The sequence below is a fragment of the Sebastes umbrosus genome, chromosome 24 (genome assembly GCF_015220745.1).
Source record: "Sebastes umbrosus isolate fSebUmb1 chromosome 24, fSebUmb1.pri, whole genome shotgun sequence".
Taxonomy (NCBI): domain Eukaryota; kingdom Metazoa; phylum Chordata; class Actinopteri; order Perciformes; family Sebastidae; genus Sebastes; species Sebastes umbrosus.
The window spans coordinates 12,737,106-12,881,284 of record NC_051292.1 but is presented as its reverse complement, the minus strand read 5'-3'; the positions used below and the strand labels follow the sequence as shown (position 1 = coordinate 12,881,284).

Below are 144,179 nucleotides of genomic sequence, written 5' to 3'. Positions count from 1 at the left end.
TCTTCTCTGCACCTCCTCTCCATCTCCCCTTTTCTCTCTATTCCCATCTCTTCTTCCTTTATTCTTCTTCCAATCTCTTCTTATTTGACCTCTCTTTGAATATCACCTCCTCTCCTCCCTTGCTTTTTTTTCTCCTCCTTTCAATCTTGTCCTGCTCTTCTCATTTTCCACTCTGTCACCTTGCTTCTATTACTTTTCTTTCCTCTTTCCTCCACTCTCTTTTCTCCCAGCATCTTCCCTTCTCCTCTCCTCTCATCACCTAATTTCTCTCCTTTCCTGCCCCTATTTGCCTCATTCATCTCCACCCCCCTCCCTCCTTTCTTGTCATCTCCCTTCTTGTTTCCTCCCTTCATCCTTTCTCCCTTCCTCTCATTTCTTGATCTCTCTTCTATTCTCCTCTCCTGCATGTTTCTTTGCCATCCCAGTTCAGAACTGGAAGGACGAACCAGCACGTCCAAAGCTTGAAAACCACAAAGACTCTGATGTTAGATCGATATCACCTTCAGATAAAATGAACGAGGACAACACCAGATATTCATTCAAACGCTGGATGTGCCGTGAACATGACGACCCTTAACCCTCAACATCTCAATCACATCCCTTTTATAAAGGGCTGTTTAATCTGGTACATTACAGTTTTTCTCGATTGTTTACACACATTTTCTGAAAGCATGCCTCATACTCTCAGAACTCTACATACAAATCAAAAAACACACACACAATGGGCAAAACCCCTCAATTCTCCTGCAAAATGAAACTTTACATTCAAAACAATGTTATGTCTTCTCAAAATGGTATTTTGTTTTCAAATGACACACACAAACCATCATATGAATAGACATTTATAAGAACCAGTTGAACACTGATGTGCTCAATGTAAAACACTATGATGAATGGAAAACACTTCTTCTCCATTCATCATAATGACTTAGGCCTTTTTTTTGTTCAGTGTTACACTTACTACAGACAGTACATACATAAGTGTGTTGTAAAATATTTTAGAATATTGTTTTTATACTCAGAACACACAAATACACGGTAACAAATATATTTTATTTTCCCCACAAAAACAATGTACACAGTGTACATCCCAACCAACACAAAGTTGCACATACAGTGGTCTACATACAAAACAACAGAGGAATTTACTGTATACAGTTACAGTAAAAAAAACTATGCTGCATCCTCTCTTCTGTTTCGGTCTGGCCACAGCACCTCATCCACATCACAAGCAATGTTTTCCCTGGCCAAGCAGCGGGGGAAATATCGCTTAGCATGTCAAATCCAGCCATGAAAAGCATCAACTGATTGCTAATTGTTACACTGTGTGACAGGGGTTTGCCCATGTGATGAGTCAGTGTGCATAGTAGGGCAATTGACTTTATAATTTTGAATGACAGTGTGTTCCTTGTGAAAACGAGATTTTCTTCATGAAAATTGTGCCAAATGCAGAGAATTGTGTGTAGTGTTTTGAAAAAAGTGTGTTTTAGAACTGCAATTTGAGTGTAAAGCAGGAATTGTGCTTGTAGTTTAGCAGAATTGGTTCAGGGGGTTGGTGCATGAGTTACATGTTGTGGTCATTGTGTGTCAAGTACCAGTATTTGTGTGTAAACAATTGAGAAAAACTGTAATAAGGTCTCCTATAAAATCGATATAGGTCAGGGTCCCGGTGCCGTTTCTTCGGTCCACATGTATCGACTTAAAGGATTAACAAGACCAAAGAACAGAGCCGAGAGGTGGATGAACAGACGGAAGAGAAGCTCAGTGGGAGTCTGTGGTGTTGCTATGCCATGCAAGGCCATACTGTATATTCATGTATCACAGTAATAACATTAAACACTGTTGTAGTGTTTAGTACAACTCCTTCTTTGACTCTCCAGCTTCATTTGGAGTTTAGTGCCAGTTGTTTGTGTTCTTGGCTGACCTCCTTTCAGATTTGACAATCAGCATAACCACACGAGTTTAGCGCTCGCTAGTTGTGCTACTTTTTTCCCTGTGTTTTTCTGAGGATTACCCTTAATTTGTGCTCAATTTTACTTGAAATTAACACACAAAGCACGGAGCACTGCATCAAAACAAAACTGGATCATCAAAAACACACTGTGGATTTACTCAATTGGGGCATTTTTTTGGCTGCGTCTCCATGAAAAATGGATAACCCGGAAATATTTTTGGCAAAGAAATCCGCTTGAAAAGAATCAGATGTTCCCCGACGTCTTTGTGTTCCAAGGAAAGTCACGCTCATTTAGTTCATGAGCTCCACCATATGTAACGTGCTTGGCCTAACAGCCTTATAAATAAGCCTAGCTTTATATTTTTGGAATACAAGAGTCACATATAAAACATGACACATATAAATCTTTACCCCAGAAACCATCCCGTTTTTTCTGGTTCATATTGAATCCCTCTCAATGCTGCTGCTTATATTTAATTGAAAGGTAGATTAAAGTTTCAAATCTACATGTGGTGCATTGAAACACTGGCTTCTTTCTTTAGCAGAGAGACTTTGCCAGACAGTTTGAAGTTGGCAGAGCAGAGCTTGCAGACCTCCAGGGCGCAGCGAGTGAATCTCTGGCTTTGACTGTGGAGAGATCTGCTAATCGCTGTCAGAGAGCCACGATGTAACAGCAACCGGTCTCACGCAAAGTCCCACTTGAGTCTGCTGGGAACTTCCTGCTGTGATTTTGCCGATTTTGTGTATTGTGTTATGTACGCCCAAAGCGAGAGCTATGTTCGGGTTTTCGGCAGTAAGTCGGACTCGTTTCCGGTGGGGGTTGGCCTCCGCCAGGGCTGGGCTTTGTAACCAATCCTGTTCGTGATATTCATGGACAGGATATCGAGGCGTAGTCGGGGGGAGGAGGGTTTGCAGTTCGATGTGCTGAGGATCTCATCTCCGCCTTTTGCAGATGATGTGATCCTGTTGGCATCATCGGTCAGTGACCTCCAGTACTCACTGGATTGGTTCGCAGCCGAGTGTGAAGCGGCTGGGATGACAATCAGCACCTCTAAATCTGAGGCCGTGGTTCTCAGCAGGAAACCGGTGGATTGCCTACTCCGGGTAGGGAATGAGTCCTTACCCCAAGTGAAGGAGTTCAAGTACCTCGGGGTCTCAAGTGAGGTTACTATGGAACGTGAGATTGGCCAGAGAATCGGAGAAGCAGGGGGCGGTATTGCATTCGCTTTACCACACCGTTGTGACAAAAAGAGAGCTGAGAGCCGGAAGGCAAAGCTCTCGATCTACTGGTCAGTCTTCGTTCCTACTCTCACCTATGGTCATGAGGGCTGGGTCATGACCCAAAGAACTAGTTTGTGGGTACAAGCGGCCGAAATGGGTTTCCTCAGGAGGGTGGCTGGCGTCTCCCTTAGAGATAGGGTGAGAAGCTCAGTCATCCGTGAGGGACTCGGAGTAGAGCTACTCCTTTGCCTTGAAAAGAGCCAGCTGAGGTGGTTCGGGCATCTTGTAAGGGTGCCCCCTGGGCGCATCCCTAGGGAGGTGTTCCCCTGCTTGAGCTGTTGCCCCCCGCGACCCGACCCCGGATAAGCGGTTGAAGATGAAAGAGTGAGAGTGTTATGTGTACATCATTATCACCATCGCCAAGAATGCTGGCTGATGATTTATGGTGATGTGAGATTAGAGGTGCTGATGTCAGTGACCTTTAAGCTGTCGGCAGGATAACGGTGTCATTTTAGGTGACAAACTATCACAAACCGAGTCAAATGAATACCAAAGAAAAGTAGAATTACCCGCCTTCCGTCAACCAGTTAAGTTTCAGTTTACAGCCATCACTTCACCATTTATACTGTCAGACATTTCTGTGAAATTGGAACAGGGAATAACAATTGGGCAACATTTTACGATAGCAGTTTTGTCAGATGGACACCAGATGTTTTTGTTTGTGCAACCTTATAACTGCCATGAGCAAAGTGGTAACAGCATTGTTTTTTTTATTGTGCTTCATCCATTTCTATATTCAATCCATTGAACATAAGCTGGTAGGATAAATTGCCTACGCAGTGGGCTCGTGTTAAACCTGTTAATTCCCACTGACGGTATGTTACTGTAATCTATAAATGACTGACAAGTCCCTCATTGTTCCAAGATCTGTAGCCCTTTTTTCACTCGCTCTAGCCCACCTTGGTGAGTGTTTCGAGGGATCTTTTTCTTACCTTGCCTTATTGCAGCTTTGGTAGCATATCATAACTGTGAAATTTGTTGTATCATTATTACTCTGCAGAATATCAGTGTTCCAACCAGTATCTACACAGTATATACAAAAATACTTAGGATTATTTATTTCTCCTTTGCTCTTAAATGGCCATTGTTCCTCCCTAGTACCTACAGGGATACAGCAATTTTTTGGCCAATGAAACATAAAGAGTGGAGGGTCATGTTTGGCCTCTATGTAATGCGGTTGGTTGTAGTATTATCCAGGTTTCCTGTTCAAATATACTCAATATGTTCTCACCCCAACTCGTCATATACTGACATTTTGACCGACCCCTCGGCGTCACTTTTCGGTCGCAGTAAACTTTATTGTTGTGAATTAAACAAAAACACTTGCTTGGCATCAGGCAACACAACTTCTATAGTTAGGTTTCGGAAAAAACAACAACATGGTTGGGCTTAAAGTTGCTACGTTTTTGTAGTGAAAATGACAGGACGCGATCTGTTGGACCCATCCGCCTCCCCTCTCGCCCTCCTGATGCGTCTCTTTCTTGGAGCGTTTAATATTGACGCGGATGGGTTGACATTGTAGTTAACAGAAAGCTTGGTGCGTCTCATACCGGTGCTAAAGGGTGCCATGTACGGCGGGTATCAAACGATGATGGCCATGACAAAGTGTCGGTACTTGTTGCCCTGGGAATGACAACGGTCTGGAAATCTAAACTTGAACAAGCAGTTAGGAAACCTTTTTTTCCCCCAGTGAATGGAAGAACAAGGCTCTTGCAAATGCATGTATTATTGTGCACATAGTAAGCCTGTTTGAAGGGTCAAGGTTCTGCAAAGATTGTTTGTCTTGAAGAGAGGGTTACGTTCAGGAGGCTCAGCATTATGCAATGTCTCTTGATGTTTCTAATTTCTGCAGAACAATGACCAGACCTTGGCTTAAGAATTGTATATATAGCGCTCTCTTGTGTGCTCGCTGCTCAGTTCTATTCACACAGGTGTTGTTCTTTGTGTTTTGTTTCTCGCTCTCAGCTGCCTGAACAACTCTCGGTTGCTGAATTGGTGCACAAGGACTTATATGCATGTTTTATCAAGCTTGCACCATATGACATGAATGTGTTCGCTCTCAGGTGTGTCCTTCCTCAGGTTACATGAAGCGAGGTCTAATCGCTCCAATTAAACCTTAAATCGCCGTGCAATGCCTTTTAAGAGAATTTCTAAATTATTAACGAAGGCTCTTTCTGCCAATGTGACGGCGCCGTAGGAGAGGGTTCCTTTTACTGCATCAATTAACCCTACATGGTTTCAGCATTAGCTTCCCGGGGCTCACACTTGTCATAAAACACAGAAACCTGCAGCTGATTGCTTCAGCGAACAAAAGAAAGGAAACGAAGGCCATGGCTCTCACACTGGCTTTGCTGCAGGATGCTCAGACCTTGGCTTAGGAATCCAGAAACACTGTCCTTTATGCCAAATAATGGAGGTTATTTGGAGGACCGAAACAGTTGATACATTAGAAAACACAAATAATTTATGTGCTGCCCAAGAAGCAGGGCACCGGGTGAGGAAATCAGAGCAATTTTCTGCTATAATCATTAACACAACCAGTAATATTCGGAGATTCTGTTCCATTTCACATGAAGTAATTGGTAGCCTGCTGGGGCGCCGACTGTGACACGGAGAGCAATCTGCATGAAGAGACGTGTCAGAGTCTGAGAACTGCCAGATATTTGGTTAGATCTGAATGATCATTTGGGCCATTTATTCTTTGGATATTTTTTTTATGAGATACTTAATAAGTAAAATTTAATATTTGACCTTAAAAATAGCAGCCTGACAAAAAAAAAGGATGTTCCACTTACTCATGGCCTTCTTCAGCAGATGCTCAGTTGCCAGTATCCTTTAGTTCTCCCACCCTCAGTCGTTTCAATAGAACAATGCATCCATCCACTTTCCCAACGTCACGATGGTGTGACGTTGGGACCCCGTGTCCGAGTCATGTGACTGAGCGGACGCTAATCCGCCAATCATCTCGGAAGCTACTCTGCCAAGATCCTGGTACTTTTCCAGACAGAAGTCGAGCCATTTAGGCTTCATGCGCCAATGAGCAACTCTCATAGCAATGACCGGGGCCCCGTCTCCAAAGCTGTATCCAGTTCTTTTAATACATCCATGGCGAGCACGAGCAACAGGATGCAGGACTGCAGTTCACGGCCACTGGTGTCATTAATAACAAGAATTTTCAGAAAGTTACATATAGTACCTTTAATTATAACGTCTTTGGTCACCAAAAAATGTCTTATTCAGCATTCGGTTGTGCTTAGCTCCACCCTCTCTCGTACTTCTGGTTGCAAAAAAACGACTTGGTGGCGGTCAAAAACCAAGATGGCGACGGCCAAAATGCCGAACTCGAGGCTTCAAAACGTCAGTCCACAAACCAGTGGGTGGCATAACAGTGACTACGTCCACTTCTTATATACAGTCTATGTTTGCGCCCCCCCCTTCCACTGCCTGAATCACAGCATAAACATCATAAACTTCACACACGGTTGGAATTATTGCCATGCATTTCTGTTGTACTGGACTATATTGTGCAGTTGCTCATGGTGATGTGTTCACCATCTGTATCTCGAACATAATAGCTTTTGTTAGACTGTTGATGGAAAACAGCTAGTAGATAAATCTGGTCTCAAAACACATGGTTTCTGAGAAATAAAGGAATAAAAAGAAAATCACATTATATTAAGTAACTCGTTAAACTTTGTCTTTGATTTTTATGCTTTTAAAGGTCCCATATTGTAAAAAGTGGCATTTTCATGTATTTTATATTATAAAGCAGGTTATATAAATACTTTGAAACTATTAAAACGCTCAATCCGTGGAGAAATACACACATCCCGTATTCAGAAACTGTGCGTTTGAAACAAGCCGGATATCTGTCCATTTGTGATGTCACAAATCTACAATATTTAGACCATTTCACAGTTTTAAACGTAAACATACTAAATGTGTCTCAGTTTATTTCCTGTTGCAGTGTATGTAAATAACATCAGCTGACAGGAAGTAAACGTGGACCCACTCTGTTTCCTAGCAACGCAATTCTGTTGCCATTCCCTTGAAATGCGCTAAAACGGAGCGTTTCAGACAGAGGGTAAATACAGGCATATTCAGACACACAGTATGAGGAAAATAATGTGTTTTTTGAACATTAAAGCATGTAAACATGTTATAGTAGAAACCCAAAATACAAGCATGAACCCGAAAATGAGCACGATATGGGACCTTTAATATTTTGTAACTGAGGAATTGCATGTGCACACACGGAAGCGGTGTCTTCTGTTTCTCTTTCACGCTCAAACACACCGAGCACCTTCCTCTCCCCGACTCGCTGTTTAATGGCCGTGATCATTTGTATCTGCTTCATAGATTGTTTATCGCCTGTCACCACCGACGCCACTCTTAACCTCACAGAACGTCAAGGCCCCGTCCGTAATGAAGAAGTTGTCTTCCGTCGCAGGTAAAAAATGAGCCGTTCTGCCGCTGCGTAATGCAGGAGATAGTGTTGCAGTCAGTGCTTAAGCTGAGTGTTTCTATATGAAGTGGGATTGAATTAGACAGGCTTCATTGTGGAGAATTTCAAGAGGCTTTAGAACAATGCTGCGATAGCCTCAAACAGAGCAACGGGTTGAGGACATAAGGAAAATCTAGGTTGGCCTAATGAATCATAATTAAAAAAGCACCTCAGTCGAGCAATACTGTAATTGGATAGCACGTACGAAGGCGCGGAGTGCAGCGCTGAGGCTTTCTTCCAAGCTCAACTGGCCGCTTGTGTAAATCGCTAGGCTGAAAGGATTTTAGACCACAGCTGGCGGACCACGGAACGCCGGCCAAATGAATTTACTCTGAGAATACAGACAGGCATGAGATCAATAGTAATTAGATTCCTAATGTGTTTCACTCTGCACAAGTTTGTTTACACGGCACAAGTTTGGTACACTTCCCAAGGTGAAAGTACTGTACGCAGCGGAGAGGTTAGAACTCACCCTCCCTACGAACCTCCAGCACCTCCAGCGCATTCCGGTTCAATACGTTTGACGAAGTCATGCCTATCAGCATCTGTTTCAAAGGCGGCGGCAGCTTAAGCGGAGCTAAGTTTGTCTTCATTTGCATTTTCAACATTGCCCTCTGGAATTGTTTTGACTCATAATCTCATTTGCCTTTATTCATTATTACAGTCGCGAGCTAATGGAAGATTTTGCAAATGTGCCATGACATGCCTGCGCGTGATTACCGCTCCGCTAAGAGAGAGAGAGCGAGAGAGCGCCGGCCTCCTCGCCTCTCTGCGTGCCACGCACCAGATAAGTGAAATGAGAGCTGTCACTACGAGGCATGCAGATTCGAGTAGTTCCAGGTAGAATCCTCTTCTCACTAAAAATTGGCTTGCAACAAAAAGACAGCGGCAGTTCTAATGGAAAAGTGATTCACGGGAAAACACACCATGACAGCACTAGAAGTACTGAGTATATCTTTACTCTGCCACTGGTATTGTTTCTGAGTACTGCTGATAATAAAGGGTTTATACTAGGGGCTCCTTATCTTTATTATGTATCCACTGTATTTACGTGTCAGGTAAACACATTATCTGGATAGATCTATTCTGTTCGACTTGTTTTGTACATGTGAACACAAGACAGGACCCATTTTCCAGACTGGATTATTCACAGAATGGTGCATATTATTCTAGTTGTGTCATTTTTTTACATGGTAAGAAAATATGGGACCCACTTATAACAATGACTCTTTGGATGGAAACCAATCATCATTTCATTGCAATTTTTAGTGGATTTGCTCACAAAGGAGAAGTACATTTACTAATAAGTTTGTGATTTTTGACTTTCACTGTTGAGTTATTGCAAACTTTTTGCAGAACATTGAGGGAGCAAAGACGCAATCTTATAAGCTAAAATGATCATAAAATCCATCTCCAAACAAACATTGTTTGGACAAAATACACTTGGAGTGTGGATGACACATTTCATTTCCACTTTAAATAACATATATTTACTTAAATATGTCAAACTCGTGACAGCGGGACCTGCTTTGATCAGCTGAATGTATGTCATCAGAGTGTAAGAATCATCTGTTCTCATTGTGTGACTCTAACACGGACCGACATCATCCCCTTTGTGATGTGGATGAAGCTCCTGTGGCTCCCAACAGGATTCCTCCTGATCATCCAAGTGGCAAAATTCAGCTCATTGTCATCTTCCCTACTGGAGAGAGTTGAATCAATTTCAAGGCTAATCGCTAATTGGCCCCGCGGCTGACTCCTGTCAGTCACTGAGGGGGGTGGAGGAGGAGACCAGCTGCCGCACCAACTCCCGTTGCATGATGTCAGCCGCTTTCGCAATGACTTCATCTTAGTGGGAAAAGGGCGTGGAATGGCTTTGATGCCGAATGTGAGAAGTCCACGTTGATTTAAACCCCCAGGAAGCGTTGGTCTCTTGAACTACGTTCGTGGTTACTGATGAGCTCCCAGCAGGAGCTGGATGTGCTGCAGGAAGGTGTCTCTCTGATGTGCCTGAGGGCGAGGACGGCCCTGGACACTGAACACTATAAGGTCCCGCTTCCAATCTGGAGCCGCAAAACATTTCAGCATTGCGATGAAGGTAACACAGTTTATAGTCTAAGTATATAGTATATACTGTAAGTCTAATGCAGTGAGGGCCAAAGTGCAGATGTACTACGGAGTATTAGGGCCACATTGAGGGAAAAAACATCTGAGATTTCCAGAATAAAGTCGTAATATTACGAGAATAAAGTCATAACTTAGCGAGAAAAAAGTCATAATACTACGAGAATAAAGTCATAACTTAACGATAAAAAAGTTGTAATATGAGAATAAAGTCATAACTTTACGAGAAAAAAAGTCGTAATATTACAAGACTAAAGTCAGAACTTTACGAGAAAAAAGAAAATAACACGTAAAATTACTACTTTATAATATTATGACTTTATTCTCATAATACTACGACTTTTTTTTCTCGTAAACCTATGACTGTATTTTCGTAATATTCTGACTTTATTCTCGAAATCTCGCATTTTTTTTTTTTCTTCAAAGTGGCCCTAATACTCCGTCGTACCATAGACCTACAACAATGATAAATAAAAATGAAAATGTAAACAAAATAACAATTATTAATTTCCATTTTTACCTCCGGAGCCGCAGGTTGCTGACCCCTGCACCATACGGACAATGATTCCACAATAGAGTTGGACTCATAAAGGCTTCTTATCAAACAACACATACATTGTTAGCCTCTCTGACTGCAGCTCCATAGTCTGCAAAAACCTGCATTTATAAAGGCTATTTTAGCAGCTAATCATTTAAACGTCTCCCTCGTAAAAGAGATTCTATCTCAAGGGATTATTCAAGGGAATATTTTGTTATATTAACAATGGATTAAATGACTGTGTTGAATATGAAATGTGTCACGAATAGCGATGAAGACAGAGCGAATCTTCTCCAGCTCTGCAGTTCCCCTCAACTTCACAGAACTTTGTGCATTATTTAGGTTTTCCAGCCCACAGACTCTCATCGGATTCATATATTCTCCATACGTGTGAAACCGTATGCTGTCTGCTGATAAAAAGTTCACATTTTCGCATGTTCCGCTGCGCTCTCATGAAAAAGACTACAGAAGCAATTAATAGGAGTTAATTAATTGGAGGTTTGCTAATTAAAAAGCCGACTGTACTTTCTCTGTAATCAGTACGTTATTACATTTATTATTTCCAGCAAACTTCTTGGAAATAATTATTCAGGAATTATGTTGAATAACGGATTATCGTTTTTGATTTCCTCTTTTTTATATCATGTCAAATTATTAATAATAACATAAATCAGCTCACACAAACCTGGTAACTTTGTAAAAAAAAAAAAATATTTGTATTTTTTTTTTTTATTCTGCCTTTCTCTTTTCTATACGGAAGAGGGAAAGTTTAATAATCATTTGCTCCAAAAATCCAACTACTTTTTTACAGCAGCAACCAGTAAATATCAGTTAGTCTCTCGGTGGTCAGACTATTGTTTTTCTTGGTCTTCGCCAAGAGAAACGTTCATGTTAATCTAACACAGCTGCAGAATCTTGATTTATTTTGAAAACCCACAATGGATGATTTTAAAGTTTGTTATTGGCGTTTTAGAGGCGGCGTGTCTGCTGTTTTTTTTTGTTTTTTTACTACAGAGGGTGAGCAAACAGACAATCCACCATCTGTCTGAATCAGTTGTTAACAAGCTGTCAACCTTATGGGAAAATTAAGCTTTTTCCAACTGCCGCCGCCGCCTGGTTTTCTTCCCACAGCTTTTGGGTCATTATTGCTGTGAGTTATAATAACATGATGACTGTGATTAAACAAGTTTACAACAGTTAATCCATGTTATGTAACGATGGATGAGACAATTACAGTTATTAACCAATGTCACTAGATGCTGCACATCTACTTCTTGATCCAACTTTTGACTGTTGACTGATTGCTTTGTTTTACGATGTTAAAGATGCATTACGAGTGTGGCCACTTTCAGTTTCTGTAGTTGGATTTACAACAACTCCTGTGACTCACCTTATTGTATTCTAGTGGCAAGATGTGTGTAGGAGCTGCTGTGTCTCCACATGTCAGCAAATGAAGGCATCATAACTAATATGGAAGCATAACTGGGGTGGAAGTAACTAATTACAATATGGGGTAACTGTTGTAACTAGGGATGCACCGATACCGATACAGTGCTCATGTACTCGTACTCGCAAAACGGCTCCGATACAACGGCACCGATACCACTTTACGGCAGGATTTTGGGATTTATTGGGTCTCGATGATGGGGTTGTCCTGGAAACGAGGTCAGGCTGGCAGGTGTGTGTGTGTGCTTCTGTCAAAGGCAAACATTATCAAGAAGGTAAGTTGAAATGCACAGTCTGATAGTAATCATGATGGATAAAGATGCAAAAACAACTTGATATTAACCCGACTGTCTCAGCTACCAATCTAATCAATTTGTAGGGAAATGTCCAGATGACACTGCTATTCTCAGAGTAGACACTTATGACAAAACTTCACCTGCTTACAAGCATAGATATTTATACCTAGACGCTACATTGACTTCTGCATCGAATGTCAACGTGGGCGCCATATTGGACAGGGCAAGACATATAAGTGAACAGGGGAGCTTCCCTTTTTTTCTGGATAAAAAGCACTATAACATGTACATTTCTCAACTGATTTCAAAGAGTTGTTTTATATTCAAACGTCTTTGATCTATGAGGAGAAACGTTAAGTTAAAGTTATGTTTTTTTCCCCCAAAGATATTGGTGTAAAACTGTAATATACGTTAACGTCGGACCCGATACTGGTACCGGTAACGGTGCATCTCTACAACGAGCAATCACGAGGTAAGGCTACATGTAATCCTATGATCTGTCTTTCAATAGGGTTCTTGTGTACGATACAGTATACATATATAGGTAGTGACGTCGAACTCCCATTTTAATCATAGCATTGTATATCTGGCAATAGGGGGGTTACGGTAGGAGCAGTAAGGCCATGTACTGTGTGTCAGATCACTGGACGTCTCATCATTTAGCCCATTGGTGTACAAGTCAGCTTTTTGTTAATGTGAATGTGTCACATATTGATCTTAGCATGGCGTATTGATTCTGTATTCGACGGTGACAGAAGTGTGAACGAGTCAACGGCTTACTGAGGATTTTCTTCGGAGGGTAGTCGAGTCAAGTTAATGGCACGTGCATGAGCGCGTCATCTTAATAACCACAGCCGAGTGATCTTTAATAAATGAACACCTCAACTCTCTCCGCTGACTTCAGCGAGCGCGCCGAGCTCCGTTCATTCGGCCTCGTGCATTAACTCCATATAGCGATTATAGATTAAAGTCCAGCTCATTTTCGGTGTAATACAGTTTAGCTCTATATCAATAGAGGGATCAGCCCCCCAAAAACAAGATGATATAGTCATTTATATCATGCGGTGTCTGGCTTGTCAGAGCCGAGTTAAACGATGGATGGTATTAGCCCGAGGCTGGTTCAATACCTAATTTAACCTCCCTCTCTACTGTCTTGAATGATAGATCAATCAAACATGGCCATCGACTTGATTTACATTTTGAGAGCAACAGATACAGTCGCACTGCTTCGTACAGAAACATGCTCAGATACAGCTGTTTTCCAATTATTGAACATGTTTTAATTATTGTAATAACATAGTCAATATATCATGACATTTTAGCATAGAGCGGGTCAAACGATAACGATTTACACCTCATCTGACGACTGATCTAATTGAATATGATAAACATTGACTTCTGCTCGTTGGTTACACTTGACAACTATCTTTGGATGTAATATTTGTCCTGAGGACGGCGCTTCATTCTCTGGGGATCATGAATGTGATCAGAGAACCTAATAGACTAGATTTTGTGTTGATGAACACTCAATAAACTGTTAGCTGCCACGTAGAACTTTATATTAATGATGTGGAGTTTACATTTGGAGCAGATGGTGGTATTATATGAGGAGAAGTTGTCCAGATATTTTGTTCTGGATCGAAGTGTTGGGGGCGATATCACTATCTTTCATCCCTGCTGCTATTGAGCTAAAATTATCCAATCATTGATGTTAGTATTACTCTTAGTATTTAGTATTTCTAGAGAGAAAATGGGACTTCTTCAACTGATAACAATAATCTTTAATCTAGAAATTGCAGAAATTATGTTTACAACAACAACAAAAATTATACTGTTGCAGGAATCCATTTGTTTCCACTCAATTTAGTGCATTGCAAAAATACATTATTTTGAATGGATATACCTGGCAATATTCTATATTTATAAGTTATAATAACTAACCCAACAATGAATGTTTCTCACAAATATTGTGTGTGTTTAAAAAGCCTGATATCTTCTTCCTCTGTGCCATAGCGCTGTCCAAAAACTATTAAAAGCCCATTAATGAGCCACACTGTTGCACCAGTTGTTCCTTCATTACCATGAACACACACACACACACACGGAAATGAATGGAAACCACTGGTAAGAAACACACTCGTACATGGGAAGGTCCTTGAAAACACTTCCACAGTTGTATCCCAAGAGTCTAAATACTAAATATGGAAGAAACAAATCACCGGCACTCACAGATAAAGAGTCTTTTTTAGTTTATTTCGGGCCAAGAAAACGAACGCGTTTCAGCTATATATATAGATATATATTCAAAGCCCACATGTCAAAAGCCAATCCATAAAAATAGAATGGTGACACACTCATCAATAACACATAATTGATATACATTTTCTATAGCCTCTGTTGAGGGAAGACATAAATAAAATAAATCTATGCTTACAAACTGTAAAATGTAACCTCATGAATGCTCGGTGGCTCGCGGGCTGAAAATACCGAAGAGCACAGAAAAACAATCCAAAAATAGAAGGAATCAATCGTATGCAAAGGTTAATTAAGAGCTATGACCCCGTTAAGGTAGTAAAATCTTTTTCAGTGTACAATGAAAATGCCATAGAAAAATGTGTAAAGCTATCATAAGAAATATGGTAGAAAAATGTGTTAAGATATGTAGAAAAATAGATATCATGGAAAAATGGCATCAAGAAATATTTGCACAATACTTTGCAATACAACATATAACATTGTTACGTTCCCCTCCGTTTAATGTCCAGGGGATGGAGGGAGTAACAAAATAAACCCGATATTATAAAAATAATTATACAATTTATTCACAAAAATATGAAAAAAAATGTACAAACACCAACTGAAAACTACTCTCTAACAGAAAGTTTGAGGTAATTGAACAATTAAATAAATACGGCAATAAACCAATATTAAAACACTCAATTTAAAGCTACTGCTTAACGAATGTAGCGACTAACAACCCAGAAGTGCTTAACTTCACAATAAACCACTGCCGACTCCGACACACGTGTGAAATTGTCATAATTAGCACATGAATTATTGAGTTATGGCCAAAAATATGTTTTGTCACAGTGACCATAACTTTTGACCGTTGACCACCATAATCGGAGAGGCGTACATACGGTCAGACGGACAACCCAAAGACATAATACCTCTGACCACGGCTGTCGCAGAGCCATGAAAAACCGGCATAACAGTATACATACATCTAATGAAGAGAAAAAGTCAAAGTAGAGCAGAGTGAATATGGAAAATTATCCAATCTGACCACATATCCTGGATCCCTGTTATTGTATGACAGAAAAGGAAACAATATCCAGAGATTTATTCCGCAGCATTGCCTCATTTGTTGATGCTTTTAGGGGTAATTTGATGTGCAATAACAGACTGTTTATCAGATGGAACTTCTCTCAGATATTTGATATTTCTCTGTTTATTTGGACTCTCCATTTTCTCTCATCACCTGTAATGCAGCCACGGTTCAGACGGGATTTTCGCACTAATATCTGAACGCCGAGAAACAAATCAATTGCCGGGGACAAATAGCTTTTTGATTAAGATTCCCCCGGCTGCCTAATGAAGAAAGCTCTCTCTATATCCCCCCCAACTCCTCTGCAGCCTTATCGGAAGGGAAGTTAGAATGTAATAAAATGGAGAGCTCTCGTGTGGAGTTGCGGCATGGTTAGTGGGAAACATGTAGACCTCTGGAAGGATAAAGCGAGGGAGGCTTTACAGATGAATGGCAGGCGGTGGGCGTATTGATCGCACTCCAAAACTCATCAAGCCAATCCAAAAAAAATGTCCAATGGATCTGACAGCCAGTCCACTCGGCCCTCATGGTGGCTAATGACAAATCCGCAGCTATATGTCACAGAACCGTAAGGCAGCCTGTGGCATTTGTCACCGACTCCTGTTACAAACTGTTTTATTCCCCACTAAGATACTGATAGCATTCATCTGTAGTCCATGTGGCTGCCACATGATCCTGCTAAGGCTGCGATGTCAACAGAGAGATGAAGGTCAGGGAAGCTGCCAACAGACACGGCTGCGGATAGGAACGCTTTAATATACTGTGTGAACTAGTACAGAATGAAGGATTGGAAACAGGGATGATGACTCGTTATTAGAAACAATAAATGTCAGAAGAAGCTGTCGTGGGAGGGGGGTGTTAGGCCCTGTGGGAACTTGGCATCACTGACATGCACGCACCACAACGCACAGAGCCATTCTTGGTCAAGTTAAACTATTTTCATGGAAATGCAATTTTTGTGCACAACTTTAAAAGGTATAATATGCAGGAATTTTATAAAAAAAACAATGTAGGTTATAGACTGATAGAGCAATAATTCCTCTCAATTATCACCTTTGAGCCACTATAAAACTACAATAACATTTTATTTCTCTGATTCACTGCTTTGTTCTTACTAACGCCGCTCCCTCTCTTCACTCACTCAGTCGACCATTGCTGTTCTCTCTCTCCCTCCCTCGCTCGTTGAGCTGTGGAGGAGGAGGGGCCAACTTTGAAGCAACCGACAACTGTGACATATTAAATCTTTAACAGCAATAAATTCAACCTGCACAACTATGCACAACTTTTAAACATGCATTGCATTTCATCACTAAGAGAAAACTAGAAGTGCACTCAGAGAGCGGAGACTTCCGCCAAGGCAGGTTTCATGTACGTTGCTGCCCCCCCCCCCCACCCGGCCTGAGCGGAGTTATTAAAAAAAATTCCCAAAGCCAGATCATGATCCGGATCGCCACCAAAATCTAATGGACTGTTCATTGTGCCACATCTCACCTCCTACAAAAAATCATCATCATTCAAATCCATCGCGGACTTTTGGAGTTATCCCCCAAATGGACAAACTAACCAACAAACCAACAAACCAACCAACCAACCAACCAACAAACCAACCATCAAACCAACCAACCAACCAACCAACCAACCAACAAACCAACCAACCAACCAACCAACCAACAAACCATCAAACCAACCAACCAACCAACCAACCAACCAACAAACCAACGCCGGTGGAAACACCTTGTAATAACAATCTTTAGAAATTACCCTGACAGCCATTTATGTAACCGACACAGACGAGATATTGCCGTCATCATCATCTGTAGACAAAGCCGGTGTCTCAGCGGGGTTGACCGCAGGCAGTGGCGTAAAATCGGTGGTTGGAGCGGGGACTTTGACGGCGTCAATCTCGAGGTCCGGCCCACTCTCATCACAGCGAAGCATCACATGTCTGCTGGCTTTGAATCTTGGGTAGCGCTCTGCGTGGGCTGCGCCGAGGCACTCGAAGCAGACATATCCCAGCACGGCCCTGGATGAGTGTACGGATTTCGAGTAGGAAAGTCAATAACCTCGGTGTGATGAGTTGGGATTGATCTGGTTCATATTGCATTAAGGCACTTGAGTTCACTGAAAAATGTGTACAATATGTTATTTTTTGAACTAGTGCTTCAGTGTGTGTGACTACAATTGATCAAATGGAGATGTGTTAGCGCCTATGGAGCCTTAATTTTATACGAATAAAGATTCAGATTTCCCTCGCTGTTGCAGTTCATTACAGACGTGTCTACAGTGTATATGCGGGGATGCAGAGGCTCAGTGATGACAGGGATTTGATTAGTCATTTTTATAGATTTTTCGACTCATACAGGATTTTCTCTTAAATTGAATTAAAGTATTTGCAGAGGAGGATCCCCTGGAAGCTCTTCATCGACCCCTCCGTGTCCCCGGACCCCACTTTGAGAACCTCTGGTGTATCCATCATCCCCCTCCATGTGTTCAGCAGTGCTTCTCCTCTCTGCTTCGCCCTCTCTGGTTTCATAAGAGGCTTTCTGTGTCAGTGAATTTTCTGCACCCATGCCTCCCCGTCCACGCACTAACCCCAGGGGCGCAGCCTTGTTTTATGGATGTCCTCTTCCTGTTGTGAGGCCCATAAATGGTCTCTCAGTGGGGGAGAAGTGGGCCAGGGCTGCTGCATGCCACTCACATTGGGGATGTGCAGGGCAGCTGACGGTCTGCCCTGAGCCTCGCTGACTGTGGCTGATTAACCCCTCCCTTACTCTCACACACTACGCTCTATAACTCTGGAGAAACCGACTGTAAAACAGTGATTGCACGGGTCATGTACTCGCCAACTGCTTGGTTTGGAGGACAGCAAATATCACCAATAAATCCATTATGACTCACACTTAGCCTGCGGAAAAACTTGGGAGTACAAGAAGGTGGGGAAATTCTTGAAATCATTGGGGATATGCTGACATGATTTGACAAAGATATCATATGCATATAAACACTGCAGACAGTATTGTTTTATCGTACATATTGTATCCTTAATAAACTGCTCTAAGTAGACTGAGAGGTCAAGTAAAAAAATCAGAAAACACGATCCGCACACTGCATATATATAGCTCCTGGCAATTTTAATAAAGCGGTGTTTGGATCCAACAGAGATCTTCGTCAGGCATTGTCAAATCAGCATCACAAAGCAGAGCAGGTAATATGTGGACACGGACACATCACCACTCAGGTGCTGGTGATCTGCTTGATTGGAAGTCAATCAGGTCCACACAGCTGGACCAATCATGGAAGACGCAGAACACTCCTCTAGAAGACAACACTGGAAGTTGCACAAGCACTAATCTATCACATCACAGGTTAAATTCAAACATTAGAAGTTACAAATCTCAATTTACAAACTCAACACACTGTACATATTGTTAATGTATAGCCCACATTTTGCTTGAAGGATGAAGTGAAGGAGTTAAAGCGAAGAACTGACAGCGTATTTAGCGTCTATCGGGCGGATATGAGATAAAGACGTCGTGGCAGCCACTGATTGGTCGCTCTCCAGTGTTCAGGATAATGAAACAATTGAATGGTTTGTGAGTTAATGCGGCGGCGTAATGCCGGAAAGTCCCCGGACGCTCTCTGAAATAGTCTTCGACAGACAAATTAGCTGCAGATTGCTCTGTGCAAACAGAGAGAAAAGACCAGAAACAACAGTATTTCTCTGTGGAAATACCAGGCCCGCTGTAATGTAACTTCGTTTGTATGCATTAACATCCCAAATGCTTTTACACGGAATGTGCTCAGCATCACAATGAGGACTACCTCATGTTTCATGTTTAACTATACACATGTATTGTCCCCAGTAGGGAGCGTTACTGTGAAACAGTTGGGTGGCGTTAAATTTAGAATACTTGTAAAGCTTTCTCAAATATCCTGGAGGGATATCAGCATGCTTTAGTTACAACGCTGCCCAACACTGCCCCCATTAATATCTTTAATAAGCAAAAAGCTTGCAGTAAGTATCTATGTATCATGCTCCTAATTATGCATCTTTCTCTGCCTAACTTTATTATTTACTGTATTATTAGTTATAAGATTTCCATGTGTAATACTGCTGACACTGTAAACTCGGTAGAATATAAAAAAAAAACTCTTAAAGGTCCCGTATCGTGCTCATTTTCAGGTTCATACTTGTATTTTGTGTTTCTAATAGAGCCTGTTTACATGCTGTAATGTTAAAAAAACATTATTTTCCTGTCTGCTTGAATATATCTGTATTTACCCTCTGTCTGAAACGCTCCGTTTTAGCGCATTTCAACGGAATTGCAACGGAATTGCGTTGCTAGGCAACAGTTTGGGTCCATTTTTACCTCCTGTCAGCTGATGTTATTTGCATACGCTGCAACAGGAAATAAACTGGGACACATTTAGTATGTTTACGTTTAAAACCGTGTAATGGTCTAAATGTTGTATATTTGTGACATCACAAAATGACAGAAATCCTGACAGCTTGTTTCAAACGCACAGTTTCTGAATACAGGTGTATTTCTCCGTATATTAAGCGTTTTTAACAGTATTTATATATCACTTAAACCTGCTTTATAATATAAAAGACCTGAAAATCTAATTTTTTACAATATGGGACCTTTAAGTGAAACTCTTTGAGTGTCTTTTCAAATGAACCCTTTTAAGTGGAGCCTTTATTGCTTTGGCTCTCCAATATTCTCAGCAGGTTTTACGACCACTCACAGACCTGTTCGCTAAACTTAAGTGGGATAATAACCCTCCATGCAGCAGGCCGGGAGGCAGCGAGCTCCAGGAGTTTAGAATCCTTCAAAAAATGTAGGCCACAACGATGCTGCTGCTAAAAAATACATGCAGAGGGGAAAAAAACATTTGCGGGGGCCTCTGTGAATACTGAACAGCCCATCTCCAGTCAGTGCGTTCCCTTTGTATAGAAAGTGATGGGGTCAGTGCAGACTGCTTTGAACCATAAGCACAGTCTAGGTTTAACAGTCAGGTAAATCCCAGCGAGGCTCACATCAAAGTGTCCGATGACAGCTCTCTCTCTCTCTCTTCGGGCTGTGCAGCCGCGTTGAGCTGCAGCCAAATGTTCCACTTGTTTTGATCTGGGATATTCTGTGCACTATAAACACACGTGTGATTACCCAGCTGTCTGTTGGCCCATTATCCTGAGATCACTGCTTCATTATCTCATTATGCAAACATAACAAGTGGTGCTCAAATTTACTATTTTTTAACTTTTTCGAGATCATTTTTCTCAGGATTTAATTATCATTTTATCCTCAGACATCAGATATACACTCTTAGAAATAAGGGAACCACACGGGTTCTCCCTGAGGGGCTGAGGTTCTACCAAGTACCATTTGCTACTGGATAACCTTTTTTGAAGAAATGTTTTTTCAAGGCTTCTTTGTAAGATCCAAATAATCCTTTTAGGAAGAAACAGTTCTCTAAGGGTTGTTGAAAGCATTGTGGGAACTCCCACCACCCAGCCCACACCCCTCCAAAAACTGTGATTGTGAACCACGATTGTTGCACCACATCAGCCCTTTAAGGCCCTTCAAGGTCCTTTCAGATGGACCACGACAACGGCAGCACTGCGCTCTGAAACCACGCCCCTTGGTTGGTGTCACTGCCCTTGGTTGGTGCTGTCACGCTCCTTGGTTGTTGGTGTCACTCCCCTTGGTTGGTGTTGTCACGCCCCTTGGTTGGTGTTGTCATTCCCCTTGGTTGGTGGTGTCACGCCCCTTGGTTGGTGTCACGCCCCTTGGTTGGCGTCACACCCCTTGGTGGTTGTCACGCCCCTTGGTGGGTGTCACGCCCCTTGGTGGGTGTCACGCCCCTTGGTGGGTGTCACGCCCATTGGTGGGTGTCACGCCCCTTGGTCGGTGTCACGCCCCTTGGTGGATTTCACGCCCCTTGGTGGGTGTCACGCCCCTTGGTGGGTGTTACGCCCCTTGGTGGATTTCACGCCCCTTGGTGTCACGCCCCTTGGTTGGTACCAACTTGGTTGGTGTCACGCCCCTTGCTGTCATGCCCCTTGGTTGGTGTCACGCCCCTCACCCTTGGACACCAACCAAGGGGCGCTTGGTTGGTGCCACGCCCCTTGAAGATTAGAAATGTCTTTTTAAGACGGTGGTTAACAAGAACAAACACTGAAGACTGACAGTATACCTGCACAACTTGACTGCCGAACTGAAATCACACAAATATTTAGCATATTTTTTCAAAAAAATATTTTGCAAATGTTTGTAGTCAAAAGTCAAAGTGATTCTTATCTCAACACAGAGGCTCATGTCTGTGTTTGTAGATCAGAAGGAGACATCAGCGAGGAAGCTAATGTGGGTTGTTTGTCAAACTCTGAGGATCTTTTAGTGTTGATGTCTGGCTGTTAACTGCTGTCAGCATATGCACCTTCATGATTTGATTGAAATGTTTTGTGTCTACATAGACAGAAATACTTAAATTCTAGGGTCTGTTTCTTTGGTCCGTTTCTTATGCTCCCGTATTGTTTTTATTTCTTTAGTAGTAGATTTGTACCTACCAATCATACTGCAAAAAATACACTATTGAGAAAGATAATAATAGTATTTGTGACTTGCGACTTTAAAAACCAGCTATAATTTGCATCCCTTTTTAATTTAGTCAGCTTGTATTTCTAAGGTTTCTCTGGAAACAGCAAAAGTGAGATGATGATTGATGCATTTATCCCACATTTCACATTATATATCATTTCCTGTTTGTGAAGTTACCCGTGAAAAACCAATGCTCTCTAACAATGACAATGTTGTGTTTGTTTTTCCTTTGAGTTTATCTGAAGGGATGATATTGAAAAGAAAAAAATAAAGCATTTCATGACTGACGCGATACAAAGAGAAGTAGTAAAGAAGACTCAGCAGGTAAATTCACTCTTCGTCGTTGTGTGTCAGTGTGTGTGTGTGTGTGTGTGTGAGGTCAGCATCCTCCCCGCCTTCCTGCTTTTTAAAAAAAGCCTGAAAAGCTCTCCAAACAGTTCGGCGGGGGCGGAAACGAGTATTTGCGCGGGGAGGCAGAGAAAATGAATTCAAGGCCAACTGTAGAAATCAGAAGGACTTTCCATCACTCATGCTAATGAGAAGGCACTCAGAGTGCAAACCTCCATAAGAAGTTGAACTATTCCTGAACTGGAGTTCCACCCAGAAGCATCTTTTCTCTCTCTCTTAGATATAACTTAATTTGCCTCGTTGACCCTGAGAATACACCCGGAGGATGTGGCTCCTCTCTCTGAGCTCCATCGTTAAGACTAAAACAAGAGATCTTGGGCTGGAAATGCAGAAAATAAAGATTACAAACAAAATCTGTTTGCCTTTTTGTTCTTTGGTCCAAGGTCTGTCTACTAAAATTAACAGAAATATATTCATTTATTTTTGAGTCATGACATTGAAAAATCCTACGAATCTAAATGGGAAACTTTGATAAGAAATGCTTTATTTCCCCTTCATCTCCCACAAAATTACCAAACGTTTCCAAAACTGCATTCTACATTGAAATGTAACACAATTACTTGGATAGGTTTAGTAAAATAAGTACATTTGTTACGTCATTTAAGTTAAGGATGTAAATTAAAATAAGTCAACGTTGACCTTTGGTTTCATGCAGGACATGAACAGCAGTCTCCTGGGTTTGTTGGACCCATCCATCCATCCTAACCCCCTCACTAAGCAGACTTCAGTGGACTTTGATTTGTGGTACGGCAAAAAAATGTGATCCAGGAGAAAACATTTTTCCCTCAAAACTTAATTGACAATTCAGTTTTGTTGTATGGGAACATCATTTTTAGGAGACCGGTCTGCAGACGTCATTACAGTAACAGATCTTTCAGCAATGATGTTAACATTCAAGTGACAACGCCCTTTAGAGGTCATAATAATTCTGACAGGGGGCAAAGGAGGAAGTTATTATGAAGTGACAAAGTCCACAGATGTCACTTTTGTTTGCTGCAACTTTGTTTGTTGATTGACCGCAGCCTGTTTGGCTCTCATTTAGATTGTGCATTTAACAATAAATGGCTACTTTACGCCTGATTCCATCGACTCATGTTGCTTCCTTACCCCTAAACCTTACTGGGAACGTAACATTGGGTTTTAGGAAAGAACAACATGGTTGGGCTTAAAATTCCCATGTTTGTACAGTGAAAATGACACTGAATGTTGTGAACACGGGACAAGAACGAACAACCGATTGTAATGTGAAAGTGAAACTTAACGCACGAGACAGGAACATCGGCTGGATGGAAGCCCTGTGTTTGTTGGACCCATCCACCTCTCCTCCTGCTCACCCGGGCTTTTCGCTCTTTAAACTACGTCACCACACCACCCGGCGTATTTTCTCCGCGTGTTTACTTTTGCCGTGGGTTGATTTACATGATAGTTAATGGAATGTCCGGTTGCGTCTCATACTGTGTGCTAAAGGGTGTCTTGTGCGGCGGTACCAAACCCCAGCGCCGGGACGGTGGACTTACAACATCAGTGTTGGTCACGTGGGCCCAAAAACACTTTTACATACATCCATGGGCGGTACCAAACGGCGATGACCGTGGCCATGCCTTAGTATTTTTGATGCCGTGGGAATAAGAACGGGCTGACTGTTGAGCAGAGTGCAAACATAATACGTGTGTATAAATATACAGTAGGCTATAGGTGAATATATAATGTAGGGATGAGCAGCGGTGCTTCCATGAACTGAGGTCAAGTACTACCAGAAAGGGCATCAATAGAGTCACTTGTATTCACTGAAGGAGCCATAAAAGCCAGGTGTTGAACACATGTCCTTGTGCTGCTGTGCGGATCACCACGCGCTACACACTTCGAGGCTTTAAAGAAGTGGAAGCAGCGGCAGTTAATTGACCACCGAGGCGGAATGAATAGGAACAAATGAGTGAATTGTTGAAGGAATGACACCTTTCTCTCTACAACCACCAATCACAGCGCGGCGTGGTTGCGGCCAGTCAGCAGTCACCCAGGATTACTTTACTGCCAAACAAATAATCCATCTTAATCCAACATGGCAGCTGTGCGACTGTGGCCTTCCACCCTGCCACTTACTGTCCAACAGATAGAGCTCTAATGCAGCTCTAATGAACAGTTGACATAGTTTGTTTCCTCGCCGTGCCGACTCACACGGCCGGAGAACATGCGTGATTACACAAACTAATGCCGTGCTGCTTATGATTTTATGTGATTAAAACAAAATTCCTCAAACTAGGCAGCGAGGGCTGCAGCGTGCACGGCGGCTGCAGCGTGCACGGCGGCTGCCAGCGACTAATGGGCTCTCGGTGACTGCGGCCAGCGAGCAGAGTGCTGCGAGGCACCGACTGCTTTATGCAGGTCAAGGTCGTGGACTGGATTTTTTGTCCCCACAGCCCAGCTTTGCATTCTGTTTTAGTGTTTTCAGCAGTCAGTGGTGAGCATTTTGGAGAGTTACCCCGGGTGATTCTCCAAAAGCTGCTACCCAGTTCAGCTGGCGGTAAACTGTCCACGGAGTCCTGGACATTCACTCCACAGCACATCATGTGAAATTGACATGTCATGCGTGTTGCATTGATCTATGTTTGTTTGCTTATTCCTGTTTATGTTGATATAATTGATTTGAGTCACCGGCATTGCAGTAAGTTAGTTCCGTTAAAACAATTTGCGTAATAATGCACAGCTATAGAAAGATGAGGATGTGTATAGACATTTAATAAATGCTTTATAACACACTGTAAGGCTGCGTTTGTGATCATATATCATTAAATATGATGTTATACTTTGTTATCAAACACATAACTTACATACAACTTAAAGGGACTCTATGTAAGAATCAGAAATTTCTTGTTAACAGCGACACCTGTGGCCGTTAAGTCAACGAAAGTCAGCGTCCTGTTGCTCGCGCTCGTGCTCGCTCTACAAAGACATGAACGAGCATCGGTAAAAACAGTGAGGCGACACACATCAGCTAAAACCACAATATCACTCTATATTTCACCTGCTTGGCAGTAATGTTAGCTGACGAGCGTGCATGGGACACCGACCCGCAATGATTTATACGTATAAGAAGTTAGTCCCTTTAAACATGTCCTTGTATCTGCTAACAACCACCTTATAGTGTGTTATAAACCATTTATCAGTTTTCTAAAAGACTGCTTTTCAACGCTAAACACCAGACCTTCCATTAGACATGAATCTGAGGAAACTCCCACAATGCACTGCAAAAAAACAGTGACAATGACCTTTTCCGAAGTATCCCTTTAGCACTCTGAGCTGTATAGAGGGCTCTCTGCATTAGGGTGGAGGGTATAAATAAACACGTTCACAACTTGCCATTCACCACCATGCCCGTCACCATGGATACTGATGGGTGTCTTACTCTCTCAGCTGATTTGCTACAGTATATGATTCCCCCCCACCCCAAAATAAAAGTGCTATAAAATAAATGGTTCCTTCTTTAAACTGCATGAGAAAAAAAGGGCACAAGAAAACAATTTTAGTGACAAATGTACCTTTTTTCCCCCCTTCATTACAACCCAGAAGCACAATGGGAAGCAACATAATGGGCTAATTCAATGTTTGGATGGATTATCAGAGTTTTATGTGCCGTAATGGATGAATCTATTTCAGATGCAACAATTAGGAGTTGAGCAAACGAGAGAAAGAAAGATCAGCAGGTGGAGACACATTAAAGAAATACATACAACAAAAAGGATCTTCCCGTCAATTTACAACTCAACTGATTTAATTTGAAGATAAAAACCTGAGCTGCTGGAAACAAAAAACACAAAGGAGCCAACCATCCCTGCGGCTACTGAGCTTTACAGTCAGCAATAAGCACATAAAACTCTGCCCATGTCATAATCCACTCTGCTCCTGAGGTCATGTTTTTCATTTATTCATATCATTCATGTTTAGTGCTTCCTGTTTTGTTTTGTTAGTCACATCTTAAGAGACTTAATTGAAAGAGACACTTAAAGAGTAATAGATTTAATTGAAGATGAGAGGTGGAGCAGGACTTTCTGATGAGCTCGATGTAAGGCCAACTGGGAAGGTTGTGATGGAGACTGGAGGTGAATGGGGGGGGTGGGTCACATCGATCTGACAGCTGACAGCAGCAGAGACAGGAACGGTTTTAAACGTTGGCAGCAACAAGATAATTGTCTCGCAGAGATTGTGGTAAAATCAGATTGGTTTAACTGGAAGCTCTCAGTCAGCTGACGGAGAGAGAGAGAGAGTATAGGAATAGAGTAAGCACGAAGATAGTCAGTCTACCTGATTGAACTCATGCTAAGGGACCTAATATCCATTATTTATTCATTTTAACGTGTGATTTGATGTAAATTCTAACGCTATTCCCACACAGAATATTGATATTTGGCAATACTGCAAATGACACCGACACCGCAGCAAAGCAATACAGTGATATGGACGGGGGACGGCAGAAAAACGTATTCTAGCCACCTAAAAGAAAGGCTAACTTTAAAAAAAAATCAATATCTGTTTATGTGTACGCTAGATTTAGAATATTTTCACCACTTTATCTCGCCGTCAGACAGCCCTTTCCTTCTCCTTTCTGACGGGGAACTGAACTGAAAGTGAAACTCATCTGCGCGCTCTCCATATGACAAAAACAGTAAAGCTGCGTTTCACTTTCAGTTCAGTTTGCCGTCGGATGTGAGCCTTTCTTTTAGGTGGCTAAAATATTTTTTTCTGCCGTATCCGTCCACAGCATTGTATTGCTTTGCTCCGGTGTCGGTGCTCCTGTCTGTTTCTCGATGGTGGAGGCACGCCGACCGTCATCTACTATGGATAAGTACCTCATACAATCCCACTGAGAAACATCCAAACTATCACTTTAAGATAAGGGATAAATCAAAGATTGTGTTACAGTTTAAAAAAAAAAAGAAAAAATGTTAAAGGCAGACACGCTACACGCTCTTTCACCACCCCAACCTCCACATCGCTACATAAAAACTCACACTATACTTCCTGTATTGGCACGTTGGTATTGGACCGAAACATAGGGCTGCAGAATCATCCAATGTGGATCTACTGGGATGCTAAAATTCACTATAAAATTCAGTGTAAGAGATATGCTACAAAATGTTTTAAATTTAGCCGATTGGTCGGTGCCCCTCGGCATCGGAAACCGACACACGGAGGCCCCCTTTAGCAACAGTTTGTGACGAACCGGGCTTTCAACTAACTCCAATGTAAACCCACTCACGGCGTTATTTGACAGTCGGAGCAAGTAACGTAGTAGTAATAGCATACGAGTCTGCTCAGGGTGGTGGATGGGTCAAACAAACACAGGGCTTTCAACCCGTGTGAAACTAAAGGTAACGTTGACTTATTTTGTCACGCGAGTCGCTAGTCAGTGAAGTTAACGTCAACCACGTCCGTTTCCTAACCCTAACTAAACGGTTGTGTTGCCTAAACCAAACTTCCTGTGAAGTTTATTTTGAAAGGACACCATGCATGTAACGAGCGTATACTGACACGCCGTCCCTGGTCCGTCCTGAAGTAGCGCAAGAGGGGTACCCCGTGCCTGCCCGACCAAGCGGCGGCGGTTTCCTTCATTCACTGCAACTGGCCCTGATGTTTACATTGTGTGGTAGATTGATAGGTCAGATCTTCTCCAACAGGTTTTCATGGCAACAACAGGCTTCACTAATGTAGGTTTAATGTCGATGTGTCCATTAGAAAGCAGTAACAATGGTGTGACATGTCAAGATATTTCCAGCTGCCACCAGTAAACTGCATGGATTTATGTCATGAGACGGTATCACTGAGATATCGATGATAATGGTTTTCACACCTGTTCATCCGTCCATCAGCTGCTCGAATCAAAGTCAGCTGAATCTGATGCAACGGCACGAAAAAAGAAAAGCAAAATAAAGAAATGAATGACAACGAGGCTTATATGTTAAGACAGAAAAGCCCAGTACGAAGAGGGGATCGCTACGGGACAGCTTTGCGTCAGGCTGAATCATGAATAAAACAGTCACAGTTACACCAAATTCACTTCTGTCTTACTCAGATGCATTACTCTGAGTCACAACTAAAAGACATACTTTGATTAAAATGCACAACAAAACAGCAGCTGAAATATGCTCTTCACCTTAGACTTCATGATATCCTGCACATATTGTGATCCGTGACACCACATCTGTCTGTGTGCCAGTTCGCTATGGCAACTGCCATTTACGATTTAGATCAAAAGCCCTGGTTGGCGAACGGGATCGCCTGGAAATTTTCCGCGGTCTAAGGTCAGGGAGAAACTGTGGGCAACATCAATCCAAATTCATGAGAGTCAGGGTGACGTGGGACGTCTGCGAGGTGCACTTCTCTGTTTGAGAAGCGAGGATCACTGACAGGTCAAGGAGACGGAAGGGTGAAAATATCAATGCAAAACACAGGCGGTGGAAATACTTCCGGCGAATCCAGATAAAAAAGAGGGGACCAAAAGAGAAAAAATATGAACTAGGGTCAAAACAAAGAAAGGGCTTACGGCACAACAAACGTGGCCAACTTAAAATGTCTTATTTTTTAACATTTCTACAAGTGGGCGAGCAAGCATTTCACATTTCTGCTTCATCAGCCCTGCTTGCAAAATCATGTCATCATTGTGTAATAAAGCAGAATTTCAGTTCTATTGCTCATCATCTGACACCCTAAAGTTACACAAAAATAAAGACTTCCATCCCAATCCAGTCTCAAAATGTAATCTATTGATTTGAGTACATAGACACAAATTTATTTATTTTTTCGTGATGGTCAGGACAAAATCATTTTGTATGTAATCCACGTAATTGTGAACCAAGGAGTTTTCGCCAGGAGACCTCTGTTCATGTCCCGTGTCAAACCACAAGTCAAAGTTGATTTATTTGTAACTTCCGTACTTAAGTTACAATACTTCCGGTTGTTATTATAACCCAAACCACCATTTTTTCCTAAACCTAATTAAGTAATTTTATTTATAATGCTCATATGCCCAACCAAGACCAAGGTTATTACATCACGCTACTTCCTTTGTATGGAGGACGGAACCTGCCAAAATAAAAATAAAATAGATAAATAAATAAATGACCCGATAAATAAATATGTAATTTATCTTTGTATTGATGTCTCTTCTGTTTAATTTTCCCTTATATTTATTTATGTATTTATTTTTCTACATTTTTAAATTTATTTATTTTTTTTGCATTTTTTTTATTTGTTTTATATTTTTTTTAAATATATGAATGTATTTATTTATGTATTTAATTTATTTATCTCTGCACAAATTTCCCTCTGCATTTCACCCCTTATTTATTCCCCCCAAACTTATTTATTTCTGTATTATTTGCTTCGTATGGAGGACGGAATCTGCCAAAATAATAAAAAAAGATAAATAAATAAATAATCTTATCTTTGTATTGATGCCCTTATTTATCTACTCTTCTGTTTAATTTATATTTATATTTATTTATGTATTTATTGTTCTACATTTTTAAATTTGTTTATTTATTTTTACATTTGTTTTATTTGTTTTATATTTATTTTAAATGTATGTATTTATTTATGTATTTAATTTATTTATTTCTGCACAAATTTCCCTGTGCAGTTCACCCCTTATTTATTTCTTTATACGTGTCTTTATGCATGTCTGCCTTATTATGCAAATGAGGGTGCTGTCCTTCAGCGTGTGTTGTCGGTTTCAATCCCCGAGGTTTAGCTCGTTCAGAGTGGGAACTTCCAGGCCGATGAAACTCGGCAGAAATGCAGAAAACAGAAATACCAATTTATCACATTTGTCACATTTTACCAATCCATTAATGGCTACATTTATTTTTAATATTATTTTTTGCTACATTTAATGACATTTATTGAGTCATTTATTTATTTATCATTGATTTTGGCAGGTTCATTCATTATTCACATGACCACAAGAGGTCACTTGTCAGGCGAACGTAACATGAGTCATAAGTAACCGAGGTGAGGATGGTGTCCATAACTTCAGCACGTAAAAAACCCAAACTACCTGCATGGTGAGCTATAGCAGTAGAGTTCCTTTAGTGGAAGGGTGAGAGGAGCAAACACACAGAGTCTCTGCCTGTTTACAGAGCCTGAAGTCTCAGCAGCACTGAGCAGCAGAGGAGTGACTGCCACTGATCACTGCCAGAGTATGACTGTATCATGCTGCTGATTGTTCCTTTAAAAGATGGTGGTTAAAGAAGGGCCTGCAGAAAAGAAGCCGTCTGCAATCGTCTCTATTGCTTTCAACACGGAGACGACGCTAAGTATTCGCTGAAGAGGCCTTGTCCTCGTCTTCACGTGTCAACACCAGAGAGCTCGCTGCTCCTGAAGAATCCCATCGTCATGCCTCAGCGGTCCCTTTACTGCCTTTATGTATCTGTTTGCTACCCCGAGGCGACAGGAATTGTCTGTGCTTAAACACAGAGGAAGAGAGGAGTCCTCGTCGTCTCAGATCCCCCCTCCTCCCGCCTCCTCTCCCCATCTCTGTCTCTCTGCATGTGGTTACTGCCACTGTTTGTCTAAATCATCAGAGGCGAGCTTGTCCTCTGTGAAGTATTAAACGCCACACTTCTTGCCCTCAACTTGTGCTGCCTGCTGTAAGTCTACAGGTCTGACAGTCTCTTCATTCTGCAAGAGAGCACACGGCCACACGCTCCATCCATCCATGCATGCTCCATCCACTGCTGGATTTATATCTGATGGGAGCTGCATGCACTGCACTGTTCACTGTCAAATGCATGCATTCATATCTGCTTCTAACAGCAGTCGTAAATATTGTCTTTTGTGCCTCTCCGATGCTTTATCAAGTCTAACTAATCCCTGATGATGTCATAGCGGTGTCTTCGGGATTATATCAGCTGGGGTTTTTAAAGGATACAGATTTATAACAGGAAGCCTGGAGGAGTAGAAGGATGTAGGCGTTTATGAGGCAGGGAGGGTCTAATGAAGAGACGCTTGGTGGCATTATGGGAAATGTAGGATCTAGTGGGGATTGTATATATATATATTTTTTTTTTTTCTTCAATTTTGTTGTTCCTCCTTTTTCGTGTCCAGCAACTCTTTTCAAATTAAACTTCCATCTTCACAGAAAATAACTTCCTCAGGTTTAAGCAACAAAACTACTTGTTTAGGTTTAGGAAAAGATCAACTTGGTTAGTATAAGATTACAAAACAATTTAGTTAGGTTTAGGCAACAAAACTACTTACTTAGGTTTAGGAAAAGATCAACTTGGTTAGGATACAATTACAAAACAATTTAGTTAGGTTTAGGCAACAAAACAATTTAGTTAGGTTTAGGCAACACAACTACTTGGTTAGGTTTAGGTAACAAAAAACAGTTTTAGGAAAAGATCGACTTGGTTAGGTTTAGGAAACAAAACTATTTAGTTAGGTTTAGGCAACAAAACTACTTGTTTAGGTTTAGGAAAATATCAACTTGGTTAGGATAAGATTAAAAAACTACTTAGTTAGGTTTAGGCAACAAAACTAATTTGTCAGTTTTTGGGAGCAAAACTACTTAGTTAGGTTTAGGAAAAGATGGTTGTTTGGCTTAAAATAACTCCGGAAGAGGTGTTACTTAAGTAACGAAAGTTACATGACAAATAAATCAACGTTGTCTTCTGGTTTCACAAGCGGTATGAACGTTGGTTTCCTGGGCGAAATGCTGGTGTTTTTTGACCCACCCATCCACCCCTACCTCCTCCATATGTGGCCGTTCTTTCTATTTCCTGGTTCACGATTACATGAATTACACACAAATTACAGTGCATTACTTGTAGTTACATAAAGAAATGAAGCGTTTGGCTGTTTTTAAACTGTTGAGTTCTCTGAACTAGCACTGGAAAATGTGTTCAGTTCCTCGATTAGCTGTTCCCATGTAAAGAGGCAAACTGAGCTTCAGAAAATACACATTTAAGAAACGACGTTTAGGGCAGCTAGAGATTAGTTTTGATTCCAGTTCAGGTCTCTTGAGCTTTAGCTGTACTATTAGCGGTCAAAAGCAGCAGATTTGCAGTACTAAAACTTCCACTATGGGTTGTATTTGGAAGATGAAACCATCAGTGACAGCTCCATCATGCAGCATGCATGCTAATGCAGGAGGAGAGAGAGGTCATGTGTCATGCTCAGAGGTCCACTGCCACAGGTAGCAGCTGGATCTGTAATCCTGCGGAACATTTGATTCGGCTTCACCGTGGCAGCGGTGACGTCCCCTCATCAGTCTTGTGAAAGTCAGCCAGTCGATCTGGGGCCGAGCCGCTGACTGAAGCTGATATATACTTCAGAGGCGAGGAGGATACCCCCGACCGCTGAGGGGTTATGATGTGGGGAGAGGGAATAAATGATGACGATATCAAAGGGAGGCCTGCCGTCTGTGCAGCTCTCGGCCTCTGACTCCGCTGCTCGCTGACTCCACCGCTGTAGGCCTGTTTTTCACCGACACCACCACGAGGAACGCTGGCGATCTTATCCGTGTTGATTTGAATTGAACTTGACCTTGATATCACAGGGGGATCTTTCTGCAACTTTAAGAGCTTTTAGCATCCATTTCCAGCCTTTTATCGTGATCTATGCACACTGTTGAAGAGAGAGGATATCCACGGTGGATTATGAATATCGCTTTCTTGAGATCAAATAAAATGTGAAGTGCATATATAGGCTGAAGAAAAGTCAATAAAAGGGGTTTGGAAACATGACGGAGACTTTAAGGAGAAATTGTTTCATTAAGAAATATTGAGCAAAATAGTGTCCAAGTGCGCTATTGACCATCCCTTGGGGATGACAAATAGATGTATAATTGGATGATACACCTGCATGTTAGAAAGACAGTAAAACAACAGTATTGTTTGTTTGTTCAAACTTTTAAACGACCTATATTTATTCTCTCCTGTAAAGTGACCTCTTGTGGTCGGAAGAAGAAGAAGTCGGCTACAGGGAAATGACACGTTACTTCTGTTTGGGGTTAAATACAAGAGTTTCTGTGGGTTACCAATGTAGTATTTTCTATACGTGTGCATAAAGCTACTACAAGGAACTTTCATTTCGTGTTGATTTCAGCAATCCCTATGGAAAAAAAAGCGGTAGTGTTTCCAAGCACCAGATTCCCTTTAGAAAACCTCTCATTTTACTGCCCGTTCTCATTCCCAGGGCGTCAAATACCAACGCTTTGTCACGGCCGTTGGCGTTCAATACCGCCGCACAAGCATCCTTTATGCACTAGACTCTCCATTAACTACAAAGTAAACACATCCGCGTCAATATTAAACACTCAGGGAAAGTGCTGTGGTGATGTAGAGTTTTAAAAGAGCAAAAAGAGACACACAGGGTGGATGGGTCCAACAAACACCAGGCCGCTGTTTGTGTCCCGTGCGTTGTGTTTCACGTTCACGTTGCAATCAGCTGTTCATTTGTGTCCCGTGTTCACAACGTCAAGTCACATTTTCACTGTAAAGACATAGTAGTTTGATATCAAACCATGTTGTTTTTTCCTAAACCTAACTAAGTGGTTTTGTTGGAGGAGCCGCTGCTGCCAGGCGTTGAGCTCTCCACCTCCCGCCGGAGCTCCGACTGCAGGTCGAATGTGGTGACGAAGCAGGATCTGGGTCCGTCCGCACCGGGCTAGTCGAATAACTATGTAGAAATAGCCCATATTCTCGCTGATGGCCTCGCTTACCTCTGTAGGTCATATAGAGGCATCAGCATTACACTGCGACCTGAGATCACACTAAAGCGTGTAACAGACCTGCCTGTCCACCAGAGGATAAAGTGTCAGCCTCGCAGAGACGTGAATATTACACGCCTGTATTAACGTGCAGTACCAGCAGGGGGCAACAAATACACTGACTTAGGTTTAGGCAAGAAAACCACTTAGTTAGGTTAAGGGAAAACGTCATGGTTGGGCTTAAAATTAGTACGTAAACTAAGTAAAACACGTGCGGAAACAACGTAACATCAAAACACGTGAAAAAATGTCACGTGACAACTGTCAACTAACTTGCAAAACAAAACACCGGTCTCAAACATGGGTCTCCTGCTTTAAAGTACTGTGTTTATTGGAACCATCCGACTCCTCACCTGCCCACCATAAGTGGTCTTTCTCACTTTATATTAAAGGGACTGTTTGTAACCTTTATACGTATAAATCACCCGGGTCGGTGTTCTCGCATATGCGTGCTCGCTTGTTCATACAAGACTCCAACACAAACTACACGGAAGCACCAAAACTGCAAAGCTCTATCTAGTGAAGCCCGTCTCAGCTCGCTCCACCTCACGTTCATGTGCGCACACTGCACACTGCAGAAGACTTCGTAGCTCCAGTGGACGTTTGTGCAGAAATAACTGCTGCAGCTCCTCCAGACCAACAGAGGTTTCCCGTGTCTTGTGAAGTGACGGGGCTCCGCAGAGAGAAACATTATCGTCTCCGACCGGGTGCCGGTGTCTCCCCTGTTCCCTCCGGCCGCGGTCGGGAGGCTGAAGCAGGAAAAGCCAACACTAGGATCAGCATTGATTCATGGAGAGACCTTCGTCTGGTCAGCTAACATTACTGCCAAGCAGCTGAAATATAGAGTGATATTGTGGATTTAGCTGACATGTGTCGCCTCACTGTTTTGAGCGATGCTCGTTCATGTCTATTTAGAGCGAGCAAGCGCGAGCCTGACACTGACTTTTGTTGACTTAACGGCCACAGGTGTCAGTGTTACCAAGCATTTCTGATTCTTACAAACAGCCCCTTTAAGTTAGAAGTTAGACTTCTGTCACTAAAGAAAAAACACTGCACCTTCATGCAGATGTGTAATATTCACGCCTCGGCGACACAAAACACGAAGATCACACACTTAACCAAGTTCCTGTGAGGAAAAAATATTTGAAGAGAAAAAAAACACATTATTTTTAGTAGTATTGTTGTTGTTGAGGAAGTAAAATCACCAGATTTGTGGGGGGTGATGGGTGATCGGGGGCCCATATCCTTTTTTGCCCCGGGGCCCTTCTTCTGTCCAGATGTTTTACCTCTGACACATGTTCACTCTCTCGGTATACATATACATTATAGGCATGTAACATGTTTCTTCTGTTGTTTACATCCCAGTGAAGTATTCCTCATGTCTCTATGGTGGTGTGTCTCTCAGGACCCCTGGGAGCCCCCCCTCCCCCATGTCCCCCCTGCTCCATGCCAGAGCTGCCACAACACAGCGGCTGGTTAAGGGTGATTGAGAGAATGCGGCAATCTATTGGCTGCAGGCTTAGTAAATTTCAGGCGGTGTAGTCCAATGGCAAGCTAGAGAGAGAGGGAGAGAGAGAGAGAGAGAGATGGAGAGAGAGAGAGAGAGACCTGGTTTCTCTAACACTAATCTTGTCCTCGCAATACACTCTGCTCTATGAGAGCAATTAGATTCAGCACCGTTTCCAGTGCCTCTGCAATGACTCATTGAAACATCTTCTGTGCTGATAAAGCCGCATCTCTATCCACACACACACACACACACACACACCACACACACACACACACACACACACACACAGGACGTATAGCTGCTCCTTCAGTGCACATCGGGACTGCGCTTCTTCTTCTTCTTCTTCTTCTGACTTTGGATTTTTGCAGAGCAGCAGCAGGCTGGACGTGGACTTAATTGTGGGTTTTTTATTTCCCCCTATGAAGTCGGGACTTACATAAAGAGTATAGAGGCGGTGGAGACACAGGCTGAGGTAAGTGTGGTGTGGGGATGCGGGAGACTCACGCATTTTTTCCTTCCAGCAAGGGAGAAAAACACGAAATTTATAGACAAGCGGCTGGATTTCTGTGCGTTTTTTCCTCCTCATCCTCCTCTTCCTCCTCCTCCTTCTCGTCCGGACGCGCTTCAGTCTCACAAAAGGAGCATAATAATCCACAGGGGGATTCATCCACATCCACATTTACTGTTCACCTCGTAGTCCGTCTGACAAAATCAGAACTTCTTAGAATAAAGATTATTATGGGAGCAGGCGTAATGGAGAGATGTAAAAACGCAGCAGCAGATTTCGGATTCTTGCGCACTTTTTTCATCCGACTCCAGTTGTAAATGTTGATGAATGAATGAGTTGATCACAATCACACATTTATTAATAATGCAAATCAGTGTCATCCAACTGCGCACACACATGATGGTGCCTTTTTTTTGGAACCAAACTCGGTGCCAAAAAGCAACAGCTCGGTTAACTTTACAACGCCACCAGGATGAAGAAGAAGACAGAGAGGTGGTCGTGATGGTGATGTGACAGCACAAAGTAGTCCCTCCACCCCCTCCACCCTCCTCCTCTCTCCTTCAACATGGCAAAACCCATTTCACACCTGCGTTTTCTCTCCACAAGTCGTTTGTGTGTGAACGAGGCGCAGCAGCAGAGACGAGCATCTGCCAGCAGCTCCATCTCTCTCTCTCTATGTCTCTATCCAAGCAGCCACAAGATGGTGGTGTAGATATCTGGATGTGGATTTTGAGGGAAAAAGGGGGGCTGGGTGGTTTGTGGGGTTTTGAGTGGGGTTTGTGCCTGGCATGATTTTTTTTTTCACAGCTACACTGCTGCTAATGCTGTGATTTTCAGCTTGTATTCACACTGGGTGGCATTCAATATATGTGTGTGTGAGAGAGAGAGAGGTGCATCATGGGCTGCAGCTGCTGCACACTGGTTTAAACAGGGGGGGATGACCTTGTGTGTGTTGTCATGCACTTCTTACCTGCTCCAAGATGGAAATCACAATGTCCACAGTGGCTTTCAGGCCCAGAAAACAATGTTGCCGTGTGTGTTTGCTATGGGAAAAAGGTGTAGGCGTGACCTCTTTTTGCATTTCAAACATGCTCTATCGTACAGAAGGGTAATCACTGATAATAAATTCTGATGGGATACATTCCTAAAAAGCGTGATATCCTCCTCCAGTGCAGCTGAGCTTTTGAGTGTCTGCTGTAAAAGCGTCGGCTGCCTTCCTTTCGCCATCTTTAGCAGGGCGAAGGGGGGGGAAATGGCCAGGCAGGTGTGAGATCCACACCGTCTGTGATTGTTTGCAGATTATTGTTGTTGTTTGACGGCGACTGAGAGAGCCGGACACGTCTAACTTCCAGGAAATCTGCATGTTAACGTGTGTTTACTTCTGTGTCCAATCAAATAGTCACTCAATCATTCCTCTCTCTCTCTCCCGGCTTTGGCTTTTTTTTTTTCTTTTTGGTCCATTGTCCAACAAACTGCACAGTTCATCCAGGATGAAATGTCAATTTAAAAATCAAACATGTCCAACATCACTCCATAATCCACTCCCCTTGTGCATGTTCCGAATAACATCGAAGGATTCCGGGAACATGTCAGTGCGAGGAAATTGCTTTTATTGTTTTTGTCAGAGAATAATCTTTGCCTTTAAAAATATGCACTCATGGTTTTGGCCTTAAATCTTTTTTTCATTTTTAATTCCTCCCTGTTGTTGTTTTTTAAAATGCACAAAGAGAAGAAGTCATTTAGGGTAAAGACTGGAGCTAAACGTGGCCAACATGTTGCAGTTTTAATGCATCCCAAATAGAAGTAATCTGTCATTATGCTCACTGTGCCTTGCATCTGCTTCCATAATGATGTCATCTACCATGTGCAGGCCCTCCGTCATCATCACATTCATCTGACAGGCGTGACATGCAGATGCTGAGCAGGCAGTTGTTTGCTGATCTATCCAAACCGTACGCACACAGACACATGACTAGCAGGTAAAAAACACAGCAGGAGCTGTGTAACATGCCGGACTATAGCCTATCTGCTGTTGATATATATTTGATTTAGTGTAAGCAGAGCTAGTGAAAGCTTTGAAGGAGGGATTATTGCACAGTAAGACGTCCTGTTGTACATCAGTCCCACACGCATTCATTACTACTCCGTTCGTGTGTGCGGTATGTGGTAATGAATAGAATTGGACAGATCTGTTAAAGCTGCAGAAGGAAGAAGTGGAGCAAATATGATTAAAAAAAAATTATTTTTATTTGACGGTCGCTATATCCTGACATGAGACAGGTAATCTGAAAAAAAATCATGTGCCTCTGTGTCCTCCGGTGCTCCTAATGTCATCTGTAAAATTTCACAGACCGGAGGAAAACAACCAGTCAGAGCTGATCTGGAGTCTTGCCGTCTCTGAGCCAGCTGTCAATCACTCACAAACTCCGATCAAACGGTCAAACTAGGCAGCGCTGATGAAATATGAATCAATATTCTGTCACTGTAATGCCTATTTCTCGCTTCAGATGTTTTCAGAATCATCTTGTAGTGTACCGTTGAGCTGTAAAATGAGAATGACCCAGAAGCCATGTTGAGATCTGTTGAGGAAATACCAAGCACCGCCCACCAGCCGGAGCGCAGCCAATAGGAACGCTCTCTCTCTCTGAAATGACCTGTGATTGGATTTTTTTAAAGCCTGTAAACAGAGCCATGAGGAGGTGCAGAAGTCTCTCAGAACACTTGAATTACAATATGCTGGAAGGTTATTATGGAATTTTTGCCCGATGATGCCAACAAATTTCTGACTGCTGCAGGTTTAAAGGGTCAATTCACCCAAAATCACAGAAAAAAAAAATGTGTCATGCTAGCTCACTGTCACACCGTCATGGCTTACTGAGACACTTAAATAGAACAGAGCCATCGTTCGATCGCCAGCCTTAGATCAGCACCATGGACAGCAGCCGGAGCGGCACATTTAAACCAGCCTTAGATCAGCACCACGGACAGCAGCCAGAGCGCCAAATTCATCAACGCTAATTTAACAGCGTGCCCTGAACTCAGCAGCCAAATATTATCACGTACACAGATTACATTAGGTGTGCATTTTCCATCAGATGTGACGTAACTATTACAGTGCTACAGATTTCATCTTTAACCATATTTGGAAGAGTTATGAGAACGTACATTTTCCTCAAGAAAATGTGTCAATAGTATTATTTATTAAACGATTTGTGAATGGTAGCATGAGTTTCCACTCCAAACTCATAAGGAGCATGGAAGGAAGAAGTGAAACTTCTTCCGGGATGCAAAATAAGCTTGAAAGCAAACCTACCCCGTGTTTGGTTCATGGTAATTCTGCCCCCATGTTGGGACACAAACTGTTTCCGTCGACAACCACGCAACGTTTTGGTAGCTCGTTAAATGGTTGGCCGCTGTGTTGAAAGTTCTTTTATATAGTTGAGATGATGGTTGTCTCCAGGTTGCTGCTCCTGCACATTAGAGCACATCTGCATACAGATGAACTCTTCTGAACTTCCCCACATTGTGCCACTGGGTGACATTTCAAAGGACATCTGAAAAAAGGAGAGGCATTGCACCAAATGCAGGGTGGCTCAGTGGTTAGCACCGTGGCTCCTCTCGTGTAGAGATTCTGTTCTTCATGTGTCCATCGTGAAGAGAGGCACAGTGTGATGACTCTTCCAAATGATGTATAGATAGCAGCACACATTCTTCTTCAGCAATCTGACATGCAGCGTACTGATGTCTTCCATCACGTTCGGGTTCGTCAGAGGACACTGTGAAGACATTCTACAAACCTCCAGGTCACGCAATAATCTTATTAGACGTTTTTTCATTAAATCACTGAGCCCCAAATTCTGTTGACGTGCACAACATGCATCTTAAGTAGCCGGTTTTACCATAATGCGTGATGCTGGAGTGCATTCTGGACCCATTTAGTGTTAGTCTACAGTATATTCTACAAATCCGCAAAGATGCAGTGTCTCAAAGGGTTGTGGCCCTGGCCAGTGGCGGATCTAGAGAAATATTCATGGGGTGGCAAGAAGGTGGCATGGAGGCAGAAATATATATGTTGATTTAAATGCAAACAATCACATATATCAATATTTATCTGGAAAAGCCCACATATGAAGATATTTTAACTCTAGAACAGTAAAAGCATTGCATAGAATTCACTTGCACTCGGACATTAGAATTTCGCTGTTGTAAATTTCCAAACAGCCTCAACTTTTCAAATTCTGAAAACAGGCTCCGGGGATTAGGGCTCGAGTCCCCGGACTGAAAGTGATTTGACGGCCTAGGTATAACGCTTATCGCTTAGTAAGTGACAAACCGACATGTTAAATCCAAATAGGACACACTAAACTACATAGATAACAACAAATCCGTGTTAAAATCAGCAGGACAAGTGTTAGTAACGTTAGCTGTCCTGCTTTGCTAAATAACGGAGCTAACAGCTAACGTTAACAGAGGTTACATTGAGTTACATTATGATGCCTTCAAGTTCTATTCGGTAAAACTAAACGTACATGTACAACTTTGCTTTTGGTCAGTATGCAAAACGGTAATAAAGGAGTGGATGTTGTTTTGTTTTTGGAAATGGTTTTGAGATTCTTGGAATTTATTGGTAGCGACTAAAACTTCTGGTATCGTGACATCCCTTGCCCTGGCAGTAATTTGCAGTAGGTTTAATAAACCTGACCCCTATCATGGTCCAAATGATGCTTCAGGAGCACAGACATAACATGTATGTATAATATATACAGTATGTAATTACCAGCTGCTGTGGTTGTGTGTGCATCTGTGACATTTCATAGTTAGGAGGACAGGGTGCCTCTGACAGGATCATTTCGTAATGATTGAAATGCAAATGACCGAGAGCGCCTTCATTGGTATTCATAAGACTTATCTCCTATAATCATTAAGAGTGAGAACAATGTTCGCAATCTCCTGTGTGCGTCTGCCAAGGAGAGCCACGACTGGAGCACACTGCATTCAGGCCCCCGAGCCGTCTGAAGAACAGTGTGTCATAAAACAGCACATTATTACAAATACTGTACGCCGTGTCAATCTATCACAGGAACATTTACAAGCACATAACCTCAGTGAACAATGAGCAACAATCCCACCTGTGCAACCTGTCGCCACATTCACCCCTTTTCACGGTTTGACTGTTTCTGCGCTGCCGTGTGAGGCGACTGCACACACAGCCGCTGATATTCTCCATATACATTTCATCATTATATAACCGCTCTTTTAGGCAAACAGCCAGCGATGAGCAGCCTGTGTTTGTTCTCAAACACCAAACAAAATGATGTGCTCAAGGCAATCTGTCTCCTGTTGCTAGGATATCTATAGGCAGTGATGTTAGATAATTAAAAAATATACTTTCATTTCTGTACAGCCACCATAAATTGAGCTATTTAATGAATCAATAGTCTTTGTTAACATGTTTACGTCTTTACACTTTAATATGAGCTCAAAGCATTTAGGAGTTAAAGTAGACAATTTTCCTTATTAATATGCAAATGTGTATAATGTAATCAGTGCATAGAGGAGAAGCTGTGGGGTAAATATGAAATGTTCTATTCTTGGTCCCTGTGTTCAGCAACCCATGGCCATAATAACACTGAATAGAGACACTGGTAATGTGTTGCCTGCACTTTCATGATAGATGGGTAATTATGGTATTATTCTATATGTTTTCTTATAGTTAACAAACCCCACAAAAAGACCAAAACCAGTAATGTGTTAGTCCACCTCGTCTGTGGCCCTCAGCTCCAAGCCCATGTTGTTGTAAGACTGATTCAAGTATTTGTGGAATATACAATTTACATATACATTTATACATAAAGGATTCAGTGATTATCCCCCATCATTCGGCAACAGCCCCAGACCCTCAGGGAACCTAAAGGCTGCAGGTCCACAGTGCAATTAGTTTGCGGTGATTGAATTAATTCATTTCAATTAAGTGTGTCTGCTAATGCTGTATACACCACTAAAGCACAAAAGGCCTTTAGTAAACGTATATATACAGTACTGTGCTTACATGGTGCATTTAACTACATAAAGGTGTGCTTAATCAAGCTACCACAAACTAATTACTTACTAATTACAAAAGCTGCAAGGGACTGTAACTCCTCCACTGGCCATGGAGCACTTCAGGGATCAGTCCGTGGTCCTCTACTTATCTCATGCATACCTTTATTTCAAGCGCATTATATCAGTATTTATTCTATGCAGATGATTCCCTAATTTACATCTTTGATTCTGATATCATGCAATGTGACGTTATCTGCAAAACACTTTATTTGTTAAGTATTTAATACTCTTGTCGACACGGAGGTGGACAAATATGCTGCTTTATGCAAATGTATGTATATATTTATAACTGGAAATCAATTAACAACACAAAACGATGACAGATATTGTTCAGAAACCCTCACAGGTACTGCGTTTAGCATAAAAAATATGCTCAAATCAAACTCAATAGCTGTCAGTGTGTCAGTGTGCTGACTTGACTATGACTTGCCCCAAACTGCATGTGATTATCATAAAGTGGGCATGTCTGTAAAGGGGAGACTTGTGGGTACCCATGGAACCCATTTACTTTCACATATCTGGAGGTCAGAGGTCAAGGGACCCCTTTGAAAATGGCCATGCTAGTTTTTCCTCGCCAAAATGTAATGTACGTTTGGAGTTTTTCTCCACTCTAGCTTTAAAGCTGAGCCCGCTACAACCTAAAAATTGGGAAGGCTCATTACCTTAGTATTTCTAAAATCACCCTGTTGAAGACTCCTCATACAGTGTACATGTGTGTCCATGGGAAAAATCTGTGATATGACTTCACAGTCAGTTTAAATCAATACATGATCAACTATGTCCCCGACCTGGCGACACTCCGTTAACAATGTGTTAGACTGTGATGTGGTGCACTTTAAAACAACCCAAACAGCTTTTTATTAACGGTAACACTTGTGGATCAGGACATGTATTTATGTACTGTGTAATGTGAGAAATGTCCTCAGGGCTCTGTCACAGTGTCCACAGAGACTCTCACTGACAAACACATCATCATGTTAGTCTCGATAGGGTTCCTGTTAACAGCCGTGTTAGACATTTGTTCATGGAAGTCCAATTCATTAGGAAATCAGGACTATCAGGCCTACCAACGTATTGGACAAATAAAAGTTTTGACCTGATCATGGCGTTGGATAAAAAATTGAAGGATCACCAAAGTTATTACAATTCATCCTGAGGGAAACATGAATGTGTGTATCATGAGAATCCATCCAACAGCTGTCGAGACATACAACTCAAAACCACAAATGTCAACCGCTGTTTGCCGGAGGGAAAGTCAGGGGGTCACCTGAGAATGTCTTAACTTCATGGAAATCATCCCACATTTGCTGAGATATTTCAAAGTGGTGGACTGACTGACCGACTTTGCCATCCATTGAGCCACACAAATAGAAATTAATAAATAGTTGGTAATTTGAGTCAGCTGTGTGGCATATTGCGGTCAGCCCCTCTCCAATTACATCCAGTAGTTGTACAGACTATAATAGTGCTGCATCTTGCATGTATTGTTCGAAACTCTCTGTGGACTGCGGAGGACATGAAATTGTCTCTTTCATTGTCCAATTTTCCCTTTTCAAATTACACCTCCTGTTAAACCTTACATGTTGAACATTTTATTATTTCCGTGCCTGTGTTGTGACCCATTTCTGAAATATTATAGCGCTGCCATCACCAATTTTAAGTAAATAGACATTTTTTTTTCATGACTTCACGTTGAGTGGTTTTAGAAATGAATGAATCTGTGGATTACAAATTGATGGTAATGTACGATGTTGTATTATGTGATTTTATGTATGATGTGCTTTTCTGTATTTTTTCAATTTATTTCCTTTTTGCTTAAAAGCCTAACCAGGGACAAGGTCTGCAAATTAGCTACAGCTAGAAGTCCTATATAGGTTGCATTGTTATCGGTTGCACTTTAATTAAGTGTAAAAATGCCTATGTATTGTCCCTGTCAAATGAACCAGTAAATAAATAAAATAAATCTAAGGGGCTGTAAGAGAGAAAGATTGACTGATTGTGATAGATTTAAATCATCACTGTTTCAAAACGGTGTTTTTCCTGATGCTGTGAGGTTGCTTGTGAGGACCTTGACTTTTGCCAATCATTGTAACTACCCACTAAGCAAAGACACGTCCAAAATACATCAATTTAACGTCTCTGTCAACCGTCCAAAAGACATCCAGAATAAAAAAGTTTGCGGCGTCTTTTTTAAACGTCTTTTTAACGTTCGACAGACGTCCAAAAAGGGGTCCTGGTCAGACGTTCAAATATTGAACCCAACTTGCACGTCCACCAGACGTACAAAAGTGGGTCTGGAACCGACGGATGTTATGACCTGAACGTCTTCCTGACGTCACATGTTTACTGGGAACATCAACAACTCTCCTCTGACTGAGAGGAGGAGCGTGTCCGTCTGGCTCCGCTGGAGTTCCCAAATATCCGCAGGTGTCGTTTCCTAATTGAAGGAATCTGATAATGAAGTCTGTGTGCATCAGTGTGAGAATGTGTGGCCATTAAGGGCTGACTTCCTCTGAGATGGACACTAAACTACATTTGCCAATTGAAGAGAATGTGTCTGTTTTTGTGTGAAACCAAGCAGACATCAGTTTAACTATAGATTTTAGGACATTTTTCTGAGAAATTCAGAGATGAGAGCAGCAGCAGCAGACATTTAAGAAACTATTTTCTTCCCCATTTTTTTTTTTTTTTTTTTAAGAGCTTGTTTACTGCAGTCTTGAAGAATGCCTTCTCTTCTCATCGCCGGCTCCACAACATTGTTAGCGAAGCAGAAAGTACGAGGCATTCTTTGCCTCGGTTTTTGCCACTTGTCAGCAGGTGTCATTGATTGTTACCATGGAAACACAGCTGCTAGCTGCTATTGATAACACTGATAACATTCAGCTATGTGGTTGCCAGTTCGTTGCACAACCTGCATATTTAATGATCGAGTGAAGTTAGACTCAGACAGACAGACAGACATGCAGCTATACATTAGCTATAGATTTGGGTTAATCTGAGGATATGGCTCTCTAGTTTTAGGTAATGTTTAGCTTGCCATCTGGTGTAGTGCAGGGTATACACATGTTTATACTGGGAGTGGCCAAATGTATATATATATATATATATATATATATATTGAGGCCACAATTTACTAATATGTACACACAAGATATAATTCTTTTCCTGAATTTAATTAAATCGTTCCCACGTTTTGATGAACTTGTGTGCACAAGATAGTACTGTTACGCCCTACCCTTGGGCAGCCCTACTGGGGCGAACAACACTCCCAAAACTGACCCATAGACAACCACAGAAGACACCTTTAAAACCCTCAAAATCCATAGGATTTATTAACAAAGACATATGAAAAAAAAGACTCTCTTCTGCTGCTGCTGGCACAGGAGCTTTTAAGCACTTCCCTTCCTGACCTCGTTGAGCAAATGCAGCACACCTGGGAAGAGCTACTTGAGAGGGGAAAGGGACAACAGCACAGAAAACATACAGCTGTAGCAGTACTTTGTGGCTTATAGTTTGACAGTTTGATCGGAGTTCACAACCTTTTATTTTGTTAAAGGTCCCATATCGTGGTCATTTACAGGTTCGTACTTGTATTTTGTGTTTCTACTAGAACATGTTTACATGCTGTCATGTTAAAAAAAACACTTTATTTTCCTCATACTGTCAGCCTAAATATGCCTGTATTTACCCTCTGTCTGAAACGCTTCGTTTTAGTGCATTTCAACGGAATTTTAACGGAATTGCGTTGCTAGGCAACAACTTGGGTCCATGTTTACTTCCTGTCAGCTGAAGTTATTTACATACACTGCAACAGGAAATGAACTGGGACATATGGGTCTATATATTGTGTATTTGTGACATCACAAATGGACAGAAATCCTAACGGCTTGTTTCAAATGCACAATTTCTGAATACGGGCTGTGTGTATTTCTCCGTATATTGATCGTTTTGATAGTTTAACAGTATTGATATAGGACTTAAACCTGCTTTATAATATAAAGACATGAAAATCTCACTTTTTACAATATGGGACCATTAACAACCTCAAACCATTTTTGCGCATTTCGATGGAATTGCGACGGAATTGCAACAGAATTGCGTTGCTAGGCAACAGCTTGGCTCCATGTGTACTTCCTGTCAGTTGATGACATTCAAATACACTGCAACCAGTAATAAAGTGGGACATATTTTGAATGTTTACATTTTAATCTGGGTAAAGGGTCTAAATATTGTATATTTGTGACATCACAAATGGACAGAACTCCTGACAGCTTGTTTCAAATGCAGAGTTTTTGAATACGGGCTGCGTGTATTTCCCTGTGGTTTGAGCGTTTCGATACTTTCACAGTATTTATATAGGACTTAAGCCTGCTTTATAATAAAAAAACATTTTTTATAATATGGGACCTTTAATATCCCCTCTGTTTAATGTGTCATCATGTAGAGACTTGAACTAAATATGTGCTACCTTCATTCCTACACCTGCACATGTTGATCAGGTTCATGCACGTGGCCTTACACGTTGCGCTTTTGTTCCTATGACACATAATACAGCTTGTTCTGCTTCTTGGGGGTGATGATAAAGTCAGCCGGCTCAGCTCATGTTGCCACCCTAATACGCGCCACCGTGTTGAGGTGGATTTTCGGCAGCCCGAACAGCCATTTTCCTGTTTGAGCTGATGTGTTTCCAGGCAGACAGGCCCCTTACATGACAGATCCTCGCAGCTGTAGTCGGTAACAGCTTCAATCCTTGTTCTCTTTTGCTAATCCATGCTGGGAAAAGTGTTTAGTTTAAAAAAAAAAAAAATACTTGCTTGCAAAGATTGGCATGTACTTTGACTCTATTAGCAGGAACTCCACTCATTTATTCATGCAGCCTTTTCATTTATATTTGATATCAGAAAGGAGTCAGTGTCGGTCAGCTTGATATTTAATAATTGATTTGGCCGGCCTTTTGAGTGTCACACAGTGTTATTTGAGCGAGCGGGTAATTAATCAACATTTTTTTGCAGTCAGGTGTGACATTTTCTTCAACCAAACCACTTAAAATATATGAAAAATATGTATTCAAAAAGTGTCTACAGACCTGAGGGCAGTGGATTGAGGCGAGAACTCGATCAGGAAATTGAATTAATGGGTGGCGATGCCATCTAGTTTTAACCACGAGATCATGAGACTGTGAGACGCATCCAAAACCCACAGAGCTGGTTCGAAGTCAGGGGGGCTTTCCAAAGAGAATTAACTGTCATCTAATTATTCCAACCAATCTCAAGACCTCAGCAGGCCTCCACTTGTTTTTCTGAATTCATTTTTCCAAAAACCCTGTTTAAAAATTAATGTTGAAAATTAAGATATAATTCATTTTCATTTTTTTTTGTGGCTTCAGCATTTAACTTGTGATATGGACAGTGTAGTATTTTAAGAGTTTACAGCGATGCTAGCGGAACTGTGAGGCTGTACTTGAGCTAAACTTTATCAGCAACATGCTCACAATGAGAATCAGCTGTATATATATATATATATATATATATATATATATATATATATATATATATATATATATATATATATATATATATATATATGCGGTTAGCACTGCCGCCTCACAGCAAGAGGGTCACAGGTTTCTTCTGTGTGGAGTTTGCATGTTCTCCCCGTGTTAGCATGGGTTTACTCCGGGTGTTCAGGTTTCCTCCCACAGTCCAAAGACATGCAGGTTAGGTTCATTGTTGACTCTAAAATGTCCCGTAGGTGTGAATGTGAGCGTGAATGGTCGTCTGTCTCTATGTGTCAGCCCTGTGATAGTCTGGAGACCTGTCCAGGGTGTAACCCCCCCCCCCCTTCGCCTAACGTCAGATAATGGATGGATGGATGGATGGATGGATGGATAGTGTGTGACGTGGTTAAAGTTCACTCTTCTCTCTTTCACTAAAGTAAATTCTTCAGAGTTGAGGTTATTTTTGTCACGCTACTGACATTACAGATTGAATATTTAAATTATACTGTGATCAAACGGTATCAGGGGATCCCCACAGTTAGCAGGATTTATCCTCTGGGGACCATGAACATGTCCTGTATGTAATTTTTTTGGGGCATTTGGACTGACCAAATGACCAAGATTTATGGCGTTAAATTAGTATCAAAACCCGCGCACGCACAGAACAGTATCTGGATGGAATAGATAGTGGCTGATGTGGCGAAGGCAGAACCTGAAGAATTCATGAACACGTGACACCGTCGTCCAATCATAAAGCACATAACACGTGACCATCCACTCCCCCAAGTATCACAATGTTGTATCTGGGAAGCAGTTGAGTATTAGCATTAGATAATAGCATTTGAAAAGTACCCAATTGGCTAAAATTGGCACATTTTCAGAAATGCCAACAACAATAATAATAAAGAACACCCCCTGACTTTGACTCTCGACAGGTTTAGGAAAATAATTTTAAGAGAAAGGTGTTGAAAGTGACCAATCAAAAAGGGACACATCAGCCACTGTTGCACAGTTATGCCACAGATCACAAGATCACAAACTTGGTGTTCACCAAGATGATTATTGAATGGTCTGATTGATAAATGTAAATAAAATGCTTTGTTTGTGTTGACAGTTTTGTTGTCCAATGTGCTCCAGCCTCTGTGGATTTTTGATGACTTTTTCTCTCCTCCGACCTGCCGGAAATCGCCCCGTCAGAAACTCAACACACACTTTGACTCATCATAAAATCTATTTTAGGGCATTAAAAGTTAAAAATTATACCACAGAAATGTCTTGGGGGTGCTATAGCTATTCTAGAGGTAGCTACAGCACCCCCGAGACCCTCCCTGACTCCGCATATGTCTGCAACCCCTGTTAGCTAAGAACAGGATTTGACAGTTGTTGGTTTGTCTGAATCTAATCATTGCTGATGTGAGGAGTTAATGGTGTTAACTACTATAGCTCATCTGCTACTGTATATAGACAAGTGGATAAACATAATTAGTGATGATGCTCACTTTTTTTCTTTCAGGATACCCCATCAAGCTGGAGCCCAGGTAACCACAAAGCATCCCAGGCCCTCTCCTGTTCTGGACAGGGGAGTCGTACGGCAGCCGCCAATCTCCATGCAGGCTCTCGGGATGGGGAGCTCTGAGAAAGCTGCTTTGTCTGGCTGGAGCTCCTTCGCTCAGCTCGCAGCCTGAGGAGGAGGAGCGGGGAAGCATCTCGGTGGAGGGGCAGGGGGAGCGCCGAGGACCGCCGAGGACCGCGACCTGCCAGGCTCAGGCTCAGCACAGCGGGAGCATGTCAGCGCCGGGAGGCCCTTCATGGATGTGTCGCTCCGCAGTCGGGGCCAACCTTCTGCTGTGGATTGGGCTGGCGTCCGTCTGCGTGGCCGCCGTTCAGGCCCAGCAGCAACCCGTGGTCACCACCAACTATGGGAAATTGCGGGGAGTGAAGGTCACGTTACCCAATGAGATCCTGGGACCGGTGGAACAGTATTTGGGGATCCCGTACGCGCTGGCCCCAACGGGGGAGCGGAGGTTCCAGCCGCCGGAGCCGCCCATGTCCTGGCCGGGCATCAGGAATGCTACTCAGTTTGCGCCGGTTTGTCCTCAGTTCTTGGAGGACCGCTTTTTGCTCAACGATATGCTCCCCGTGTGGTTCACCGCCAACTTGGATACAGTGGTGACCTACGTGCAGGAGCAGAGCGAGGACTGCCTTTACCTGAACATCTACGTCCCCACGGAGGACGGTAGGTCAAATGAATGTGTCTCTTGTCTTCGTCCTGTTTGTCTTTATGTTGTATTTCACACTTCCTTGTGCAGGTCTACCCTGAATTTTGAGGCAGTACGTCACTGAAGGTCTCAGTCCTTTTCTACTCACAGGAAACGGTGTACTACTTGTGATTCATCAAGATCACTGATTTGTGTTCTGGCACCCACTAACCTTACAGCTAGATAGGGATGCACCGATATCGCATTTTCAGACCGAGTACAAGTACTTACATTTGGGTACTCGCCGATACCGAGTACCGCGTGCGATAGGACCCGAAAGATGGTGAAGAGAGGTCAACGTTGCGCTGTTGTAAAGTGGTATCGGTGCCGTTGTATCGGAGCCGTTTTGTGAGTACGAGTACATGAGCACAGTATCGGACCCGATACTGTTATCAGTATTGGTGCATCCCTACAGCAAGATCATGGTGTGTACCTTTAATATCATCATCATTGGAAGGTGAAGTTCTAACACAGCTTGTCATACCTGCCCTTCTTCTACACAGGACTGCACTGCCCAAGGCTCACTGTGTGGTAGTATGATGATTGTTAAATTGTTTGGCAATATCCTCCACTAAAGTTCAATATAAACAGAAAATTTATGGGGACATTTCTTTTGGCATTTTGTATTCGTTGCTGGACAGAGAGACGGCCAGAATACAACAGGGGACATTACGGTTCTATGAATGGATGCTGCAGCTCCTGCATTTATATTCCATCGCCTATTTGTTGCATAAACTTTTTTTTATCGTTTGCTTTAAAATGCTCGGATGGAAACATGGTTTTGTGTTTCCCTGTTGCATAGTAACTCGAGAAAACCAAGTGTCCTTGTACACTTATTCAATGTCATGAGCCACTTTTTCTTTACATTAGGTCGACCTTTGTGCGGCAGAGCGAGAGGTTTACTTGAAGCCAGCTTATATTAGAGACAGGCCTATAGCTCTAATTCTCTCAGTTTGAGAAGTATATTTCCTTTATTTCCTAAGCCTGAGGCTTTTATTGTGAAACATTTTGCAGGACCTTGGTGTGAAAAATAACACTTTAAATGAGAAAAAGCATGATTATGCTGTTGAATTTATGAAATTTAAGCAATGGAAATGTGCATTATGCTTAGTTGGCATGCACATTATATGACACCAGAAGTTTATCCATCCTTAGTTCTTATTGCATGGCTTGTATTTGGGGCATAGATTGTATATGAGAAGTGGATGTAGTCACCGTGACGTCACCCTTTGGTTTGTGGACTGCGGTTTTGAAGCCTCAAGTTCGGCATTTTGGCCGTCGCCATCTTGGTTTTTTGCAACCAGAAGTGACACGAGAGGGTGTGTCATTGCGGGTCTGTAGGTAGACATTATACGCCTATAAACCAAAAGTGGGATGATCGTGACAGTCCCATGCAGGAGGCTGATCAATCCTTTTTATGGAGTTTCAGTCAGCACCATCAGACCTGCAGCAAACGCCGTCTCTACTGCTTGCTACAAGAAGCTCTTCAGCTCTGAATGGGCGAGCAAATCATTTTTAATTGGTTAATCCATCCATCCATTTCCTTATGGGGGCCCAGGTTGTGTTAATTTAATTAATAATATCACTAGGAATTATTGTTATATACTGCTGGGAAGTACTGTAGCAAAGTGATTAATCAATAGTAAATGATTCTAAGCATAGAACTGCTTTTAATAAGACTTCTCTCTGCAGTTGAGGTCAATAAAGGCCCTGGTAACTTTTTGATAAATGACGGTATTCCTTAGTAAACATACTGCATTATCCCAGAATATGGTTGCTTTCTGAATAAAATATAATGAAGCTGCTGTGCTCTGTAACAGATGGATGCTTACAGCCAACATGCATGATGCAAATAAAGTGACAGGACCCAGGGGCTGGGTCTGCTAACCAGTTCCTCCCTCGAAACACTGATTGCATCCATGTGCTTTCATTTGCTACTTATTTAGAAATCATTCTCAGAGTTTATGCTGAAGATGCTTGATTATGGAATTGATAATGGTGGATGCTTCGGAGCAATTTGATTAAAAAAAACATAATTTTTGATGGGCAACTGTCACATTTTTCTCAGTTAAAGGTCCCATATCATGCTCATTTTCAGGTTCATATTTGTATTTTGGGTTTCTACTAGAACATGTTTACATACTTTAATGTTTAAAAAAATCTTTTATTTTCCTCATGCTGTCTGCTTGAATATACCTGCATTCACCCTCCGTCTGAAACGCTCCGTTTTAGTACATTTCAATGGAATTGCAACAGAGTTGCGTTGCTAGGCAACAGCTCGGGTCCATGTTTACTTCCTGTCAGCTGATAGCTGTCATTCACATACACTGCAACGGGACCCATTTAGAATGTTTAAATCTTTGAAATGGTCTAAATATTGTATATTTGTGACATCACAAATGGACAGAAATCCTTACGGCTTATTTCAAAAGCTCAGTTTCTGAATACGGGCTGTGTGTATTTCTCTGTGAATTGAGCGTTTTGATACTTTCACAGTATTTATATAGAACTTAAACCCACTTTATAATATAAAAGCCATGAAAATGTCACTTTTTACAATATGGGACCTTTAAATATTTTTTACTATTTCTTTTTTTTTTTTTTTTTTTACTACAGCATACGGTTTGTAAAAATCTGAAATCAAAGGAGAGACATGTATAGTATATATTTTTGGTCCTATCTGTGCATTAACTGTTTTCCATCTGCATATTCTATGGAGATTATGTTTTTCCGTCACACACACATACACTAACAGGCCCCTTTAAAGGCTGAGAGAGAAAAGAGAACATGTCTGACATCTCCTCAAACAGCTTTTTGTTTTTCCTTTTAATAATGAAAAGAAAAAACAAAACCGCCATAAATTTAATAATCGCTTTGACGCGATAGAGCTCCTTTGATTTTCTCAACAAACAAAGTAGCTGCATAACATGTTGGGCTCAGTCAGGGACAAGCTCATGCACGCTTTCTTTTCTTTTTTTTACAATGCATTTTTCATTTTCTTTTACAGTGAGTGATGTGTGGTAGCCTAATGGTGAAATTAAACTTGTTTCTTTGTGCACTGATTACCTTGGAGCCCTGCAGTCTGTGTTGCTATCAGGCTAAAGGCTGTTAGAGCGAGCACTTTGACTTGGAGTGGGTGTGGGGAGCACTTTACACACCCAGGTCCTGCCGTGTGCACGACTCAGAGTGTGTCGAACACGACCTGGAGTGTTTGGAGGTCAGAGGGCTTGTTTTAGGAGGCAGCGGGACGGTGTGGACGGCCTCTGGAAGGACACATTAACGTGTGTGTCTGGTTGAGATCTTTGACAGCTCCGGGCTAAATTTAGTCTGAGCTCTTGAGTACATGGTAGATTAAAAAAAAAGTGCAGGAGAGGGATAATCTCACAATCCCGTGTTCTTTCGGTGGCTTTTCTCGAATGATAAGTTATTGTACTGGAGTAGGGACCAAACACAATAAATCAGTGGACAGCATGTTTAATATTTTTTTGTGCCTGTTTTATGTGCATTTCTCTTCCACAATGACCAATGTAGTAGTAGCCAGTAATAGGGTTTTATCACGGGCCTGGGTCGGTCCACTTTAGCCGTGCCGTGCCGTGCCAAGCCGTGATGACATGCGAGACATCCTCAGGGGGATAACTGCACCGAGCTGTGCTGCGTTCCTGTCTGTACTGTCACGCATCAGCCTTATTCTGCTGCTTACTGATGGTTTTCAGCCAGCTGTGTTAAGTTAATGCTTTTATTGTTAAAATGTTATAGGGAAAACAGTGTGTCGGTCAGCAAGAAAGCGTAGCTTCATTATCAATAAAAACTGGTCTAACACACAAGTAAGGCTGCAGGATTTTGAGAAAAAAAATTCTCATTTTCATTGAAAAACATATTAAAATGATTATGGTGTGATTTATTAATTGTATAGAATATGATTTGTGGACCAAGACATATCTGCAGCATGACGATATTTAAAGTTATGACTTTATCCTCGTAATGTTACGACTTTATTCTCGTAAAGTTATGACTTTATTCTCGTAATATGACTTTTTTCTCGTAAAGTTATGACTTTATTCTCATAATATTCCGATTTTTTTCTCATAATATTATGACTTTATTCTGGAAATCTCAGATGTTTTTTCCCTCAATGTGGCCCCTAATACTCCATCGCACATCTGCACTTTGGCCCTCACTGCATTAGACTTACAGTATATACTATATACTTAGAGTATAAGCTGTGTTACCGTCATCACGATGCTCAAATGTTTTGCGGCTCCAGACAGATTTTTTATTTCTCATTTTGACTTAAATGGCTCTTTTGATAGTAAAAGTTGCTGACCCCTGGGTTAAGGAAAAGATTGCGGTTTGGGTTTAAATAACACAGGAAGTGGCATAACTTAAGTACGGAAGTCAAGTGACAAAATTTGACTTCACTTTTTATAACATTTGAGTAGCTGGAACCGTCAAATTTTGCCAACTATCAAAGTAGTTAGTGATAAATGTCCTTTTGAACGATTAATTCATATCAATTTGCTGTTGTTCGCATGAAAACATCATACAGTGTGTCCAAATTGCCATCAAAAATAATCCAAAATCTACTGCTGTTCAGCACGACCGCTATGACTCCATCCTTTCACCCAACAGGGGTTTTGAAAGGTTTTCATCAGACCGGCATTGTGAAACACTACATTAGTCCAGGCAGCACTATGTCTCTGAGCTATTTTTAATGGGTTCTTGAAAGCAACGGGAGCCGCTGCTGTGTGTGTGTGTGTTTGGAGGTGAGGTGAACCTGTAGGAAAACAGAGCGCGGCGGGGTTCAGACTGTACGTGAAAATCACCCAAAGTGGAGTTATGAGATGTTCAGACACACGACATAAAATGTTGCTACACATCTGTGCATGGACCGAACAGTTTTTCTATCCCACTATTTCCCATTATTGTAAGAGACAAAAAGCGTGAGGAGCAGACCGAGAAAAGACTCATAATAGTGTGTCTCCTCAGTCGACGGAGGAGTGACATGTCTATCCCAGTTAGAGCTCCCCTCGCTGCCCATCATCTTTATATCCCCCGAGTTGGCCTTTTCAGAAATCCGGTGTAATGTCAAAATATCCTGCAGGCTCGAGGATCAGGGAGGGATTTATAGTTTTACTGCACCTCAAGTGGGTTTGACAGATTAAGCGATGCCTATTCTTTGTCATCTGATTTTTGAAGTTGAAAGAGGAAAATCCGTTGCCGCCTGCACTGAGCATGCTCAAACGACTGTATTGCCGTTTTCCTGCTGAATCCATTGGGCCGAGCAGACCAAGGTGCTGGTTGTGTGCAGCTGAAAAGCCCAAGAGCTCTTTTTCATTTGTGTGCACAGACAGAGAAGAGGCTATGAGGATATAGATGAAGAGGAAAGAGAGGCTAGTTTGGAGTGGTGTTAAGGTCTCTGCAGTAGCTGCATACCGACTGGAGAGGTGGCTGTATAGTGAAGATGTTTTCTACCTCCGTCGCCTTGTCTTTATTGTTTAATTGTCGACATCTCCCACATTAGCTCTGTTTTACTGCTCAACACTCGGCTCAAATGTGAAACCCAGTGCAGTGTTACAGCCGCCTGTTCCCTTCATACGCTCTACCAACAGCTTAATGTTTCAGCAGCAGCAGTCATGATTTATTCCAAGCTCCCAAAAAACCCCAAAAAAGCCATTTTTCAGCTTTTTGTGCAGTGTTGGAGCAAGCTGTTCCATGAATTAAAATACTCTTTTACTGCACTTTTTTATACGGCGGAGATAAAACGAGGTAAAACCGAGGTAAATAGAGAGTGAGAGAGAGAGAGAGAGAAAACGGCTCCAAGACTGCATTTTCCGAGCCACTGCAGCTCAGTTTTATTTACTTGCGTCTCGATGCCAAACACATCAACTGATTATGTAATTTGTAGGGTGTAAAGTCAGCACTTCCACTTTATTTGGTGTAGCCTAAAGCTCAGATCTGTGCTACACTCAGCCACAGTCTGCCTGCAGTGTTGTGGGAAATAAAAATCATTCAACCGACGTTGTGAATTTCCATTTTTTTTCTGTTATTTTCCAAGGTTTTTGCTGGTATAGACGTACAACATTTGCTTCCTTTCTGCATGAGTTGGATGAATGCATTGATCAGGGACAACTATAACAATAATGTTCATTTCAGTGCTGCAAAAAATTGCACACCACAGCGCCGTAGTATGGAAGATGTTAAATGCGTAAAATAAAAACAAATCAAAGAAACAAAATGGAATATTTTTTCCATTTCATGTACGCATTTACTGTATCTAACTGAATGACTTGGGTGAGCGACTGGGAGTCACTTTCACTTTCCAAGGCCGCATTAAAATCACAACACAGAAAACAAAATTGCTGACACAAGCTGACGGCAGCCACGATAGACAGCCTTTCTATCAGGACTGCCCATTGTTCCGACAGCCCAAATTGGTGTAATTTAAGCATTTTAAATCTTCCATACTAGAGATTTAGTAGCTTTAAAAAAGTTATGTTGTAGTTTTTTGTGTTTTTTTTGCCAGTGGCCTTCTTCATCAATCAATACCAATGGTGTAATACCAATAGTGTGTCAAAATCTGGTTTTATACCTTTATTATTTTAGTTTAGATTGTGCTCACATGGAACACATTTTTAAATAAAGTTGTTTAATCACGTACCAGGCCAGGTAGTGTTTTAGCACAGGAAGTACGGGTTGTTTTATTAATGTATCGTGACCACATATCATAAAACAGTAATGGCTATTTTGTAATGCAATAACTTCAGATTTGGAAAACTGTTCCAAGACCGCCACCCTGAACAGAAACCATCATTGCTGACCGTCACTCCATAATAAATACATTGGGTAAAACTAAAGTCAAGTGAATCATCTATTTCTCTCTAGCGTTGTCTCAGTCCAGCATCCATTAGAGGAGCATAGAAAGCATTTTTTACAAGCAGCAGTGAGTGAGAGGGGCTTTTTTTCCCCTGAGATTTGGCTTTCAGGAGAATATTTTCCCCAAGAAACATTATAATTGAACATCAATTAAAGAGAAAGCCCTTTGTAGGAAAGATGCAAAGACAACCTTATCTATCAGTATCAAGTCTCCATAATGGAAACTAAATGTGCTTTTTTAAATTAAGGTTAGTGCAGTAAATGTATAAAGCATTCCCAATGCTTTTGTTAGAGTACCATTATAACTATGAAACCAAAGCTGCCGAGGGGTTTCTTCCACAACAACCGTGCGGTGAACTGGCCTCCTCTCCGTCTACCCGCTGCTGCATCTGGGCGCCTGATAAAACAGCAGTCAGGATGTGACATTTGGAGTCTTGTGACATTCAGTGCTCGGATGCCACCAGGCTGTCTTCTAGCTCGCCTTGGGAAATATAAAGGATGTCACATGAACACTGGATGATACTAATCAACATGGAAAACAGTTTGGACACTTCTTTCACTTCTGTTTTTTTTCTTTTAAGACTGCGTTTATTATCATGTTCTGTAGCATATTCTTCTTCTGTGGCTCTTTTTGCTCACCTTTAACTCAAACAAACCATTCATATATATTACTATGTTGTAAATGTTTGTCTCTAAGACTGTGTTTATGATTGTTTATTATCAGCAGCAATCACACCCGTCTTCTGTTGTATTCAACAACCATTCACGTGGTTCCTATATACTGCACGCTTCATGATACGTGCATCATTTTGAGTTTTTTTTTTAATAGAAGGTTGTGTTTTTTTGCTTACTAACTCAAAAACGGTCAATGTATTATCTCTTTATCTACCTTTTATACATTTGCAAGTGCAGATTTTATGCAATTTCCATTTTCTCTCTAAGCCCGTGTATTAATATACTTCCTTGGCATTGTAATTAGCTGTATTTACCTGTACCTTGGGATGCACCGATACCAATACTGGATCGGATATCGGGCCGATATTGACTCAAATAGCTGGATCGGATATCGTTGACGATGGGACCGATCTACTAGTTCTATGTCTATATACTATATACATTATATACAGTCATCTTAATTCCTGTTTAAGTTTTGACCCACATCCAAATTGTGCGTGCACACGGATGGGCGGCGAAAATGGAGAACTTTGAGGAGCTTTGAGAACGTCTGTTTTGCTGCGAGGGGAAATCAGCACGAAGTATAAAAAGATTCTTCCTTGTCACGATTCCACGTCAGCTTGTGTCCGTGCGGCCGTCCTTGCGGAAAGTATAACTGGAGCTTTAGTGGTCTCTGGTAAGTATGCCCTACTCAGTGCATCTGCCAGCAACATTGACTATTTCGTCTTTCAGCCTTGGAAACGCTCCCTCAGTCCATTCCCACAAGTTATCTTTGTGTGTGACTTGTCTCAAAATCTCACAATCATCCGACAGATGGTCATAGAATTTTGACAGGTAGGCATCTCTCCCTGACCCCTCGCACCGTCTCCGGGTCAATCCGCAGTCCCTCAGCCGTCAGCAAGTGTCCAATGTAAAGTACTGCCTGTCGTCTACGTTTAGTTTGATGTTTATTCTCTTTGCACCTGGAGAGGAAGCGTCTGAGTTTCTCGTCGTGATCTTTGCTTGATCTCAGCTAACGGAACCGGTCAGATTTTGGTGGTGAATGTGGTGATGTAGCGTCCTCGAATTTGAGAAGAAATGCTTTACATCACAGAACACTTTTTGCCTTTGACATCTCTGGGAGGATGTCATCAATTGTAGGGAGGCAAAATGGCTTCTTTTCAGTGCTCGATTCAGTGGTTTTGGGTCGATGCAGATCCTCGGTTTTCCGTTCGGTTTTGTCACTGAGGCCATACTACTTATCCTGTCTGCGCTACGTTCCACTGGTGTGATGATCCTTTGTCTCTCCAGATCCTTCAGTTCCTCTTTAAGAGGTGCAATCATAGCAGCCTGCTCTTTCATAGGTTCACTTGATGGTACACTGTCGTCTATTTCAATGCTGTATTCACCCTCCATGCAGCCATCACCGGTGAACATCATCATGTGTTCGTCACTGGGGCTGCACTGCGACGGTTATTTTTTTAATCCATCAATCTAACAAGCTGGGTTCAAGGGCAGTAGCAATGATTTCACACATTTAGCCAATCTCTGAATGTGGTCTCGCCCTCCCACCTTGAAGCTATCTCCTGTGCTGCAGCTGTTTTTGAAAGAGTTGACAGGAGCCGACTCAAAAGGATGCTTTCTGTGCTGGACATCTGGAGGCAGAGACAGTTATATAAGCCTCTCCACTCAAGACGGTGGCTTGCTCCAGTTCCTCTAGGGTCCACTGGGCACCTTTTTAGATCCAGGTAGTGGATTTCCTCATGTCTGACCTCCGGGTCTGAAAGGAGTTGCAGTCACTGGCCACCGCTGTTTCAAGAGGCGACTCACCACATCGTTGGGTCTCTGTCTAAAACACACTTTAGAGGATCATGGGCCACGTTTTTTTGGCTGCAGCCCGTTCTCCGGGGGAATCCATGCTTTGCCCGTGCGCAAAGGCTGTCGTGCAAATATTTCTGTAATTGATGACGGACGTTGACGAATCACCCCAACCCTAATCGTCACATCTTTCCTCATTTGTCAAAGGACCCAGTTCTTTTAATATAATGCTGTCATTGGCCAGGATATTCTTGTATAAAGGAGTCATTCTGGTCCACCACTTTGAAACTCCAGTCTGTACAGTCTATTGTTCCTTTGGTTTCTGACCTTACATTTACCGAGCGGACCATAACCTGGTCTTGTTATACATCACAAGCTCTTTCTCAGTGCGCTCCCGCTGTGTGTCTGGGTTTAGTATTGGGGCAGCTGTGGTAGAGCAGGTCGTCAACCAATCGGAAGGTCATTTGTTCGATCCCCGGCTGCTCCGGGTCACATGTCGATGTGTCCTTGAGCAAGACACTTAACCCCAAATTGCTCCCAAAGGCATAGCCATCGGTGTGTGAGTATTTAGATTAGATCCTGATGGTTAAAGTTGGCACCTCAGCAGCCTCTGCCATCAGTGTATGAATGTGTGTGTGAATGGGTGAATGCTGACATGTAGTGTGAAGCGCTTTGAGTGGTCGGAAAACTAGAAAAGCGCTATATAAATGCAAGTCCATTCACCATTTAGTAGATGTATGGGGATGATGTTACAGTCTATCTGGAAGTTGACCAATGTTTATCATCATCCCTGCAAAGAGTTGTTGGCCTTACTTGGTTTGACAACATTTGATTTGCATTTAGTAGCAAAATTAGGTTCTTCTTGTCAAAAGCTGGACACTTGTTCTTGTTTCTCTCGTGTGTTTTACCACAAAAGTCTGTTTCAGTGTAGGAACTTCCTCTACTGTCTGTCCTTGCTGTGTTTGGCCGTTCTCCGTTGACAGCTAGCTCTACATATTTGCAGCCAAGTATCAGATTAGATCTCCCTTGAGTAATCTCTCCTTCATTGCAGGACTGTTTATTCCACACACAATTTGATATGTCTTATCAATGAGTTTTTTAATGTTTCTAAAATTGTGACTACTGGCCAAGACGTTCAAATCTGTGACATATTTGTCTGGTTTTCTACTAATCCTTGGTTCCCCACAAATAATCTGTACCTCTCAACAGTCTCGTTCACTTTTGGATTACAGTGTCCGTCAAACAGTGCCGTCATCACTGTTCTCCTCGCTGACGCGCTGTCACTCATCAGAGTGTCCAGTAGCTCTCTTACACTCTCTCATGAGATAGTAAAAATGCTTTCTTCAAGGTAATGTCCATGTACAGTGTTAACTACCCCTTCCAACTCTTCAATGTCTTTGCAAGGCTGTTAGAGTCCAAAACCAGTAGGCCTATTGCCAGAGGTTTCAATCCTTCAATCCTGGCATCAGCTATTTTCTCTTTAACCAATGTTCTGTTAGCCGGTCGATTCCTCAAAGCTAATCAGCTAGCTAAGATAATATAATATATTCCTTTATTAGCTAGCAGCACTTGTCTCCATTTCATAGCAACTAAACTCTGCCACTGCTGCCACCACGCTTCATTGTTTTCCATTCTTACCAAACCATACAGAATGGACAATCAAAGCCTTGAACTTGCTTACATGTGACTTCATTTTTTTCTTCACATTCAGCTCTAGCCAGTATTACTTGTGGTGGTGTCACACTCTTTTTCAATTGCTCCCCGCAATAACACAGCTGTATGTTTACGTTTAAAACTATGAAATGGTCTAAAAATTGTAGATTTGTGACATCACAATTGGACAGAAATCCTAACGGCTTGTTTCAAATGCACAATTTTCTGAATATGTGTATTTCTCCGTGGATTGAGCGTTTTAATAGTTAAACAGTATTTATATAGCACTTAAACATGATTTTTAAAGTAAAAGACCTGAAAATCTCACTTTTTACAATACGGGACCTTTAAAGTCAATGAGTTTTCATATTGTCACAGTACAGGCGATTGTAAAATCATCAACAATGAGGCCAATCAGCATCAGTGTTTATAACAGTCAAAGGGTTTATATAATATAACCTCTGTGAAATATTGGTTTCATTAGGCTGAGGTTGTGCTTATTCATCTACACGTATTTATTCTGATTTATTGTATAATTTATGGCATGCTGTGCAGATATCTGTGTGTGTGTGTGTGTGTGAACAGCCCGAGCAGATGTGGACGTTCACGCTCGGCCTAGTTACACTGACATCATGGCACTAGCCCGTGTTTGTGCAGCTTGCCCTCTCAGTGAGCAGCTATATTGTGCAAACACTCCACCATCCCAGCCATGCTGCCACATTATGTGCCTGTTGAGACCTATTCTCCACCATGTGTTGATCAGTGAATGCTACAGCACGCAGCACGGAGGTGGGAGCACAATGAGTCGAGCAGATGATACACTGTGAACGGCACAAGAGCTCAAGGACTATTGGGCGGCATTCATAATGAGCACCATTTGTTTTTCAGCAAAAAAAACCCTCTCATTTATATCGCGTCTGCTTCGTGTCATTACAGTGAAGCGGCACTTGCAGTAATAAGCCCGTATTACAGCAGATTTCACAGTTTAAAGATGCACTCACCCGATACAAAATCATCACATGTGATGTTTCATAACTCAACACAGTTCACAGATTCGAGTTTGGAGACATCAATGCTGAGCTGAGAGGAAACTTTGAATGTGTGGGTGTTATAGCAAATCTTTAAAGGTCCCATATCGTGCTCATTTTCAGGTTCTTACTTGTATTTTGGGTTTCTACTAGAACATGTTTACATACTTTAATGTTTAAAAAAAAACTTTATTTTCCTCATGCGGGCTGCTTGAATATACCTGTATTCACCCTCTGTCTGAAACACTCCGTTTTAGTACATTTCAATGGAATTGCGTTGCTAGGCAACAGTTTGGGTCCATGTTTACGTCCTGTCAGCTGATGTCATTCACATCCACTGCAACAGGAAATAAACTGGGACACATTTAGAATGTTTACGTTTAAAACCGTGAAATGGTTTAAATATTGTAGATTTGTGACATCACAAATGGACAGAAATCCTGACGGCTTGTTTCAAAAGCTCAGTTTCTGAATACTGTGTGTGTTTCTCTGTGGATTGAGCATTTTTTCGATGCATAACAATTAGCTCAGGTGTTAGAAATGGGCGGGGGGGGGGGGGGGTAGACCTACTAGTAGACCTACTAAAGTTGTTCAGCTGGGCATGTGGCAACTGTTGGATAATGTAAGAGTTTGTCCAAACATAATAAAATGAGATTATATTTCATTTAGTTTGCCAATAGCTTGATAATGTGAAGAACTTGGACTGGGTTTGCAACAGATGGAACAGGTGACATATGGACCTTTTTTGCAGGTTTATTTGGAAAGATAAAAAGTTAAAAAAGGTAAAGTTACAAATGTGCAAACACGCTTTAAAAACAGACGCGCGTACAGCTGGCGGTACCGTGAGGTGGTCGGCTTATTATTAATAAATAAAATAAGTATTTCTGTGCTTAACAAGACATAACTGAGGGAAAAAAAAGTTAGTGTTGTTTTTTCTTTCAAGGTAACATAAAATGGTCCAAGAAGGAATGCACAAGTTTCTGATTTGATACCGCAGGAGATCCTTTCATAACTAGGTGATAAACATTTCAATTCCGTTGAAATGTACTAAAATGGAGTGTTTCAGACTGAGGGTGAATACAGGTATATTCAGGCAGACAGCATGAGGAAAATAAAGGTTTTTTTTTAAACATTAAATCACGTAAACATGCTCTAGTAGAAACACAAAATACAAGTATGAACCTGAAAATGAGCACGATATGGGACCTTTAAAGGGACGGGTTCGGCCCACGGGCTGCCAATTGAAACTAACTATTACATGGACACTAGGTGAGGCTCTGAACTGTAACTGGATACTCCCAGTAGCTGCTGGTTTTAAGTCAACATGAAAAGCTTTGGAACCATCTAGAACAGGTAATACCTTTTGTCTGAAAGGATTAAAGTGGATATACACGTACAGGTTAACACCACTGCCTGCTGCCCATTCCTGTCCGACAGGTTAGAGCTATCTGACAAGACGGAGACGGAATGGGCAGTGAGCTGCCAGTCAGAATGAGCAACACCTAAAACTAAATAGGCGTGTTTTTTATGTTTCTAATGTTGCTGTTAGCTCAGCTTGTTTGCTGCTGTTCATCTGTATTTGGCAATCCACCAGCTGGCTGGGACATGTCTAATTACTGGAGCTGCATGTCCATCACTGCAGTAACTCACACCACCTGACGGAGAACAATATCTCTTTAGGCTGCATTGATTGTTTAGTCTCAATTCATTTGAAATCACATGAATGTAATTAACACCCAGCGCAGGTGAAACAGGTACTTACAGAATTTAATATTTCATAGTCATAGTGAGTGTTGGAGGTGTCTTTTTTCCCTGCTGATCTTCGAGTTCTGACTCAACTTTTTGCCCTTCAAAGTCAGACAAAACACTCCCACACTGATCCCGGACCAGAGCTGCCTTCATACAGCCCCTTTGTTCCAGGCTGGATCGTTGCCAGGGCCAAATGTTTGACAGTGGAGACCAGTTTTAGCAATAAGCTGTGATAACAGATGAGGTTACAGGGTCAGTTCACCCAAATAACAAAAAGAAAATAACATATTAATCTTCTCCCTTCACCGGTATCTCTTCATGCAAATAGATTTCTGCCTCCGCATTAATACAGTGGAGGTGGATGGGATTTAGTTTATGGCACTCAAAGCATCACATAAATGCATGTCCAAATTAAAACAATATCTCTTTTAAGTTTCTCTGTTACTGTAATTACAGACTATGGACAGTTTTTCATAGAGATTGTTTAGTGGTTGAAAGTAGTTCCAGTGTTGACAGATTGGTCTGGTTTCTGCCCAGTTGGGCTACTTTTGATTGAGTCGGGCTGGTGGATGATATTATGGGCTGCTTTTTTCAACATTTGGCAGGGTTTTATGAAAACAATATTCATAAACAAGCTGTTTTATGGATAATGGAGTAAGTATGGAGGACCTATTTACCTTGACGTCAACATCATTGACATGGGAATTCATAGTCGGTTGTCTGACTGAACTCTTTTGGGGTTGCGATAGCCTAATTATCTAACATTTTATCTTTGGTTATTTGATTCAGATATGAAGCTTTGTATGCTTATGATGTGTTTTATATTGCACACGTAATGGTTTTACAGTTTTGCACGGCAAGATTAGGATTTTGGGTTGTTTTTTTATTGAATTGGGCAGTTTTTAAAGGTCCCATATCACGCTCATTTTCAGGTTAATACTTGTATTTTGTGTTTCTAATGGAACAGATTTACACGTTGCAATGTTAAAAAAAAAACGTTTTTTTCCTCATACTGTCTGTCTGAATATACCTGTATTCACCCTCTGTCTGAAACGCTCCGTTTTAGCGTTTTTCAAGGGTATTGCAATGGAGTTGCGCTGCTAGGCAACAGCTTGGGTCCATGTTTACTTCCTGTCAGCTAATGTTATTCACATACACTGCAACAGGAAATGAACTGGGACTCATTTAGAATGTTTACGTTCAAAACTGTGAAATGGTCTAAATATTGTAGATGTGTGACATCACAAATGGACAGAAATCTTAACGGCTTGTTAAGGGGGAGGGGGGTTACACCTCTGGAGGATTACAGAGAGAGGAGATGATAGTGGCATCAGCAATGTGTGCAAAAACATAAAATGTTACCGAATGATGCATGTTTTTGGGATACAGTGTAAATATAGCACACACAGCATTTTTAGCTTTATAAAATGTGTAACTATGTTTTTTTTTTTATCTATCGTCCTCGCCTGAAGTTTTCTTTTTCTCTCTGCTATTGTTCAGCCTACTGTGTTCTTGGTGAAACATGTATACTTTTGCCACATGGATAATTGCAATTATCAAAAATAATCTCACTCAGCTGCACAACTTTTTTGGCTTGTTTGTGCTGTAATATCTTTTAGCGAATGGGTTCGTTGAGACGGGGCAGATATCGGTTGCAAGTGATGGTGCTGTCAGCGGCCGCAGTGCGTTCTTTGTGAATCTGCCCGTGACCGTACAGTTAATGAGAGTGTGTATCAGACCAGTGTGGCAGATTTGTTTGAGCTGGTGGAACCGTTTTGGTCCTGCCAGGCTGCTGTTGTGCTCCTTGTTAGTCAAATACACTTCATCACACCACAGCCTGTTTCAGCACACGATCAATTTGTTCCCTCTTGTTTTTCCTCACACAGCACCACGAACCTTTTTCATCTATTTTTAAGAAAGAGAGATTTTTTTTGGCTCTTCTTTTTCATTTTAAAATCTTTCCCCTTATTCTACTTTTCTCCTCAACACTAGGGGCAAACACGCAAGGCGCAGATTTCAACAGTAATGATGGTGGCGGTGATGAAGGTATTTTTCTCTTTTTTCCCCCCTTTTTGACCAACAAAATAAAAGCCTGACACCTGTGCATGACAGCAAACCTGCAGACCTCTTTTTTTTTTTTAGTCCGTTTCTTTTGACCCCACTTCCTCCCCTCTCTTCTTTTTTTTGTATCAACCTCTTTCCTCTTTGGAGTCATGTAGATCAGAGGATCTGAGGAGAGGTCACCTCTAAACAGGAAGGAGGCCCCAGTAATCCTTTACTCACCTGTCATTGCCAATTCAAAATGTGATCTGAACTCAGCTCTGCATGTTATTTTGCCTCCGCTGATGAATTAATATTTTAAAGCGATCATGTCCCTCTCCTCCCTCTCTACATTCTTTTTTTCTTCTTCCATTGCTCGGTGAAGCATGAACACTAACCCATGTTGTTTTGACAGTGGAAATTTGTTCATCGGTGGCTCGAGAAAAAAAAAAAACCCTGCCACGTTTTTTTACTGTCTTCTATTAACACCTCGCTCCTCTGCATGACAATAACCATATAGTGCAGTGTATTCTCTGTTGGGTAATCTGTGGGGATTGGCACATGACTGGAGGTGAAACAGCCGACAGGAGGCGCTTCAGTTAAAGGGCACCGTTTGTCTTCAGGGCGGGGAGAAACATGCAAGTGCCAGAAAAAAAGCGGTGACATTTTGTGAATAACATGGGCAGTTGTTCAGTTTTTACGGATGTTGCTCCAGAGAGTGATATTTGACATAATCCTCACCGTGCATTCTTCTACATGAGTTAGCTTTAGCCAGGCTGCTCTGTGAGCCGGGGGCCGGTCTTAAAACTGAGCGGGGTTGAATGGATTGTTCACGGATTTATAGCATCAATGTACCTGGATGAAGGGGGTTTATTTCTGGTTAACATGCAGCTTTTTTTCAGACTAATCGTACAAAAATATGTGTCCAAATCAAACCTACATATATTAAATCATTGGCTCGCTAAACTAAGTCCTCCTCAAGATGGATATACACCAATCAGGCATAACATTAAGACCACTGACAGGTGACGTGAATAACATCAATTATCTCGTTACAATGGCACCTGGCAGTGGGTGGGGGGATATATTAAACAGCAAGTGAACATTTTGAATTTTGAACTTTGTGTTGGAAGCAGAAAAAAATGGGCCAGCGTAAGAATGTGAGCTACTTTGACAGGGGCCAAATAGTGCTGGCTAGACGACTCGGTCAGAGCATCTCCAGAACTGCAGCTCTTGTGGGATGTTCCCGGTCTGCAGTGGTCAGGACTTACCAAAAGTGCTACAGGGATGCCTTTAGGACCCTGGAGAGTGAGGGAAGATTATTTATGGACACTGGTAGCGAGCGCTCTCTCTCTCTCTCTCTCTCTCTACTACCGATCCTGCCGACAACGCCAATTATGTAGTATTGAAAATTGTATTTAAGACTGTAACTATCAATTTCCAATCTAGTTCACCTCATCACTCCCCAGGGTCCTAAAGGCATCCCTGTTACACAAGGAAGGAAAACTGTTGAACCGGCGACAGGGTCAGACCCGAGGCTCATTGATGCACGTGGGGAGCGAAGGCTGGCCCGTGTTGACCCATCCAGTAGAAGAGCTACTGGAGCTCAAACTGCTGAAAAAGTTAATGCTGGTTCCGATAGAAAGGTGTCTGAACACACAGTGCATCGCAGTTTGTTGCGTATGGGGACCAGTCAGGGTGCCCGTGCTCGGTGTAAGCTCTGCAGCCAGTAATGCTCCTTGTGTAATATTTAATATTAGAATGAAATCGGGAGATAATCCAATTAAAACCCAGCTCAGTTTCTTTTTCACAATAAAAGTTCATTGCAGGTAATTTTATGTAATTCAATTTCATTTATTTAAAAAAAAACAATGACCTGAATGACAAAGGGTCGCTACTGGGAAACTAACAAAAATAAACTGCACACAGAAATAATAATAAAAGGGTCTCTCGGGTTCTAAAAGGAGACTGAGGGAATATAACTCCTCACAGCTGCCCACTAAATCTACCAGAAATGACAAATGGGGCACAAAAAGGGAAGTAGAGGCTGGCTAAAGATGTGCACACTCAAAATCAAAACCCCACAAAACACACAAAACAAACCCAGAGAGCCAACTGAAGGTGTTGACCCCCTGCAGACACACAACCAACTGTGCAGCCAACCTGCTTATAAAGCCTCCGAGCCAGGCTGATTATCAATAGCTGAGGGTGATCACAGGTAATGAGCAAGGAGAGAGAGAAACCTGCAGCCGATTAATTTAATTAAATTTGTTCAAAATGTAACTTAAAGGGAGATTTGTCGAGTATTTAATACTCCTATCCACATGGAAGTGGACAAACATGCTGCTTTATGTAAATATGTATATATATTCACACTATCTTGAGGTCAGAGGTCCATGGACCCCTTTTAAAATGGCCATGACAGTTTTTCCTCGCCAAAATTTTAGCGCAGGTTTGGAGCGTTATTTGCAACAAACCTTGCATGGTTGGTACCAATGGATTCTTTAGATTTTTTAGTTTCATTTGATACCAGTATCTTAACTCTAGCTTTAAAAACTGAGCCGCTGCAGCCTCCGAAATATCATTTGTGTTAAGGCGTTATTAATCTTTGACAGCCCTAATCCAAATGCATTCTCAACTGGCACAAAGTCGGTGTAGGAACACACTGGTTTATATATAATAAGTGCATCAGATTGCGCTGTGTTTTTACCTGCGTAGGAGATCTACCAGTGAGTGATGAGCTGGTGTAGATACAGGTGGACTAAAAGTGTGCAAGCTGATGGCTGGTCATTACAAATATTCATGCTTGAAGCAACGATGGGAGATATGATGAAGTGATAGATAAAGTGCAGATAAAGTAATACAAGGTTGTTTAATTAACTATGTTCATGCAATTTGCAAGAGAACATTTCACATGGAAGATTCTCTGCCTCTGAAGAGCTAATAGCACCGGTTGATTAACAATTAAAGCTGTGATGGGGAAAATAAATGAACAGCTTTCATTTATTGAACTTCTATAATGTATAATATATTGAATAAGCGGAATATAGCAGCAACCAAAGAAGGAACAGGAAGTTGTGGTTTTGTGTTCATTAAACTTGACGTTCAATGAAGGATGAGTTTATAATGTACATTTGGCTGAATCTACCTCAGTGTTCTCTTGAGCTGTATCAGCTGTATTCAGCATTGCAGTGATAGGTCTAAAGGTTTGTCTAACGTAGTGAGCAAAAATACACTTTCATTTCCAGGTGAACTACATGTTTATCTTACTTCATATTACCATGCAGCATCACCTTATCATGTGTGATATCAGATAAATCCTCCTCTGAGCTGCATCACCTGCAGAACGCTGCGTAATGAGTTGCTGCTGCGGTAGATCAGGTGCTAATTACATGCAAATTGTGAGCACAAATTGAATGAAAGGCGCAGTGCAAATTTGCCATGCACTATTACATATGTAAATCTGGCCCTGGGTGTTTTTTTTGCCGCGGTTCCGTTGCATAAATTGGTGCCAATAAAGGATCAGTCTGGTGTTATTCTATATTATATTTATTGTCAACTAATCCTATGGAAAGACTTTCTGACCTCCCTACTGTCTGTGTCTCACAGCTCCAAGCCAATTGTTTCCTATTATTAAGCTATTAATAAGCTCACTATTATTTTTAAAGTCTCAGTAATTTTCTAAAACAGCTGGTCACTGTTGTTTTTTTCAAATACTACTCAAATAAAATGAAATAGAGCATTTGTTGGGGACTATTTTCAGTGGCGGATTAATCCACATCTGGTGCGCTTACTTGGCTTATACTGAAAAGTATAAAGTAAAGATTTAAAATCATATACTTCCTGCTTTAATTTCAAAATAAAAGCCCTCAAGCGTTTTTTCTGTGGACAGAATTCCTTCATTTGTTAACACAAGGCTTTTATTCTGAACTATTTACAGGACAGTGTTGTAGAACATGCAGTGACTTGGAGAGCTCGATGAATGAATATAGTGCAGGGTTTTAATTGTGGACTATTACTATTATTTACAAATTACCAAACATTTCTGAACCTTTCCCTGTCTAAAATGAATATAAATGGCATTTATAATGTAATGAAATGGCCATCATGAAAGGCAAATTCTATGTGGAAAGAAAGAGCTGGCAGCAGCAGCAGAAATGCTGCAGAAACGCTGCAGAAACACTGTAGAAACACAGAAGAAACGCAACAGAAACGCAGCAGAAACGCAGCACAAACTTAGCAGATACATAGCAGAAACGCAGCAGAAACTGAATTTGGTGAAAGTGCCCCTTTAACCCTAGAGGTTGTTGGCTTGTTGCCTGGCTCCTCCTGTCCTCTTCCTGTTAAGGACATGTCCTCCAAGACACTGAACCCCAGAATGCCCCCGGTGTATGTGTATGAGATAAAAAAAAAAATGTATGTCACTTTGGTTTAATTGTGTAAATGGAATGATACACTAATGTTTAAAAATTCTCCTCAGAGACTTCCTTATGTGAGCCAAATGTTCCTCTTCACATGAGAGCGTTCCCCAAATTGGTTTCATGAAGTGATACCTCTTATTTTCTTCTTAAGGAAACTGTAATTTATTTAGTCTTGCTCCGTAGCAACGATCTTCTAAAAGCTTGCATTTCCTCTGAGGTTTCATCACGCAGCCGAGGAAACACCATCATATATTGGGTTTGCACCTAACAGATGTATAGTTTACATCCACTTAGAAGGGCCGGATCTTTGGGAGACGGTGATGCGTTGTTAAAATAGATTAAAAGCACAACATCTGCCCACAGCTGCTGTGGAGAAAAGACAATATCCACTTTGGAATCGCAGGAGGAAACTCAATGCCTTTGATTATGTAGCAGACGTGTTCCTACTCAGACATGACTCAGGTAACGGAGATAAAGATAGAAGCAAAGGAACAGTATGAACCTTTCATGTTCTGCTGAATCTACAGGGAAAAAGGCAAACACTTGTAAAATAAGATTTCTATATGGTGAGAGGTCTGGATAAAGAGCGTCTTCAGGCACCACTTGGCTTGACTGTGTTTTCAGGGGAGCACGCAGGATCGATGCACTCTGACTGTTTGAACATCTGCAGTGGCAATGAATTACTCCTGTGGATCCCCTGTGGTTCCTGCTATACCTCAGCGGCGGCTGCTGCTGCAGAGAAACCTCGCAGCACTGCAGACAACCTCAGACCTTATGTGCTCGACTCTCCCACAGCACTTCTTCTGAAAGTTTGCTCTTTACTGTTAGATGAGCTTTTGTTAGAAGTGCTTGTCTTAAAGGGGACGTATCTTTTTCACTTTCTGGTTCATACTTGTGTTTTAGGTGTCTACTAGAACATGTTCACATGCTTTAATGTACAAAAAACACATAATTTTTTTGTCAACTTCACAGAGGTTAGCGGCATTTCTACTGGTGACTGTACAGTTGTGACATCACAACATTACAGAAGTCCTGACAGGTCATTTAAAGGCTTGGTTTGTGAATACGGGCTGTGCACATTTCTCTATGCATTAAGCATTTTAATACTTGCACAATATTTATAGCACCCACTTTATAATAAAACAAGACAAGGGAATCTCTCTTTCTACAATATGGGAACTTTAAGTGTACTATGTCTATCAAATGCACCCTCAATTATAATTATGTCGAGGGCATCATTAGAACTGCTTTTGAGATTTCATTGTAATTACATTCCTCCTTTTGACCTTGCTGAAAGAACATTGTGAGATCAAATCACAGGGAGTGTATCTTAAATCTGATAAATGGCCATAGGCTACATGATATAACATACACTGATCAGCCATAACATTAAGACCACTGACAAGTGAAGTGAATAACATTGATTATCTCGTTACAATGGCACCTGGCAGTTGGGGAGGATATATTAGACACCAAGTGAACATTTTGAACTTTGTGTTGGAAGCAGAAAAAAATGGGCCAGCGTAAGGATGCGAGCGACTTTGACGAGGGCCAAATAGTGCTGGCTAGATGACTGGGTCAGAGCATCTCCAGAACCGTAGCTCTTGTTGAATGTTCCCGGTCTGCAGTGGTCAGGACCTACCAAAAGTGGTTCAAGTGTAACAGGGGTGCCTTTAGGACCCTGGGAAGTGAGGTAAGATTATTTAGGGACACCGGTAGTGAGCGCTCTCTCTCTCTCTACTACCGATCCTGCCGACACCGCCAATTATTATACGGGTCAGGGCTGTTTTGGCGGCAAAAGGGGGGACCTACTCAATATTAGGCAGGTGGTCATAATGTTATGGCAGAAATGGTGTATATCCATTGTATAGCTGTCATTTTATTGGTAATAATACGGTCCAAGTTGGACGTTCTGCAGAGATCCCTTACACTATTCATATTGTAAATGCGGCACTATATACTTAAGAATGCTTATAAGGTATGCACATATTGAACACATACCTCAAATACACATTTTGTATGTCACATATACTGTAGTATATTATGCAATATGGACAGTATTTTAAATGCATTTACAGTATGCTACATACTAGCAAATACAGTTTATAATCTATGTTTATAAATGGCCATATTTGTGATTTTACTGTTTTCTGTGGTTGTTTCGCTGTTCCTGACAGGTTTGTGTTTGGCCAAATAATGACTTTGTGTGACGGTGGAGAAAGTAGGCTGTCAGTAGACGTGTATCGAACAGGAAGTAGGTTGCTGAGGTGATGGCAGCAATAGTGGTGACACAGGGGGGGGACACACTTTACATCGCCTCCATTAACCGCCATTTGTATTCGTCCAGCTAACAGTAGGAAACGCTGAAAGCTATGGAAAAATTCAGATAGACCCCCTCGAACAAGCTCAATAGCATCCTCCTTCCTCCCACCCTCCACCCCCCCGCCCATATAAAGATGAGTAATGTGTGCGACGCCGCGCAGCCAGCGGAGGAATATATTATCCCCCCGGCCCGGGTGGCAGTGATGAATGTCCGGGACGAACTCGCTGCACAGTCACCCAGGCGGCACCGCGGGGCCCCTGAGAGAGAGACCGCGGAGTGAGAGACACGCGAAAAGAGGGACAGACAGAAGAGCACTCGGAGCAGTTTGATTTCTTCAGTTTTAAGTGCACTCCACGCTGACAGGATTGGGACACGGTGCCCCGAGACCACCCTCTCCTTTCCCCGGCCATAAAGCACGACTCCATCTCTCTGTTTGATCAAAGTACCCCCCCCTCCTCTCTCTCACTCCTGACTTCTGACTCCATCGCTGCACTACACCAAAAGAGATGGGTAGTAACAGTCAATTTGCCTGTTTGTTTGATGGAGAGCCAGCCGAATAGTTTTGTCTGAGCCCACAGAGGCCTGCAGCGACCATCAGATGTGTATCAGTTAGAGACTATGACAACTTAATGGCGGCGCTCTTGTTTTATGTGCATCTGCCTCTTCAAGGTTGTTTCCCACCCACCCACGCCGTTCCACCGGGCCTCTTCTAATGTGGAAACCGAATGACAAACAGGAATTTATTGACACCGGCCAGGACTCTGTAATTAGCAGGCTTGTGTTTAACCGGAGTGAATCTGCACGGGGGTCGGTCCGGGATGCCGACCCCAGCTCCTCCTTCAGGTTCACTGTTTAGAACCCCCCTCCCCCCCCCTGCCTGGCTGCAGGATTAGCAACCCACTCAGATCACAGCGGAGATTAATAACCTGTCACTGTGGGTTGTTTTCCACTCTTTGCCTCACTGTTTTCTTTTGCGGAGGAGGAGAATGATACACTCCTCCTGCCCTGCTTGCCTTCTCCCGGCTCTGTTGCTTTCTGCTTACCGAGGTGCGGCGTATATACACAGTAGCTTTCCTGTTGCACACCGTCGTGCATCTCCACAGCCCATGGCAACTGAGGAGAGAAAAGCAATGATTGGTGTGGGCAGCAGGCATCCTCTCTTTAAAACTGCACACGGCACACACATCCCGCTCTAGAATTTAGTGGCAGGCTCGTTTTTTAAATGGCAGTGGTGACTTCAATTAACATTGATGTTCCTGTGCACACACTAAATGTCCTGATAAAAGCAGGTGTTCCAAGGTCACCGTGAGATAAATAAAGTCAAACAGGGTAAAAAAAGCATTGTGGAGAGATGGAATTACCCGTACTATAACAGCTCACATAGTACATTCAGTACAATGTACATTTCCACAGCAGACATGTCATACACATGTCTCTTTTTGTTTTGAGCACGGTTAAGCTACTTTCTATGAAGGTCAACACTTACTGCACTGACGTTTATCCCCAAAGAAAAGCAATGAACTGGTCAATCAATTCATGTGTTATTCGCATAATGGTGGTTAAAAAACACTGGACTTTCGCCCAGAAGACCGACCTTTGTATCCCACATGAAACCAGAAGTCAACGTTGATTTACGGTATTTGTTAAGTTACATACTTAAAGGTAGGGTCGACGATGTTGGAAAGCTAGCATCATTTGAAAGTAGCATCGCCTCAGGAGCTCCGTCTTAACCGGAGAGAGGACCTCAACTCAACAACGCTACCTCATGAAAAGTAACAGTGCTACAGTTGGCTGCGTTTTCTCTTCCATTCTCCAGTGAACTTACGACGGCGCGCTTTGAGTTCAGGCTGGTGCACGCCAAGGGTAGAGTACGAGCAGGGGAGGCAGGGAGGCATCTGATTGGTTCTTTCCAAGCGGACCGCGAGGCAGTGATTGGTAGACATTTTTACAGGATCACAGCAGCTACAGATGACGACATTTTTCCGGTCCTTTTTCAGAGCTCATCAGTAATGGATCGCTGTCGGGGTGTAAAGACCATTTCAACCAATATAACAAATAGTGTCTACTGGACAACATCGTCAACTCTGCTTTCAAGTAATGCCACTTGCGGAGTTATTTTAAGCCAAAGTGAAGACGGAAGTTTATTTTGAAAAGACCGTATGCACGCAACGAGCAGAAACTGATGTGTGTTTGCTGGACATTCGTAGGAAAACGAACAAAAAAAGGGTTATACATTTTTCGCAAGATATCATACATTAATGATGTTAGAAACACACAGCAGCAGAGTGATGAGTGTTGCACGACTTGTACTAAATTAGTTTGCATTAACAGCAGATCAGATTGAACCCCTGTCTCTAATAGAAGCCTGTTTCAAATACAGTGCTCTGCAGCCGAGGTAAACAGAGACCACTTTCTGAACACAATATCGTGGCTTTAAATCTCTCACACTTGCAGCGCACAAGCTGGCCAGCCCCCCCTTCTCAATCTGACATTTTCCTCAGCAGATGCCCTCATCCCGAATGACATTTGAGAGACTTCCAAGCAGCCTGGTCGGCAGGGCCGGGGATAATGGGTTCATTCTGCTGCTGGTTCCAGGCAAACCAGAGCTTACTGTAGAGCAGCAGATCTGAGACACGCTGGGCCACGTGAGGACAACAGTGATACTTACTTTTTTTGTTCTTGGGTTAAAGGACGTGAAGTGAAAAACAACACTGAGAGCTCCCGATGATGAAGCTGCTGCCGGCTGATTTATTGTGAACCGGACGATTTATCTTCTCCTTCCATCTTCTTTCATGCAAAAGGACCCACTCCTAATTTATAATCACCACCTACACATGTACTAATCACCCAGCTTAATCACAACTGGAGAGCCTCATAAACAAGGCATTTGTCTGGCCTAACAGCATCCCCCTGCACATGACACAAAGAACAAATGAAGCCGGCCGGAGGGGAGACAGATGTAGAGATAGCAGGGGCTGAAGCCATGGAAACTCTCATCAGAGTCTGCTGGAGAACCATATCTCTGACACCATCTATCCCTCTTATATGGTGTAAAATGATCAGTGTTACATTAAGAAAGGTCAAACTATTTTCTGTGTCTGCCGGTTGATTACAGCATCAAGACTGAATGTCGTCCATGTTTCAGTCCAAGCTGTTACTGCTCTTTGTCCAACAGAGAGCACTGACAAGTTTATTTTACACTATAAAAATGTCCTGCTCTGTACTTCACAATTCAAAGAAACTATTCCAAATTTGACTTATCTACCATGTGCAACACGTTTTTGTCACATATCTTAGCTTTTTTTGGTTGCAGTAAATACATGCTTAATGTTGTGAATTAAACAACAACACTTGCTTATAGGCAACAAAACCATTTAGTTCGGAAAAAACAACATGGTTGGGCTTAAAATTACCTCCTTTTTACAGTGAAAATGTGACTGGACGTAAACAAACAGCTGATTGTAACATGAAACGGACACGTACAATGTACCTTAAAGGGAGATTTGTCAAGTATTTAATACTCAGTCCTTGCTCCTTTACTAATCTCATGCATATCTTTATTTCAAGCGCATCATATCAGTATCCATTCTATGCAGATGATTCTCTAATTTACTTCTTTGGTCCTGATATCATGCAGTGTGACGTTATCTGCAAAGCACTTTATTTGTCAAGTATTTAATCATCTTATCAACATTGGAGCGGACAAATATGCTCATTTATGCAAATGTATGTATGTATTTATTATTGGAAATCAATGAACAACACAAAACAATGACAGATATTGTCCAGAAACCCTCACAGGTACTGCGTTTAGCATATGCTCAAATTATAACATGGCAAACTCAACAGCTGTCAGTGTGTCAGTGTGCTGACTTGACTATGACTTGCCCCAAATTGCATGTGATTATCATAAAGTGGGCATGTCTGTAAAGGGGAGACTCGTGGGTACCCATAGAACCCATTGACATTCACATATCTGGAGGTCAGAGGTCAAGCGACCACTTTGAATATGGCAAAATGCAAAAGTTTGGAGAATTATTTAACCTCCTTCGTGAAAAGCTAGTTGGTACCAATGGATTCATTTTTCTAGTTTGATAATATACCAGTATCTTAACTCTAGATTTAAAACAGAGTTTCGCTACAACCTAAAAATTGTGGGCTGACCATAGGGGCATCCAAGCAGGCACCTTTGCTTTGGTTTGTTCGAACATGGGGGCACCAGGGGGATTCATCTCATTTGGTTCACTTATTGGGTCATTTTATTTTGATTCAACAGTGTAGTTTTTTATTTGAATGTGATATTTCCGTGCTTGTTTTTTCTGTACAGTATATAGCAGATGATTATATTCAGTGGTGCAGATTCTGCAGGTTCCCCAAGTTGAATGCAAAATAATTTAAGAATACACTATGGAAGTATAATATCGAGTGAAACACTGAAGGAACTAAAACCAGATTGTGACATTGGGCCACTCTGCATGGGGCCCCTTGATGGTCTGGGGCCCTGGGGTAGTTGTTTTGCACTTACTTTGCTAATCTATGCATGCATCTGTTTTGTACTCCTTCCTTGCTGCTTTCTCTGCATGGGGTTAATGAGGTTTATCTTACTTTATAATGTAATACCAGAGTAAAAGTAGCTCAAAGTTACTTTCCACCACTGACCTCAGATATGTAAAACAAAATGACTGAGCTCTATTGTGACATTGAACGCAGTATGATATTCTTTGACAACGCTTGCTGGATACAAAAGCAACATTTTTACATCTTTGTGTGTCTTCTCTGCAGATATCCACGATGAGAACGGGTTAAAGCCAGTCATGGTTTACATCCACGGAGGCTCCTACATGGAGGGAACCGGCAACATGATCGACGGCAGCATCCTGGCCAGCTACGGGAACGTCATCGTCATCACGATCAACTACCGGCTCGGCGTTCTGGGTGAGTCCACCGGTCTGGGGGCTTTAATTAGTTTGGAGAAGGCTGATTGAGTCAGAAAGTGAGTTATTGATTTAACGAGTGATTTAATGACTCATTGGGTCCCACTGTTTCACCAACTGGCTGGTCTCTGCGTGAGTGGGAAGCTACGGTGGATGATATTTATGTACATGCAGGGAGCTGGACCGAGGAAACCTTCTTCAGCTGTCTCTTTTGAATCGTTGATATCTTCAATTAAACTTTGTCTGAATTTATCATATTCTTATAGAGCAAATCAAGCAGGTTAATCTCCTTCTGTATTTTTGATTGCTTGCGTGTTTCGTGGGGTTTCCTGCCTCCAGCTATCATGCATTATTTCCTCCCCTGGTGCCAATCAGCTGCTAATGGCAGCGTAGGAGTTTGTATTTTTCGGCATTCTTCGCTTTATTCCAAAATTGCTGTATTTAAATGACCCCCAAAGCTCAAGATAAGCCCATGCAAATTAAGTGAAGACTCTGACATTTGTATTCCTTTTCAATTACTTTAATCATTCTGCAGCATCAAACATCCAACAGCCTCAAAAAAATCCCACGCTGGGAAGATTGATCCGTTGTGATCTGAGCCGGCATCTACACCACGGAGCCGTGCATCTTATTTTGTTCCCCTCTGGTAGATGAAAGTAGTTTCTGGCTGAAACCGGGGGTACTTTATCTTGCCTTTGACATAAAGGTTTTGGGTTTCTGTTGCCCAAGAAAATGTCTGAGTCTGAGAGGAGGCTGATGACATCAAACGTTTGGAGGGAAAGAGTTTTGAAATTTCCAGCTGGAGGGAGCAGAGCTGTGGCCATTTTCTGACAGAGCGTCGGTCCTCTTCTGCTCAACTTGCACCATTTTGAAAGGTTTTCTCAGAAAGTATACTTTGTGTGGCCAGAAAACAAACCTGTCTTTCTCTCTTTATAAACAACCTGCAATGCCTTTGGTGAACACAGATTGTGTAAACGGGCAGAGATGCAGTCGAGTTTGATGCTGTGAATTGATGTCTGATGTTGAGCTGTTTAAGAAGCATCTTCCACATGTGTGAAAAGGAAAGAAAGTGTGAGTCCGCACCTACGAGCTTGAAAAGAAACCATTAAGCACGCTTCAGTACTGCAGTCACACTCTTCCCTTCTGCAAGATGGAGGGCTGTATTGGAGGAAGTGGCAGTCAGCTCGACAAAAAAAAATGTCATCATGAGCTGGGAACTCGTTCTCATATTATCCTCTGGCAACATGAATAGCAATGAGTGATTTAGAAACAGGCCTCTACTTTCTCAAATATCTTCTACCGGGCCAGCAGAGCCAATACCAAATGATGCATGAATGACACAGTTATTTGTAAAGCATTTTGGGTGCAATCACAACGCCTCTTGACGTCATTTCACGCCGTGAAGTCTGCACTGACTGCAATGCAAACGCATACGTGTGAATACGCTAAACGCTCAGAGCTAGTGACGTATAATAAAAAAGTGAGCTGGATGGGTCCAACAAACACAGGACTTTCAACCAGGCGGACCCGTGTCTCAAAGTGTTGTTTAGTTATTTTGAAGTTAGTGACGTTTGCAACGTGTTTTTTGGTGCTTATGTTACGTTGTTTACATGCGTATTTTACTTAGTTTACGTACTTAGTTTAATCCCAACCATGATGTTTTTCCTAACTAACTGGTTTTGTTGCCTAAACATAACCGCGACCGTTTCACGGTACCAACGTGGTGTCAAACGCGAAAAGTCCTCATGCTATTTATATCCATGCCCATGAGATCAGGTTGGTTCAGGACATTTATTTCATTTAGAGCTGTCGAGAATAACGTTATAATTAACACAAATTCGTTTAAACCCCACTTATTTCTTTAATGCATTAACGCAATCGATATTCCGGAGGTTGTACCGGGCTCAGTTTTGAAGTTAGAGTGAAGATATTGGTATCATAATAAACTAGACCTAGACCTAAACCTAAGGAATCCATCGTTACCAACCATGTCATACTAGCTCGTTAAATAGCTCGTCGAAGGAGGTTAAATAACGCTCCAAACTTATGCAAAATTTGGGCAGGGAAAAACTGGCATGGATTTTCAAAGGGGTCCCTTGACCTCTGACTTCAAGATATGTGAATGTAAATGGGTTCTATGGGTACCCACAAGTCTCCCCTTTACAGACATGCCCACTTTATGATAACCACATGCAGTTTTGGGGCACCAGGTTATGATTTGAGCATCTATTTTTTATGCTAAATGCAGTACCGGATCAAAGAAGTAAATTAGAGAATCATCTGCATAGAATGGATAATATGATGCACATAAAGGTATGCATGAGATCAGTAAAAGGACTATATATATTTATTTTTTTTATGCTAAATGCAGTACTTTTGAGGGTTTCTGGACAATATCTTTCATTGTTTTGTGTTGTTCATTGATTTCCAATAATAAATATACACATACATTTGCATAAAGCAGCATATCTGCCCACCCCCATGTTGATAAGAGTGTTAAATACTTAACACATCTCCCTTTAAGGTACATTTTGATGGAAAAACAAATTAATTAATTTGCAATTAATTGCACTTCTATGTTCCTATTTCAAGGCAAATGTTCTTGCACCGACTTGTCCTGGTAATAGCTGTGAAGTTGCGTTTGCAGCTTTAAACTGGATGTATCTGTGATGTGGCTCCTGTGCTGTTTGCTTGCGGTTCGTTTGTTGAAGTGAAGCCACAGCACGTCCTTATGCTGATACTCCCGCCGCCGCTTCTCTGCTCTTGCTCTGCTCTGCTCTGCTTACCATTTGTTATAAGGCCGAGCTGTCTGCACCAGTCACTATATTTAGTTGCCTGAGAGCCGGGGGGAAAAGGTGTTCTGGAAAAGTATGCACCTCAGAGAGGAGAAAAGAGATGAAGAGAGAGAGAGAGAGAGAGAGAGAATGCAGATGAGGATACAGATAGAGCCAGGAAGGTGAGTGCAACAGAGAGAGAGAGAGAGAGAGAGAGAGAGAGTGACAATGTAGAAACAGTGATCTTGTTAGGCTGCAGATTTTTATATAAAAACACACCCGTTCCCCCAAATCACAAAGTGTATGTGGCTGTGACAGAAACTAGTGTTCCATCTCCACTAATTGACACGCAGTAGATTCACTGTGTGCTCGTATTAAATCCTCGCGTTGTCGCAGTCGCTGGGGGGAAGCCATCTGTGCACAGAAAGGTGACAAAAACTTAAACCATCGAGCAGCATGGGTCCAAACGGAACCGGACTCATTGGTGTCTTTCTGGTCCCCTTGGTATCATTAAATATAATGCACCGGTGTTGTGCAAACACTGGGGACTGCCCCTTTGATCTTAATTTGGTGGAAACAAGCTTATTAGTTTTTACTAATAATCCCAGTTCATTACAATTTAGCTTATTTCTTTTCATAGTTACCATCGTTTCTTCCAGTCACGACAACATTATACTCACTTTTTTTTTTTCCATAATGTTATTCCATAGGATAGCATTGCAAGAACAAAGGTTTTAACCTTGATAATATATTGGAGAGGTGCTGGTTTACACAAACTACAGTCGTCTGCAGCTCATAAAGGCTGTACCCACCATCGAGGGTCCAGACCTCGATATGTTTTGTGAAATAAGTGCCTAAAAATAACTTGGCTGCGGCAAAGATAAGGAGTACAACGTCAAGATTACTGACTTAATGGGTTAGGGTTAGGGTTAGGTTAAGATAAAGGCGCTGCATCATAACTGGGTGCACCGAGGGGCACGGGCACAAGGGGATTTATGGGTTCAAATATGTTCCTTGATTAAAACCACAGTAAAATGGTTAACATCCCAAGAGAGAAATAAAATAATAATACAAATACAAAAGGTAAAAAGATTAAGATTGAGATAGAAATGAAAAAAAAGTGTTTGAATAGTTTAAAAGGAGTACAGACACAAGCCAGACAGCGGAAGCATCCTATTTTAATAAAAGCACTCCCGATCCCCTGGTTGTAGAGATAAAAGAGAAGTGTATTATTAAAAACTGCTCACCATAAAACCATAAAGTAAAAAAATAATGTATTGATAGAATTTATTATTTAATTATTTTATGTAATTTAAGAGATGACAAGCGTAAAAAGAAATTTATTTGAAATATAGAATTGACGGGATTGATAGGCACAAGCAAAAAACCTACGCACGTATTTAATGTAAGTAAAAGTGCCATAATAATTGCTTAAAATACGAGAACCACAAAACAAGTGCTTTAAAAGATAATACACGCAGGATATAAAAAATACGTATACAAATATAAATATGAATAATATAAAAAAAAGAATTTCATGCATAACAAAATGAGGGTTAATGATAGAAAAGGTGTAAAATACGTGCATAAATAAATCTGTGCCGTCCAAGTCCGTCAATTTGAGTAAAAATTAGATTAGGTTAGATTAGATTATATTACTAACCTGTGATATTTCTCTCCCGTAGATTTGCACTGAATTGATTCTCAAAAATACGACACAAAGGGCGCCCCTTATCACTTCAACACAGAGCACGTCTTTTTAGTTTCCAATTAAAACTGTTAGTTTCAGTTGAGTGAATGGAACCAGCTACCTAATTAAATTAATTCCATCCATTCCAATGGGTAGACTGATGAACTTTCAACAAAAGTTGAAATGCTTTTTCTTTTAATTCAGTTTGTGTAAAGGTGTTGAAGTTTGTGTTAAAATGCAAGATGATCCTAGCGGAGGCCGGTAACATTTACATATAAATATAAACTTACTGTTTTGATTGAAGGGAAGAGATACAGGACAAAAAAACAATCAGAAAACAGGATCCGCACACTGCATTGGTAGCTCCCGGCAATTTTAATGAAGCAACGTTACGATCTAACAGAGATCTTCGTCAGGCGTTGTCAACTCAGCATCACAAACCAGAGCAGGCAATATGTGGACACAGACACATCACTACTCAGGTGCTGGTGATCTGCTTGATTGGAAGAAAAAACATGAGACATGAAAAACTATTATATAGAAAAAGGGCCAGAACAATATTTCTTGCCCACATTTTTGATAATATATGCATGTTCAGACTAGCAATAGGCCAGACATGTATTGATACCTTCAACAGGGAAAACCATTGAACATATATGCGAAGGGGATGATGAGCAGGGACAACAAATCGCTTAGAGAGACAACATTTGTTGACATATCTAATATCTAATAGTTTTCATTTTTAATGTTTTTTCTGGATGATCTGTGGTTTATAATATGTATTTGACTTAATCCCTTATGTGTTGGATTTAATGTGTTTCTATATCAGTTATTTTCTTGTCTCTAGTTGTTCTTGATCTTCTTCATAGAGGCATATTTTGTCCCCTCATTAAAATTGTTGGGAGCTACCTCTGCAGTGTGCGGATCGTGTTTTCTGATCTTTTCTCTTGTGTTTGTTGGACCCATCCACCTCGCCTCCCACCCGCCCGCCCGGTGTGTCTCTTTTCACTCTTTTAAATCTACGTCACCGCACTTTCCCTGAGCACTTTCGCTGAGCGTTAATATCGCCGCGGATGGGTTTACATTAGAGTTAATGGGAAGCTCTTTGCATTGCTAAATGATGTCTTACAGTATGTTCTTTGGTAATTACAGTGGAACCTACAGGCTCAATTTAACAATACAAACATCTAGCGCAATTATAGTATACATATATTATTGTATAGTGTACATTTTGCTTATGGTCATGTACTGTTTTGGACACCAAAATAATGAAGTGGATCTGTAAACTGTGATGGAAGTTTGACTGGAGGTTTTCTCGAACCCGTTCTTTCAGGTCTTAGCAGTAACCAAGTGAAAGGTTCTCACTTGTTTGTGGAATATCCTGAGTCACAGTCAGGTCAATTAGGAAGCCCATGTTTTGCCACAGAACGCCTCTCGGATAAGGACACTTCTGTTCACAGGACGGAGCGAAAGGTCTCCTAAACGCTGTCAAACGGACACAGCGGTCCCGCCCGCGCCTCACACCGTTTCTGGGTGTTCGTGGTTCAAATGATCCAAACACCTCCAGCTGTTGCGTGGAAGGTGCTAACGTGCAACACTGCCCATCGCTGTGAGTGTGTGAACAGTGTGAGCTGGAGCTGAAGCAGAGACATGTTGCGTGAAGGGACGGACGAGCTCCGCGGGGCCGAGCAGCTTCCGATAGTGTCTGTGCCGGCGGGCTGATACGGTGGGGGGGGGGTGAGAAGTCATCAGACACTCATCACCCTGCACCACTTTAACCTCACACACCCTGTTGGACAGCTGTCACAGGCTGTATCGCTTACTCTGTTTCCCTCAGCTCACTTTCCTCGCATTGATTCAGAGGTCCAACCGGACTACTGCACTGCACACATACAGTACAGGGAGCTATGGTTACTTTATCTTCCTGTTTATGTGCAGAATAGTGTAAACCAGCTCATCATCACGGGTTATTTATCACCATATCACTCTGACGATGATGACTAATGGAAGAGCCCAAAGTCAGAAAAACAAGTGTTTCACAGATGAAGATTGGGTCCTGTTCACACTGCTGTATGAGTCAGCAGCAGTGAGACTAAAGAACCAGTTTGGCACCAGAAAGGGTCACTGGGGGCAGGATGATAAGACTTAGACTTAGAAATAAACTATGAATTCAAGTGTTCAAGCGCTAATCATCAAGATTCCTCAAGATCAGTTGGATTTAAAGTAACAGATCATCCAATGGCATATATATGTTAATTAATGTTAAATTGTTAATTAACATATCTGGCAGGTCACAAACATTTTGATACTGAACAAAAACAAAATTACCCATACAACTAAACTGCATTCTCAATTATGTTTCAAGAAGAAACATATTTTTCTTACGGTAACACTTTTAAACCGTTTAACCCTCCTGTTGGCCTCCCGTCGACCATGCAACTTGTATCTTCCCGGGTCAAAATTAACCCGATCTGGTTTGACTGTTTATAAAGCATGCAGTATAAATTATCACCCAATTCTGTGTTACACCTTTTTGGCCAACTTCATTCCAACTTTTACACTTTTTATTGGAATTTAAGGTTGATAAACCTAATTTTGGTGACCTAATTTTTTATTTAAAAAAAGCAGAAATTGTGAATTATTTTGACTATAGTTATCAGAGGAACATAATGTTGATGCATTATCACAGACAAGTAAAAGTATAGTTAGAATATTCTTTTGAAACCATTTCAATTTTTTTTTTAATGGCACTACATCATGACACCTGTGGTCCTCAAAAATGACCCGAGAAGACCACAGATGCTATAACTGAGGATAAAACACCCATAATTCAACGAAAGAAGTGGCCATTAATTGTTTTTGCAAAGACCATAGTATAGGGAACCATCCGTGTTATTTTGGGGCAATTAGATGAGAGAAATCCATATTTATGATATAGTGAATTTTGAAAACGGGTCAAGGTTAAACTACTTTGTTAAGTTTAGGCAAAAAAAAAAAAAAAAAGGCCAAGGATCTAACTTGGTTAGATGTAGTAAAACATCATGGTTTGGCTTAAAATGACTACGTTAGTTATGTTATTAAACTAAATAAGAATAAGTGAACGTTGAACATTTGATTTCACAAGGGAGACAGACAGAGGTCTCCTGGGTGAAAGTCCTGTGTTTGTTGGACCCTTCCACCTTCCACAGTCCATCATTAGAAACGTATTTGTGATGTGTCAAAAACAAACAACAAAACATGTTTCCCTCGAAAACGTAATTCACATTGCAGCCTCAATGTATGGGAACAGCATTTTTAGGAAACAACGCTGACCACAGACATATCCCATATCCCACCAAAATTTCGGCCACTGCAGTAACTGGGAAAACAGTTTATCAATATATAAACATAATTTGTAGAAGACAGGGTTTGTTGGACACGCCGGAGGGCTGCTGGCTTCACATGTCACTACAGCTTCCTCCCTCGTTGGAGCAGTAAAGTGAGACAGTTGTAGTAGCGTGCCTCAAAGCTGCCTTCAAGTCTTTTGGTGCAAGTCCAAGTCACGTCTCAAGTCAACCCAGGACAATACAAAGTCCTCTCAGGTTATGTCAAAACAAGTCTTGTGTCAAGTTGCTTGAGGGGCAAGTCCAAGTCAAGTCTTCATCAGCAGCTCATTTTACAGGTCTGTTATATCTCAGGAGGTTTGCTGCAAACATTATAGAGGAAATAGGAATCCCTTTCAGAGTAAAGCTCTGTTGAGCACTGACTAAAAGAAAGTCTGAGTTATGCTAGGCAATTACTAGAATTAATTGATTGGAAGTGAACCAACTCAACACTATATTCTCTACAATTGGTACCAAATTCAACATACACTCATACAACGGTTCGTATGATATCTTACAATTCCTAATTTTTTCATTTGTTTTCCTACGAATGTCCAGCAACGCGTGCCAATTTCCGCTCAGTCTTTTCTCTGTTTTCATAGGAAAGTCCGGTGTTTCTTGACCTCCTCCCTATGCATCGTTTGTCACTCTTTGTACTTCCCCATCCACAATTACGTGGATTATATACAAATTGATTGGGATATACATGTATTACAAGGCATTACTTTTCATACAGTGTATGAAACCAGCCTGCCAAATTACAGTTATTTCCAGGAAGCATCTTAGAAATGATTTGAATAAAGGGTTTCAGCTCTCTGAACAGAGACCGTTAACATCACACAAACATTTCACTTTAATGCTAACGGTGTTTTTTTTTACGTTGCTGAGACCAAATGTTTTCAATGAAGAGGACAAATAACAAAGTGTGCAAGCTCTCAGCTCCTGTCTTATTAGTTATTCTTTATGGTTATGGTTTCTCTCCAGGATATTGGCAGAGAAAGTGCACACAGAACCATGATGCCTCGCTGGCGAAGCCTCCCAGACAGGGTGGACAGATCACTAATCCTATAGGGCACAAGCATCAACATGACCTTTCAAGGCTAACGCATGACGGACAGCGTGGTATAGCGGCATCGTCCGCAGGGCCAGGGTCTAGGTTTCCCCCTCTTCTCAGCGAGATGGCCACAGGTTGTAGCCCTACCATAGCTGCAGTGGGTCATCTGTGCGTACAGATTTTGGTTCCAACAGCGGGGCGCTGGAGGTGCCAGGATGAGCTCTCTTGGATAACACTGAGTGCCATCTGGCTTCAGGAAGCCGTCACGTGAGCCAGAGTGACGGTGAGCTCCATTTGGCTGCACTGGGATCTGTCAGAGGCACATGGCACTCTCCATTTTCCTCTCCTCCTAAACCCCCCCACTGCCCATTGTGGCCAGACGGGAGATGACTGGTAACGGTTGCCTGATGGAGATGTGCCACTGATTTGTTCTCTATTTGCTACAAAACCTGTGGGAGAGAAAAGAAAACGCAGCTCTCTCTCAGTATATCAGAGGCCCTTTAGACCAGAGGGAGATTTTACTCGTCATTAAATCACGTTTAATGGAACATAATGTTGTGAATCAAGCAGTTGGCCTGGAAAGTATTCAACCTTCGACAGATTTGTGGAGCCAATACAAATAGTGCTCCGTTATTTTTGAAGCTCCTGATAGGTATTTAAAAAATGTTCACTATGTTTCTTTTTATTTGTATTATTAGGGCCCGAGCACCGACAACGTCGGGCCAGCGAAGGCCCTATTGAAACTGTAGGAATTCTTTTTTTCTTTCTCCCAAATGAATCGCCTTTTTGATGACCTTAACATGCTCAAAAAGTTGTTAAGACCCGGGGAAAAATTAGATTTTTTAAGGATCTTGGGCTTGGGTGCTGTAAAATGGCTCGCTAGCGCCCCCTAGAAAGTTGGAAAAATTGAGCCCCTGACTCCGGTTTCACCTACATGTATGACATTTGGCAGGCAGATGTAACATGTGGAGACGCACAAAAAAGCCTCTTGGAGGTATGCCCAAAACTCAACAGGAAGTCAGCCATTTTTAATTAAATGTGCGATTTTCGCCCATTTTAGCATTTTATAGGGCGCTTACTTTAACACACTCCACCTCCAGATTTTATCAGATTGACATGAAATTTGGTAGGGACCATCTTAAGACCTTAAGGATGAAAGGTTATTCAAATGGTGAGTTTTCACTGAACGACCTGACCGTGGCGTTGCAGCCATTTTGAGCCATTCGCCATGAAACAGGAAGTTGTTGTAACTCCACTGTACATAGTCCGATCTGCCCCAAATTTCTCAGGCATGATAAGGGTCCAGTCCTGAGGACATTTACATGTCAATATACACCAAGACATTAGCCACACCCCCTTTCATAACTCATGAACCGTTTGTTGTAGAGTCTTGTGGCGGGCGTCATTGCGCTCATCGGAGTTCCGGTTTCATTGTGCCTGGCCGCGTCAATCAGCGTCCCGCCAGTACCCCCAACGTGCGTGAAGGTGCAAGGGCCCGTTCATCGCTGCTCCCAGCTTTAATTTGTATTGTACTTGTAGCTGATGGGACCTGCAGATCTGTTGCTAATTGGAAGGGTGTGCATGACCAGGGGAAATAATGTGAAGTGAAGAGACTTTTTTCACAGCAGACATTTTGACTTGTCAAACACAGGTGTCCCTCGTAACATTTTTAATTGCCGCTTTGCTCTGGAGTATCCGCTGGAACGGAGCCACCCTCAGCGTTAATGAGTTTCACCTGTTTCACCTTTCCTCAATGACAAGTCAACATGTCTGCTGTGAAGAAGGATGCTCTGAGGCTAGCGAGACTATAGTATGATTCAGGATACTTAAATCTCCCGGGATCACAATTCACCCGTATTTCTCCCGATTTATGGCAAATTTTCACACCGTTTTTTCCTTTTTCGTTATCTCAACATATTTCTGGCACTGTGCAGCATGTATAAGCACTACTGAACCGGCGAATTATGCAGTTTTCTTTCATGAGAATTAAAAGTAAAATTAAAAAATAGGCCTATTTAACATAAAAAAATGCTTTTTATTTTGTTATTTTCATTCTTTAAAAGTCACCAGAATTCAGGAAACAAAGTATCTGAAATATTTCTGGTGGAGGACCCCCACAGCCCACGCCTTGGTTTTGAAATCCTCCCTATTTTTGTAAGTATGTGACTCAGTACAACATGGAGTGGCATCTTTCGGCTTCCAAAGGGAGGCATGACACTCGTTCTGAGTCGTCATCAGTCTGAATTAGAGCGTCCATCTGTGTGTCTCCATGGACGTGAGGGAATTAGGGATGTGACGGTGATGGAAATTCACACATTCACTTTCAGTTCGTAGCGTCCCACTATGTATTGATAACACGGCGCTGATATGCCATAATGAACTAAACAGGTTTTATATCTGGGAGAAAAAAAAAAAGCAAAACAACGATGCGGGCTGAGTTTTAGAGTGTATTTTACCACAGAACAAAGAGTGTGGACTTCCTCCTTCATTTCTCAGAGTGGATTCACATTAGAAAGGGATCGATTCAAGGCCAGGATTGAGAGGAGGAATGATTACACCCACCCACAACTCTTTGGATGTACATACTGTATTAGTCTTTTAATGGTCTTTATGTCTATTTAGCAACGACAATGCACCATACATACAGTATATCCTACCTGCTCATGTATCATCTGTGGTCCCTGGGCAGGTTACACAGATACAAGTTGACACAATTAAACAAAAATGAATAGAAGAACAAGAATAGAGAGCAGCAATCCCACGACTATTAACAACAGACAGTTCATCAGTACAAGACATTTCCAACCAGACACTCAGTGTCTCAATGACCGCAGACCTGATTGTCCTTCAGACATGTTTTCAGACACAATTGAAAATGTTTAAAAGAACTCTGATACTCTGAAATGTGTCGACCAAAAACTGAACAAAGCAGTCGCCCCCTAGTAGAAGCTCCTGTTAACCTTCAGCTCTACATTTAAAGAGGTTGTGGTGTTATATTGATAGAAATGAATGGCTGCCTGGAATTAATCTCAAAAAGTGATGGTATCATTTGTAAAAGAAAAAGATGAAAGTCATCCTGAGCATCATGTTTTTACAACACATTCAGCCTTTAAGGCCCGTCAGAGTGATGGAGAACGCGATACGCTGCCGCCGCTGTGACACTGACACTGACGAGTTGAATAAAAAGTTACTTTCCTGTGGTATTGCTTTACGGCACAGTAAACCATTTGCTTGGAATGAGTCAGTGACCCTGAGAGGGTGAAACCTCTCCCAGATAAGACCGATGGGATGAAGCTCTGAGAGAGAGGCTGTCAAACTGCTGTGTACCAATCAACCTGGACTCTCTCTTATAACCTCGGAGATTATTAATGAAATGAAACCAGTTCATAGGCCAAGAAAAACAATTAAAAACTGATCATTTATGACTCTGTCAATTAGAGCGAGCTTATGTAACTTTTGCTGGTCGATGGCCAGAGGCCAGACAATAACAATTATGGGACATAGTAAATGCTTAATGTAGTATAATAGTAGTACATGTAAAGTCAAGACAGTAAACTGACTCATTAATCAATATTAACATTAACTAACAATAGCCACCCTAACCTACTGCTCGTACCAGACCTAGCAAAAAAAAACCTGAGTGAACCATTCTACATCATTTACATCAGAAGTGGTGAACATCATCTGAAAGCTGGGAACTTGAAGATTAATTTGAGATGCCGAATGTGAAAAGTTGTTCTAGTTATTAATGAGAAATACAAATGAATTAAAGTGGCTATATGTAAGAATCAGAAATTGCTTGATAACAGTGACACCTGTGGTCATTAAGTAAATGACAGTCAGCGTCCTGTTGCTCACGCTAGTGCTCTAGATGCGAACGAGCATTGGCCTAAACAGTGAGGCGACACACATGGGACATGAGCGGACATAACCGAACATTAGTTATGGTTGCACGCCGTTAGCCCTGAAGCGGAGCTGAAGAAAGTACACACAAGCGCGCATGACGTCACAATCGGTGGATTTTCCTCGGAAAAAAATGGCCCGCATTCTTCACATTGAAAGCCGTCTAGAGGCTGAGAGAGGAAATCCAGAAAACTTCGGGAGGTTTAATTTTTTTTATTTTTATTTTTTACAATCTGTTCACACATTGGCAATAAAAAACAAGTTAAAATAATTTATAAAAAAAACTTACATACAGTCCCTTTAATAAATTAATTAATTAATTAAAATTCTAAAAGTGTATAAGGGTTTAGAACATGATGCTATAAGTATATGATGGTCATCCCCATGCTCTATAATGTCTCATAAGTTGTTGCAGCAATTTTATTTTAAAATTGCTGCAACAACAATTTTTTCCTGTCGCTCCCTACTGGTGACAGGAAATAGTTGTATACTGCCACCGACCTTCATAGAAGTGCCTTTTAAGGATGCCCTACATGTTCTCAACAGGTCATTTCCAGGACCATGCGCTCCACGCAGAAAAATACCCTCTAACTGTAGAGTGTCCGACTTTCATGGAAATGCACGACAACGGGTATCCCCGACGTGCGCATAGGGGCGAGGGCCCGTTCAATGCTGCTTGCAGCTGTAATCAATATATTGATTTCCATGTGAAGTTAGTACAAACAACAAATCTTTAGCACCGAGTCTTTGCTGCATCTATCTCTGTATAACAGCAACTCCACTTTAATTATAAACTTTTATTGCATATTCACGCTTTGTCCTCACCTGCCCTCCATTATCCCTGTTATTCTTCTCCTTTTCTGTCACTCTGCGTCATTCTGTTCTATTCTAGTTGTGTTAGTGGCCTCTGTAGTTGCCAGAGGGCAGGTACTCAGCCTCCCAGCAGCCTCCTCTTCCTCCTCCTTCATGACTCCTCCGTCTCTGCAAGGACAGCTGTGGCTGCGAGGAGGTCATTACCACTCCAAAATCCCCCCATCCCCCCCACCACTCCCTCTGGCGGCGGAGTGACGACAGCACGTGGGGGAGCGAGAGGGAAACGCGCCGTCGCCGTAGAGGTCTCACGACAGTCGTCGGGCGGCTGATATCCACTCCGGATCCTGAGTCAGACGATGAGGTGATGCCTTCTGACATGACACAGAAAGGCAGAAGGCTGCAGCTGCAGCTCAGACCCCCCGCTGAAAGGGAAAAAAAACCCTGCAAAACGTGCTCTTCATCTTGGCCGGCACGCACGATGAGAGCGAGGGGAGGAGGGCGAGCCGAGTCATCTGTCGCTTTGGCAAAACAACATGACAAATGGCGCTCTGTGTGTGCTTTTGACGATGCGTGCCACCGCCGCGGTCCTGACTAATCAGCAGTGTCCACTGGCAGCCCCTCTCCTCCGCCCGCTTGTCACAGCATGGCTCACACTGATTCAGGTTATTGGCTTAGATACATAGTTTAATGCGCCTGTTTGCTTTGTTTCTCAGACGAGGAGATGTCTGCATTGAGTATTGAGCTGGACTCAGAGCTTGCTAGCCTGGCTCTGCCCAAAGTTCTTATAAAATGGCACCTCTGTGGAGCCTCTGAGCCTCATGTGGCTGCAGTAAAGTCTGTCTCTCTTACAGCCCTCCACTTGTTTTATAACTTGTTTCCTTATATAACCCTTTGTGTTTTCTACCCAAACCTGCCTTTTAAAGGTCAGCGTTATCACAGCCTTCATTGTGGTTCCAAATCAAAACTCCCCTATTGATATTCATGTTGAAGTATTCTCTCCCGACTCTGCTGGCTGTAATAACTGGGAGGGGGGATGGAGAGAAAATGTTGGTTCAGAACCAAATGCTGCTTGGAGGAGGTCGGTGTTGGGAAACCATTACAGTTTCCTGCATTATCTCTGGGAGCTGCTCTCTGTACAGAATGCAACAGATGCACTGCAGGGATTTGAGGAGCAGATGGTTTTTCTCTGGGAGGAGACGGACGTCCCTGTCGGCCTCAACCTGCACATGGACACGGCTGTTACAGCTGATAGAAAGGCCAAAAGTAGGGCGGTGTTGAAAATGGGTTGTTTTGGTCAGCGGCATGATTCAAGGCTGTCTTCAACCCCCTCCCCTCCGTCCTGTTTTCTCAGAAATGGTATCAGGCATGGGTGATATACTTCCCTTTGAGTAAACGGTGTTGTAAGCAGAGGATAGTCAAGATAATTGCACACTGCAAATGAATTTTGAGCAATTACAGTCGCCGAGATGGCGGGGCTCATTTTGGCTGAATTGAAAAGCGCCGCGGCAGGTCTGGAGGATAATGAAAGGGAGCGGCAAATAGCTCATCCAAATGGATGCTTTGACAACAACAAAAACACAAAATACATCTGCAGAACGTCTAAATCAGAGATTGGCTAAGTGGAGCAGAATGAAACATTAGCTTTTAATCTGTGACAGCCGCGTTTGTCAGAGGGTTGACTGGTTATCGCAGAGCTTTTGGTGTCTTCATTGGCTTAACAGTTACAGTCACTCATCCAACATCAGCCACGGCTCATTTCCCCTCTCCACTTCCTCCTGGGAGTGAATGAGTCACTTCCTGCGACCCCCGCGCCACATTGCGGGTCAATCATCACCTTCAAATGGAAAATATAAAATTTCATTTCAAAGATGCCCATATGTCATTTCCTCAAAATGGAATGATGTGTTTTTATAACATAATAGAGCACTTATGCTGCGCTGTGGCCGGCACATGGAGGGTAAGTGCCTGCCATTGCTATAAGTGTACCAATTTGTGGCACGGTAGGCTCCTGTATGAAACAGGCCTCTAACTTGACTTTGTTAGTGCACTTCTGATTTGCACGATACCTCACATAATTCACAACAATTGTGATGCGATAAACAAGTCAATACATACAATATTTATGTGGAAAAAAAACAAGAAAACATTGAAATGACTAAAGTCTCAATGCATGTATAGCTTATGCACAGTATCTGATGTAATCAAGGACGTTTATGCAAAACCTCAGATTAATAGAATAGAGGAAAATGAGTAATAGACATCATGCACAGCCTTTTCATATTAACTGGCTTTATTGTGATTCTTCTGTATGGTCTTATGATATAGTAGCTATAGTTACGTCTTTTAAAAGAACAAAAGATCTAAATAATAAAGGACAATGAAGACTAATGAACAGGAATATTCCGCTAATATTCCTGTTTACATGCCGCCGTGCATATTCCGATTCACGTAAAACGTCCCCATGACGTACATCATGCTGACCTACAAACAACCCATTCAGCTATACAAGTCAGCTGCTACCTAATTGTCTTTGTCCCTATTCTTACCATCATCATCATCATCATCATCATCATCATCTCGTCCATTTGAGGAGCTCAGGCCATGATGTCCATAAACATGTCGTTTATCACATCAAAATATGGAAAAGGAATGGCAGGAGTTGCTTGTGCCATTTTGCTTTTTTGCGTTAAAACTATGTTTTTTTTCAAAGTTTTCCAAGCCGATTAGACTGTTGTCAGGCTATTAAATAGGCGTTATCAGTCCCTATAAGCCCCATAGATGTGGGTCAATAGGGGCCTACTACACCCACTAGTAGGTTTTATCATCCATTCCCATGGTAAATCACAGAAAGAATGTATACAATAACACAACAGCGGCCTCTAGCGACCGTAGTAATCATGACAGTTGCCTAAAACTAATGAAGTTGTGGTTTTATTGCCTAGACCTAAAGAAGTTGTAGTTTTGTGGCCTAGACTTACATAAGTTGTAGTTTTGTTGCCTAGACCTAAATGAGCTGTAGTTTTGTTGCCTAAACCTAAATAAGTTGTAGTTTTGTTACCTAAACCTAAAGAAGTTGAAGATTTGTTGTCTAAACCTAAAGAAGTTGTAGTTTTGTTGTCTAAACCTAAATAAGTTGCAGATTTGTTGTCTAAACCTAAAGAAGTTGCAGATTTGTTGTCTAAACTTAAAGAAGTTGTATTTTTGTTGTCTAAACCTAAAGAACTTATAGTTTGATTGCCGAAACCTAAAGAAGTTGTAGTTTTGTTGCCTAAATTTAAAGAAGTTGTAGTTTTTTGCCTAATCCTAAAGAAGCCTTTTTGTTTGTGTTCAAAACGTGACATTTCATTCAATTTTACATGTTAGAACGTGTTGATTTTAAGTTTCACTTTCACTTTTACAACGTAGTAGGCGTAGTAGGCCCCTAATGACCCATATCTATGGTGCTTATAGTGACTGATAACGTCTATTTAATGGCCTGATAACATTGGAATTGAGTGGTTTTCCACTGGTGGCGGACTCGTTCGAATAATAGTGGAATATTAGTGTGCATGTAAATGTAATCAGTGTAAAACTTTTGGAAGTCAAAGACAAATGATGTCATCCTGCTGAAAGGGGCATCAGATCAGAAAACACTTGTATGTCTGGTACTAGAGGGACAAACAATGTATTTTGTTGTTTAACTTGGAGGACTTATTGGAATTACTGTTCTGTTTATGGCTTCAAAAGGCTTCAGTCAGCCTCGCCTTAAAATATATCACACAAACAATGTGGCCAACACCCAAGAATACCATCAGTAACTCGTATCACAGCCATGTAAATGTGATGCTGAGCTGCTTAGCTGTGCTTTGATTCCATCAGAGACACAGTGTTCTTTTTTCTTCTCCTTGTGGTCAACCTTTATCTTCAGTAGTTAGTTTTTTGTGTCCCCATTTAGCCATCATCCCGATATAACATCTGATACGACACACGAGCATTTTATTTTCAAAGCACATTAATCTGCACAGTTTAAGGTGTCACTGAGCCCAGGCCTGGAATCTGAATGACAACGGAGGTAACAGCCATAATACGAGGCTCTAAACAGCGCTGAGGAGAGATGACTGGCCTGACAGCTTTGTTCCACGCGACTCAAAAGGTGTCTGTGTGAATACACAGCTGTCATTGTGAAGTTTAAAAAATCACACTTGCTCTCTGTTATGGCTGAAGAGCAGGCTGTTTGCACAAAGGCTCGGCGTACCGTCATTCAACTCCTGCAGACAGTTAGCACATCAAAGACGGCACTTCCTTACAGAGCAGAGAGGCAAAAGCTGCCGTCAGAGGACGTTACTGAAGTTCTCTTATCTGCAGGCTGTCGCATCTCGCATTAGGATGGAAGAGGTATGGAAATGAGAAGAGATAGAAGGAAAAGAGATGAGGATGGGCACGTTCTTGGCATACAATGGCATAGTGGACCAAGACGTACTTTAAAACAGTTGTAGTGACATCCATGCTCTTGTTTCTTGGTGGTTTTTCTTCCCGCGGATCACCTGATCAGGTATTGATGATGTGATGTCAAAGGCAGACAGCTCTGCTCTACACTGTTAGAAGGTTTGATAGACACAGATCTAAATCATAAACAGTAAATGTCAGGTTTTGGGTGTCGAAATCAAAGAGCCGTGGCTTTTTCTGAAGCTGTTCTACACTGACATTCAGCTATCACACAGGGAGCAATCCACTATAAGGGAAAAATATACCAATTTCTCCACCAGCCGTAGCCCATAATGCACTGCAGTCACACGTAATGATACACCATGTCAGAATAAAAACACAACTTCAAATGCATTTTCCTCCGTGAACACAAATGGCTCCTATCATGGCCAACGGTTTGATTAGATAGACAAGATGTTGACTCAAATAACCCATCAATCCATTGAGTCTAAGATACACCCTAGGGTACACTGGGACAGATCCGAACTTGGGGTCTTCAGGTGTTTACATATTAAGCATAGTTATTTTACGTTTCAAACGTAGTTTTGTTGTGCAAGCAAACCTAAAAACTAAGTCAACTAAAGTTTTTTTTTAAATATATATTGAGTGGAAACTGACACGCCATCCCTGACACGTCCAAAACTGATGCTACAGTTGTACGTAGAGTGTCATAGTTTGAAGCGTAGGACCAAGCGTCGGTGTTTGGAGAGTTGGGAGTGAGAACGTGTCGCTCATGCATGGGTCACAAGTAGGCTATGAGGTAAACGCCAAATTTAATGGGAGCGGAAATGATCTTGTGTTGACAATCTTAGCTTGGTTGCAAAATTATCTTGGTGTGTCTGTAGTGAAAGAGAGGTTTGACAGGGACAGGACATAATGTGAGCATCAACTGCAGCAGCCAGCATCGCTAGTGAGCTAACAACAGCCTTTTACATGTTGTTGGATAAAGAACTAATCAATACTTCCGGGGAACCTCGGTCATTTGCAGGTCAAAGTTCAATGAGATGGAAAGGAATGAGACAGGGATCAATTCAGGACAATAAACGGATGTCTTCATTGAAATATTTTGTCATTGAAGTGAATGTTTAATTCCTGGGATGAACTAAACACAGAGTTATTGTTCACAGACAGCTGGAGGCAGTACCTCTACGTTACTGCAGCACTAAATAGAATTAGATTTTATCAGCCTGTTTCTGATTGTTATATCTGATGAGGGTTTTCTTCCACATTTTAGATATAAGACTGGAGGGATTCACTCTTACAGGCCGCAGACACCGAGACTTTATCCAAAAAAGCTGTGGTGAATGTAGCCAGAAGTAACACATCCAGTGACCCAGGTTGCACACCCACAGATACCTCGCCAGCCAACAGAATGGATCACTTTCCAGCTTCATCCATCTGGAAGCCCCCCCCCCCACACAGCTAGCTTCTTGCCAGAACTGAATTGAGGGGTTAAGAGGTAAACTTCTTGTTTTGCGAGTCTCCCGGAGAAGCAGCGCTGCTGCTCGGCTCAGGCCGGCACAAAGTATTCCAGCGTCGACTGCGAGAGCAGCGGACCACCATCAGGGCCTCGCCAGGCGCCGCTCCACCAAAGAGGCTCATTTGCATGATATCCTTTGGGGGCAGAGCGTTCCCCCAGATGCAAAGCTGATTAAAGAGTGATGTCGCTCAACAACTGTAGGGCAGAGACGGAGAAAGAGTGAGACGGCCCGACTGCTAAGCGGGCCGACGCTGCTTTGATGTTCTGAAGGCACACGCGCGGAGGTGGCAGCTGCTTCTTCTCTATAATTAACCCGCATGAATCCTAATGAATGAATGAGAGCGCCTCTAGTCATATAACCCAGGTTCTCTAGTCTGTAACAGCCACGTCTGGGCTCCCAACATCTGTATATTCAGGAATCTCCACACTGATGACCGTTGATTTATATGACTTTTGAATTTTGGTTTAGGCAACTAAAACTATGGTTAGTGAAAGATGGTGGTCATAGTTCAAATAAACCAACATTGACTATTGGTTGGAATGACATGTCAAAGTAAATGTTTACATCCTTCCCAAAAGGTTTTACAGATCTATAACAACATACTTTCACAAGAGCTGGTTATTCTGGTGAGGACGGTTCCGCAATGACATTTAGCAAATATCTGCATGTTATACATCACTAGATCCTCTCTTTTATCAGCTGGGCTGATTGATACGTGTTTTTCTACCGGCTGCCGTAGCAATTATCACAGCTGACTGCAGCGATGCAGCGGTGTGACAGGTGAGCTCCTCTGGGCACTGAGATATAACGGGACGTCACTCATTTTCATATGGGACGGATTTAATTAGTGAACTGAGTTTCACAATGTAAGTTTCTACTGTCTTCAATAGAAGATTGACTTATTAGTTATGCATATTATTAAGCCTGGATTAAAGTGACCTGAGGCCTGTACTAAGAAGCAGGATTTGTGGTTAGCGAGGTAACTTAAGGGTTAACCCTTCAGGGTTTTTCCGTCCTACGAAGGTGGTTCACTTCTTACCGGGGTAGATTGGCATGGTTACTGATGCTGAACAGCTAACCTGCTCTGGAGCAGGTTATGTTCCAGATAAGAGATCAACTCGTATAAAAGCAACGCCTGCTGACCAATCACAGCTCGGTGCGCGGATCGTATGTTAATATTACACACATATGAAGAAGTTTAAGTCATAATCCAGGCTAAAAACAACACAGTTTAAACTGACAGATGCAGGAAGGACAGCTGGATTTATGCTGTGGGTGTTTACCGCTTTGAATTATGTTTTTATATTTATTTTTTTTACTTGCTCTAATTTCACACCGCCGGAGACAGAGACGCAGCTGGTTGAAATAGTCACACACGCCATATCATAATTAATAGATATAATGAGGTGTAATCCATCCATCCTTTACATATAGTAATGCTCTTCATATCTAGACGCCTATATCTGACTTTTGAGTGTTCCGTTAAATTAATAAGTCTGTTAATTTACGCATTCACACATTGGGAGTTTTTTTTCTTTTGCCAGCTGGTCTTCCTGCATTTGGCAGCTTCAACTGTGTTACTTTTAATCTGGATTATGTGTTTCACTTCTTCGTATTTGTCTAATATAGTTCACTCTTCCTTTGTAAAATGTGCCGCTCTGCCTGTCTGTCTGCAAGTCTGATTGGTCATATGCTGCAAACACCGCCCCGTTCATGTGAATGCGCTCACATCCAGACTGAGAAATCCTGGGTTGATTTACCAAGTTGATAACCAGTGTCTTAAGACCGCTTAGCGGGATCTCGGTTGTTAGGGTTAGTGAAGCCAGATAACGAGAAGATACCCTGGGTATGTTGAACTCGCTTCGTAGTACAGGCCTCTGGTGTCCCACTCTACAAGGGACTGCACAGCATTTGCATCCCAGTTGTTGTTGTCCCACATATTGAGACGATGTCCCGCATTTTCATTGGCTCTAGTTTTCAAGGGTCAAACCACTACAGGAATCTGGCTTTTATCCAAAGGCTGTGAAGAAAGCAGGGAAGACTGGTCAATCAAACTGTGCACATGTGGGTCAAGTGCAGGTTGAATTGCGAGTCACAAAATACGCAGATTTAGGCAGAATATAATGGAAACTTTACCACAAAGAAAAAGAAATGCGACTACAACAAAGGCGGAAGGCGATTGTCAGAGTTGTTTTGCGAAATTTGCCAGTTATTTTTCAATTTCACACGGAGGGGGGGATACGACACAAAGTGACACAGTTCACGTGGGTCTCACAAGAAACGTGCGGCTCAAAAAGAGTCGTGCCGATCAATGGATGCGTCATTGGAGGCAAAGCACAGAGATGGTAACGTGTCCCACATTGTCCCACACAAACATACTCTTTGTCCCACATTTGGTGTGTTGAGATCTGGTCACCTTAGCGTGGATCTACACATTTAAGAGCTCATTTTGACCTCAATCTGACCTCAGACTCAGACATTTCTCAGAATTTCTGTCATAGGTTGACAGAGATAAAGTAGTTCCTTTTGAACCATACCCTTCTGTGTGGAGTCTGCATGTTCTCCCCGTGTTAACGTGGGTTTTCTCCGGGTTCTTCCTCCCACAGTCCAAAGACAAGCAGGTTAGGTTCATTGTTGACTCTAAATTGAGTTTGCTATTCAGATACTGCTCTATTGAACTCCTGTGAAACACACTCACTCCATTATATTCATTTGGCACACAGTTTTGTCCGTACACATACATCGGGATGAATTTAGGCTGCAGTGTCTTGCTCAAGGACACACGACATGGACGAGGGGAGCCAACACTAGAAATAGTATCCGACCCTCTCCACCGGCTGAGCTGAAGCCACCAGTCAGCCGACTCATAGCATTTAAAACAAGAAGGATGGCACAAGAGTTACGAGTTTCCTTTTGGTTTCAGAACATTAACAGTAAGTTAGGAGGACATTTTGTTATCTTAAAAATAGCCCGTAACCTGATGTCCCATAATACCTGACTTCATCCCGTATGACTGAGCTGCAGCGCCCGCAGGATGACTGATGTCCTGTTCTCTCTTAGCACCCAGAGGAGATCACCTGTCACGCCGCTACACTTCACCGCAGTCATGTGTGATAATTACAAAAGCAGCCCGTAGAACTCGGTGAAAATGCGTTTCAGTCATCTCAGGGGGGTGAGACGTAGCGTTGGAGAAAAGCGACATATTCTGTGTCATAACGGTAACAACTTCAGTGCATTAAAAAGCAGCAAGGGCTCGCCACTCCGACAATTAAGATCCATTATTTAAGAGTACGGTAAATCACCGGTTCCTTCAAGCAAAAGACTGTGTGCACTGCAGCGATTATTTCAACATGTTTTTACATATTCCAATAATAGAGCATTGATTTTGTTTTTCATGGTTGGAGGTAGGGAGGTGATGCTGTTTCAAGCTGTTTACGTCCCCGTCAGCCTCCCCGTAGGAGCTGCCGCTGCTGCCTGGAGGAGCTCTTTAACAAAGAGGATTAGCAGCTGCTTTGACATGCTTGTATGTTTGCTCTGTATTGATTATCATTTTTTTTTTTTTTGCGACCCACTTCTGTCGACTTGGCACGCCGGTTAAGGTGATGGAACGCAGCCCAAAAAAAAAAAAAAAAAAGAATGCAAGTCAGGGCGGAGACAACAACGCTCCGTCGTCAGCGGCCCTCAGGAGTCAATCTGATGTGTAATCACAGATATTGATTGTTTATTATCTATAATTTATCCCCTCACCCTCCACATAAACCTGTCAGAGCTTCAATGCAATGTGATCTCCAGAACTGTTGTGTTAAAACAGCTCCGTGGCTCCACATAACCACTAAAAGTGGGCTAATGCTTGGTTGAACAGGATGTCTGTTATGCGGAGGTCAGATTTCTCATCTCCCTTGATTGATTTTTCTGAAGTTGGAATGAACATCACAACAACTGAGGCATTTTATGGAGGAGTTTGACTGGTATGGAAACTGGTTGGAAAAACACCCGAGGTTTTATCAGAGAAGTCAGCTTACATGCCAATCTCTGTTTCCTCCTGATCTCTGCCGGTCTTCTTTTATCGTCTTATTCTACAGGAAGCATTCCTTCCTCCTGTGTCTCTCCCTGTCTCTGTCTCTCTGAGTCCTGTTTGCTCTCCTTTTTATGAGTCCTGTTTGCTCTCCTTTTTATGGTCAGTCTGCCTGACACGATTCTCCAGCAGTCTGACCAAGAATGGTAAGGTCGCAATATGGAGGCATCGCTCTATGGAAGATCATTGTTGCCAGGGGAAAAAAAAAAAAAATATATATATATATATATATTAATGCTGAAGGTATTTAAGACGGCAAAAAAAAGTGGGTCAGTACTTTGTTATACACTTACAACCTACTAATTTGCAACCTCAAATCTGTTTTAGGAGAAACATAATACCACCTGGACTGCTTCCAAGTTCAAGAACGAATGTTCACGCTTTAACTTGAATTGTGTTTTCATCAACATACTGAGGAAATATTTATACAACAACACTTTATAATGACAATCATCAATATCATAATGAGCGATTAAATTCAAAATGGCTGACTTCCTGTTGAGTTCTGGGCATACCTCCCAGAGGCTTTTTTGTGTGTCTCCACATGTTACATCTGTCTGCCAAATTTCATATTTGTCTGCCAAATCAATTTTTCCAATTTTCTAGGGGGCGCTAGTGAGCCATTTTGCAACAGCCGATCCCGAAATCCTTAAAATATAAAATTTTTTTGTTATTATGTTTAACAACTTTTTGAGCATGCTAAGGCTCTCAAAAAGGCGATTCATTTGCATGAAAAAAAAGGAATAATCCTTACAGTTTCAATAGGGCCTTTGCTGGCCCAACGTTGTCGGTGCTCGGGCCCTAACCAGTGAACCTAGCAGTGGTGTGTAGTGTCTGGCTGTGTAGACGTGTAGTGTCTGGTTGACGTGTCCATTGTCAGCCGACTGGTTCACGCGCGTCTGGCAGCTCTGCGGAGGTTGACCTGTTAGACCCGGATGGATTTGATAGCCCAGCTTTAGGAGGACAGATGGTATGTGGCGAGGTGACAGTAGTGGGTCGCACTGTGTGTGTGTGTGTGTGTGTAAGGGCAGCTGATGAACAAGGGGATTTAATGACTTGTGACCCAGATCTAGCCTGAGCAGTGGTGTGTGTCCAGTGTTCAGTGCTGTAGTGTGTGTGGCTCCTCATGCTGCAGTACAGTATGTATATATATATATATATACATATATATATATATACACACTCTATTATCTGCTTTCACTGCACAAATCTGCAAACAGCTCTGTGTCTGCAGCATTATAGAACGTCTGCAAGACGGCAAAGACTGGCAGTGACTATAGGGACCTGATGACTACTCCCCCTCCATCACTGTCACCCAGCTGTCCCCCACCTGGACGAGCTGTCACTCCGATGGAGATCCCCCCCCCCCCGACCCTCTGCTCTCCCTCCTCCAGCCCCCCATTACTTCCTCCTCGCGCTGCCTCGCCACAGTCGCTGGATTTGCCGCACACAGTCTTGATACCTGTGACAGCTCTGTCACACATCATACACCCCCCTGCAATATGTAACCCGTGGCTGGCAGAGAGGAGTCCGAGGAGGGGGGTGGGGGGGCGCACAGCTGGGGTCAGAGCAGAAAGCTTGTTAAGCCTCGCTGCCAAATCCACTGTCGCTGCCGCAGCCTCAAATTTCCTCCAATTTCCTTCTTTCCTGCCCGCCGCTTTCCCCTCCCAAGTGTGAAGAGTAAAGTGTGGAGATGACAGCCAATGAAAACTACTGTTGTGCAAAGAAATATTCTGATCCTTAAAATATCGATATATACCACTAAAGAAAAAATCCTGTACAAGTAAAAAAGCCCTGCAGTCAATCTCTCCTTAAAATGGTCAATACAAAGAGGAGGGTTTGGACTTCCTTTCACCGTCGGGGTGAAATTAAACTTTCTTTTTGTTTTATGCATTCAGATAAGTCAGAGAAAGAGAGAAAAGAGATTGTTTAGCAATAATAAAAAGAAAGGAAGGAAATAAAAAAAAGATGGAAAGAAGGAAGGAGAGAAAGAAATACAGTGAGAATAGTGATGACAAATTGAAGAAACCTCAGGAAGAGCAACTGAGGAGGGATCCCTCTTCCACGACGGACAATTCTTCAAATTAAACAACATAATACAACTAGAATGGCACAAACTCAACTCTAATTTCACAGAGTTTAATGTGAAAAACGCTGAATCTACAGGTGTCTCCCCCCTCCCTCCACCCCCTGCTCTTTCTCTGTCCCTCTGTAGGTTGCAGGAAAGAGGCAGGGTGACGCGTTATGAACATGTCATCAGTTACACTGTGCATGTCTTAAAGCCTGTGGTGTTAATGCACAGGCTGAAAAATCCCGAAGGCGGATCATGATCCGGATCGCCACCAAAATCTAATGGAGTGTTAATTGTGCCACACCCCACCCCTCCCCTCCAAAATGTTTCATTCAAATCCATCGCGGACTTTTGGAGTAATCCCGTAAACAGACAAATCAACCAACAAACCAACGCCGGTGAAAACATAACCTCCTTCCTAGGCCTTCGGCCTTGGCGGACGTAAATACAACATAGACAATCAATACATAATACGGATAATGTGAACGTATATGAAGAGATGGATCCAGGAGGAAGTCAAGCAGCTTCTAGATGTCACCAAAAAGAGTGGAGCAACACGACCTTCTCTCCACCATAGAGACCTGCAAAGGGAAAGGGCATAGGGAAAGAAGAAAGAATCGGAGGGGAAGAAAATGAGGAAGGAGAGAGGAAGCAAGGAGGGCAATAGCACAACAACGCAACAAAACTACGGTAACGTCCTCACTTAGGTTTAGTAAAAAAAATCATGATTGGAATTAAAATAATACGTAAACTAAGTTAAATACATACGCAAACAACGTAGTATAAGTACAGAAAACATGTGACAAACGTCACTAACGTATCTTGCAAAACAAAACACCGGTCAGGAACACCGGTCTCCTGTGTTTGTTGGACCCATCCACCTCCCCCTCCCTCCGACCATAAGCAGTCTTTCTCCCTTTTTAATCTACATCACTAGCTCCGAGCGGAGCATTTTTACATGGATGTGTTTACATCGCGGTCAGTACAGACGTACAAATGACACATCAAAAGAACGGCGGCCGTATCGCACGCTAAACGCCGTGCATATTATCATTCATACGCCTTTCCGTGCAAACAAGCTGAACATACAGTACTCCAGGTCCATGTACTTGGTTACTTCCCACCTCTGATGCTGTGTGTGTGCAGTCCCGACTTTGATTTGAATTCTCATTTCCGCTCTTAATTCATGTGCATCATCAAAGAGGCTCCTTTTCACTATACTGTACGCCGGCGCAGTAATAATCAAATCATTGGAAATCGTCCTTCCGCGAGTATCCTGAAGGTCGGCTTTAATCTGCCGGTGTGACTAAGTGACTCCTTCACCCCGTTTAAAAAGCCTGTTTCCCCGGGGGCCATCATGCAAAGAAACATCTACATGTTTCATTTTGGAAACTTATTCCTCTCCGCGTGCCCTCATTCCGTCCTCTGCCGAATGCAGATCTGCCACGGCTGGCTAGGTTTCGGGAGCAATTTGGAAAACTAAGAGGAGGCTGACATCCCCACTCAACTCAGCCGCATGACGGGAGGAGGGGGGGAGTGTTATGGGGGGCAAAGGCAGAGAAAAGACGGAATATTTTGGAGGGGAACACTCCCTGTTGGCTTATTTCCCCCCCTGTACCAGGCAGACACGTGGGTGCCCACTTGATTCGCCCTCTCTGGCTGTTTAGCAGGAGCTTTGTCAGAGATTCTATGTCAAGTCGAACAGCCTGTGTGTGAGCGTGTACCGTCACGTGGATGGCCTGCGATGATGAGGCTTTAATGATGTGGGTGTCGGAGCTGGAGCAGCAGCTCGGCCCCGGGAGGTTAAGGGAAGGAGGAGGAACAGGAGGTAGCCCTGACTCGGACTGACACACGGTCTGAGTTTGACAACTCGGCTGACATTTACGAAGTGACAAACACTCGGGGAGTCACGCGCCTCGGGATCGCACTCCACACTGGAATGTGACAAAACAAGTTTGCGGCTCATTTTTTTTTTCAAGGTGATCCGTCTGGTTTGTGCTCGTTTTACGCCGACACTGGATTCTTCATACCTCGACCCTGCTCTGTTTGAAATAGTGCTCAGTGAGCTGCATCTACCAAACACAATATGACAGAGTGTAGCGTAAAGCAGCCCAAACAACCAGGGTGCCACCAACTATTCCCACTGTGACACTCCTGATCTCTGCTGCCATGTTCTCTCATAATCACCTCAATAATCCAATTCATTTAAAGAGCATTAACTGTAACTGGAGAATAGTGCATGTTGGAGTTCAGTCAGTCGGTGTCATGATTACTGAAAAGATGTTAAACATTTTAAATTTTCAAATAGAGAATTGTGGAATGCACTGGATTCATAAAACATGGAAGAAGTTTCTTGTAATCCTGACTACTTTATTTCATTATGAATATACATATTAGCCATAACATTAAGACCACTGAGAAGTGAAGTGAATAACATTGACTATCTCGTTACCATGGATATATTAGACAGCAAGTGCACATTTTGAACTTTGAACTTTGTGTTGGAAGCAGAAAAAATGGGCCAGTGTAAGGATGTGAGCGACTTTGACAAGGGCCAGATAGTGATGGCTAGACGACTGGGTCACAGCATCTCCAGAACTGCAGCTCTTGTGGGATGTTCCCGGTCTGCAGTGGTCAGGACCTACCAAAAGTGGTCCAAGTGTAACAGGGATGCCTTTAGGACCCTGGGGAGTGAGGGAAGATTATTTAGGGACACTGGTAGCGAGCGCTCTCTCTCTATCTGTACTACAGATCCTGCCGACAATGCCAATTATGTCCGCCGCCAAAAAGCGCCTGCAAAGGGCATCAGAACTGGACCACGGAGCGATGGAATAAGGTGGCCCTGTCTGATGAATTTTCTTTTACATCATGTAGACGGCAACGAGTTGGAGGTGTCGACTCGGCCTCCAAATTTCTCCAGATCTCAATCTGATGGAGCATCTGTGGGATGTGCTGGACAAACGAGTCCGATCCACAGAGGCCCCACCTCGCAACTTCCAGGACTTAAAGGATCTGCTACTGACGGCTCGGTGCCAGATACCACAGCAGACCTTCAGAGGTCTAGTGGAGTCCATGCCTCGACGGGTCAGGGCTGGCTACTCAATATTAGGCAGGTGTTCATAATATTGATCAGTGTATGTGGCATTTTATAATTACAAGATCAATATCTGATACATTCCAGAAAACTAATTATCTCAGGATTATGAGATCTTTAGCTTGTAATTAAAGATACGAGTTCTGTATTTGTATATACTCAGAAATAAGAAGAAAAAAAATCATAATTACTAGAAAACATCCTGCATCTCATAATTACGAGATACTGAAATTGTTTTCTTGTAATCATGAAATATGGATATGCTAAACGTGTGCAGCCTTATAATAGTTACAGGAAAAATGTCTCCTATGAAATACGTTTCTTGTATTTGTGAGAAATGGATCTTGTTATTAGGAAATAATTTACACATAATTCTGAGATATGTATCTCGTGATCAGGAAATACAGATCTAGTAATTATGAGATAGTAAGCCATAAGTACAGGAATTTATAATTACAAGAAAAAGTATATTTCACATATTTGCAACATATGAATCTTATGGTTTTGGATCTCATCATGAAAGCCATATCTCATTATTATGTCATAATAACAAGAAGAAACTCCTGTGAAATATTTTACTTGTAATTATTTAGATCTTGTAATTATGGGATCATATTATTAAAGTTTTTTGTTCTCTGTTTCCTACATATTTAGACATCTTGTACTTCATGTAATCTTTTTTTTTCTAATTATGAGATACAGACCTCACAATATTCTGACATACAGGCTTCATAATTATTAGGTGTTATGTCATAATTACCAGTGACAATCAACTATGTCTACTGTAGTTAAAGAAAAGGTGGGATGTGGCTGCTATTAGCAGTGCTAAGTTGCCAAAGTGACAGACAAAAGTGGGCATCGTTACCCCCCGGGGGGGTCTCTAACCCTGTGTGTCAGCTGCTTTTTGGTAATTTTATTAATTGCTAATTTCTTTTGGAATATGCACCACCAAAGGCTCAAGGCGAGTCCTGCATACCTTTATTTTGAGATGAACATCAGAGTGAACAAGCCTTGGAAAATATATAAAGTCATGGATTTAACGTTGTGATGGTCCTTCAGCGAGGAGCTGCGTCAGCAGTTCGAGAATACAAATGAAGCAGGATAAATATTGGCTGTCAGGCCTACTTCTATTGTTTAAGGAGGAATAATAGCCCAAATTGCTTTCATTACATGCAGCCGTGGCTAATGAGACATTTCGAGTCGAGTAAACTCGCCATGCTTTATTTACGTATACGGCGCAGTACCTTGTGTGCTGTAACGGCATCTTTCCCCCCCCCCATTTGAAATGCCTGCAGTGTGCACGGCTGCTTGTGTCTGTGAATTGTTTGTGCAGTTCTGCAAGCTGTGCAAATGTCTCCCCACGGACGTCAAATAGATTCTAATTAGCTCTGCAGAATTTAATGAACATACGCCGCGTTGATCGCTGGGGTAGCGCCCCGGCTGAATGGGTGTGTAACCAATCACACTTTTCCACAGTTGAGAGGGGCTCACTGCAGCACAGTCGCTCTGTTTCCACCCCCACCCCACCCTCTACGTCCATGACTTCACTCTGTAGCCTAGGAAGTAGGCGATGAGGAAGCCAAGTGGTCTTGTTCAACTATTTTTAACATCTATATGTATACGTGAAGATCCCAACCAGACCTCTTCAGAGATTTTGCTCCCATTAAAAGCAAATATGCTCAGTGTTACACTCCAGGGGCCTGAGTTATATTTACACCTGCAATTAAAATGCAGCGGTGGTACACACAGAAAGAGAGACATCGGATTTCTCTTTGCATGTCAGGTTTTAAGGGAACACTCTGACATTTTGGGAAATATGCCCGATTGCCATCTTACCCAGAGTCAGATGAGGAGATCAATATCAATTCCATCTCTGTCAGTCCAGTGCAGAGACCCAGGATGTGTTTAAGCCTAAAGCATAGCTAAGCATAAAGACAGGAAACAGGGGTCCGGCTTGTGGTCTGGGCTCTAGGGCTAATTCAGCTTTGTTAAGTTTATGTTCCTTTATTGTTGTCTTACAGTTCAAAAAAGAAATAATTGTTTGTTGTGCTACTATTTATCTTGTAGTTGTAGTTCATATTTTTTAATTGTGTTTATGATTCTATGTACAAAACAACTCAAAAGTGAAGTAGCTTTAATTAGCTTCACCTTGACCAGCTTTTAAATTTCTGCTTGAATGAGTTGAAACAGTTTGAGTGTGCCGTTAAACACACATGGCTTACTCCTCTCGCTGCAGCGTATACTCTATATCCAATATACCCTTTTGATCATGACGGTGTACTCCAGCTGTCGGCTCATTATGTGGTGTCAATTGCTTTATACTGTACTGTTGCTATACTGTCACTTTGTGTTAGCAGCTGCTGCGGTTCATATAGAAGTTTCAGAAGCCCCTGAACTGTAATAATGTTACATAATGAGCACTTTCAAGTTTGATGCTTGAGCTGATACTATTGTGTTACTACTGAAGGCAGGACTTTTGCATGTGATGGTATTTTTTCACACTTTTACTTAAAGGAACTGCATGTTACTTTTTACACATTGTTTTTTTTTACTGCCAGTGTGCGAACGGGTTGTAACCTAAAAAATGAGACCTTCCGCAACTTTCTGGGTTCCCTCTATTACCCTGTGGAGTGCTTCTAATGTGAAGAACCCGGGCCAGTTTATACCGGTAAAATCGTCATGCGCGCTCACGACTGCCTTTATTTTCCTACAGAGATAACTGTGTGCAACCATAGCTCACGTTCGGTTAGAAATGGAGTCCATTTTCGCCAATAAATGACCAGCCCCCACCACAACTCAGACTCCAACACAAACTTCACGGAAGCACAACAAAACAAAGTTCAAAAAATCAACATCGGCCAGTCTTTCGATTCATGGCGGGACCTTCGTTTACGAGCATAAGTGCGAGCAACAGGACGCTGACTGTTGCTGACTTAACGGCCACAGGTGTCACTGTTAACAAGCAATTTCTCATTCTTACAGAGAGTCCCTTTAAGTTAAGGAGCTGAATGTGTGTTAATGTGAGTGGTGACTACATCTCATCTGGATTTGATATAGCTGTCGGTACCTGATGTAAAAGCAGCCCTCGTTCCCAACCCGTTCTCACTCCCAACTCGTCAAATACCGCCATTTGGTAACAACAGTTTGTGAGGAACCGGGCTTTCAACTAACTCCAATGTAAACCCACCTGCGGCGTTATTCGACGATCGGAGCAAGTGACGTAGTATTAACAGCGTGAGAGTCTGCTCAGGGTGGCGGATGGGTCAAACAAACACAGGACTTTCTACCAGCAGACCGGAAACTAGAAGTAACGTCACGTCAGTCTTTAGTCATGTGACTCATCGGTAACGTCAACCACTATCGTTTCCTAACCTAACTTAAAACAGAAGTTTATTTTGAAAGGACACCATGCATGTAACGAGCGTATATTGACACGCCGTCCTTCGTCCGTCCAAATGTAAGTAAGAGGGGTACCCTGTGCGTTGGTCTCAGATGCCGAGGGGCGCTGACCAAGCGGCGGTATTTGACGAGTTGGTAGTGAGAATGTGTTGCCATACCACCAGACTGTGACACTCTCTCACACTCAGACGCAGCATGCATACATACATACATACATAGATTTGTATATCTGTGCCCGAAGCTGGCTCGTCCCAGATCAGCAAATGTTGTTTCCTTTGATGCTGTGAAACAAACATCTCTCATTGTCAAAGCAAACAACGAGGAGAAGCCTTGTTATCGAGAGACAAGTCGCATCTCATCAAAGAGCTTCTCACTAAAAATGAGGAAAAACCCAGAGAAGAACAGATTTATATTATTTACCTCTTCAAAAATGCCCCTGAATGATTAAGCTGGGCAACATCTGTGTGTCTGTCTGGCATAGTATGAACTAACAAGAGAGAATAATTTATAGGATGGAGGAGTTGATTGAGTCCATTCAAGCTGCTATCAAAGCTTTATTTCTAGTCTATAGTTAGCTGTTTATTAAGCTCTTAAAACTCCATCTGAGGTGACCTTAAAGAGTGATTTCACTTTGTGTCTGTCACCATCAAAAACCCAGGAGAAGTCTTAACCCATCAATGTATCTGTGACAATCACAAGCTACTGTTTTTCTGCAGATTTTTGGCAGCAAATGTCACCAGCTTTGTCAAAAATTAAAACAGCTCTTTGTAGTTACTAATATAGCGAGCCGGAGCAGGGCTGTAGCTGCTATTTAAAGCAAAAGAGGTCACGTCCTCTGTACTGTTTCTGGTAATGTGGGCGTTTAGAGTACATACACTTAACCCATGGTGCACTCTTAGGAATAAAGGTGCTAACTAGAACCATTTTCCGGCTTGCTCTCATTGGAGAACCCTTTTTTTGTAAAATTAAGATGAATCTTTGCTGTCCAAGCCGAGGGTCCACAGTCACACCACAGCGGGGTCATGTTCCCTCAGCATCATCCAGTAATAGACGGACGCGTTGCCTTCATTGGTTGGGTTGGTTAGGTTGGTTAGGTTTAGTCACGAGGAGTGAGCTTGGTTGGGTTTAGGGAACGAATATCAGCCAGTCAGAGGCAGAGTAGGGCCAATCAGTCCTTTGCCATAGTAGGAAAACATATTGCAACTGGGAACGTTCCACGTTCCAAGAGCCAGTCTGCCATGAGGGAATCAGAACGCCTAGAAAATGGATGGATGGATGGAACTGGGAAGGTCCAGTGACGTCATTCTGAAAATTAATTAGCCATGTGCTTGTATTTTCGGCACAATGGGCCGTTGGAACAATGGGCGTTTGTTGGGGTTGGGGAATAATGGGCCGTTGGAACAATAGCATGGCACCGGCGGAGGTACTGATCTGAGGGACCATAGACAACATGGTTAGAAAAACCCCCAGGAACACCTTTCACTTTTTCAGACACACTGATTTAAGAAATGCTCAATTAAGGGAGTGGACAGAAGCTGGAAGTAACATCAGTACTGTAGTACACCATAGACATGTATTCTTTCCCTAACATGACTTAATCACCTCCCACGCTGCCTTCAGCTTTGTTTTGTCTCCTCACTGCCACCAGAAGTAAGTAACAGCACACAGTAATGGGGGGAAAAAAAAGTTAAAATAGTCCCATTAAAGTGGTAATTAGCTGCGTAATAAAGTCACAGCAAGACAACACTGCAGAGCACGTGTTGTTGAACATGACTGATGACATTAGTCAAGGCAGCGCTGTGTCTCTGGGAGCTCTGTTTTAATGGATTTTGGGGACTTGGGGAGGTAAAGAGAACCTGCTGTATATAGAGTCTGAGAGGCAAATACAGTTTTTTCACAGGTGTTAATGATGATAGGAAAAAAATGACACTGGTGTCATCCTCTAAAATACCCTCAAATATGTGTAGTCTATGGAGACAGGACGCAGCCCAGCCAACCGCAGCTAATCTGCAGCTTAAGTGAGAAAAAAAAGAGACGTAGAGGAATGTTCACTTTTGTCTTTTTCAGTCATTATCATAATGTCAGTCTTAGTGTGACTCATTGCTCTGCTGTCATCCAAAATCTGCCACATGATGTGACCCTCAAATGCGCCGGCGTGGGCTGACGCCCTCTGACAGCTGTGCTGTGTTTGTTTCACTGCTGTACTGTCAGTCAGGGGAGGTTATGTTTAACACCAGGCGTGCCCCCTGTGTGGGCTTTAATGCTTCAGCCTAATTACAGACCTCAGCTGCGAGAAAACGCCTGGCTGTGATTGTCTTCTCTTCACCTTCCCTCGTCCCTGTGATTGTGCTCGAAGCCGGTCTGGCCCGGCACTGGTGGGCGACTTCACATTTGGTGTTTCGAACGTGGCTATGGCTGAGCTGAGCTGACCTTGCTGAGCTGATCCCAAGCCATTCCCTTCCCATCGTTTCCTTTGATAATTAACATTTCATCTGGGTGCCGCGGGACAGATTATCTTCTGGACAGGGAGCGCAATTAAGCACTATTACTGTCATGTTGTCAGTGTGCTGTGCCTTTCTCCATAGGACAAGATGATAAAGGACTTTTTTTTTTCCTTCCTGCTGTATTAGAGCAATAGACGCTTAAATGTGCAGATTTGCTGGTGTCACTTTATTTTTGTGATCATCTGTTTCCCAGATTGAGACATTAGAATAACAAGGCTTTAGGTAGTACAATTGTGGACTCACAGGGTGTTTGTGAGAGCTTTTATGCCCAGATGATGACGTCTCACATCAGTGCTGCGAATCAGAAAAGTGAGTCCACAACCCTTTAAAATCACCCAAGGTTATGCCACAGTCCAAAAAACACATTTCAGTTTTTGTGGAGCACCTTCTTGTGTCAGTTAGGAATCGTTTCTTGAGCTGCTGTTTGTCATGTTGACAAAATTGTCAACACACCAGACTTTCAACTGACTCCCAATGTGAGTCCATTAATGTCATTATTAGACGGCCAGAGCAACTGATGTAGTATGAAGAGGGAGAACGTCCGAGTAGGGTGGGTGATGGGGGCGGATGGATGGGTCAAACAAACACAGGACTTTCAGGAGACCACTGTCCGTGTCCACCAAAAGTCAATGTTGAGTTATTGTACGGTAGTTTTGTTACATGAGTTCCCGGTCTGTACAAACGGCAGTTCGCGTAATTGTCAGGGAGAGTGGAGCAGGTGCAGGAGATGGAACTGGAACTTGGAGAAAATAATTTTAGTTAAATCCTCAATGCAGGCAAGACAAAACTCTAATAACAAAATCAAGGATCCAACAAAGACTGAACTGAAAACCAGGACACATGGTGCCTTCAAATTTGGTGGTGTTTATCATGTTCACAAGAAGAGTCCACATGAACGCCCCCCTGTTGTGGTATTCACGACCTCGCAAGTGGAAAGTTTCCAAAAGCTCAGAGTCCACGAGTTGTGACGTGTTTGTTGACGTTGTCAGAAATGGCGGAGGCCTTGGAAGTTAAATATTTGGTGCATAATAAGTGAATATATTTTAATTTTAGTCGTATATTGTTTTTCTTCTTAATTTTATAATAGGTCTGAAGAAAATGTTGACATTCCAAACAACCTCATCCTATCCCTCTGTCATTATACCTTTGCATTTCCTGCATTATGTTATGCAAGCTTGTTAGCGTCTGTGGCTTCTAGATGCCAACAATAACGTTAATATTACGGTTGCCTAGCAGTGGTGTTCTTCACGACTTGAACGCCACGCATATAGTGTACACGACTTCCCGTGTTGTAAAAAACAAGCTCACGAGTTTCATTTGAAGGCACCATTAAATAAAAACTGATCTGACGAGAGGATGAAGTGCAGGTGGAGAGATGGGCGGAGCAGCTCAGGTGAGGGGGATGAGGTGATTAGGTCCGAGGAACTGGCAGGGAGCTGATTGGCAGGGGGAAAAACGCTGAGAACAAGAAAGGAGCTGATTGTTTGGGAAGAACTAACGAGGCTGATTCAGAGCAGGTGTGTAGATGGGCTGAACTCTGGGAGCAGGGAAGGACTAATGAGACGGATTGAGACAAGGTGTGTAGAGGAGGCAAAGGAGGGGACAGCCAGTACAGGAAACCCAAAACACAGAAAGCAACTCAGTCCGGTCTACAAAAAGTCTGAAGGCATCTGGATACAGTGCCATACTGTCACAGTAATAAGCATACTTATTTACTTAAAAAACATACTTATTCTAAAGGGGCTATATTATGCTTTTGTGCTTTTTTTCCCTTTCATTTAGTGCATCATATAGTTTTGGTGCATGTTAAAGGAAGGGAAAGGCTGCTCCTGAACTGCCTGAAACGCCTTGATTAAAGTCCTGCCTTTTTTTCTTCTGTAACGTGGTGATGTCACCAAGTAACAACTAGTTTGTCATGCCCTCAAACAAAGCTAGTTAAAGCAAGTACCTAACCAAGTACTTTTGTTGCATAAGTAAACCTAAAAACTGAGTAGAGGTTGGAAGTTGTCTGGAGAAGACTATGCATGCAACAAGTGGAAACTGGCATGCCACCCCCTGACACGTCCAAAACACTAGAGGGGTATCTGGAGCGTCATGGTTGGAAGCGTAGCCGACCAAACGGCGCTGCTCCAACCTGCTGATCGGCTTGTCAGGTCAGTCCTGATATGATTGGTTGGATTTGATTGGTGCATGCCTAACACGTATAAATGTTAATCTATAATATTCCAAATTAGGAATATAACAAAGCCCACAGCTTCTTGCAACTTTGAGCTCAAAAGGAAGATATCCGACATTTCTCATCTGTGATGTAATGACATTAAATGCATTGACTCATGAGGCTCTCTGGCCTGTGAACATTTCGTGCTCAGAGCTCAAGCGCTTGGCATTCTGCCGGGTCACCGTCTGTTCACAGAGATGCCGTTTGTGTCACTCACGCTGCTCCGCTGTCATCCGACGCTGCTACTTTTTTTTTTAACATTAAACTGTGTACAACAACATGCCGTGGCATTTAGATAACACACTGATGGTATTTTCAGGGAAAAAAAAAAAATCATTTTAAATTTCAACTGAGATGTTTTGTGCAGATTAAGTCAGTCTAGCTGCTCCAAATGGAAGAAATATGAGAAATAAAGCGACTGTGTCTGCTTTTTTCTGATGTCAGGTGAAAATCACTTTGTGTCTCCGAAATGTCAACATCAACTTGGTTCAATTTGGTCACATTTTGGATTTTATCCAGTCGGGTTTTCAGGTTTTGGAGGAATGGTTTTGGAGGAATGGAGCTCTGTCTGAATATTGATGTTGTATTATTTTGGCTGTTATAATAAAAGACTTAATTGGTGTTTTACCATTTTGTACTGCTGCCAATTCAGAAACTAAATAGAAATTAATTATATATATATATATTCTCTCTGCATTCATCCTAGCTGTACCACGGCCACTGCACCAAAATATGCAATTATTGCACATTTTCAAACTGTGAGTAGTTCCTCCATTTCTACGCTATTGTTACTATTTTTACTGCATTGTGAGAAAACACATATTCATCAATACCACACAAAAACATACAGTGATTTTGCCTGATATTGACGTAAGGCGATCACTTAGATCGTAGGCCTATTTGTAGAAGAAGACGTGTGTTGGTTCTTATTTTAGGTCTCTGATAAGTCTGTGTTTTTCAGACATTGTCCATAATGTATCTCTCGGCGCTAGGCTTAGTTATGCGGTTTATTTCGGGGACATCGTGCTTTGAAATGAAGCTTTGACTAATCTCCACACATCCTGGGGAGCGCCTGGTAGGCATGCTCCTCTTCCTCGGCTCCCTTTGAGGTGAAGGGGATGAGAAGGGAGAGAAAAAAAAGGGGTAACAGAAGAGAAATGTGAGGGACTGATGGGGGAGGGTAGAGGACCCGTGGTCATCCTACGGGGTCTGTGAGGCTGCCAGAGGCCTTGTAATCCTCCCCCACCCCTGCCCTCCTTTCCTCTCTATCATCCCCTCCACCTCACCATGACAAACCGGATCTGCTCTCTATCAAAGAGCCACAGGCTACCTCTCCTCTTTTTTCCTCCTTTTCTTACCCAGCAGTCCTCATCCCATTTGTCATTTACACTGCCTGGGTCTTGGTCAGCTCGCGGGGACAGCCCGTCGCTGCCAGGCTTGGCCGCCGAGCTCAGAGGCCTGGCAAGAAAGAGCCACCGGTCCCCCCAGTGGCAGCATTTAGAAAGCCACTTAATGGGTTTAGGCGCATTTGCTAATTTGTCAACAAGTTTCGGATGTGGCGCCCGGCTGCCAGGCCGGTTGGTCTGGCACTTGACTGGAGGGGTATCTCTATTGGCCGACCATTTCTGGAGCCATGGGTGGAATCAAATTCAAAGGCCTTTGCATTCTTGAGTATTTGCATGTTGGCACTTGAGGCAGCAGATCTCAATGCTGAATGGCTTACAAACAGGCTGATGTGCTAACTAATTATTCCTATTGTCCTGGGTTTTAATGCAGACAGATTATCAATGCAGGAAGGAAGACAGCAAATCATTTGTTTTGGCATATGTTGCACTGAAGATGATGGAGTCTAAAGAGGAAGCATGGCAGCATATTAGCAGAGCAGCGTCAATGTTCAGTCTGTGTCTACACAGATGTGTTTCTGTTTATCACTATCAAACAGGTCTGGAGCATTTAGGTTGAAAAATTTTAGAATAGAAATAGTTCCAACGGCATCTAAGAGTGCAAATGGTAGGAAGCGTTATGCATAATTAGTGTTACGATTTAGTGTTTCTCCACTGTAACGACCCAAAAAGTTTGAGAAACCCTGCTCTAGTTGTGTCAGCAGGACGGTGTATGAGGGGATTGAGTCTAAATCAACTACAGTGTGTGTTCATGGTGATGAACACGTCTCCCAGTGTGGCTCAGTGATGTGTTTTAATATTTTTGGGACAATAATAGAGCTCTATGGCACAGAGGAAGAAGACATATGAGGCACACACACACACACTACTATTTAACACACATGATGTCCGGCCTGTCAAGCAGGCTTTAGCTATTTTCTATTGAAAATAGTTGGCAACGCAGCCGCTATTTCCGGGAGTTAAGTACAACACTAATGCAATAATAACGCTATTATACACAGAGAGTATAACCTGTTATTTTCACAAAATACTGAAAACCAGCCAGATGAATTCCTTCTCCATTTCACCAATTTGACTCACTTAAACAGTGAAGGACGCATGATGGCCTCAAGGCTCATATACTGAACTCTCAGTCTTGATTAAATGTCTTTTAGAAGTAAAGTTGAGATGTGTTTTTGTTTTCTTCAATCCATCCAGGGTTTCTAAGCACAGGAGACCAGGCAGCCAAGGGCAACTACGGCCTGCTGGATCAGATTCAGGCTCTCAGGTGGATCAAAGAAAACATCCAGGCCTTCAAAGGAGATCCGAAGAGAGTGACCATCTTTGGCTCTGGCGCCGGAGCGTCGTGCGTCAGCCTGCTTACCCTCTCGCATTACTCAGAAGGTATGTCTACTTACTCACAGGCATCCGTTGCAACACAGAGATATGCTCGCCAACAAACGGCCTTTTTCATCATTTATGTTACGTATGAGTATCTACTCAACGTGGGCTTCACATCAAGAACATGTTCACAGCGAGCTCTGGAGCCTTGGTTTTGTTACCTTTTAAGGCACAATAAACTCTGGTGACACTAAGTAGTTATGCTCCGAAAGTCCTGAAAGTGATTGCAAACTCAAGTCTGGACTGATTGTCTGGTTCGTTCGCACAAAAAGGTGTATAAATGCCACGATAATGTGCAAGGCGTTTAGCATGCAATAAGTACGCCTTTCTTGATTTCAGCGTGTCATTTGTACGCCATGTATCCTGTACTGACTGCAATGCAAAGCATCCATGTATAAATGCTACAATAAGGGTTATTGACGTAGTATATAAAGCGAGAAAGACCACTTATGGTGGATGGGTCCAACAAACATTGAACTTTTAACCAGGACACTGGTGTTTGGAATCGTTGTTGATTGGTGTTTTGTTCTGTAAGTTACAGTGTCAGTGACGTTTGTCATGTGATGGTGTTTCTGTAGTTGTGTTACGTTGTTTCCGTACGTGTTTTACTTAGATTACTTACTAAGCGCAACCATGACATTTTCCCTTACCCTAACTAAGTGGTTTTCTTGCCTGAATCTAAGTTAGTGGTTTGTATTATAGTCATTAGAGACTTAATTTAAGAATGAAATTAATGTATTGACTTGGTGCAAATTACATTTTGGAAATCTGAAGAACCTTTGGCGAATTAGACCCCATGCATTCGTCCGTCATCCATTTTTTTTAGGGGGTAGTGATGCCATAAATAGTACACGAATATGGTGGCGGAAGGATGAGATGTGGAGCGAGGCCTCCGATGATAGAAAGGAACCCTGGGTGCCGGATGTGACGAGAACTGGAGGCGAACGGTCGCGTAGATTTCACACTGAAATGACAGCTGATAGCAGCGGAGAGGAGAACGGTTCTAAAGTCTGACAGCAACAATATGATTGGCTCACGGAGATCCTGGCAAATATCTGGTTGGTTTAACTGAAAGAGTGAACGCCCCATAGTCACCAGAAGCAAACACAAAGAAAACATCACTTTAGTACAAGCAGAATGCACTGAATCGCTCAGTAGCATCAGTTATTAAAATAGCCTGTCATCAGATTACTCACGGTATCATATTTGATCACCGCATGCAGAGACAACAACCAGAGCATGGGTTCATTCAAGTGTGCATTCTGCCCTCAGTCTGAAAGCATCAGAGGGTGGAGGATGGATTGTGAATTATCATACCGTGTTTGCATCTTTATTTATGTGTATTATGGACATTTTAAATTCTTTATCTGGCTTTCACAAATGAATAGTTCCGTGCAACTAATACAGCGAGGACAATCGCCTGAACCCATCTGTCAGGAAAGAAAAAGAAGATTTGGAGGATTTGATCTCAAAAAGTGCTGCTGTTGTTCTCAGGCCATTTTCTTTTCCGTGCACAACAAATACAGGGTTTGTGAAAAATGCACCTTCCCACAAAAATCTTTTTTATGTTGCTGGTAGAAGTCCATCGGGTTTACCTCAGACAATCAGAGAGGGAGACTTTCTATTTGCTCTTTTTGTCTTCTGTTGCAGTTATTAGGTCTGTTTCATTTTTCTCCATCCTGTACTTGAGGGAATACAAATGTCTTACTTTACATTTAGATAAAAGTCCTCATGTTCCGATGGTCAACAATCAGGCTGAGAGAGTCGACAAACACGCCATGCCTCGCCAAGCATTCGTGGTGATGCTGCTTTTTTTGCATCTGCTCCTGTAAATTGTAGCTCTGCTGTTGTTAAGCTGCCATGAAGACCGGCTCAGCATACCAAGATCATAACTCAGTCACTCTGCATGTATAGTTCTGAAGTTATTCTCTGACTGACTAACGGCAGCAGCAGTAAAAGCTCGTACTCTGCTAACCAGGCCTTGTGGGAAATGTCTGCTGTGTGCACAAAATATACTTTTCAAGTCGGCCTGGTTGAGTCACCACCACTGTGTGTTTGCATAGAGTATAAATAGAACAATAAAACACACATAATTCCAGTGTTCCTGGTGTATTGTGGCCTACTTGCTGATTGGCAGTCGGTGAAGCTCTGCTACCAATCATCCAGGATGTGAAAACTGCCTTAGGTGTTATCGTTGTTATATAATATACACAGCAAATATCTTTTATGTTCAGGGTTGTTCATTAGGGACACGAAGATGTAATGTCAGTATACTGAATCATCCTTTTATTTGCCTTGAAATGTTTTTATGCTGGCATGACAAGAAGAGATCTTTGTTTGACTGGGTTTCTCTCAGTGATATTTTTAGAATGAACTATTTATTAATACGTTATAAAACAAAGAAAAAATGATGACTACCAAAGTAGGGACCAATCTGATCTGATGGAACAGTATTAACTGGTATATATGCCAAATAGCAAAATTTAACTGGTTAGTTTGTTTTCATATAGCCAAACTAAATCATTAAATTCTAAACTGTATTTGCATAAAGCAGTAATGTTACCAAGCAGGCAATCACACTGCCAAGCAGCCAGACAGCTGCTGAGACACACAAGAGCCTCAGACATCCACCAGTGAAAAGGGCACTGCTGACATCAGTTTGCAGGATAGATCACTAATTAGATAGTCAGCTATAACACATTAAATAGCTTCAAAACGTACCTGCAAGTGGCAATTTTGTCATTTTAGATGCTGGTGTGGTCATTACGTAAGTTTGTTTGCATTGTCTCTCTGTTCCCCTGCAGGGGCTCAGCCTGCCAGGGCTTAACTGTCAATCAAACACAGACACGGCCCTTTAGAGGCTGAGATAATGATCTTTTAAGAATAAAAACTGTAAATGATGTATGTTTCCATGCTGTTTTGTTAATTAATTAATTAATACGAGCTTCAATCTCAGATCTGTTCCAGAAAGCCATCATCCAGAGTGGCACAGCGCTGTCCAGCTGGGCAGTCAACTACCAGCCTGCCAAGTACACGCGAGCCCTGGCTGAGAAGGTGGGCTGCAACATGCTAGACACCATCGACCTGGTGGAGTGCCTGCAGAACAAGAACTACAAGGAGCTGATCGAGCAGTACATCACGCCTGCAAAGTACCACATCGCCTTCGGGCCTGTGATCGATGGCGACGTCATCCCGGATGACCCCCAGATCCTAATGGAGCAAGGGGAGTTCCTCAACTACGACATCATGCTGGGGGTCAATCAGGGCGAGGGGTTTAAGTTCGTAGATGGCATCGTGGACAGCGAGGACGGGGTGTCCGCCAATGACTTTGACTTTGCTGTGTCGGACTTTGTGGACCATCTCTATGGCTACCCGGAGGGCAAGGACACTCTGCGCGAGACCATCAAATTCATGTACACGGACTGGGCGGACAAGGAGAACCCAGAGACCCGGCGCAAGACCCTGGTGGCTCTGTTCACTGACCACCAGTGGGTGGCACCAGCAGTGGCCACAGCTGACCTCCACGCCCAGTATGGCTCCCCCACCTACTTCTACGCTTTCTACCACCACTGTCAGAGCGACATGAAGCCCAGCTGGGCCGACTCGGCCCACGGCGACGAAGTGCCGTACGTGTTTGGAATCCCCATGATCGGCCCAACGGATCTCTTCAACTGCAACTTCTCCAAAAATGACGTGATGCTGAGTGCTGTCGTCATGACCTACTGGACAAACTTTGCTAAAACAGGGTGAGTGCTGCCGTCCTTTGTCCTTGTTCTTTGGGTTTTTATTGCATTTTTATTCATGTTATACCATCATTCGTATGAGAATTTATTCCTGCAGTATATGAGATACTTAGCATTCACTTCTGTATCTGAAATTGCACCCCTTCTTCCTACAGTCATCACTCAGCCAAACGGAGTAAAACACACTCTTTACTCTGTGCATTCAGAGAAAACATCCACAAACTGCTTAGAAATCACGTAAAAGCACCCTTTATACTATCAGACCTTGCTTCATTAATGATCACGTCTTGATTAGGGCTGTCAAAGTTAACACGATAATAACGCAAGATTGTTTTAACGCCACTAATTTCTTTAACGCGTTAACTCAACTTGCGTTTTCAGAGGAAGTAGTGGGCTCTTACAGCTAGAGTGAAGATACTTGTATCATATTAAACTAGAAAACCTGATGAATCCATTGGTCCCAACCATGTCATACTGGCTTGTCGGGATAGAGGCTAAATAATGCTACAAATCCGCGCTACATTTTGGCGAGGAAAAACTGTGGTGGCCATTTTCAAAGGGGTCGCTTGACCTCTGACCTCCAGATATGTGAATGAAAATGGGTTCTATGGGTACCCACGAGTCTCCCCTTTACAGACTTTATGATAATCACATTCAGTTTGGGGCAAGTCATAGTCAAGTCAGCACACTGACAGCTGTTGAGTTATTATTCTAAATGCAGTACCTGTGAGGGTTTCTGGACAATATTTCTCATTGTTTTGTGTTGTTAATTGATTTACAATAATAAATATATACATACATTTGCATAAAGCAGCATATTTGTCCACTCCCATGTTGATAAGAAGATTAAATACTTGACTAATCTCCCTTTAAAGTACATTTTGAACCGATAAGAAATGTGCAATTAATTTGCGATTAAATCTATCAATCAATCGACAAAGCCCTAGATTTGATGTTTCTTTAATATCAAAAGTAATCAAGTAATTGCTGTTGACATGCAAGGGTTCAAGGTTCCAATGCATTCATCCATAAACTCATGGAAATGACGGCTCTCTCTTCCTCGTCAACCAATTACAGAACAAAATAAGTACTAATTAAAATAAAACAATGGATAAAAACAACACAAAACTACATTTCACTCTAGAAACTGTTACAAAATAATGAATGAGGTAACCATTTATTAACCATTGTGACTGAATCCACACGTCCTCCCACCAGGCTAGTGGACTGACCTTCATCATACACAATTAAAATGACCGTTAACATCTACTATCTGATACTCCAAAGATAGACGTGGAGCGGGGGTATCGACAGGAGATTTGGTTATGATTAGTGTATTAATAATTAACTGATGAGTCAAAGAGATCAAGCGGAGGTTAATAAAACAAGCCCGATCCTCCCCCGGTGCTGCGCTATGCTGGATTTGATGAGAGGATTTGCTCTCTGTTTATATTTGGATCACGTTTTATGTTTCCGCGCACCTTGAGATTAGGTATCAGGGTGTTTGCAGCCCAGTCAAACTGAAAATTCACTTTAAGTTGAATAAATAAAGTCTTGATCAGCTTCATAGGCTGCAGCGTTCACTCCCCTCGCTCTCTGTTTGGCTTCCATCCAGGTGATGCCTGATCGGGGGATGTGGGGGGGTTTGGCTGCCTTATACACATTTTTGGAAAGGCTCTTTTCTCTTGCTTCTTTTTGAGTGTACTTCCAATAAAGCAGTGAGTGAAAGTGGCCGCTTTTCAACAAAATCTCCCCCACAGATCTCCCCACCGCTTGCTCAAAGTGTCCCATCGTGCATCCTGGCAGGTTGGTGTCTGAAAACACGCCCGTTCAGAAGGGGCTGAATGCTCGGCCTGCGGCGCTGCTGCTTTGCATCTTTCTGGAGGAGCCGCTCGTACAAAACAACTTCACACTCGACACTGAGCTCCCTTTGGGTCCAATACACCTGCCGTGACATGGTTGCATCACACAGCCAAGTCACGGCTACTCGTGGTCAGAAACGCTGGTGAAATACACTCTGGTTCATGGGAAAAAAACACCACTAAAAGGGCCCTAAACAGCTATAGATTTATTATGATGTTTAGATATGAAACATATTGAATGAAGTTACTATTCTAACTCATTGCACCCCGAAATAACACACAAAAGGCCCCCAAAGCACTTAAAATATATACTTACTGTGTACTTCAGAGTGTAGACTGACCCTGGCTGGTGATTGATCCAAACTGATCGGTGATTGAACATCATTGATTGTATGGGGTGACAGTTGGCCGCAGGGGAGTTCATAACGATTAGACGTTTTAGAGGGAACATTGTCACGATGGCACAATCGGCCTTCAAAATAAAAGTCCAGCTAAAGCCAGTCTTTCACTGCAATGTAACGTGACATCTTTATACTGTACTGTTTACCATACTGTGAGGACTTTATCCAGCAACATCTTATAAGTACAAAAAAATGTTTCTTCTCAAAACAAGCTAGTACGTGTTGTGGATTTCATAGTGGACTTGAGCAGAATTATCTCCTCAGCTATGATATACTGCAATAGGCAAGACTCTGAGGTACATTTCTTACGTTGACTCCCGTAACTGTGACAGCGCCAAGTATAAAACTGGCTGAACGCCACCCCAGCTTTGTGCCTGTATATGAGCAAGAGATCACAACATACGGGCTTGCTGATAACTCTGCTATATTTAGAGCTCACGGACAGTAGCGTTAACCACAATAACCAGCACGACTGTGTACTGTCAAAAGACACACACAGAGACTCTCTCAGAGGGAACATAACTGTGTTTTCTAGTGACTGTCGCAGCACCGCCAGACTCCTCCACACAGAAACCCCGTCAGTAGCTGCTCATGGCTGGTTACCTCTGACCACCAGCAGCACCGTGGGAAGCACAGCGTTACCCAATGCTGCACTCAGCGGTTTACGGTCAACGTCAGCGTCTGCTGTGTCTCCACAACCACAGTGTATGTCACCCTGTCTGGTTACTACACACAGAGGGTTATTTTGGGCTTGAAGACTACACATGTATTACATAAAGTCTGCTTTATAAACTCAGGGCAGGGGTTTTTATACATTTGGGTTTTTAACCTCTACAGTCCAAGGGTGCTGGAAGGTGAGGTTCTCCTAGACAGACATCCCTAAAATAAATCAAGAGTAGCTCCACAACTACCAGGTCTATATGCATGATATTGGTCTCTATGGATAGGTAAGACCTCAGAGAATTCATCCCCAGTGTCAGTAACATTGTGACTGTTACTACGCCTGAGTAAATTGTGATGAAATATAGGAAACATTTTTTATCCCGTTTTCTAGATTACACCATGGATAACACCATTATAGCAGTGATGCCATGCACAGAGATGCCACTGAATTAATTCAGCAACTCCTCGACTACAACTGTGCCAAAGCAGATATAAACAACACAAAGCACATCGATTCTACAAAGGTTTTAGTGAGGATAGGACCAGGAGGACTCTCCATTTGGCACACTTGGATACCCAAAGTGTGCCAAATGGTGTTTCTACCTCTTGAAAGGGAATCTGGCTCTAAAATACTACTGATATCCTCTACAGGAGGCTATGTGTACACAATGGAGCCTTTGGCCATGACATTTACCCTGTGCATCATCACATTCTACCATTATGCACAGTAGAAAATCAATAAAAAAACAACTAAATTGTATAATTTTGACTCCAAATGGAGTAATTTCATTATAATAATGAAATATGATCAAGTAGATAATACAAATAAGATCAATAACAATGTAAATAAGATAACAGAAAACAATCCAAAGTCAAGTATGTACATTCAATATAAATACAGTCAAAAATATTATGAAGTAAAACTACAATTTCTCCTGCGTTGATTTTGTAACTAAAATATTGAAATCATTGCCAAACAAACATTGTTTGGACAAAATACACTTTCACCTGGTACTGAGAGAAGACAAAAAGAGGTTCATAATTAATTAATGGTTTATAACATTAAATAATTTATCATGCAACAATACCAAATATTGTCTGCAGGCATTGTATTTGTCATTTTATAGATTAAAATATTACTCAGTAAATGAAAAAAAAATGAATTGATGAAGCTAAGAGTGAAAAACATGTATGTTCATAATTGGAAAAAAAAGTTATGCAATACTTTCACAAACATGTAAAGCTGCTCCGGTGGCAGACAGTAAACGGCATCACTGAATATATTACAGCTCATCCGAGTACATGAAAGCATCTGTTCCACCACTCTGCTGACACGTATTACGACTATGAATTCTCTGTTTTCATACACCTGTCAGACTGCGAGCAGGCCAGATTTAGTATCTCAACCTCTGACAAGAGTCACTGCTATTATCAACAGATTGGATGCTTAATGGAAACATATGCAAGCAAAACATGTCTTTTTGCAGTTCAACGAGCAAGGAAGGCCCCGAGCGTTGGCTTTTTTTTTTTTTTCTTTTCTGAGCACATTCAGTGGCAGAGTAGCGGCATATTGTTCCAGCATATGTTAACGCTGAGACGACAGGGCCGCCACATGCTAGCAGCCTTATGTATAGCTCCATATGTAGCCACCAGTTGGAGGGCAGACGGTGCATTATGGCCGACTCCAGCCTTTTTTAATGACAGGAGGAACAGGTTGGAGCTGTGTACATTTAGGACCAATGTGTTCGCCCTACCTTTAATAGTAGTTGTTACCTTGGCAACAGCTTCCTGGGGTCCAGGTTACCAAAATAGACCAATAAAATGTGATGGTGGTGTAACATTTCTGTCATTTACGTTTTGTTTATGTGATGTATCCTAATCTGCAGTACTTAAGTACAAATTTGAGGTACTTTACTTGAGTATTTCCATATTACTTTATACTTCTACTCGACTACATTTATCCGACAGCTCTTTGTTGGTGTCGAATGTTTGTGATGAACTGAAGGATGAAGTGTTCCTTCATGTGTTGCAACTGGAAAATGCATCGTCACAACGCTGAAAATGGGGACGTTTTTCCTGAAACTATGAAAAGTTGACTTTTTTAGAGATACGTCAACACGTTCTCACTCCCAACTCGTCAAATACCGCCGTTTGGTCGGCGCCACTCGGTGTCAGAAACCGACGCACGGAGGCGCCCTTTAGCAATAGTATATGTGACGAACTGGGCTTTCGAATAACTCCAATGTAAACCCACTATCGGTGTTATACGATGGTTGGACAAACTTATGAAGTATTAATAGCATACGTACTAGCATAGAGAGTCCGTTCAGGGTGGGCGGAAGGACTTTCAACCACACTCTAAGAAAAGTCAGTGAAAATAGCAATCCAGAAAAATCTGATAGAATAGGAAAACACTGACAGGGAACATTTTTCTGCTAATACTTGAATACTTTTAGTAAGATTTTGAATGCAGCACTTTTACGTGTATTTTCACGGTATGTATTAGTACTTTTACCTAAGTAAAGGATGTGAGTATTCTTCCACCGTTGTCTATCTGCTTTTTTCGCCCTGAGGATGAAAGTTGGGAGATTACATAAGTGAGAACAAACTGTTCTTTTTTTAATGCCGTAACAGTTTATTTCTGCACCTGCAATTCTGGAACACCTTCAAAAAGGAGTCGGTTATCTAAGCTCAGGACTAGTTTACATAACGAATTACGGAAACAATACAATCACATGCGTCAGTCATAAAACAGAAGTTTAGGATGTGGCAAATTAAAGTCCATGTTGTCCTCTGTAGAAAGCAAACTCCAACACCCAGAAAGGAAGTTTAGCTCCTGAGCTTGTAATAGTTTCTGGAGTTATTAGGTCAAATGGCTATAAAAGGGCAAAATGTGCATAATCACTGCAGAGCTCAGGTTGGCGGCCCCACATAAATCCTCCCAGTAAAGGAATGTGGAGCAACATGCATCAGTGAGCTTGTGATCGGGGTCAATATCGGCCGCTCATTATAGTCAGCTGACACGCTGACATATCTGCGTAAATGCTGGAATTTAGAAGAAGGCTGAGCAAAGTGATCCACTCCAGGTTACCATCAAATTACCATTAAATATTTGATAATTGGTTGCACTAAAAGATTTTATAATAACAAGTAGTAGCGCAATCGGAGAAGCAAAAAAAAACAACAACCTTTAAACTGGTAAAATAAAAAAAGTCAGACACGAGCAGATGGCGGGTGTGTGCAGGTCTGTTGTGTTTGCAGATTTACTTCCCTCTCTGCCCTCCTTTGTTCTGCACCATCAGTGGAACAACCCTTCCAGAAGCTGTGATTACTTTGTCTCAGAGCTCTTGGGTCAGCTTTGTCTCCCGAAAGACCTCTACTGCTTGGACAAGCTCCTAGTTTGTGCCAAGTTTAGATCCTGTCAAACCAACCAAACATCAACCAAACAGACTCTATAGGGCTCAGCTGATTCCTCTGACTCGATGCATTGGTGAACTCCGGATATTATCCCGAAAAAGAACCAATATATGAATCTGCCGTTTCAGCCTGAAATCCTTCTCAAACATGAAGCAACTCCCCCAGGACGCCAGCTATCCTCGGTGGACATTACTGTCTTTCAGAGGCTGTAGCAGGCTCGTTTAAAGGTATCATATAGAACTAGATCTAAGGCCTCCACTGGTAACATGTCATTTTAGCTTGTCAGGAAGGAGATTAACTAAGGCTCCAAAGTTGCGCTAAATTTTGGCGAGGGAAAAACTGGGATGGCCAGATATGGGTACCCATGAGTCTCCCCTTTACAAACATGCCCACTTTATGATAATCACATGCAGTTTTGGGGCACAAAAAATTGCACTTTTTCATGCGTACCGGAGCTTCTCACAAGCTGCTGGTACTCTCCTCAACCCTCTCCATATCAAGTTCTCCGGGAAATTCATAATGGTGATACATGCCGTAGGGAACAGAAGCGCCGCACTATTAAACTCCGCACGAGCTGGGCCAAAATGCCAGGGACGATTTTTTTGTCCCAGTCCAGCCTTGGGTATCACTGTAAAGCTGAGACTCTTGTGGATCCAATGAGCCCAACTGTATTCATGTGTGATGATATTAGTCCCCATGGTAGCCATTTCATTGACCTCACTGTATAAAATGACCTGTGGTGACCTCTAGGATAATCACAGCCTCATGAAACTTTACAGCCACAAACTAGAGACCTAGAGCATTCAGAGGATGGATGGATCAAACTAGAGACCTAGAGCATTCAGAGGATGGATGGCTTTCCTAGCTAGATTGACAATAAGGGGGTTTCTGAGCAGTTTACACAACGCAAGTGCTCGCCATCCAATCGGCGTAAAAATGTGCAGAAATCTCCAAATGTCAAACGTTTTTGATCCCAAATCACAGCATGACTTTTCCTACGGTGTTCCTCAAGGTCTTGGTGTCTCAATTTGGTATTTTGGAGGGATTATTAATAATTTTTATCAATTATCAAATGGTTAAAATGGTTATATTTAGCACCAAATTTGTGTAAAAGTGGTATCAACCCAAAAATTGCTGCAACAACTTATGAGACATAATAGAGCATGGGAATGGACATCATATACGTCTATCACAATGTTATACACTAAACTTTCAACATTTGAATAGACCTCAAACCAAAAAACAATGTTTATTACAGATTTATGACTAGAAAACCTGACGCAGTGCTGAGCTTATTCTGGCATATACTACTGACCTGCTATCTGCCCCCTTAAAGAAACAAATTAAGGGATGTTTGAGCTGAGCAGCTTCACATTTGCTTAGTCACTGATGATGCACAGCTAGACATACATAGTTAGAAAACTGAAAATAATGTTTTTTGTTTGTCAGTTTTTGCAGTTAGTATAAAATAAATCAAAATACACAACTCTTTTATACTTAGAGGAAATGATAAAATACTTGCACCATCAATCAAACTGCAACTGTGGACTGTCATTGCCTTTTAAAAAAACACGCAGTTCCCAAAACTGTAATAGCTATTTGTTATTTTCTGGAGTGTTCCTTCCTGGAGCTGTTTTACCACCATCCTCAATTTGATTTTCTTTTTCCCCCCAGCTGTGTACAGTTCCTCTATTTCCTTTGTGAATTGCATTGTGGGGGGAAAAAAGTGGCCATCAACCACACATTCAAAAATGAGTTTTTTAGTCTTCCTACTGACCTTTTGAATACTTTGTTTGTCACTTCCACACTACAGACTCTAAACCAACAGTTTGTCATCATCTTTTAAGCAAAAATCCCCCCAAAATTGTTGCTTCTTTTCTTATATTATAACATTAACAACATTAGCATACACACACCTTCTCACACTATCACTTTACATTCCATATATTGCATTCATTTGAATGAGATGGAGGTGGAAGTGCACATCCATAACACACCCATAGTCCCATGCATAGACTGCACCAGTGTCGACGTTCTCACTGTCTGTCGCTCCACAGGCAGGCGTTCAATAATGTTCCCTCGGTGGCCCCCAAAATGCAATGCATGATTCAAGATGTGTCCTCCTCCTCCTGAGTGTTGAAATATACCCCCTCCCAACACTCCAAGGTTGTTGTCTAGCCTTCACTCCCCCTCACCTCTCCAAAGTTAATGAAATCACTCCCACAAAGTCACCAGAGAGGCGGCACTATATTCCAAACTACAGAAAAAAACCACCCTCGGGGTGAGATTGAATATTAAGAAAATGTGACAAACAGAAACCTGGAAAAGTGTCATTGGTGTATAAAGGACGCGGAACATGTTGTCAGCTCGTGCATTCAAATTCAGAGTCACCTCGGAGAACACATTAGCTTTGAGCAGAGGGAGATGAGAATAGAATAAAAAGGCTTTGACTTTTTGTTGTAATGACACGTTTGGAGTTGTCACAGATTAGTGCTAAGTGGATCTAAAGTCCATTTGCAGAGTCGCTGCTTTAAATATGGTCATTATGTTTTAAATGGTGATGAAGGTGGATGTAATAATTAGTATGTTTCCTGTATGCTTACTGTGTCATAACGTTTTTTGGAGAGCGTATTAATGATTCAGCCCTTTATCGTCGGCATACAGTTACATTAAAAGAGCTTCATCTCTTCTCTCTTCTCTTTCAGGGATCCGAACCAACCAGTTCCACAGGACACAAAGTTCATCCACACTAAACCCAACCGTTTCGAGGAGGTAGCCTGGACCAAGTACAACCCCAAAGATCAGCTCTACCTCCACATTGGCCTCAAACCTCGAGTCCGAGACCACTACCGCGCTACCAAGGTCGCTTTCTGGTTGGAACTAGTTCCTCACCTCCACAACATCAATGAGTTTTTTCAGTACGTGTCCACCACCACCAAAATACCTCCGCAGGACACCACCCCTTACCCTTACACCAAGCGGTTCCCTGGCAAGAACAACTGGCCGTCCACCACCCGCCACCCGGGGGTCCCGCCTGCCAACACCAAACAAACCACCGACCAGCACAAGGGCGGCGACCTAACCGACGAGTCGACCGTGGTGATCGAGACCAAGAGAGACTACTCCACCGAGCTCAGCGTCACCATCGCGGTCGGAGCCTCCCTGCTCTTCCTGAACATCCTCGCCTTCGCCGCGCTCTACTACAAGAAGGACAAGCGGCGGCATGAGTCCAACCGGCGCGTCCCCACCCCGCAGCGCAACTCCGCCCCGACCAACACGCCCTCGTCCGCCAACGACGTGGCCCACCTGCAGAGCGAGGAGCTGATGTCGCTGCAGATGAAGCAGCAGCAGCTGGAGCACGAGCACCACCACGAGTGCGAGTCGCTGCAGACCCACGACACGCTGCGCCTCACTTGCCCGCCCGACTACACTCTCACCCTGCGCCGCTCGCCCGACGACATACCGCTGATGACGCCCAGCACCATCACCATGATCCCCAACTCGCTGGCTGGCATGCAGCCTCTGCACAACTTCAATACTTTCGGTGGCAGCCAGAACAGTACCAACCTGCCCCACGGCCACTCCACCACACGGGTATAGCTCCACGGGGACGGGAACGGCGCCGGATTCCCTTCTGGATCAGCCACTGACCTCGCAAGGCAAATACGAGTGGCTGACTGTGTGAAGCACAGACTTAGCAGATGTTATTTTGCTACCATGCCTTCTTGAAAAACATATACATTCATCATGAACTCATGAAAATATTCAAAGTGAATGTTACTATAGTAATAACTCTACTTGGAGCTAAGCTTCATGGAAGGTTTTCGAGGAGTTTTACCAAAAGAAAAGGCAACCAGGGGATGACTATTAATATTCGTACAATATGAAATGAAAGAGTTTCAAGTGTGACAGAGAAGCTTCCGCGGGACGCTTCTGTGCCATAAATACACAACAGGAAGTGGCGACTGTTGTTTGAAAAGCAACATCTTTTCATGATCCTTCATGCATCAGACACCTGACGGGCACAGAATTCTACACCCCAGCCTGAAATGTATTTATGAATACTTTGTAAAAAAAAAAAGGAAAAAAAAAAAAAAGAAAGAAAAAAGGTATATAGTTGTGCGTGGAAATTTAAAAATCTAAAAAAAAAGAATATTAAAAGAGCTCCTTCTATTATTGTTTTTTTTTATTTTGGCTGAAATTTTTTGGGTTTTTCCAGCTTGTGCTTTCTGTTTAGATGCGTGTAAATATATCCCGACATTCATCATTTCGCGTTTCGTTATTTTTTTTTTCACAGAACGACCAAAATGCGAACACAATCCCATCCTCGGAGAGTTGCACACCGTGCGTCTGCAGGTCATCACATCACAGTATACTGTCTCGTGCGTTTGCTTTGTTTCCACTCTTTAGACATGCATGTTCAGGAAGAGCTTTACTCTCCATTTTCAGACACGTCTCCTGTCTGAGAATGAGGACTGACTTCATCCCATCAACCTGCCGTCATCCTGTTACGCTTCCGATAGTTTCCTTTGTGGGCTTTTTTCTGTCTTGCGATCTCAGCACTGCCTGAGCTTACGATGTGACCAGCAATGTATTATTTAGAAATAAAAAAGGCAGTGATCTTTTTTTTTTTTGTATCAATATTAGTTGGATATGTTTGTAAAGAAATATATGTTAGATATTTCAAATTGTCATATGCTAGCAATATGTAAAGTATTGTGCCAGGCTTGTGATATTTTGGGTTACAAAAGCAAGTGAATGAGTGTAAATATTAATGATATTAATTATTATAAAATTACAACAAAAGTAACCAAGAACTCTCTTTCCGTTTTGCATCCTATTACAAAAAAAAAGAAAAAAATGGAAGTACATCCAGAAGATTTTAAGCTACATTTGTAAATTCTATAAAAAGATATATTCTTGCCATTTGGTCCCTAAACCAGTCAAGATAACAAGGGTTTTAATGTAGACTTTTAAAATCCTTAGTTGGTCTTATTTTTTGTTTGCAGTTTTGCCTTAAGTGATAATAGAGATATTTCTGGCTGGACACCTGTATAAACTTTTTCTGCAACATTTTTAATAAAATATCACAGTATTTTCTAAAAAAGAGAAAAAAAAGAAACAATTGGGTTTGATTGGATGGTTGTGTGTGCAAATGTGATTGTCTGAATGTCAGTTTGATAATACTTCATATTTTATTTCACTTATTTTAAATGACCCTGTTTTTTTAATAGTTTATTATATTTAGTACAATTTCTCCCTCTTTTAAAATGTCATACTCACCACTCTGCTGCTCTCAGTTTCTCTTTTTAACAGAGATACAGTTTAGATATTCTTTTCAATAATGGGATGTTCTGTTCATGCTGTTCAGAATTAAAACTCAACACGTCGTGCACTTTTTCACATTAAAAACTAACAGCTGAAAGGGCATAAAGCTACCTTTCCTGGTAGGATTTTTAATGTGAATCCACAGAAAGATGAACAAAAAACTTTGCGAACTTGCCCTTAAAGCTACAGTAAGTAATGCATTTTAGAAACCAATTTTTTTTTTTTTTGATTTTTTGAAATTCTCATTGCATCCTGACAGCAATCAATAAATCAAAAAAGCTATGACAACAAAAGAAAAAAAAAATCCTGCATCTGCAGCTATCGCAGGACCGTAATAAACCCGTCCAAACATTTAATTCGGTCCGAATGAAATGATGACTTTTACTCCTTTGTTAGTTCCACAGTGGGGGCATTTGCAGTGTACAGCAGCAAAGGGGATAGTGCAGAAACAAGAGGCATCATAAAACAAAAAAAAACAAAAAAGTAGAGAGACATAAAATATGAACAATTTAAATAAAAGGAAATATTAGAAAATAAGAACAATATATACGGTATTGACAATAAACAGACTATTAACACAATTGCACAAGTGAAAATATGATATTTCACAGTGATTGGGCCGAAATTTCACCTGAAAGTGTTGCACAGTATGAATTGAGTTACACCTGAGTAGTAGTGATATTGCACGGTCGGTGTACAGTATAGTGCAGTATTGGAGTTAGTGCTGCTAGCTTCTTTCATTGGAAAAGAGTTGGTAACACTGGGCTGGCTTTTTATATTGGAACATTGTTAAATCTAGCTTACTCGTACTAGTTTCCCGGATGTTACCGACCCCAGCTTCAATGACAGAAACAAATGAATAAACCAGCATATCCAATGTCCAAGGTCCAATGTTCAAATAATAATTTCAAAACCCATTGCTAAGTGTACATATAGAGTCAAAGTCAAAAACAATGGGCCTCATGCAAGAACCACCCGTACAACCAGATTTCTTCTTGAAAGCTTGACCAATTTTCCTCGCATTTTGAATTTTTCTTTTAGGTACGAACACAATTTAGTAGTCCAGAACTGTTGTAGGAGTCATATTCAGTCTACTAGTTTTTCACTAATGGATTGTTTATTTCATTACTTTGAAGCAATTTTGATTTTGGAAAATCCTATATGAGTTACACTTCATAATTATGTTGAGATTATCCTGTTTGACTGATGAATTCTATATAGTATTCATATAGCCTAACAATCTCATCATTCATTTAAATTGGTCATTGATGCTATTGCTAACCCTTTAACCCTAAACCCTAACCCCTAACCCTAATGTTCTTGCATGAGGCCCAATGTTTGCAACTCAAAGTTCCCACACTGTGACATTGAATTCGCACACATTTAAGTTACGAGCACAAGCTTTAACATTTTTTAATATCTACACATTCCCAAACTTGAATATCTCATGTAGAGTTTTGTTCACATGTTTACAAAGGATGACATACAACCCACAGGCTTTGAAATGTTTCTCATCTCACAAGCGTATTATTATTATTATTAACCATAATATGAATCCAAATTGGGAGCTATATTCGTGTTGATACACATTTTGGTGCTCTTCCTTGAGAAGCATGGAAGTTTCTACATACCAACTCCTCATGTTATAACGAGACAAGTTTGTTTTAACAAGATACTTGAACAGTTTTGTGATATTAGAAGACAAAGTTTCTTGTAAAAACAGAATTGTTTGGTATTTAGTGATGATGACACACTGACAAATGAAAAGGATTTCATTTTAACAAGATATTAACAAACTTGTGGGATATTGTTCAGGTTGAATATTTGCGTTACAGCGTTCCCAATGAAAACCCCTCGTGTTCAAAGAAGGCAAGATTGACTCTCGTTGCAGCGATGCAGCCGTGTGTTGCTTATTGAGTTGGACTCGATCAATACCGGCAATCTAGCACTTGAAACTTTTGAAACATTGAATTGCATCTGCAAACAGTTTGGGCTCTGCCAGCTAAGCTATATTCTCGGACTGTTTCGGCCTTTTGTGAATTGCGGTTTGTGCTCCGTAAGGGGAAAACCAAGACCTCTGAGCTGAATAGCAAAGAGTGCTGCTGCCGTGGTTACGAGCCTCCCCTGATGCTCGCATCCAGGCTCTAAGCATCTTGTATTCAGTAAAAGTGTCTTGAAAATCACCCACCACCACCACCACCTCACCTCCCTTCTCACTATTCAATCTATTGATCCTCTTTGCAACAAGCCAAGCAAATTAGCTTTTGACTTAAAACTGAAGTGACAGGGGGAAAATTGAAATCTTTAATAGTAATCTGCAGTTACTGAGGCGCAGTGGATGTCTCCATACATTCTCCTGTGACATTTGCAAAAGCTCCCTCATAAGTAAAAAGGCCGATGTGTAGAATATTTTTTTCATGAGACGGGGAAACTTTTCTTTCATTAGTGAAATTGTTTGATCCATAATATATGATCTAGCAAACAAGCCTTATACATACTGAGATGAATATTTATCTTGAGACTCGTGTGCAAACAAAGCAGCGCCGATGTGCAGGCACCCTTTTAATTGGCATGTTGTTTATGCTTAGGGTAATGGGGGGTGGAGGTTGGGGTGGTGGGTGGGTTGAGGAGGAGTGATGCAGGGCGAATGGCATGTGGGTGGGGTGGGCTGGATGTGAATACTGGAGACTCGACTGGAAGTTAATTAAGCTGGCAACAGCGCTCCATCACTCAACCGCGGTCCCAGAGCTGTCATTCAAGTGCACCGCTCTCCAGGCAGCCATTACCGAGGAATATCGATCGCCACGGTGACAAGGTAGCGCGCCAAATGGGAGTGGGCAGAGATGAAGGTTTTGTGTGTGTGTGTGAGGCGTTTCTATGAAACGCCACACACACAATCCTGCTGTGACCAGCTGCGGCGAGAACCTCCGCTGCGTTTTCCCCGAACACAAATTAAAATGCAGGTAAATACCTCGGCTAGCGGAGCCAGTTGATTGCATTCCCCTCCCTGGGTAGCTGGAGCCTTAATAGATGAATATGAAATCTTCAGAGTCAATATATGCAGTTAAGTGGTGAGGAGCCGAGGTAGCGGTAATGGCCTCCAGAAATCCCCATCAACATCTTTTTGCTTAGGAAAATATTGTCCTCAACTCCCCGTTCAGCCTCCTCAATAGTTTTCTCATCACTTGCAGCGTGAGGCTCGTGACCTGAGGGATTTTCCTCCACATCACTTGTTGTCCATATAAATGAGGGAGCTGATGGCAGCAAAGGATCATGGGACTCGTGCCGGCTGAATTTTGAAATTCCCTGCGACAACATGGGCCTACACGACATTTCTTAAAATGGCTGCCTGGTATATATATATATATATTTATATTTTAACAGCTACTACTAACCCTGTATGGATGTGATATGATTTGCTATCTTTATTGTATGTTGAACCCCTTTGTAAAACATGAAGAAATGTATACAGAGAATGAATGCAACACAACTACAAATATTACCAAATTGCTGTCATTTGCGCTAGCTCTGGATAACATTACGCTCTCCGCTACCACCTTACCCGATCGGCACTGCACACCGGTTAGCTACGTCATCGATTTCGGACCCGGCGATGATGGAAGTAGCCGACTTGCTTCTTTTTCATCTCTGTTGAGAGTTGACCATGTGCAGTACCAATTGGGTAGCAAGTGACACGTGTTGTTGTTGTTGTTCCCGTGTAACGTAAATTAGATGATAAATGAGATGATAACGTGATATTGGTTCGGTCCATAGACTTCTGTACTCACCGATACCCGATCCAGCATTTTAGGCAGTATCTAAACACGTTTCTGATACTGGCATCGGTATTGTGGACAACTCAGGCTCAGCAGACTTCCCGAGGCATCCATTATATTTTGCTCATACTCCCAAAAACCAAACTCAACAAGTGCTCCTATACTGTCTAGCCTCTGGTTTAAACAGGGGGTCCCTCAACAAGACCAAGCCTCAAGATTAGATAATCAATCGGGCCATCTTAAAAGGACCATACCAGTGGTTTTGCATGTTTTAGTCAACAAAAATACATCGTTTGTAGCTCCCAAAGTATTTTCTCATTTGACCCAGCAATTGGTAGTTCAACCTCACATGTGCTTTCAGAAACTGTTGAATAGACTTCCTATTTAGGGGCTTCGTCACTTAAAGGGACAGTGTGTAAGATTTGGTGGCATTTTGGTGGTGTGGTTGCAGATTGCAACCAACCCTCCGCTCACCCCTCCCTTTCCGAGACTGAGGTAACGTGAGCCGCCGAGTGCAAAAATGAGGTAACGCCTTGCTCAGAGGCCATCCATACCATAATAACACTACTTTATGAAGTCAGACGGCGGCTGGCGGAACTTTAACACCCTTCACAAGCGTGTCGGAGAACTACGGTGGCCTTAAGGTAACGTAAAAAACATGAAAGTCTCTCTCTAGAGCCACAGTTTAGTTTGTCCGTTCTGGGCTACTGTAGAAACATGGCAGACTCTGCGAAGAGGAGCCGCTACCTATGCAGATATGAAGGGCTCATGCTAAGCTAATGAAAACACAGGTGATTATACACTAATGAAAACATAGTTATGAATATCATATTCCATTTCTGCACCTAAAAGCTGCACACTGGCCCTTTAAAGATAGCATACTATATATCTTTTTACTGTCCGTTTGCTGAAGCTGTCGTTTTTCTAGGTCAGTTTCATTTTAGCCTATTTACTACAAATCACTTTCTATCACATCCAACCATTTTCCATCACTTTCCATATGTACAACTTGAGTGCAACTGTATGTCTTTGAGGAGAGACCGAAAGGCCATTCGGAACAGAGAAACACTTCCCCGATGTGGTGCAAAGTAGCTTGTTGGGAACATATTGAACCATCAAGCATGACACAGTTCCTGGAGTGGAAATAAACCATTTCCAGTAGCATTATCCAGGTAGACGTTACGTAGAATGGGAATTTTTTTTTAAGGAGAAAGTATACTAATTGTTAGCAGACATATTTATTTAGGAGTCGAGCATAAGATTCATGAGATGATGGTACCTGCTGGTTGATGTCCTCTTCCATCTACTCATTTGTGCAGACTCCAATTGGAAAAAATATGTTGTTTGCAATTTGCTGCACTAAAATTGGACTTTGGTCCATTTCCATTGTATGAGCTTCATCTGTGTGTGATAGACTGGTCTGCAGTACCCCGGTGATCCCGGATGGACTAATGCTGTAAGCTGAGGAGGGCTGGGGGGGGCATGCAGGGAAGCAGCTGGCCCGCTCTAATGTCCTCGTTTCTCTTCACTTTCCCATTTTCTCGTCACAACATCAAACCGATGCCATTCAATTAAAAATGTTTATAGTCGACGATGTGGACTGCGAGAGGACAAAGAGGGGAGGGATGAATGAGGAAGTCTGGTTTGGGTCAGAGGGACGGATGCGGTGTAATTACGCCGTCGAAGGTGGCCGTGTGACTGCTGAACAGATGTACTGCCATCTTGTGTGCTAAGCTGTCGTACTGTGGATCTCATCCAACTCCACGACCCCTTCGCTGATGGCAGACGTGGGAATGTTTTTTATTGTTAAGCATTATTGTCTAGTCAAAGCAATTAGCTGGATCCATGTTTGTGTGTGCTCAAAAATAGTGCCAAAAGGATTCGCATGCTTTTGAGTAACCAGGTGAAATGACGGCTGGAGAATGAAATATTTTCAGCCCACCAGCGGAAGCATCTGGAGCAGAATATTAAAATATTTTTTTTTTATTGCGGAGCCAATCCTCATGTTCAATATTAGCAAAATATTCACCTGCTTGTCAACCACCTGAGTGAGATTTAATTAAAGCCTTCAGAGGGTTCGTATTTCATTATGGAATAGTCTACGGAGTTTAATCAAATGATTAGAGGTATAAATAGTCTGCACCACCTGTATGATGCTATACAGAACAGCAAAACAGTGAGATGAACCAGAGGAGTTCGATCTGTTTTCATTGGAATCTAAACAATTACTCCATCCGACAGTTACAGTGACGTCTCACTCTCCTGATTAACGTTTTACATTCAGAATACACGGTGATGAACAGTTTAACAATACAGCTTAACACTTCAGTAATTTAAAGGACCCATATCGTGCTCATTCTCAGGATCATACTTGTATTTTGTGTTTCTACTAGAACATGTTAACATGCTGTAATGTTAAAAAAAAAACTTTATTTTCCTCATACTGTCTGCCTGAATATGTCTGTATTCACCCTCTGTCTGAAACGCTCCGTTTTAGTGCATTTCAACGGAATAGCGTTGCTAGGCAACGGCTTGGGTCCATGTGTACTTCCTGTCAGCTGATGACATTCACATACACTGCAACCAGGAATAAACTGGGACACATTTAGAATGTTTAAATCTTTGGTATCGTGAGACGCCGTCCCTGGTCCGTCCATCTCAGACTCTGCAGCAAGAATTTTGTCCCACATCAGTCTGCAGTAAGGTCTCCTCCCCTCTGGTCAACTGGTGCAGCAGCAACAATCTGGAACTAAACATCAACAAAACTAAGGAACTTATGTCGGACTTTCCTAAAAACCAGTAGAGCTACTACCGTTGATCGTCAACGACCATGTGTCCGAGTGAGTCCATCATTTAAAATCAATCCCCTTCTCCTGAAATGGGAAGACAACTCCACCATCATCCAGGAGAATGCTCACGCTTAGAAAATGTGGCGTGTCAAAGGTTGCAAAGTTGCACTCCTACAGAGCGGTAATAGAAAGTGTGCTCACCTTTTTCAATAACTGTACGGTACGGCAATTCTACAGCCCACAAAACTGACGGACAGAGTCAAAAATAATTGGCTGTGTACTCCCCACCGTGACAGAGGTATACCACATCCACATCCAGCAGAAAGGGTTGGACATTTTTTTAAAGGACTCCTCACATCCTGCAAAACCCTCCATTCAGTCTACTACCTCCAGGTAAAAGACTACGCAGAACATCTCAGCACTTATCCTGAAGCAATCCACATCCTAAATGCTTCGCTGGTGTATAAACAAGCACATGCACTTTAATTTTTTCACTTTAAGAGCATCTGGTAGCAATATTGCATTTATTGCGTGGTTGCTGTATTGTTATTGTGGCGTGTTTTTGTTGTGTGCTATGTGATTATATGTTTTGTTTTTCAGCGCACCGAAACAAATTTCCTCATCAACTGCAATTGATATGGCAATAAATTATTGAATCTTGCACTAAATCTAAAAAAAGACTTAATGTAATGTTAAGAAAGCAGTCTGACACTGACTTACAACCACATATCTAGTCTGCAGAGTGCACATACAGTAGGCTACAATGTATAATTATCTCTGCTTTATACTAGGAATTACCATTTTTGTTGAACCATGATCACTATCCAGCCTGCGTGGGAGACAGTTACTTGAAAAGCACATACAGTTGTGCCCCATATGACCTCGGAGAGGATGAAGCGGTTTAGAAGATGGATGGATGGATATTCCCCAAGCATGAACATATGGAACGTTTCATTTTTCACAATGATTTGTAATACATCGGTTGATCACAGCCTATAAATCTCAAATAGCTCCACAACTACCAGGTCTATATGCATGATCTTGGTCTCTATGGAGAGGTAAGACCTCAGAGAATTCATCCTCAGTGTCAGTAACATTGTGACTGTGATGAACCAAAGGAAACATTTTTTATCCTCGCCTGAAATGTTTTCTAGATTAGACAGTGGATAACACCATTATAGCAGTGATGCCACAACAGAGAAGCCACTGAATTCATTCAGCAACTCCTTGACTACAACTGTGCCACAGCAGATATAAATAACACAAAGCAACTACATTCTACAAAGGTTTTAGTCAGTATAGGACCAGGAGGACTCTCCATTTGGCACACTTGGATACCCAAAGTGTGCCAAATGGTGTTTCTACCTCTTGAAAGGGAATCTGGCTCTAAAATACTACTGATATCCACTACAGGAGGCTATGTGCACACAATGGAGCCTTTGGCCATGACATTTACCCTGTGCAACATCACATTCTACCATTGTACACAATATAAAATCAATAAAAAAACAACTAAACTGTTTAATTTTGACTCCAAATGGAGTAGATTTATTATAATAATGACATATCATTAAGTAGATAATAACAAATAAAATCAATAACAATGTAAAAAAGATACTTATGTACATTCAATATAAAAATGGTCATATGTGCCACATTGGCAATCCATATTACTGAGCAACTGATCCATGAAAATGATCATAACAATGAATAAAAGCTGAAGAAATCTCTCTGCGCTTTGGTTGGAAATGACACTATACCGTCATGTTGTGAACGTTATGGTCTTGTTTAGGTTGATGTGCATCTTTACTGCCTGATCATTCATCAAATACCAGCTGGGAACCATGAAGATTATTCCACCTATACAGTTCAGGTCTATCTATACCGCAGCGTGGTGTTAGTCGGAGTAGGAAAAGAGAGGAGGGAGCGCGTCTCCCTCTGATGGAAACCATAGCATGTAGGACGTGGAGGTCAGTGCCAGATGATATTTTGCCCCTGCCGCTCCGTCGCCTGATGAAACAGCACAGATGATTTATGGCGACCGGCTGGATGGCAGCAGCGCAGGGGAGCGGTGCTGCCACCGTTGGCCCCGGCAGACACAGACAAAATTGGGTTACTCACAGAATGTGAAGGGGTCTGTCTCAGACTAACAAATTTAATCACGGCCTTCATCCCCTGCAGGTTGTTTTAATACTGCTGGATTACAGAGGTCTCTCATCTCTCCAAGCCTCTTTACGGCCGACACAGATGTAGTCCTGTCAATGTGTCGGCAGCACAGACACACAGGATTCTCTGAGGACAAGGGGGTGAGTTGTGTTTGGCAAGCTTGGAACATAAATCACAAGTTTTCAGGCACAACCTGTGAGTTAGGTAAGAAAAAGAAGGGTAGTGTCACTACCAAAGTTCAGACTGCGTTCCTTTAATGACGAGTTCCAACACTGATTTATCTACTTAGTCACAAGGAACTCTCTGTAGAGGGTTTATAAGTTGTCACTAATGGCTTCATTGAGAGTCATTTACTAAAGGTTTATAGACGGTGTTGGAGAGTAATTAAATTACAGAATGTAATAATTAAAAGATTATGTAATTAAGTTACAGTTACTAATCAAAATGTTGGTGATTATAAAGGGGGTTACATGTGAATACACAACACAGTCTCATGAAATTTTATCTATTTAATTTATGTACAGACACACAAATTTCTCTTAAAATATCACTGTAAGTGGCGTTACATACAACAAAAGCACATTATTTTTCTCATACTGTCTTTCTGAATATACCTGTATTCATGCTCTGTCTGAAACGCTCCGTTTTAGCGCATTTCAACGGAATGGCAACATAATTGCGTTGCTAGGCAACAGCTTGGGACCATGTTTACTTCCTGTCAGCTGATGTCATTCACATACACTGCAACAGAAAATAAACTGGGACACATTTAGAATGTTTACGTTTCAAACTGTGAAATGGTCTAAATATTGTATATTTGTGACATCACAAATGGACAGAAATCGGTTAACGGAAAACGGGCTGTGTGTATTTCTCTGTAGATTGAGTGTTTTGATAGTTTAACAGTATTTATATAGCACTTAAACCTGCTTTATAATATAACAGACATGAAAATCTCACTTTTTACAATATGGGACCTTTAAGTACAGAAGTTACGTGACAAATAAATCAACTTTGACTTCTGGGTCATGAATGAAAAATGTGTCTATGTTCACAAATCCATAAATTAAATGTTGTGACTACTCCACAGAAGGCTGTGCAACTGGGCTGGAAAATATTATTTTCGGTAAAAAGCTGTATGTAGAATGTAACATTAATTCAAGTTATATAGAAGGACTTTGAGTAAAAGTTTGACTAACACTGTTGATGTGAAGTTTACGCTATCCGGTTTAACTTGATGCCTTATTGTCCAATTTAAAACATTTGTTAGAAATCAAAAAGTTCTCAAATGTAATAAGTTGCATTACTTTGATGAAGTAATTAAAGCATTTAGATTACATTTTTAACAAGGTAACTAGTAATCTGTAACCTTCCAAAACACTGATTAGTGATGATACAATTCATCAAGTGTGCAGATGTAAACGTTTAATAAATGGATTTGGAAACCATTGGAGGATTCTTCCTGATAAATTAAAGGGGCTAAAAGGACAAAGCAAAGTGTTCTGCAGCAGGAGGATTTTCCATAACCTGGCAACCAAAATTATGTTTCTTATGAATAGGTTGAGAGGTTGCAGAAAATCCTCCCGTAGAGGCTCTGCCAAAAAAAAAATTCTGGGACCCGGCTGCGGGGATTTGCTCCCATTCAACCACAAGAACATCAGTTATTTGCCATTTTATTACACTTTATTTATTCTGTCTGACACTTTGTTCACATTTCTGTTTGTTATAGGGTGGGGGTGGCTTTTGTGAGGCAATATTATAACCAAATAACAATGAAAACAATGTGAACGGTGTCTCTGGTAGTGATGAACCTACACAGAATTCTAAAACGGACACAACTCCAAATGAATGATAATGTTGCTCTGTAACTGCTGTATGTGCAAATAAGCAACAGTTTGCTTAAAAAAAAAATCACCATATCACCTTAAAAAGATGTTATGTATTGTTTATAACTTGGTTCCGCTGCCACCAAAGTGGCAAACAAATCCATTATTGCAATTTTATTGGAAATAGAGCATTTGTTGGGGACTATTTTCAGTGGTGGATTAATCCACATCTGGTGCTCTAGTGAGTATTTGTGTCGATGGATGTGGGGTTGAGTCAGAATAAACTACAGTGTGTGTGTTCATAGTGATGGAGGAACATGTCACCCGGCGACACAGTGAGGCTCATTGATGTGATTTAATGGAGCCCAGAGGACGAAGCTATGGCTCTGATACACACACAATACTTGTTAGTACTGTAGATGTTTTTTTTTTCATGGGATTGTTGACATAAGATCAGAAAACAGGATCCGCTCACTGCATGAAGCAGCGTTTCATTCTAACAGAGATCTTCGTCAGGCATTGTCAAGTCAGCATCACAAAGCAGAGCAGGCAATAATGTGGACACTGACACATCACCACTCAGGTGCTGGTGATCTGCTTGATTGGAAGTCAATCAGGTCACACAGCTGTACCAATCATGGGAGACGCAGAACACTCCTCTAGAAGACAACACTGGAAGTATCAAGCACTAATCTATCACATCACAGGTTAAGTTCAAACATTAGAGGTTCAAAGATATTTCATCATTTAAAATCATTATATAGAAAAATAGATGTATTTAAGTATATAGAGTATATAGTATATATTTAAATATATACGTTTTTTGAACATTACAGTATGTAAACATGTTCTAAAAGAAACACAAAATACAAGTATGAACCTGAAAATGAGCACGCTATGGGACCCTTAACAG

The 144,179-nt window shown here is 42.0% G+C and overlaps 1 protein-coding gene across 3 annotated transcripts; it reads left to right on the top strand.

Moving 5' to 3' along the window:
• The first annotated feature begins 35,812 nt into the window (after positions 1-35,812).
• Positions 35,813-132,503, top strand: nlgn4xa (neuroligin 4 X-linked a). 3 transcript variants are annotated; one of them, XM_037762250.1, is made up of 7 exons: positions 35,813-36,224; positions 49,373-50,095; positions 65,885-65,938; positions 77,459-77,611; positions 117,113-117,298; positions 120,252-121,041; positions 130,087-132,503. In XM_037762250.1, exons 2-7 carry the CDS (start codon positions 49,645-49,647, stop codon positions 130,979-130,981), a joined length of 2,529 nt encoding a protein of 842 aa, XP_037618178.1. In that variant the 5' UTR covers positions 35,813-36,224; positions 49,373-49,644; the 3' UTR covers positions 130,982-132,503. The 3 variants fall into 3 exon arrangements, with proteins under 3 accessions (XP_037618178.1, XP_037618180.1, XP_037618179.1); XM_037762251.1 differs by lacking the exon at positions 35,813-36,224 and adding an exon at positions 45,797-45,942; XM_037762252.1 differs by lacking the exon at positions 65,885-65,938 and having other exon boundaries at positions 35,817-36,224.
• Positions 132,504-144,179: the final 11,676 nt, after the last annotated feature.

Bases quoted from the DNA above. Each gene is read 5' to 3' on its own strand.
- nlgn4xa (XM_037762250.1), top strand. From the start codon at position 49,645: ATGTCAGCGCCGGGAGGCCCTTCATGGATGTGTCGCTCCGCAGTCGGG. The intron at 117,299-120,251 runs GTATGTCTACTT...CTTCAATCTCAG, and splicing joins CCTCTCGCATTACTCAGAAG to ATCTGTTCCAGAAAGCCATC. The intron at 121,042-130,086 runs GTGAGTGCTGCC...CTTCTCTTTCAG, and splicing joins ACAAACTTTGCTAAAACAGG to GGATCCGAACCAACCAGTTC.